Source organism: Myotis yumanensis, unplaced genomic scaffold (genome assembly GCF_028538775.1).
Source record: "Myotis yumanensis isolate MYYU_CA2020_CCGP unplaced genomic scaffold, mMyoYum1.0.hap1 SCAF_5, whole genome shotgun sequence".
Taxonomy (NCBI): Eukaryota; Metazoa; Chordata; class Mammalia; order Chiroptera; family Vespertilionidae; genus Myotis; species Myotis yumanensis.
In genome coordinates, this window is record NW_027223756.1 from 91743938 (window position 1) to 91888116 (window position 144179).

Consider the following 144179-nt stretch of genomic DNA (forward strand, 5'->3'; position numbering starts at 1 on the left):
CAGATTGTTCGAGCACAAGCCACAGAACAGTGTGTGTTTATGGTTCCCTAAATTGACATCGTCCAGGAGAATTTTTTGGGAAATAAACCCTGCGAGTTACAAACAGGATCCATCAAAAGAGGAGTGGGGTTAAGTTTGGACCAAATGTAGCTTAACAGCTTAACTCCCCCTCCTTGGAAAACCGGTGACAGTGGAGTATTTAACATAAACCCACAGAAACCTGTGCGTGGGGCTTGTGCAGGGGGACCCGGAGAGCCAGAGCCCTTGGGAAAAGCCAATCGGGAATTCACAAATCCCTTCTGCTCTTTCACCCTCTTCTCGCTGGCAGGGTTGATCTTCATCACAGTTTGCTCAAACATTTGGAAGTGAATTTTGGGCCCTCCCCCCAACTTATGATTTTATAGCCAATAGGTGATGAGGTTTATTTGCATATTTCCTGTCACTTAAGCAGCCGTGGAGTGGAAACAGTGTCAGACTCGATTCCTCTTCCCCCGAGGAACCCTGCCGCTTCTAGCTGCCTGGCTCTGCCCTTCGAAAGGCGACTTGACCCACTCGGAACCGAAGCTCCTCCAGCCGCCTCCCGCCTCCGGCTCCGGGTCCATCCGTCTGTCCTCCCCCGCCCGTGCCCTATAGTTCCTGCGGAGGAACGAACTCAGATGGAGAGCAAAGCGCTGCTCCTGGTGGCTCTGGGCGTCTGGCTCCAGAGTCTGACCGCCTCCCGCGGAGGGGTGGCCGCCGACAGTAAGTTTTGCGCGCAGACGCCCCTCCACCTGCAGACTCGGCTCCGGGGCCACCTCCGCGCTCGGGAGGATGCGGAGGAGGAGGGCGGATGGGGATGCGGATGCGCACCGAGGGCTCTCCTAGCCCGAGCGCTGCTCGGAGAAGTCCTCGGGGCGGGATCCGGGAGCGGCTGGAACGGAGTTCTCCTTCCGATCTTGCCGGGGCGGCTCGCAGTTCCCGCCCTCCCGGTTCCCGCGCTGTCCCCTCCGCTCCGCTGGGGCGGGTTCCCGGGCGCCCGGCGCAGCCGGAAAGGACAGGAGAGTGTGAGAGGCGGGACGAGGGAGGCGGGAGGAAGGGCTCGGGTGGCAGTGACCAGCAGTCACATCCCCGCTCGGGAGGCGGGGGCCCTGGAATGAAAGGCGCGCGGGCCAAGGTGACCCTGGTGTGGCCTCGGCTTCGGCTCAGCCCCCGCCCGTGGGAGCGCGGGCAGAGCGCGGCCCCTTTGGAGAAGCCGGCCCGAGGCGGGGGGGATGGTGCTCTGCACCCTAGAAGCGCAGGACACTCTCTCTCTGAGTCGAGGTGGGCGTGGGGGACCGGAGATGCGAGGCGCGGAGGCCTGGGGACGCCGCATCTTGCTTTTCCCTGGGGCGCAGGGAACCCCTCCAGCTGCGGCTCTTGTTCGCTCGGCTTTTCATAGCGCCCAACACATCCAGAAAAGGGGTGATTCCCCTGAAAATGGGGACTGGGGGGCTGCCAGGTTTTCAGTGGTTCTCCTTACTGTCTTCTTAGCTGAGCCCCGCTTTTGGCGCCGCCGGGAGGCGGCCGCGGTTGACCCCTAGTCACTGCCCGGAGCTTAAGGCGCTGGAGGCCAGATGCGAATTTCTTTCTTGCGGACGGGGTGGGGGTGGGAGGAACCCGCGCGCCACCAGAGACCTGCCCGCAATAGAGGCAGCCTGCTTAAAGGATGGACTAGTCGGTCGTATTGAAGTCAACACAGAACTTGCTGCTGTGTTTTTTTCTTAAATGATAAAACACAGGGAAAAAAAAAAGCAACTGCAGGAAGTCATATAAGGAGGCAGCGTGTTCTGTTCTCTTCGCCGGCGGAACTGGAGCTCTGGCGGTGTTGCGTGGATGCCCTCTCAGGTGGCCCGTGCGCAGTGGTTCAAGTTATAGTCGAGTTCGTCCCTGACTTGTGTGTGAGTTTATTTCGGTACGGAATGGTGTGGAAGGACATGTTTGTTAGGTTAAGAACAATGCAGAGTCCATTAAAGCTGCACATCTCGTGTGGCGGCACGTTCCCCTTGAGTGGTTGACACCATCCAAGAAGGAGGTAGGAACAAACTCCACATTCTTATTTTAGAAAGCACACTATAGAGTAGTGTTACTTCTACCGCAAAACACACACAGAGATGTGTCCTCCGGAGTGGACGTTCCTGCTAGGCTCCCTGAGAGGCCCAGGACCCTAAATTCCTGGGCTGGTCAGTGTCCCCTCTTGGGGCTTATCTTCCTCTACTCCAAAAGAGGAGTTTGGGCCAGACTCAAATCTTTCTTAGGCCCCTCTAATTCTTACTCTTTGATTTAAATGGACACTTAGGTGACGAATGAATTAAATTGGATTTTAACCAGCACGCTTTTACTGGCTGTAAATGCATGGAGGAGTCATTTTTAAGTAGACTTGAAATTAATCCTTTTATATTAGGCTTCTCCCGGCGCAGCAACTTCCCCCACCCCCTTTTCTCCTCCAAAGGAGTTCATCCGAGACAGTAAGAGTTTCAGAGAAGAAAGATACAGGTGTGAGGGAAAGGTAAGTAGTACCTCCTCTGGGCTCTGAGTTTACTCCTCATCTCGAGTTCATTCTAAGAAGAACACGAGGATAGGAGGCACGGCCCTCAGTTTCCTTGTTCTTGGAGCCACCCGAGCTCTGCGTGGCCTCATCAGGAAACCGTAAGAACTAGAAGACGAGCGTATGGGTCAGTGCTCAGGAGCCGAAGTTCCATTTGACTGGTCACAGTGCATCTCCAGGCTAACATCTGAATTAAACATGCTGGCCGATGACAGCAAAATAGCAGATACCACCTGCAATGGAGCTGAGCTCCGCGCGGGATTGATGGGGGGAGAGCTGTATTGAATTAGGGGAGGAGTTACAAAGGAACATTTTCACTTTCAGGCAGTGTATTTTTAGCTCAGTCCTCCTTTCTTGCTTTATTTCCGGAGGAGAAGTTGGGCTATACAGTTCACTATCTATTTTAGATAACAATATTGATTTTCTCCTCCTCATAAAACTTGTTTATTTTATTTTAATTAATTTAACTTGTTTCTTGGCACTCTGCAGAAGCTGCCTGAGTCAGTAATTGTGACCATCAGTCTTAGAGAGCAGAGGAATGACTGATGAGGGCTTTTAGGAGGGAGGGAGGGGAGGGGAAGGGAGAGAAAGTAGAAACTTCAAAGAGAGTTGCATTATAATTGAGCTCTTATACCTCAAGTCTTCTTATAAATGTCAATCAAATTCATCTGATAACTGTGAGCTGCCTTTGGAATATCTTTACTGGGATGCTTCATGCTTTTCCTTTTCTAGCAACAAAAATGTGTCTTCTCTAAATTTATCCTTAAAGTGCTTTGACTTCTCAACCTAATTTTATCTCTGTGAGTTATTATCCGCATTAAGATAACTTCCTTGTCTTTATGCACACACTTAGGTTTTTAGCTATCTATTTAGGAGTTTAGGAATAAATATTACATAGTGATGAAATGCCTTAGCATGCAATTTGCTTGGCACCCCCAAATTTCCCCTTAGTGCTTAATAAGGACATGTCTGATGGGGCCAGGCTGGCATGGTGGTGATAAGCTAAATTCAGGATAGAGGTTCTTATAAAGAAATGCACCTTAGGTGCCCCCCTTTTTACTATTCTAGATGGCTTTAATTTCCAAGGGGACCCGGTAAAAGATCCTTATCCCCTTCAAAGAATAAGTGCAGAGTGACTAATATTTCCATGTATGGAAAGAGTAATTTCCTTAATAAAAGGAAGCCGTATCAGTTCATCTGCCAGCCAGGCACACTCCCAATGTGTAAAACACATATTGAAAGCTCGCGATCAGGATCCATCTTTCTCCCTATCTCTACTCGGCCCAAGTCAGTTCTGTGAGGGCTGATAGGAGTTTGTAAAACACACTCGTCTTTAGGAGGCCGAGGCATCCTTGAGGGGCTCACAAACACCTATAGTATGAAAATTCCTATCAGAACATCAGAGAGAAGGTAAGACTGACATCTATGAATTCATTTATTGCATTAAAAACATCACATAGCCTATAGAGTGGTAGTATTTTCCTGTCAAAGGCTTCATATGCTTTCTGTAACTTAAAATGAAAAATACTTTCCTTGCAAAGTGAAATAAAAGTCTCCAAATGCAAATTTGCTTGAGAATGTATGAATTTACTATTATTTTTCTTTGCAAGCTATGTACCCAACATGAGGTCTTGGTTGTGGGGAATTGGAGCTCCCCATGAACTATACAGATAATCTGATACAGGATCTATGGATTGAATAGATTGTGTGTGTGTGTGTGTGTGTGTGTGTGTGTGTGTGTGTGTAAATGTACAAAGCCAGCCTTAGTAATTACAAAGAATATTCTTAATCATTTCAAAATCACCAGCAACACCAGGACCACCATGTTGCATAATCTAGGGGAAAATGGAGTAAAAGCTAGTGCTGTCCTCTGGAGTTGTGCAAGGCACAGTCTTAAATATCAGTTTGTCAAATAGGTGGTGGGTGAGATCTATCTGCCAGGTTGTTCAGATTATTCCTGCTTTAAAAAGACTGCCAATTGAACATGTTAAAATAAGACTGGTAGAGAGGAGGCAAGAGTTATTTGATGTAGAGAGATGTGGGAGAGGGACACTAGTTTAGTTTTAAATTTTCTAAAGTACTTTCTAACAATAAAAATTTCTTGCACATTGAATACAGAAGCAGATTAAAAATCTGCAATATGTTTTTCCCACTGTCAGATAAATAATAAGCCACCAGAGTGCTTCCTGTTTAGGAAGCAAAAGGAAGACCTATAGCTTCAAATAAGATGAAAAGCAGAGTGCACTCTTGATGGATGAGTGCATTCCAAGTGCAGTTTTACTATATGAAATGAAAAAAAGAGCTTTAAATATCAGTCTCTTATTTGAAGAAATTATCTTAGAGTGTTTAGATTCTAGAGATTGGTGTGTGTGTGTGTGTGTGTGTGTCCACCTTGTTACATATAATTGAACCGCGTCCAGCAAGGCCAGGGGTGAACCTGAGGAGGGGCAGTGAAGGATTAAAGAAGACAGCTGGCCCCGTTTGAAGTTTCCCTGCCTGGAGGGCATTGGATTATCATCGACATCAGTCTTGGAGTGGCATTCATTTGCCCAATGCTTTCCTCTCCTGCATCTTGGACATAGTCCAGGCTGCTTGTTTCCACTCCCCGTAGCCTTCTGACTTCCATTTCTAGCATTACAGTCTTTAGCGAAATGTCCTGGTTTACCTTTAAGCATTGCTATTAGGACTTCTATTTTTTGCTTTACTGGTACAGTCCTTAGACACAACCTAAATTTAAGAATTTGACTATGCTTCTTTGAGCATTGTTTTAGAGATCCCTTTCCTGAGATCCTGAATTTCCCATGTTTTACACCCAGCTACTACTAAACTTTGCTCCTTACCTTACTTTTTGCTTTGTGTGCGCGCTTTACTGGAGCGTCCTTTCACCTTGCAATTGTAGTTTCCCGTACTCAGGCCTCAGGGCCCACGTTGGGTGCCACATGAACTGCGTCCAGCATGGCCAGGGGTGAACCTGAGGAGGGGCAGTGAAGGATTAAAGAAGACAGACAAAAGAATACAGCTGGGGCTCGGTGGATCTCTTGTGCCTGGATGAGGACACAGAGAGACACAGCCTGCAAGCTGAAGCTTTATTTTATAGTCAGAGCACACAAAGCAAAACAAGGGAAGTGGTCAACATGTTTACAATGTTCTTGCGAGTTTCACCTTATTTTGGCAGCACTTGCTGCACCTCCCACAGCCCATTAGCTACCTAGGAAGGAACTAGGGAGGACTATAAGGTCAAGCTCTGCCCTCCAAGCAGGGACTTGTTTGTGGCCCTGCCACAGGTCAGTCTGAGGCTTAACCCTATAACCGCTCCCTACAATAACGAATACTTAGTAAGAAGTAACCACAATATTGTTTTAGGAATTTTGAAAAATAACTGAAAATTATTATGAAAAATAAAAAGGAAAATGTTGGCCAGTCCCTAGATAAATCGATGATGATTTTGGTTTGAATGCTTGTCTTTCTGCGTACGATATCATTCTTATTTTTGGCCTCACTTTTGCAATGTTATTTAAAATGACAGATTTTCAGCTTTTGAGTTGTGAAAAGAATAAATTGGAATTAAAAAATTCGAAGTATTTCTAAATCTCAGTTATGTGTCTCCTGAAAGTTTTAAATAGTGAAATCTGAAATCTATAAGTTATTACCTTCTTAATGTGAATAGGCAGGTTATTTTTCCCTTGACAAGAAATTACATATTTTCCCCTAATATAACTTCCCTCTGTGTTTGCTTTGTAAATCAGTCTGATTTTATCTGCCACGGTGTTTACTTCAAGTGTTCACTGTGACGTGATATGTACTGTTTACAAATACCCTGTGAAGATTTATCAACATTTAGATTTTATTGTCCAGAGAGAAATAGGCTAAAGTTCTCTTTCTCTCCTTACTCATTTTGGGATTAATTATGAAGAACCAAAGTGGATTCTTTCCCAAACCAGCTTTACAGTAGTTTTTTAAGCTTTGACTTTATGGAAGACTAAAGACATAAGTGGGAAAATAAATATTTGGGGAAAGAGTTAACAATGGCTCAGGTATTTATGAACAACCCACTAAATTACTTTGAAAAATATCTTGAACTGATGTGTCCTGCCACAGGGGTGGAACCCATTCCATACCAAAGCTTCCTTGGGCCGCCAACTTTTCTTTTTGCTAATACAGTGGGGCCTTGACTTACGAGTGTCCCGACTAACGAGTTTTTTGAGATACCAGCTGTCTCTCGGCTGATTTTTTGCACTGAGTTGATAGAGTAATTTGAGTTAACGAGCTCCTTAACGAGCTCAGTCTCCTAACGAATTAAACTCGTAAGTCAAGGCCCCACTGTATTTAAAAAATTATGCTGGTGAAAAGGAAACCATCTTCCCGCAAACAAGCTTTATTGTGTACTATTGAGGGATCAGAGATATATGAAATACATGGAACTAGACAACGAGAGAGCCACAAGCTAATGTTCTCTAAGAGAATGAACTTTGAATTGGAACCCGGAGACCTGCGTCCTGGTCCCCATTCTCTCTCCCACTATTATAAGCAGCATGACCTTGGCCAATTTATATTTTGAGAGAAGATTGAATTAACTAAGGAATTTCTAATAGTAGTGTCACTCACACCCACACACACACCCACACCCTGACTGAAGGAGAGGATGGAAGTTATAGGAGAGATCCGTATTGTTTAATTCACAGTTATTTGAACACTGTCTCTGTCAACTTTGATCACCACTAGAGAATCAGTCATTCTCTTGCAAACCACATTCATTTTTTAAAAACTTTAGAAACACAAATGGTATTGGTGCTGGCTGCTTGTGAACCTTAAACATACTGACCATTTCATCAAATAAGAAAAACAGAGTCTTCCAATGAGCTTCATATCCAATTTTTCCTTTTCAGATATTCTAGGAGAAAGAGATTTTAAAGACATTGAGAGTAAATTTGCTCTAAGGACCCCTGAAGACACAGCTGAGGACACTTGCCACATCATTCCTGGAGTGACAGAGTCTGTGGCTAACTGCCACTTCAACCACAGCAGCAAAACCTTCGTGGTGATCCATGGCTGGACGGTAAGAGAGGCTCTGCAGGAAGGAGGGGCCTAGGGTGGCCTTGTGTCCTGACCATCCTATCCTAGTTGTTGGGAACCCAATGATGGGTCTCCACGTCCCATGCTTCTACTTGCTTCCCGATGGCTTTGCTTTAAACTTGGAGAGATGCTGTCTCTTAAAGGCAGTTCTGGGCCAGGCTGGGGATTATGGACTCTAACGTGACAGGTTCCTGAGTACTTCCCCCAGACAGTGCTGACCTGCGTTTTACTTTGGTACCTAGTTGGTGCCCTGGAACCAGCCTTCCTATTATGTGGGAAACGAGGCTTTGCTCAACTACAGAGCAGAATGTAGGTTATCATTTTTGGGAACTGGTGGAAACCTGGTATGATCCTGATTTGTCCAGCACATCCCCAAAGGTTCTTTCCTAAGGAAGACAGCCTGTGAGAGTGAGGAGAGAACTGGAGTGAGTGAGGGGGTGTTTGTTCCAGTCCTGGTTTTGCCGTTCTCCAGCTCTGTGATGTGGATCAAGCCACTTCTCATCTCTGGGCCTCAGCTTATAAATCTGTAAAACGAAGAGGGTGGACTAGGCATACTTCCACTTCCAATGCTCTCCAATTATAAACTTTAGGGAGCTTTTCTAGAGATGAAAGAAGGCTAGCCGGGAACTGTCATGCAAGATGACTAGAAAGGTAAAAACTGCCATTAAATTTACTTTTAAAAATATGAATAAGCTAGTTCTCTCTAAATAGGCCAGATAGACACTCTATATGTTGCAGTTCTTACTTAAGTACTTCAGTTGGTTTCTAATATTTTAAATCCCTAGTGAGCAGAGTTCATTGTTTATTAAAAAGGACTTAAATAAAGTGGATGGTTAAAGAGAGAGCATCTTTCCATTATGTCAGACCTTGCAAATATGGTAATAGGTACTAAATTATAATGATTGACATACTTCTAGTCCCAACTGTTATCGACAGTAAAGGACAATTGCTAAAAGTTAGGGATTTTTTAAAAACATGTATTTTTCTCATGTTAAGATGACACAACTAACCCAGCCTCAGTGGATGGTAGCAATTTCTATCACTGGTCCTACTGTCCATGAAGCTCATTTATATTCTTCTCATCATAGTCCTGACATTTTGAGAGCGTGGGCTCAGGGGCTTGGCCGCTGGCGGGGGGGACTGAGTTTCACTGCGTAGAGCTGGCTGGTCTGCACAATCCAGCCATGCTGGGTATGACCTCGGCTTATCTCAGCGAACTCCCTGGCTGGTTCAGGTGGACTCCCTGATGCAGGTGGCAAGGAGGGCTTCGGTTCAGTTGTGTGTCTGACAATAAAAAATTTAAAAAATTGCTACTGGTTTAAGGAACCTCAGAAGAAGAAACTAGAAAAACCTTTCCAGACTGCAGAAGGTGGGTTCTCACTTGGGTTTCCCAGCCCTTTAGGTTAGTGACAGTATTTATGTTGAATTAAAAAAGGAAAGACTAGGTTAGTTAATAGGCAGTTAGGACAAGTACCAGTTACAGGAGGAGTAAGTTGGGTTACTTGCTCTTTGACAGGCTGCCTCATTTGGGAACATCGATAGTAGAGAAAAACTTATAATAGGGCCCTTGTTCAAACAAGATTTCCCTGCCTTGTCTGAAGTAGACTGCTCAGCGACCAAGGGCTGAGGACTAAGGGCAGCGCGGAGGTTCTGCAGCTTTGTCATGAGAAACCCAAAGGAATGCTTAGCGTGCTGTGTGCGCAGGGCACGTCTCAGAAGGCTGTTTAGACACAGCTGTGCTGGAGTTTGGCCACCTGCTTGGGTTTCACAGACCCGTGCTTTAAGCACAGGGTTCTCATTGTGATGTAGGAGGTCCTAACCCCTGGCTGAAAGGAGGAGTGGTTAACATTGTTTTCTGAAGAAACGACACCCTCCTCTCTTGAGAGACAGCTCACAGGGTGGCCCCTAATCCCCAACAGAGGAGAAAGGGGGCAGGGCCAATTTCTCAGAATTTTGGGCAAAGTGGGTGTTCCAGCTGGTTCCCTCGAACATCCAGGCTGCACCAGGACTTGAAGCACAGGCTCTGAGACTTGTTCAAAGGAGATTTAATGAAGTTTCTAATGGGCTAACATCACTTTTGTACTTTTTCTTCTTTGTTTTCTCTTCATGCTTAAAATAGCTGAGTTGGGGTTTTATCCCTGCAAGCAGATTGGGAACCAGAATGGTCCCAAGGAGAGATTGATGAGGTGGAGGGTAACCTTGAGATCACCTGAGTCTGACGCCTTTGTTCTGTAGTTGGCCTAGTGAACAGTGCCCACACTGTTCATAGCTGTAGTTAGTTCGTGGCAGAGCTGGGGTTGGAGCCAAGATCTCATTCTCAGGCCTGCTTTTTAGTGCCACAGAGCACAGCAATGGGGTAAAAAACTGTGCAGCTTGTTAGTGTCAGGAGTGAGGCAAGCGACCACGTTTAGAGAGCTTCGTCTAGAAAATCGACGAGACAAAATGGAAGTGTAAATCTGAAAGAACCCACCCTGTAAGTCAAAATTCCAAATGAAGTCCCTTGGTTTGGAAATTTTTTTCTATTAGAATTAATCTTAGAAGGTTAAAGGTGTTACAGGTCTGCCCTGAAAAGCTGCCTTGCCCATAGATTTCAGAATCTCCTTTGTTGAGGACATGGTGGCTAACCTTGATGATATGATCTGCTCTCAGATCTTTTAAGGGTGGGTAGATTTGGGGATTTAAATCAGGTTGCTGCTGTGTACAAGTTTATGGCAGGATGGTGTGCAATTTTCTAACCTGCAGTTTTTAAGTGTTTCAAAGTGTGCATCTTTCCACAGGTGTCCAACATCTTCTTTCTGAAAACATAAATTAAAAATTTAAATAAATAGCCAAAACCGGTTTGGCTCAGTGGATAGAGCGTCGGCCTGCGGACTGAAAGGTCCCAGGTTCGATTCCGGTCAAGGGCATGTACCTGGGTTGTGGGCACATCCCCAGTGGGAGATGTGCAGGAAGCAGCTGATCGATGTTTCTCTCTCATCGATGTTTCTGGCTCTCTGTCTCTCTCCCTTCCTCTCTGTAAAAAATCAATAAAATATATTTAAAAAAAAATTAAATAAATAGAGTTAATTTGAGGACCCCATAATTCTTTTGATTTGAAATTTTGAGGCCTTTATTAACAAGAAGCAAAGAATTACAGATTGGTCCAAACAGGACCAATCTAATAAGTAGGGAAATGTGACCATAAAACCTCATTAATTTCTATGCTAATACGGAAGAATTTGAGAGACTTGTGAGAATGTCTGAGCTGAAGTTGATCATTTTCTTATGTATTGAGAAAGAGATCGCTAAGCAAACTTGCCTTCTATTAGGAGACATTAGCATGCTTAAAACTATTTTTTTTTCATTAGCAAATCAAATGTATATGTGACTCTTTTTTTTTTTTTTTTAATATATTTTATTGATTTTTTACAGAGAGGAAGGGAGAGAGATAGATAGTCAGAAACATCGATGGGAGAGAAACATCGACCAGCTGCCTCCTGCACATCTCCCACGGGGGATGTGCCCGCAACCCAGTACATGCCCTTGACCGGAATCGAACCCGGGACCTTTCAGTCCACAGGCCGACGCTCTATCCACTGAGCCAAACCGGTTTTGGCATATGTGACTCTTTATAAGAAAAAAAGTGCACCTTTATCCATCAAAATAATTCTGTTCAGAAACATTTATTAGCCTGATTGATAGTATTAAAACTGATTTTTCAAATATAGTCTGTAATTCTGCAGAATTTAAACTTGTTCAGATTGACTTTTCTTTTAATACTTTAAATTATTGATATTTTACTGAATTCATAAAATGTGCTTTTCTTTTTTTATAAGTATATTTTTATTGATTTCAGAGAGGAAGAGAGAGGGAGAGAGAGATAGAAACATCAATGATGAGAGAAAATCATTGATTGGCTGCATCCACACTGGGGATCAAGCCTGCAACCTGGGCATGTGCCCCTGACTGGAATTGAACCTGGGACCCTTCACTTCACCGGCTGATGCTCTATCCACTGAGCCAAACCAGCTAGGGCCATAAAACGTGCTTTTAAAATTGGAGGCCTGCTAAGCCACAGTCTGTCATCCCTGAGCATTTGTGTGGTTTGATTCTTCTCTCTGAACCTATGGGCTTCCTTGTGGGTTTGTTTTTCCCCCTTAATGAAGGTGTAATTGGTTGACGTCTATGACAGGTTGTGTGGGTATTCTAAGAAGCTTGTATCATCCTCTTCAGGTGACGGGAATGTATGAGAGCTGGGTGCCCAAACTCGTGGCTGCCCTGTACAAGAGGGAGCCGGACTCCAACGTCATCGTGGTGGACTGGCTGTGGCGGGCCCAGCAGCACTACCCAGTGTCTGCGGGCTACACCAAGCTGGTGGGGAAGGATGTGGCCACGTTTATCAACTGGATGGCGGTAAGACTGGGGGGAGAAGCCGTGTGCCCAACACAGATTTCTTGGCTAGAGCTGGACAAATGGCTGGTCTTTGTTCATTTTCACTCAGTTATAGGTATTTTCTGGGGCAATTCAAATCTCAGCACTAGATGGGCATTGGCATTATTTATTTATTTTTTTAAATATATTTTATTGATTTTTTTTACAGAGAGGAAGGGAGAGGGATAGAGAGTTAGAAACATCGATGAGAGAGAAACATCAATCAGCTGCCTCCTGCACACCCCTTACTGTGGATGTGCCCACAACCAAGGTACATGCCCTTGACTGGAATCGAACCTTGGACCCTTGAGTCCACAGGCCGATGCTCTATCCACTGAGCCAAACCGGTTAGGGCTATTTTTTTTTTAAGTCCAAAAGCAGCATTATGATTAGAATGATAAAACTATAAAGCCAAGACGTAGTCCTGCTCTGCTCTGTCCTTTGATATTTTCATGGTGAATAGATTTGCTGAGACCAAGAACTAAGTGGGTAGAACAGAGAAAAGCTTATTACTTCTGGGCCTAGGGAAGGTGTTATGTTCAGGCCCTTCCTTCCCTATCAGTTGGCTGGCATATGACATTTTATTCTGGCTTTGGCCTGTTGGGATGCTGATCTACTTGATGAAAACATTAATAGTACTTACTCCTTAGTATGGATCAGGGGTCCAGACTTTTGTTGAGGGTTAGGGGAGTGATGGAAGTGAGCTAGGAAGAATGTGGCAGGGACAATCTGTAGGATGTGAGGTGATCAGGGCCAGGAGTTCAACTTAGCTTCCAGTTTTAGCCACACAACTCTGTGAGGCCATCCTCTGAAAACTACCTTGGAAAGTTTCTTGGGATTGAAAGAACAAGGCCAAATTACTTAACTCAGCTGCTTAGAGGTAAACCATAAACTGTGTTTATTGGACTGACCATTGAAAAGTTGACATTGACTCTTTTGCTAACCAGGAGAGTGAACTTGGGCAAATCAGATCACCTCCCTGGACCTCAGACTTCTCATCTGTTGAATGAGGAGGCTGGACCATATATGTCTGTGGTTCCTTCCTCTTTAATATTTTCTGATTTTTAGTCATTGCTTGGCTGACCTTAAAGAATAAAGTGATGCAAGATATTTAGAGTAGGGAATATTGGGTTATAGTTAAATTTGTGTATTTGTGTGTGTATTTATATGTATACATATGTGCATCATTCAGATATACATAGCTATATATAACTCTAAACATGTATATACATGCATACATATGTTTTCAGATATATGGAAATTTCCATACATTTCAATTTCAGATGTATTGGAAAACTTTCTAATTCAAATATGTTGTTAAGGAAAGAGAAAAACTCAACACTAGAGAATATGTCTTTCTTATCTGTAACACAAAATTAAAATAAGTAGAATTAGTTTTTTTAAAAAAAATATGTTTCTTTATTGGTTTCAGAGAGGAAGGGAGAAGGAGAGAGAGATAGAAACATCAATGATGAGAGAGAATCATTGATCGGCTGCCTCTTGCACGCCCCCCACTGGGGACCGAGCCCGCAACCCAGGCATGTGCCCTTGGCTGGAATCGAACCTGGGACCCTTCAGTTCGCAGGCTGACGCTCTATCCACTGAGCCAAGCCGGCCAGGGCAGTAGAATAAGTTTTCACTATTGCCTATATTTTGAAAACAATATTTATATTTCTTTTAGCTTTGATCTTTTTCAAAGAACTGTAAGAACCCTTTTTTCTTTCTCTTTTCCAAAGGAGGAATTTAACTACCCTCTGGATAATGTCCATCTCTTGGGATACAGCCTGGGGGCCCACGCTGCTGGCGTTGCAGGAAGTCTGACCAATAAGAAGGTCAACAGAATTACGGGTAAGAAAGCAGTGCCTTTCATCTTATAACAAAAGAGTTGAGATGCCTGTCATTCTGAAAGGGAATGGGAATGTTTGTCAAATGTGTTCTTCTGGGTATCCCCAACCACTTGATTATCTCACAGGAACGCTCCTTTTTTCTGATGAGATAGAATATAGGCCCTTGCTCTCATGGGCAGACCATCCACTGGCAGAAGGGAAATAGAAGAGAGTTAAGCACAGAGAGCCCACGGTGTCCCTCCTCCCTTTGCCCCGGGCTTTGGGAGTGTGTTGCCCATATGCCACCTCTCATAAAAGTACTGGGAAAATGAAGGAAATCAAGTTATCCTGAGTGAAAATTACTAATTCATACTCACAAATATAAGAGAGCAGTAAAGCTTAAGATTCCCCAGAAATTTCATTTTTGAAGGAGCTAAGTCTACTTTTCTGATTCTCAGTAATATAAAGATCCTAATAAGAATCTATGGGAATCAACCAAAGGACTTGTATGCATGCATATTAGCATAACCAATGGACATGGACACTGGAGCGGTGGGGGCTTCTCCTGGGGGGTGGGAGTGGCCTGGGAGGGGTCAATGGGGGAAAAAGGAGACATATGTAATACTTTAAACAATAGTAATAATAAAAGAATTCACGGGGCTGCCAATTATATTCAAATGGTGAGCAATAGAATGCTAGGGTGATACTGAGGGAGACTAAAAACAATAGGAATTTTTAAATCTTGAGGCCTTTTCACCCCCCGCTCCCCCATCAAGGCCTGGATCCAGCCGGACCTAACTTTGAATACGCAGAAGCTCCAAGTCGCCTTTCTCCGGATGATGCGGATTTTGTAGATGTCTTACACACATTCACCAGAGGGTCACCTGGCCGAAGCATTGGGATCCAGAAACCAGTAGGGCATGTTGACATCTACCCGAATGGAGGCACGTTTCAACCAGGCTGTAACATTGGGGAAGCTATCCGCGTGATCGCAGAGAGAGGCCTTGGAGGTAAACATGATTTAGAAGTTAATTTCGCCTAAGTTGTGTTCTTAACTCTTATCAACCTAGTGTTCTACCACCCCCCAAAGTATGTCATTTTAATATATACTTTAGCCGAGTTATGTTACTAATGAAGTGTGGACTACACAGAGTAATGCATTTGCAGGGACAAAAGACAAGCAAGGTGAGGTTTAGACAAGGAAGCTCCACAGCCTTTGATAATAGCAGCATAACATGTTGTCTGCCACATGTTATCATACTTTGAATGTAGTTGCTGAACCAGTAGAGTTATTTTGAATTTTATGGAAAGTAAGGGACATGTTAATTAGTCCACATTTCTTTTGTCAGGTTTTAAAGAGATGAACAGATCAGAAACAAATCACCATTCTCTAACAACAGATACTCCAAAATTCTAAGAAGAAAATATAATATTGGCTTAATACTTAGTTTAATAATTGTGGTAGCTTGTGTTAAATTTATTATTTGCCTTAAGGGAACTTTGTATACTTTGTGGACAATGGGATATACCTGTAGAGAATATGTTCAAGACTTTTGTGCACATTATAAAACTTACAGCATAATGTTACTATTTTCAATAATTATGAAAGCTTATGGTAATAGCTACACTCTTATGATATCAGTGATTATTTCTATAATTCATTTAACGTAAAAATCATTAGTAGTAACAAAACCCTTGAATGTTACATAGCATCTATGACAAAATATTATTTATTTAATAATTATGCCTTTATGATGAGATTTCTAGAAGTATGTTTCTAGAAGCATTTGGGATTATTATATTCTTTACATATAAGAAAAGGATATGATAAACTGGCTGAAATAAACTTCTACTTTGGATATCTCTTATAGTGTCCTAGACATACAAATATAAGAGAGCAGTAAAGCCTAAAGCTCCCTATAAATTTGCAACTTTGACATTATTGGAGGTAGGCGAGAAGCTGTCGCCAAGAATAGCTCCTTAAATAGGATATATAATCAAAAAGTCATAGGACTACATCCTGAGGCCATTTTATTCTTTAAAAAAAATCTTCACCTGAGGATATTTTTTTTTAGAGAGAGGAAGAGAGAGAGAGAGAAAGAGAGAGAGGTGAGAGAAACATTGATCGGTTGCCTTCTGTATGCACCCTGACTGCGGATTGAACTTGCATCCTAGGTATGTGCCCTGGCCAGAATTGAACCCGAAGCCTTTTGGTGTACGGGACGATGCTCCAACCAACTGAGCTACCCAGCCAGGGCCTGAGGTCATTTTATTCTTAACACTGCACCTAAACATTCTAGATGAGGCACTCATTGAGGACTTCTACAGAGCTGAAATGTTCTTTGCTTCCCTTTTTCGCCAGATGTGGACCAGCTAGTGAAGTGTTCCCATGAACGCTCCATTCATCTCTTCATTGACTCTCTGCTGAATGAGGAAAACCCCAGTAAGGCCTACCGGTGCAATTCAAAGGAAGCCTTTGAGAAAGGGCTCTGCCTGAGTTGCAGAAAGAACCGTTGCAACAACGTGGGCTATGAGATCAACAAGGTCAGAGCCAAGAGAAGCAGCAAAATGTACCTGAAGACTCGTTCTCAAATGCCTTACAAAGGTAAGCTTGAGACTGCTGTAAACAGGAAAATCAATTTGATCCCATTTTTTTGTCATGCTCATGCTCACTGCATCGCACGTACTGATGCTGTTCATTGCAACAGAGATGATAAAATGATGTTACTAAACATTGAGCCCAACTTGTGTTTGTTGGTAGAGAGGGAGTTGCATGGATCCACTTTTCTGAAGCTCTGAATTCCCGTTGCCAGGAAGGTCCAGTGCACAACCTGCCTGCCCTGTGCAGCAGCCCTGCTGGCCTCCCTCCTCTGTAATCATGACCGTTAGCATGGGCCGGCCCATTAGTACAAGACTCAGAGCTAATTTGAAACCATCCATCCAGAGTCAGCAAACTATGGCCCATGGGCCACATCCAGTCACCACCTGCTTTTGTACATAAAGTTTCCTTTTTTTGTTTTCTTTTCTTTTCTTACAAAACCTTGTGTCGAGGGATGACTTTCAATAGATCACAGTGAGGGAGCTGCTCTGTTACGTGTAAAACCCAGACCCAGAAGCAGGTCGTCTAGGAATGGTTTAGCACCAAGTTTCCCATGAATGTGTGTTGTGTGAAGGGCGAGGGTGTACATAAAGTTTTATTAGAACCAAGTCACATGCATTTGTTTCTGTATTGACTAAGGCTGCTTTCCTGCCACCATAGTGGAGTTGAGTAGTTGGGACAGAGACTGTATGGCCTACAAAGCCTAAAATATTTACCACCTGGCCCTTTACAGAAAAAGTTGGCCAGCTCCTAAAGTTTGCTTTAAGTGAAGGCAGAAACCACCTGTATTTTAAAATACAACTATTCCTGGGAGGGGGGAATATACCAAACCTCCTAAGGCATTTGCATTTCATTATGAATTTGTCCACAGTTGAACTTAGAGCAAGACCTACAGGAACTGAGGAGAGACCGGAGAGGGGATAGTCAGATACCTGGCCAGAAGCACTAACATCAGAAATGCTGGCTTATGTGGAGTCAATGGAAGTCCAAGGGAAGGAATGACAGAGGTGCATTTGGTGGCCCGGGGGTTTGGAGCACCTGTAATTCAAGGAAGCCTTTTAAGTCATGAGGGAACCCTTCGTTTCCCTGGCTCTTCAGAATGAGGAAGCGTGTGTGAGGTGTGGAGGAGACCAGGCATTCTGCGTGGTGCCACTCAGTGCTCCACCAGTGTCTCTGGGGCACTCTGGCAGGCCCCACTTTTCCTGCTCCAGTCTGTGGTGATGCCTGCAAGGGCTCCATTTAACATCAGTTTCTGTTTCTTTTCACCCTGTAGTAGCTTAGTCTGCTGCCTCTCCTATCCCTTACCGTCTCCTCCATTCCATCTTCTCAGGGTTTTTCGTAGAGATGAGTAGAGCAGGGAGGAGATGTTCAAGTTCAGAGGTTGTCTCTAACATAGGACGCTTTAGGGACTGATTGTCTTTATGGCCTCACTGGTGGGGGATTCAACGAAACAAGTCTTATTGTGAGACTGCTATATACCTACTGTGCTAGACGATGGGGGAACAGAGGATGAACATGATCCTCTGACCTGGAAGAGCTTAAACACAGGGTAGGTAGGTCAGCCATACCCACGAAGCATGAAGAAACATAGTCACATACCGTGACACAGTAACAAATGCCAAATATGCCTGGTATAGAAACTTAGGGACATCTTGGCCAAGAAAGAGGTGGAGTCCATGGAGAAAGCATCATGGGTAATTTGGTGACTTGATTTAATCTCTCGAGTACCCCATCAAAGATGACTACTTTCTAGGACTGCTTGGCAATTCAGATATACCTGGATTTTCCCTCTCCACTGCAACCCCACTTTTCTGAGAGAGAGTAGAATTCAAGGTTTGACTTTTCTAGTCACGAACACCATACAGGCATGAAAAAATCTTTTTAAGCCACACTGATAGCATGTGTGAGCACTTCCTACTTGATCACTAGTGAAATCCTGTCTGTGGCTCTGAATTGCCTGCTTTTGGGGGGCTGTGATGTTTCCATAAAGACTGATCAGCACTTGTTTCTATGCTCTCCCTACAGTCTTCCATTACCAAGTAAAGATACATTTTTCTGGAACTGAGACTGACACACAGACCAACCAGGCCTTCGAAATCTCTCTGTATGGCACCGTGGCCGAGAGCGAGAACATCCCCTTCACCCTGTGAGTACCGTGTGCATGGCCTCCAGCATGTGGGTTTGCCATGGCCCTGCTACCTGCCAGAGCCATTGGTCTGAGGAACACAAGAGGAGTAAGACACCTAGAAAAAGAAATATCAAAGAGAATTAAAAAAAATCTGTATGGCAAAAGATGGTCATTACAGGGGTGCATATAATAGCATAGATTAGAAACAAAGTAAGTGTCTAACATTGAGGCCATGGTTAAGTGAATTGTGATTTAACAAATCAACAAAATCAATCTAGCCTCTAAAAACTACAATTATATAAAACTAGATAAAACGTGGCGAAAGTAGAAGGTCAAATATGTAGTGAACAAAGAAAGAATAGAGAATTTTATGTACATTGTGATTGTTACAAAATCAACACGTGTTCACATACCAATACAAATTGGGAGAGAATATATAACAATGAAAATAATGTCTCTGAATAATTGGCTAATGGATTTTTTCTTTTAAAACTATGTCAAATGGTTCATATTATTAGGATAAAAGTTGGAACTGATGAAAGGGATGGAGATATCTTTTGAAATACACTAAATGCCATTGACATTCATCTTGAATATTTTGTTGGACATTTTTTGCATTTTTAAAATACCCTCCCCCCTTAAACAATAAAGCTATTTACATCTTGGGAGGAAGAAAAGGGAAGAAAACCACTTGATTCTCAGAACTAACCAAATATGTTGATTTTTGTATCCAGGCCTGAAATTTCCACGAATAAGACCTACTCTTTCCTCATTTACACGGAGGTGGACATCGGGGAACTGCTGATGTTGAAGCTCAAATGGAATAGCGACTCATACTTCAGCTGGTCCGACTGGTGGAGCAGCCCTGGCTTTGCCATTGAGAAGATCAGAGTGAAAGCAGGAGAGACTCAAAAGAAGTAACTACCTTTATTTTTCTCCACTCCCTTTAGACTCCCTCTAATGCCATTACCTAGAGGCAGTGTTTCTGGAGCCTTCGACACTCAGATGAAACTTCAGTGAGCTTTGTCTTTAAAAACGATATCAGCTAGTAAGTGAAACAAGTCAGATAGGGAATAATGAATGCCACATGATATCACTTATATGTGGAATCTAAAAAAGAAAATAAACAACAAAACAGAAACAGACTCCTGGATACAGAGAACAAACTGATGGTTGATAGATGGGAGGGGGTTGGGGGGCTAGGTGAAAAAGGGGACAGGATTGAGAAGTACCAATTGGCAGTTACCAAACAGTCACGGGGATGTAAAGTAGAGCACAGGGAGTACAGTAGATAATATTGTAATAACTATGTATGGTGCCAGATGGGCACTAGACTTCTTAGGGGGAATCATTTCGTAAATTGCATAAATGTCTATCCGCTATGCTGTACACCTGAAACTAATACAATATTGAATGTCAACTGTAATTGAAAAAAACACAACCAACTATATCAGCTAGATAATTACACCTATAATTTTGGGGGGGAGTGTTCCTCAATTATCATGCCAGGGAAGTAACAATATTTCTGAATTTCATGGAAAGACAACATAAGCCCGCATTGGTCACAGTCATGTGTAAGAGCTCCGGTGAGAAGTCGGGAATCTCTGTTTCTCATTTCTCACTGCTTCTTGCAAGCACAGAGCCGTTATGGAACGAACCTCGGAGATGTTCCTTTGACGTTCAAAGATTAGAACCAGCCTCTTCAAGAAGGATGAGATGCCAAGATAATCTCACCCTGACTCCCCAGTCCCACCCTACCCATATTGATACAAGGAATGGCGTAGAGAGCCCCGGAGGGTTGAAAACTTTTATACGAAATGTACAGGGGTGTTGCAATCTACAGTGCGAATATAACATTGTTAGTAAAAATGTGACTTTAAAACTTAGGATTGATAAGTTATTTCTCTTTGGCCACTTCCTTTTATAACTACTACTACTACTACTACTAATAATAATACAAGAGGGCCTGGCTGGAGGAGCAGCGCATTCCATTCTGTAGCAGGGCCAGTTGGAAGCTGGTTTGCGAATTCCCTAAGGCAGACACTCAGAGGCGGTGAAACTGATCTCGTATCATCCCTTGGCGAAAGCCTTGTGGTTTTAAGGGTGCTCCAGGGTGTTGTATGCCAGCTGCACTGATGAACTGACTTCAGTGCTGAACAGTGGGTTAGGTCCTCAACTAACCCTCTGATTCAGATGTCTTGTTGATCAGAATGGCCAGTATGTAAACAGTTAATTATTGGAAATACAAAAAAATTAATCAGGCCGGTCACATGGGATGTAAACAGCCCTGATTTCAGAACGGTTTTTTTCATTGTTCCATATGGCACGTTCACATCCCTTTTCCCCCCACAGGGTGATCTTCTGTTCCAGGGAGAAAGTGTCTCGTCTGCAGAAAGGAAAGTCACCTGTGGTATTTGTGAAATGCCACGACAAGTCTCTGACTAAAAAATCTAACTGGTGAGCATAATGGGCTAAAGCTCTCTGGGTACCCGCACGTGGAACACAGGCCTTTACCGATTCTTGTGATCAGAACCTTCCGGAGGTCTTCTTTAGCCCTTCCGTACACATCAGACTGGTCCATTTGTTTTTTATCTGTCTCTTTAAAAAAATTTTTTTAAAAAAAATTGATTTCAGAGAGGTAGGGAGAGAGAAGTAGAAACATCAATGATGAGAGAGAAACATTGATCGGCTGGCTGCCTCCTGCACACTCCACACTGGGGATTGAGCCCGCAACCCGGTATATGTCCTGGGAGTCGAACCGTGACCTTCTGGTTCATAGGTCGGCGCTCAACCACTGAGCCACACTGGCTGGGCTTTTCTGTCTCTTTCTGTTCTTTCTGCAGCTCTGACCTTCACCCCTGGCACACTTTTTAGATTTTATTTTACTTCTTGAACAGCCACAAAATCTTCACTTGTGCTTTTCCCTGTGCTGCGTCCCTGCTGCCTTTATGACCCCGTGTGCAGAGCATACAGCACACGTTAGTGGTCATGTGGCTGTGGATGCAGCCCCTCCCAGGAGAGCGAAATATAAGCTGCAGCGAAATATAGTCCTTCAGTGATGCTCTGAGTGCCAGCCGGCTCAGGGACAGAGAGCCAAAGGGGCAGCCACCAAGCATCCATCTCAAAACTCCAAAGATGGAGAGTTAATGGAGGGAGAGTGTAGGAGACCCGTCTCCTTTCCCCCTCAGAACAGCTCCCTGGCTCTTTCCTACTTGACCTTGGAGGCTAATCCACGTGGCAGCTGTCAGCTGAATCTTTCCAGAGCGTCAGTACTAAGTGGAGACTAAGCATGTGACCATCCCCATCCCTTCCTGCATTCCTGCCTGTGCCACTTCCATTCCTCCATGCATTCCCCTGTCAGGCACCAAGTGCTAATGAGAGAGAGGCAGCCAGAAAGAGGAGAAAGCTTAGCTCATGCCCTGCAAGCCAGTGACACAAGAAGCAACGGGAGAGGCTGGCCACAATGTATCTGGAAAGAGAAAAAGCACTTGCTTTTGGGTTGGCTTCTCCCACTTACATTTCTAGACAAAAGTACAGAATAAGAATTGCCTAATCAGAAAAACATATTAAAGACCTACGCGGAATATCTGTATTATTTTTAATTTCTATTTTTAATGTAATGCATCCATGGATAATTGTGGATTATAAGTAGATTTGAAAAAAGAGGCAAAAAGAACATCACTGTGACTCTATCACCCAGGACAACCCCCAATTAACATTTTAATAGACAGGCAGATCTCGCTTTATTGCGCTTCCCAGATAATGGTTTTTTTAAAAAATATATTTTATTGATTTTTTACAGAGAGGAAGGGAGAGAGATAGAGAGTTAGAAACATCGATGAGAGAGAAACATCGATCAGCTGCCTCCTGCACATCTCCTACTGGGGATGTGCCTGCAACCCAGGTGCATGCCCTTGACCGGAATCGAACTTGGGACCTTTCAGTCCGAAGGCCGATGCTCTATCCACTGAGCCAAACCGGTTTCGGCAGATAATGAGTTTTTAATAAATTGAAGGTTTGTGGCAACCTTGCACCAAGCAAGTCTATCGATTCTATTTTTCCAACAGGCTCAGATGATGGTTCGCATTTTTTAGCAATAAAGCATTTTTAAATAAGGTGTGTGCATTGTTTTTAGACGTAATGCTATTGCACACTTCATAGACTAAGCGAGCATGTCAAACTTACGGCCAGTGGGCCCTGTGGCCCGCCAGCGGGTTTGACATGCTTGTTAAATTTTCTATCTACTGGGAAACCAAAAAACTCGTGTGACTCCCTTTAATGTGACACTCACTTTATTGCAGAGGTCTGGAACCAAACCCGCATTGTCTCTGAGATATGCCTGCTATATTTTCAGACTTTCTCTATGCACATATAGTACTTATATATTTTAAATTGTTTTACAAAAATGGAATTATGACATATATACTTTGATTGGCAAGGTGGAGTCACCTGGATTACAAACATTAGTGTAAGACACTCAAGATAAATTTGAAACGGAGAATAGTTACTGGCATAGACACTGTTCTAATAACAGGTTCGTTGCTTTGTTTTTCCTCATCACAAATTTGAGGCAATTTCACATTAGCTTTAATTCTCAGAAAGGGACTCCTATGTGAAGTTTAATACATGAGTTTATGTCACATACCAACATACACAAACATACATGTACACATACATTCTCCCCCAAAATATTAACAAATTTAAATCTATATGTCAATGTAAAAACAAACCCCAAATTAGGAAATAGGTCCATCTGTTTATAAGGTATTTCTGGTCATATTATTTATAAGTTATAAGAATTTACCTGAGAAAGTCTAATGATACAGTCCTCATCCGATTATAGGATTACTGAGACAACAAATACTTAGGCAGCATTTTTTAATGCATCTGAACTTATCTAGGAGGTAATTATGAACCAGACTAGCAGCCTTTTGCAGTTTCCTTCTGTGATTAAGTTAACCAATCAGACAAAGTTTCTCTTTCTGATATAACTCTTTAGAAGTCTCATATCACAAGAAAAAAACAAAACACCCACACAAACCAGGCATTTCTTGAAACCACTGGGTTCAGTGTTCTGAGGATGGCAGTCTTTGTTGGAACACGGCTAAGGAGATGACATAGTGCCTTCCCTCTCTAGGAAATGCAACCTTGCCCTGACCCATTTTCCACATCTTCCCTGGTTTATTCTCACTTTCGTTTTGACCTTCCAGTTGAAATCTGAAGGTGGTGGGGGAGGGGAGAGGGTTGTAAAACACTAAGCAGGTAATAAATCATCTTTCTCTCTCTTTTTTTTTTTCCTCAGAATCTGCAGAAGGAAGAACAGCACACGAATTCTGTGAAAAATGAAGTAACTTTTACAAGAGACGCCCAGAGCGTTGGGTGGTTAAAAGTGAAATTTCCGGAGTATTAATCCCAGCTATCCTTGTTAGTTATCATAAGAGACAGTCTCAAATACTAAAAAGTGGCTAATTTGAATTGAGGAGTACAGTGGCCAAATAGCACATCTTGCAACATTAAAAACCAAAACAAAAACACAGCAGATATGAACAGCACTGCATTTTACCCTTTGAGAAAGAAATTAGAATTTTTTGGGCTTGTGGTAAAAAAATAAAGCTTCTTTATGTAGTGATTTTAGTCATAGCTTACAAATAATTAGAACCTCATATTTTCACTGGAATTCTGCATTTTCGGGAGCCATACATTCTCAAAGTTTACTCCAAGCCTGAATAGAAAATAATTTTTTATGGCCTGAGTGGGACTTATTCCTTACCGGTCACACACCTGCCTTTTTTGGAATGGCTGCCCTCTTGCCATTGGATGCAGCCCAGGAGTTAACCAGGAACCAGTGACTGGAGGGAGGAGTGGAGAATGGAGTTGACTGAACCTTTAACACTTCCTGTGGTTGGTTGCATCATAACTGTTACAAATTAAAGGAGATATAAAATTTAGAACAATTAAGTCTTAAAAGGCTTTACAGTTTATTGCTTAATCTCTCCCTTCCTTTTCTTGCTTTGTCTCAAAGTTATATTTTAACAGTGTTCCCTGGGTAGGTGTTAAAATGAGCCTGTTGCACTTAGCTGACACATAATTTTCACTATGGAGAAAGAAAATGATCCCATAATTTTAGCATCAGATTTCCAAACTATATTCATCGAGGTGAAGTTGTTTAATATCCAATGGTTTCTATTCGGCTTTAGGCTTATTTCGGCCCTGCTTCAGCCATACTTTGAGTAGGACTCTTTCTTCCCCGGTTTTGAGAAGGACATGCCTTCCAACATCTGCAGCACTCAAACATCTACACATTTTAGACCAGGACCACTTTTACTAAGTAGAGAGACGGAAAAGCCACTGGGACATATTCATAAACAGTGCTTAAACCATCGTGCATGATGAAAAGAATCCTCAATGGCCACAGCCACATGAAATGTCATGAGAATTGAACAACTAGTCAGGAGTGAGTGAGCAATTATTTATAAAATAGATCTTCTGCGTTCAGAATGCTTTTCTATATATTAATATAAAATGAAGTCAAATATCTCAGAGGCTATTGCTGGGAATCCAAACTGTGAACACGTGCGGGCACCTGAACACATGCATACTCACCTATGAAGCACTGCGTACGTTACTTATTCAGTGCAGCTTGAAAGGTGAATGATCAAAAGATGTATTGGGATTTGTTGGCTTAGAAATTGTTCCGGAGTTCCATAACGCCTGCCATTCATCTGAGAAATACGGTTGTACAGAGTAGGACGAATGTTGTGATTGATATCAGCCGGTTTGGCATGAATTCTCTCTAAAAATAAATGTTGTGTGATTCGTGGTTGGCATCCCCCTTTATTGTAAGTCATTAATTTTCTGGATTTGAGTGCATAAACTTAAGAACATCTGAATCAAATCAGTGCATGGCCCTGGGAACTCTGGCTTCTGTGGACTTCACTATATATTATATATTAACAATGCTTTGGCGTTAAGTGTTATTTATTAGCTGTAAATATATGTGTGTATGTGTAAAAGGGTTGTACATATGGGAAAGGTCGTCATGGCTATCTGTGTTTATAGGTGTGCGGTGTTAACTTTGTACATGTCTTTATCAGTGACAGTCTCACTGAGCCAACTGACTCTGATGAAGAAATACAATAAAATGGGCTTTAAGAAAAACAAATTTACTTAACCATGTGAAGTTTTAATAAAATTGACATTTTATTACAACACTAAGTCATTATTTTGTATAATTTTAGTCCCCTAAAGTAGAAATTTATTCTTAGGGCAGATTCATTAAATTTTTACTGAGTAACCACTATACTTAGTAAAAAATATGGTTTCTAAAATAGGAGTGCACATTATATACATTTTTTTATATTGACATTTGTACAGGGCTATACTTAGAGACCCTTTATTAATTTATTTATTTGTCACTAAATTACAGCCCATGGGCCAAACAAATCCACTGTGACCTATTTTTCCATGGCCCACAAGCTAAGAATTTTAAAAAAAAAGTTATTTTTATTTTTCAATCACAGTTGACATACAATATTATATTAGTTTCAGGTGTATAACATAGTGATTAGACATTTATATAACTTATGAAGTGATCACCTTGATAATTCTAGTACCCATCTGAATTATAGTTATTATAATACTAGTGGCCCGGTGCATGAAATTTGTGCAAATTAAGAGGGAATTAATTAGAGGAAATATGTTAATATTGCTATTTGCCCTTTCTCTATAATAGAAGTGTCAGAGATGAAAGAAAATCAGTAAAATGTATATGAAAATCTTCCTCCTGTCAGAGGAACCCTGCGGGACCCAGAGTCAAGTCCCTGCCTACCCATGTGCACCTTGAAATTGTGCGAGACCCAGACCTGGCCGGCCCCACCCCCATTGGGCGAGATCCAGACCTGGCTGGTCCTAGCCCCGTCAAGCCCTGCCGGGGGTGGGGTGCAGCCTCAGGTCCCCTGGCTCACCCTCAGGTCCCCCGGCCTGGTGCCAGGGCTGGGGGGGGGGGGCGTGGCCTGAGGTCCCCCAGCCCAGTGTCAGGGCAGGGGGCACGGCCTGAGGTCCCCCATCAAGCCCTGCTGGGCAAGGGAGTGCAGCCTCAGGTCCTGCTGATTGCTTGTTATGGCTCGTTATGGGAACCCCACCTCCACTGTGGGCACAACCATCTTGTGACAACGCAATGGAGTGAGGGCCAATTTGCATATTACCTCTTTATTTTTACAATATTATTGACTATACTAGAGGCCCGATGCATGACATTCATGAAAGGGGCTCGGTCCTTGCAGCTGCGGTGGCTTGCCTCGGCCCTTGCAGCCCCGGCTTCGTCCAGAAGGTTGGAAGGTTGTTTGGCTGTCCAGTCTAATTAGCATATTACGCTTTTATTATTATAGATTTTCTGAGCTGTACTTTACATCCCTGTGACTCTTTTTATAACTGTCAATTTGTACTTTTTAATCCCTTCACTTTTTTCTCCCACCCTCTGACCCCCTCCCATCTGGGAACCATCAAAATGTTCTCTGTATCTGTGACCTTGTTTCTGTTTTGTTTGTTGATTTATATTCTTTGTTAGTTCCGCATATAAATGAAATCATATGGTATTTCTCTTTCTCTGTTTGACTTACTTAGCATATTGCTCTTTAGGTCCATCCATGTCTTAAAGATCCTTTAAACTAACTACAGAAGAAAATGATGCAGGCATTCTCCTAAATAAAATACAGAGAACTTTCCTCACCTGCAGGATACTTTTTCACAAGCAAAATATTAGATTAATATAAAGATATCTTTGACCATTTTCTGGAATACATTGTCTCTTTCTGAGGTCTAAATATTGGCTACAAAGAGATTGGCATTTATGCAATAAAATGAACTACTTGGGACGGGAGGTACATTTTTTAGAACTTTGCTTTGGGCTGTCTCGATAGTGAAAAAGAACATACAATAGCACCCACACAACTAGGCAGGGATTGCTTCTTCTTTTTTTTGTTTTGTTAATCCTCATCCAAGGATATTTTTCTATTGATTTTTAGAGAGAGTGGAAGGGAGAGGGAAAGACAGAGAGAAACATTGATGTGAGAGAGACACGCACCCCTACCTGGGTTGGGGAACCTGCAACCAAGGTATGTGCCCTTGACTGGAATTGAACCAGGGACCCTTCAGTCTGTGGGCCGATGCTCTATCCACTGAGCCAAACCAGGTAGGGCAATAGGGATTGGTTCTTAGTACAATCAGGAAGAATTTAGTCCAGAAAAAAATTATTTCAATGGTCACTGACCCAAAACTTCATTGTCAGGTAAGCATAAGGTCTTCAGGAGCTGGGGTCACCCTGACAAGAAGAGACTCCCCAGTTTACACTTTCCTCACTGCCCATCAATGCTTGTTGATATAATAAAAAATGGCAATGTGAAATGGTGTAGCCACTCTCCAGAATAGTTTGGCAGTTTTTTAAAAACTTGATAGAATTTAACCCATGTGACTCAGAAATTCCATTACTTGGGAATATATCTGAGAGAAATGAAAACATATGTTCACAAAGATTTGACAGAAATGTTCATAGCAGAATTATTTCTAACAGACCCAAAGTGGAAGTAGACCAAATGTGCATACATTGGTGAAGAGATAAACACAATGCCTGCACAAATGAATATTATTCTGAAATTAAAAGAACAAACTGCTGATACATACTACAACATGGATGCACCTTGAACACCTCTTCCTATATGAAGGGACTAGGTGCAAGAGACTACATACTGTATGATTCCATTTGTATGAAAATTCCAGAAAAGGCCATTTATAGAGACAGTAGACTTAGTGGTTGCCTGGGGATTGGAGTTGGAAAAGCAATTGACTACATATGGATATAAGGCCTTTTGGGAATGATGAAAATTAGATTGTGGTTATGATTGCATAACTCTGTAACTTGCTAAAAGTCATTGAATTGTACAGTTAACATAAGTCAACTTTATGGCATGTAAATGAAAAAAGGTATACGCCTAGACCTGTGGGGATAGACATGACCACATGCTGCATATGTGACCTATGAAAACTGTGCTTTGGGGACACACCTCTCTGGCCCCTATAGGAGGAACCTCTGCAGTGCTTACACACCATCCTCTGGTGCCAGCCCTGAATATCCCAGGGGCCCAGCTTATGGCAGTTTGTCATAAGCGAATGCAGTCAATAATCTTGATCTGATTCAGATAGATTACGGGCCCATCTGTGATGCATTTCTCTTACTTTAGAAATGCTATTGTCTAGAAAATTATACTCTGAAATGCATCTTATTGGGAACTTTCCATAATTAGAATATCATTAAATAACCATTTTGTAGAAATAGCAGTATTATTAGAAACCACCTAATACCACACACTCATTTTATAGTTGATATCATAAGCTCAAAAGGGGTTAGGTGACTTGCCTGGCGTAGTTCTAGCGAGTAACACACACGGACCTGGAACTGGTTCTTACTGTATAATACTCAGTGTATCCGCATTTGTTTACATCATTCTATTTCCTAAATACATTCTAAACCACGTGGTTAATTATAAGTTTGCTTCATATACAAACCTAGCACAATACATTCACCGTTTGAAGATGCACGCCTTGGACTTCTAATAGGAGAAAAGAACGACTAGTGACACAGTCTGCGTGGGGTGGTAAGCCTACCCAGTGAGGGCACTCTGTACCGTGGGTACCAACTAGTTCATCACACCTCAAATTTTTTTAAAAAAATATATATTTTATTGATTTTTTTACAGAGAGGAAGGGAGAGGGATAGAGAGTTAGAAACATCGATGAGAGAGAAACATCGATCAGCTGCCTCCTGCACATCTCCTACTGGGGATGTGCCCGCAACCCCCTGACCGGAACCGAACCCGGGACCCCCCAGTCCGCAAGCCGACGCTCTATCCACTGAGCCAAACCGGTTTCGGCACACCTCAAATTTTTATTTGTCATCACAGTGTCCTGGACAGAGGAACCACGAGGCTGCAGACCCAATGTGTGTAGGACCATTGGAATAGTGTAGCAACCAGCCGTCAGGTTGGTCCCCAAAACGCTCACTTCCTGGTGTTTGCATGCTTGGGCAGTTTCCTCCCACACTGATCACTGTGACCAATGCCACTCAGCAAAAGTGATGGTATGTCACTCCCAAAATAAGGTGATAACAGGTCTGTGACTTGCATTGTGCTGTCCTCTCTCTCTCTCTCTCTCTCTCTCTCTCTCTCTCTCTCGTCACTTGCTCTGGGGAAGCCATTTTGTGAGCGATTCTATAGAGAGGCCCACATAGTGAAGGACTCACCCCTCCCATCAACAACCGCAAGGTCAGCTCAGAAGTGGCTCCACAAGAGACAGGCGGGCATCAGAGACAGCAGCCCCCCACCAAGAGCTTGAATGCAACCTCATGAGAGACCCAGCAACACACTCCCAAATCCTTGACCCACAAAAATTGTGAAATAATGTTTATTGTTTGAATCTGGTAAATTTGGTGATGTTTTGTTATGGAGCAATAGAAAATGAATTTGCACAGTTTACTTTACTTGAGAGGTGACCCTCCAATAGTTATTCATAAACCTGAACATTTAGAAAACCATGTTTCAAAAGAATCAGGGAAGGTTACATTTTGAAAGAACCCTCTTTCCCTCTCTCTTGCCTTTCTTTGGTAGGGCAAAAGAACATGCAAATCAGCTCTTTGATGTCTATTTCTGTTGTGTTTCAGTTTTGTTTTTACAAAATGATACACTTCTTCCACATTAATAGGATTATTTATAGAGTCATAGCCCCAGTGAGATTTGGGGCTAAGAATAACCAACAAACTTACCAACTACATTCTTTCCTTCTTTCCCACGGAATTGCCATCTAGAAAACTGGTTTCACACACGAAATCTTAGGAGATTCCTGTGGCTTAGAAATTCTTTGTGTTTGAGTTAGCTATCCTCCCTGGCCAGTTTTTATCCAGTAGCATGACTGGAAGTCAGTATGTGGTCTCCCTTCTGTTATTTCACCCTTCAATTCAGGGACTGGGAGCTTTCTGAAGAGACACGCCAAGTCCTTGTTGAGATCTTTCCAAGCATGTCAAGGTGAAAGGACAAAATAATCAGTCAACATTTGCCTCACAGGTGCTAACCATGTTTACTGAAATATCTTCTCGTGTCCCAGACACTATGCTATATGTGGTAAATATTGTGTCACTGAGAACCTGGTTGCTCCAGAGATAGGGGACAAGCTAGAAGAAAGCTGAGCAGGCCTCAGGCTCTCAGCTCTGCAGAAACCTGAAGACTTGGGATGTAACGGGAAGGAGTGAGAAGAGATTAACTTAAAAATTGGTGCATTGGCTGGGTGGGTTTTCCCCGTGTCCATGCACATGCTTGCACATGACTCTCCATAGCTTTGGCCACCATGTCACTAAACAAATCACAGCATGTTTCCTGTTGCCACGCCTGGGAGAGGTGCTGACTCCTGCACCAATTTCTAGACCAGGGATTTCCCTCCTGGGACTCAGATTAGCTTCTTGTTGGTTTGATTTCCCAACCCACACTTTCTTCATGTAAAGTGTTATGAGCCATGTATTTTGTTTTCCTAGTACCTTAAACTAAAATAAGGAAGGTTTTATAAAATATGTAATCATCTCTTAAGACGTTTAGAGACAGTTAGTGATTAATGCTCTAGAAACAGACTCTTTTCTGAGCCACAGTGTCCACCATGATCTTGCTGAGGTCCTGAGATTTGGGTGCATTTATTTCCACAGTCAACCCAGAGTTGGCAATCTGGTTTCGTAGACAATTTACTTTCTCCCTGTGGTTCTTCTTCAAGAAGAGCAGCTCTTTATTGAGAGCCTCAATCCCTGTCTCCAGCTGCAGTCAAGTGACATTGGGGTCACCAGTGACCTTTCAGAGCCTATTGACGTCACTCTCCAAACACTGGTGCGTGGCCGGATCTGTCTCATACTTGACTCTGAAGTCTTCAGCAGCAAGACGGGCATTGGCAATCTGCAGAGCAATATGGGCATTGTGCACAGAACTTGCAAAGATCTGAGCCCTCAGGGACTTGATGGTTTTGAAATAATAATGCCCCCGTCTTTGACCTGGGTTCCCTTCTCCAGGTGTTCTTGGATTTTGCTCTCCAATCTCTGATGATCAGCCTCAAGGCTCCTGACTCTTTCTAGGTAGGAGGCCAGGCAGTCATTCAGGCATTGCATACTCTCCTTTTTACTCTGAATGCTCCCTATTGCCCACCAGAACCGTGTCATCTCCGTAGCCAGGCCCTGGGACCCCCAGTTGCCCTGCACACTGGTAGAGTAAGACAGAGAACCAGAAGCCCAAAACCTCAGCGCCTGCGTAGATGCTGGCTGGCTGGCCGGGTGGCTGGGCTATTGCACAAAGCCCTGGGTTCTGAAGTTTGTGGAGAAGTTGGAGTGGGTGTTGAAGCTCATGCTGTTCAGGGAGGAAGGCGAGAAGCTGAAAGTGAGGTCCAAGCAGCAGATGAAGAGTAATCTTTGAGCTACCCTGTCACCAGTGTTTCAATGGTCAGTTTCATTTATTTTCTTTTGTTTTTATTTTTTTTAAATGGAGCTTTGACTAGCAATACCACTTCACCACCTTTCTGACTGATGAGAGGATTTTAATCTCAATCAACTGTTAGATGATGAACCTGATAAATCCAGTAAAAGTACATGGTAGGAGGGGGGAAAAGGAGAGAATTAGAGGAAGGGAGGAAGAAGAAAAGTTTGTAGAAATCAAGTCTATTCTCAATTGAGACTCTCCTTGCCACTTGACCTTGGGATTTGACGATACTGGTATTTTTGTTGGACTACAGTCACTTCGTCTCTGATATCAAACATGCCCTCCATAACTCACTTGCAGGTGTAAGAAGCATAATGGAGCAAAGAATGTGGGCTTTGGCAAAAGTCTCACCTGGATTTCATTCTAGTGCCTGTCATTTCCTTCTTGTAACCTTAGCTAATTACTTATTCTCTCTATTTCAGGTTCCTCCTTCAAAATATCAGGCTTCAGAGAGAGTGACCTGGAAAGGCCATTGTGAGTCATGAACATCTCCCTCAAGGGGACTGAAGTTGGGTTGCCAGAGATTCATTAACAAATTTTAAACCATGGATTTTGCTACAAAGAGATTGTATTCAGATTTCCACTTCTAAATAAGATGAAGTAATAAATAATACAGACGAAAGCAAAGGGCAAAACCAGACAAATATATAAAACAATGGTATTCAAGTCAATGGACAGTAGACAACACAGGACAGTGACCCCTGAGAGGAGGGAACAAATGACGTGAGCCCTGCAATGATCCCGGTTAATGTCTGGGCAGACCGTTAAGGCTGCAGAGCAGGAGAAGGACCCAGTGTTCGTTTGGAAAACAAAGCTGAGTATCTAGGGAGCAGCTAGAACTTGAAGGAAGAGTACTTACTAGATATGAGGGAGAGACAGAAAGGGAGCTCTAGAGTCTGCGGAGGGGTCCCTTGAGTCTTCAGTTTCCTATGGATCAGGATCAGTGTGTGTGTGTGTGTGTGTGTGTGTGTGTGTGTGTGTGTGTGTGTGAGAGAGAGAGAGAGAGAGAGAGAGAGAGAAGGAGGGAGACAGGGAGAGAGAGAGAGAGAGAGAGAATGAGAGAGGGAGAGAGGGAGAGAGAGAGAGAGAGAGAGAGAGAAGGAGGGAGACAGGGAGAGAGAGAGAGAGAGAGAAAGAGAGAGGGAGAGAGGGAGAGAGAGAGAGAGAGAGAATGAACTACCAGTCACGAAAGATCGATTCAAAAGAAATAGAGAAAATAGTAACTACATAGCTCACACAGAAATAAAACATTGTCTGTCTCCAACTCACAGACTAGAAAACTTCATAATTAATAGCTTATCAAGAAAAAAACACGAAAGGGTCTTGACTCCATAGTAGACAATATTAGCTCTAAATTAAAGACGTCACTGGTCCTGCCAACACAGCTTAAAAGCAAGACTCAAAAGGCTCAAACTGTTTCCAAGAAACTGCATGCCAGATAAAGCTAAGGAATATTTATAAGAATAAGAATTTTGAGCACCCGACAAGGTAAAATTCACAATGTGTCCAATTAAAAATGATCAGGAATGTAAAAAGCAGAAAAATGTGACCCATAACTAAAAAATAGGAAAACAACCCAATCAGTCATGACCAACCTAGAAATGTCACAAATGATAGAGTCAGTACACTAGGACATTAAAACATTTATAGTCCATCTATTCTAAGAGCTAGAGATAGGGCTGTGTTCCATAGTAACATGGAAGTTATCTTAAAAAAATAATCAAATGTCAAGGGATGAAAACTAATGTTTGAGATAAAAAACGAACTGAATCAAATTAATTGCATTGCAGACCAGGCATTGCAGAAGAAGAGATTAATAGACCAGAAGACATACTATACAACAGTAAAAAGAAAGTAAAAAGTGTCAAAATTAAACACAGCATCAGTGAGCTGTGGATAGCTTGAAGTGTCTGATATGTGCAATTAGTGACTTTGAATGAGAGGAGGGCTTTTGAGGAACAGAAACAATGTGCAATGAAAAAATGGTGGAAATATTTTTAAATCTGAAGAAAACTATAACTCCATAGATCTAAGGAACTCAATAAAACCCAGGCAAAAAGAAAACTATACTAAGGCACATCATAATTAAGTTGCTCAAAGCAAGTGAGAAATTTTAAACTCGCTATAGAAAGAGGATATATGCATGCAGAGGAAGAAAGATAAGGATGGCGGAATATTCTTTTTCCTTTTATTTTATTTTATTTTTGCTTCTATTATTTATTTATTTTATTTTTATTTATTTTTTAAATAATTTTTTTCTTTATTGATTAAGGTATTACATGTGTCCTTATCCCCCCCATTGCCCCCACCCCCACTCATGCCCTTAACGCCCCCCCCCCCCCCCCCCGTTGTCTGTGTCCATTGGTTAGGCTTATTTGCATGCATATAAGACTTTTGGTTGATCTCTTCTCCTTACACCCCCCTCCCCTAACTTCCCTCTGAGGTTTGACCATCTGATCGATGCTTTTCTGTCTCTGGATCTGTTTTTGTTCATCACTTTAGGTTGTTCATTATATTCCATAAATGAGTGAGATCATGTGATATTTATCTTTCTCTGACTGGCTTATTTTGCTTAGCATAATGCTCTCCAGTTCCATCCATGCTGTTGCAAATGGTAAGAATTCTCTCTTTTTTACCGCAGCATAGTATTCCATTGTGTAGATGTACCCCTGGTGGAATATTTCTTGCTGAAAAAAATGCATGAAATACTAATGAGCAGCATCTTTTAAATACACAGACACAAAAACTGTTTCATAGAATTCATACCTAGTAAAAATATATTTCCAAAGCAAAAAAATAGCCTGGCCAGCATGGCTCAATGGTTGTGTGTTGACTTATGAACCAGGAAGTCACCATTCGATTCTTGGTCAGGGCACATGCCTGGGTTGTGGCTCAGTCCCCAGTGTGGGTGTGCAGGAGGCAGCCAATCAATGATTCTCTCTCATCACTGATGTTTTTATCTCTCTCTCCCTCTCCTTTTCTCTCAGAAATCAATAAAAATATATTTTAAAAAACCTCACCAAAACATAAAAAAAATCCCTTTTTCTGACATATAAAAGGTGGAAGAACTCAGCACCAGAAAATGCAGACTGCAAGAAATGTTTAATTTTCCCAAGGAAGAAAGAAAATAGTACCAGATGGAAATATGGACCTACACAACATAATGAAGATGTCTGGAAATGGTAACTCTTTGGGTAAATATTTAAGTTTTTTTCTTATTACTTAAATGTGCTTGAACAATCATCTGTTTAAAGCAAAAATAACAACAAAGACTCATGGGGTTTATTACATACTAGAGGCTCGGTGCACAAAAATTTGTGCACTCGGGGGGAAGGGGGGCCCTCAGCCTGGCCTGTGCCCTCTCGCAGTCTGGGACCCCTCGGGAGATAACGACCTGCTGGCTTAGGCCTGCTCCCGGGTGGCAGAGGGCAGGCCCAATCCCTAGGTGCAGCAGGGCCGGGCTCAGAGCAGGGCCGATTGGGGAGTTGGGGTGCCGCCCTGTCATGCACAGAGCAGGGCAGATCGGGAGGTTGCGATGCCACCCTCAGTCACGCTCAGGGTAGGGCCGATTGGGGGGTTGGGGCACCGCCCCCTGTCACACTCAAGGCAGGGTCGATGGGGAGGTTGCGGCGCCACCCCCCTGTCACGCACAGAGCAGGGCCGATCAGGGGGTTGGGGGACTGGCCCCTGTCACTCACAGAGCAGGGCCCATCAGGGGGGTTGGGGAGCTCCCCCCTGTCATGCACAGAGCAGGGCCGATCAGGGGGTTGAGGAGCCCCCCCCTGTCACTCACAGAGTAGGGCCAATAGGGGAGTTGGGGCACTGCCCCCTGTCACACACAGAGCAGGCCGGATCAGGGGGTTGGGGCGCTGCACCCTGTCACACTCAGGGCAGGGCCAGTGGGGAGGTTATGGCTCTACCCTGTCACACACAGAGCAAGGCCCGTGGAGGGGGGTTGGGGCGCCACCCTCTATCACCCACAGAGCAGGGCCGATCAGGGGGTTGGGGCACCGCCACTGTCACACTCAGGGCAGGGCCGATGGAGAGGTTATGGCTCTACCCTGTCACACACAGAGCAGGCCCGTGTGGGAATGGGGGAGTTGGGGCTCCACACCTTGTCACACACAGAGCAGGGCCGATCAGGGGGTTGGTGCGCCGCACCCTGTCACACACAGAGCCGCAGGTCGATCAGGGGATTGGGGAGCTCCCCCCTATCAGGCACAGAGCAGGGCTGATCAGGGGGTTGGGGCGACTTCTCCTGTCACGAACAGACCAGGGCAGATAGGGAGGTTGTGGCCCCGCCCCCTGTCACACACAGAGCCACAGGGCGGTCAGGGGATTGGGAAGCTCCCTCCTATCAGACACAGAGCAGGGCTGATCAGGGGGTTGGGGCGACTTCCCCTGTCACGAACAGAGCAGGGCGGATAGGGAGGTTGTGGCCCTGCCCCCTGTCACTCACAGGGCTGCAGGGAGATCAGGGTGTTTGAGCACTGCCCCCTGTCACGCTGATCCTGGTGCCAGGAGTCCTCGCGGCTCCGCTGATCCCGGTGCTGGGAGGCATATTACCCTTTTACTATATAGAATAGAGGCCTGGTGCATGGGTGGGGGCTGGCTGGTTTGCCCTGAAGGGTGTCTTGGATCAGGGTGGGGGTCCCCACTGGGGTGTCTGGCCAGGCTGGCTGAGGGGCTGAGGGCCGTTTTCTGGCTGGCAGGTGACTGAAGCTCCCAACCGCTCCTTTTTTTCTTTTTTCTTTTTTCTTCTGGGCCAGCTTTAGCTCTGAGGCCTCACTCTGAAAACATTGATACAATGTTGCGGTCTGGCTGGCTGAAGTCTGGCTGACTGAAAGCCGGTTTCTGGGGTTTTGTTTAGCTTCTATATTTGCAACATAGTTGCTTAGAGTTGCAGCTGAGAGGCCGGCAAGTCAGGCGGGGAACGTTGGAGTCCGCCGTCACTGGAGCAAGCAAGCCTCCCTGTTCGCTTCAGTGCATGGCTGCCGCCGCCATCTTGGCTGACAGTTAATTTGCATAAGGATATGCTGATTAGCCAATGGGAAGGGTAGCGGTCGTACGCTAATAACCATGTTTCTCTTTTATTAGTGTAGATATAGAAGAAAATGGATGGCAACATGAAGCAGAGATTGGGAGGGGAGAAATTAAAGTATTCTATGGCTCTATGCTACAAGTGAAGTTTTATTACAGAACAGCATTAGAATGAAGACTGTAATAAGTTAAAGTTTCACACCATACGTGGTAAAGAAAATAAAATGACAAAATAGTTGAGCTAATAAACAAAAAAAGGGAGAACAATCTATCTATATAAAACCCTAATATGCAAATTGGCTGAACGGCGTAACGACCTGTCACTATGACGCACACTGACCACCAGGGGGCAGACGCTCAATGCAGGAGCTGCCCCCAGCCCGCAGGCCCTGACCGAGCAGGAGGCGCCAGGCCAGCCAAGGTGGGTACGAGTGGGGGCCCCCATCACCCTGCTGGTTGCCCCACAGATCAGCTGTGATTGCCGGACAGGCCTAGAGACCCTACCCATGCATGGATTTTGTGCACCGGGCCTCTAGTGACTTAATAAAAAGAAAAAATCTAAAAGAAGACAGAAAAAGAGAAAAAGGGAACCAATAAGAGATGGGACAAATGAAAAACAATTAGCAAAGTGATATACTTAAATCTATCCATATCAGAAACAACATTAACTGTAAATATTATAAACACCCCCAAGTAAAAAGCAGAAATCAAGAGAGTAATAATATTGAGCAACTAGAAGTCTTAGATACTATTAGTGAAAATATAAATGGACACTCACTTTTCTTTCTTGATCTCGTTAATCCATTCATTGTTTGGTAACATGCTATTTAACCTCCATGTCTTTGCATGTTTTTCAGGTGTTTTCTTTTTTTCTTTTGTGGTTGATTTCTAGTTTCATACCATTATGGCCAGAGAAGATGCTTGATATGATTCCAATCTTCTTAAATTTATTGAGACTGTTTTGTGTCCAGCATATGATGTATCCTAGAAATGCTCTGTGCACACTTGTAAAGAATTATATTCTGCTTCTTTGGAGTGAAATGCTCTGAAGACATCAATTAAATATATCTGATCTACTGTGTCATTTAAGGCTGCTGTCTCCTTGTTGATTTTCTGTCTGGAAGATCTATGCATTGATGTCAATGGGGTGTTAAAATCCCCTACTATTTCTCCCTTTATACTCATTAAGATTTGTTTTACATATTTTAAAAAATGTTTTTATTGATTTTAGAGAGAGAGGAAGGGAGAGGGAGAGAGAGAAACATAGATGTGAGAGAGAAACATCAATTAGCAGCCTCCTCATACCCCCTATTGGGGATCAAGCCTGCAATCCAGGCATGTGCCCTGAATGGGGATCAAATTGGCAACCTTTTGGTGCATGGAACAATGCCCAACCAACTGAGCCACACGAGCCAGGGCAGGATTTGATTTACATATTTAGTTGGTCCTATGTTGTATTCATAAATGTTTACAATGATTACATCTTCTTGTTGGATTGCTCCCTTTATCATTATGTAGTGTCCTTCTTTGTCCTTCAGTATAGCTTTTCTTTTAAAGTCTATTTTGTCAGATATAAGTCTAGGTTGTCAGCTTTTTAAAAAATTTCCTTTTGTATGAAATATTTTTTCCTATCCCTTTACTTTTACTCTGTGTGTATCTTTTCTTCTGAAGTGGGTCTCTTGTAGACAGCATATATATGGGTCTCATTTTCTTATCTACTCATCTATCCTATGTCTTTTGATTGGAGCATTTAACCATTTACATTTAAAGTGATTATTGATAGGCATGTATTTATTGCCATTTGATTCTTTTAATTATTTTCCTTTTTCTCCTCCTCTTTTTCCTCTTCATAATGAAGACCCTTTAACATTTCTTGTAATATTGGTTTGGTGGTAATGAACTCTTTTAGCTTTTTATTGTCTGGGAAGCTCTTGATTTCTCCTTCAATTTTAAATGATAGCCTTGCTGGGTAAAGTAGTCTTGGTTATAGGTCCTTGCTTTTCATCACTTTAAATGTTTCATGCCAATCACTGCTGGCCTGAAATGTTTCTGTTGAGAAATCAGCTGATAGTCTTATGGGAGTTCCCTTGTAGGCAACTAACTGTCTTTCTCTTGCTGCTTTTATGATTCTCTCTTTGTCTTTAACCTTTGCCATTTTAATTATGATGTGTCTTGGTGTGGACCTCTTTGGTTCATCTTATTTGGGACTCTCTGCACTTCCTGAAATTGTGTCATTTTCATTCACCAGGTCATGGAAGTTTTCAGTCTTTATTTCTTCAAATAGGTTCTCAGTTCCCTGCTTGTATCTTCTCCTTCTGCTACCCCTATGATACAGATGTTGGTATGCTTCATGTTGTCCAAAGTTTTCTTAAACTATCCTAATTTTTTAAAATACTTTTTTTCTTTTTGCTGCTTGGATTGGGTATGATATGCTACCTTGTCTTTCAAATCACTGATTTGATACTCTGCTTCATCCAACTTATTATTTCTTCTAGTGTATTCTTCATTTTAGATATTGTATTCTTCATTTCTGACTGGTTCCTTTTTATGGTATCGAAGTCATTTTCATGCTGCTATAGTTCCACTAAATTCTTTGTAGTTCTCACTAAGTTCCATGAGCATCCTTATAACCATTCTTTTGAAATTTATATCTGGTAAATTGCTTGCCCCTATTTCATTTAGCTCTTATATTAGAGATTTATCTTGTTCTTTCATTTGGGGCATGTTTTTTGTCTCTCCATTTTGGCAGACTCTTTGTGTTCTGTGTACAGTTGATTTTTTGGACATTGATTTAACAGACTGTAGATTTAATTAACAAAATTTCTGGTCTGTATGTCATATATGAAAATTAACATCCTATTAATTTAAAAATGCTTTTAATCAAGATTTGCTTATAATTAAATTAATAGGCTATTTTTTTGTTATTAATTCACTGTTTTTTTAAACCAATTTTAGCTAATAGGCCATATGTTGGAAAAATACTGTAGTAATTTTGCTGACATAAATAAATATTACATATCTATAACTATAGTCCATTTATTTATTTATTTATTTATTTATTTTTGTTAATCTTACCTGAAGATATTTTTTTGATTGATGTTTTGGAGAGAGAGAGAAACATTGATTCAAGAGAGACACATCAATTGGTTGCCTCCCACACATGCCCCAATTGAGGCTGGGTATCAAACCTGCAACCCAAGTATACGCCCTTGACCGGGAATTTAACCTGCAACCCTTTTAACTGTGTATGTGCCAATACTGTAACCACTGAGAAACACCAGCCAGGGCTAGTTTACATATTTATTTATTTATATTTTTAATCCTCACCTGAAGAGTGAGGATATTTTTTTCTTTGTTTTTTAGAGAGAGTGGAATAGAGGGGAGATGGGAAGAGAGAGGAGAGAAAGAGAGAGAAACATTGATGTGAAAGAGACACATTGATTGGTGCTTCCTGGTTCATCCCAACAGGGCCAGGGATTGAATCTGCAATCAAGGTATGTGCCCTTGACTGGGAATCAAATCCATGACCCTTTGGTTTGTGGGCTGACACTCTAACCACTGAGCAAACTGGCCAGGGCTAGTATACATATTTAAATCCAAGAGTCACTGCTTGTAAACAATGTTCAGTGAATGATTAGCACATGGTCACACTGCATCACAGGTAGTAATTGGTTCTGTTGTCGTGTGTTTTGACTTTCTGCAGCAGTTTTATTATGTGCTGGCAGATGTTCCGATGTGTGCTAAGCCACGCCGTACCTGTGTGCATTTGTTTATTTGTGAAATGCTGACTGGTGAAATGCACGCATTTACTAGACTATTCAACATAAATTTAAAATTACAGCAATACATATAGAAAACTTTTCTGTGGAATTATACTTTTCATACATACTTAATTTTAATTACATGTGTCGACATAAGTAAAAACAGGTAAACTAACTAATTTGCCAATTTTTTACCATACACATTTGGAAAACCTACCTTATTATGTAACAGACTTTCGGCTTTAATGGACACCTCCAGCCTGAATTAGCCCATTATATCAAGGTTTTACTGTATTAGGTAGATGTGCTATGACTCCCAGTCTTGGTAGGGTGGCCTTATGTCATAGGTGTCCTGTGGGACTCGTGGTGCAATTTCCTTGATCACCTGCGCTGGGAGTTCTAGGAGTGTCCTTTGTATGGGTTATATAGGCCTTCCTGTTGTAATTGAGTCTAATTGCTATTGGCCCATTAGTACCTGGAGTCAACACTCAGGCTGGCTAACTGTGAGGATCAACCCTAACCACAGTGAAGGCACTGCTGTGCAGGTGCTGAGCACACAGAGAGGAATTTGACTCAGCAGAGTCTGGCACCTGCTGAAACCTCCCTTTGGATGTGCTAGTTATGGGGATAAATGAATCCTGCTCTGATGTCGTCATTGATATTGGGGCCTTTTGGGAGAAACTGTGCTGCAGGCCAATGTCTGACGCTGCCTGTGACTAGCCCTAAGCAACCCGTTTGAAGCTACAAATCGATGCACAGTTTGTGGCTGCCTCTGCTGGGCCTGGGTGCGCGCAGGAAGGATCAAGCTGTGCACCAAAGCTGTTTTTGTTTTTTTTTGAAATCATCAAAAATAAATAGACGCCATTTTACTTTTATACATCTAATATTTCCAAAAATCCTTTGTAATACTAAAGAATTTTGTGAAAAACATAAACCTTATGATTTACATAAAACATTGCCAAGGAGAACAAAGTTTAAACAAATCTGACCAAATAAATAATCTTTTTGACAAATAAAAGTTTTGAATTAACATACCTAACAGGCTATAAAGATGTATCATTTTTATTCTTTCATACTGAAAGCTGAATTCACAGAATAAAAATGATACATCTTTCAGTATGCATATAACTGAAATTGCTCGTTTTCTCATCTATAAAACAAATTATCTTTAGAAGTTGAATTTCATTTTACCCATCTAAAATTACATAATTGCCATCTAAATAAAGGTGTGCCTTTTTTATATAAGTTAATTTCAACACTTCCACTGGATTACTACATTAACTATATATAGATCAAAAGTCCTGTTGAATAATCATGCTTATTTACTGCTAGATAAGCTGTCAAATAATTTCATTTATTAGCATATAGTCATAATAAGATTAAACTGTTCTAAAAAATCAGAGAGAAAAATATTTTTATCTTTTGCTGGAGCTTCAAAATCTGTTCTCAAGTGAAGAGGTAGTAAAAAACAAAAACATAATAAAAAAAAAACCTTAAATCCCAGGCCTGAGAAACTGAACAGGTACTTAAGCAATAGAATAGTGTTATTCTGTGGAAAGCACTCTTCTAAATGGATTAACTTCCTTGATTCTATCAAAAATTGAATCGAGGCAGATACTATTACTATCTGCATTTTTACAGCTGGGCGAACTGAGATGCCTAGAAGTTAAGTAACTTGCTCCAGGTATAAAACTAGTGATGCAGCCAGGATTCAAACTCAAAAATCATCTGGTGCCACAGCCCTTACTCTTCCATGTATAGTCTGTGGACCAAGGCATTCACATCACCTGGAGCTTCCTGGGAACGAAGAATCCCAGGCTTCACCTCAGCCCTATCAAGTCAGATCCAGATGGTCTCACACTGAACTTTGAGAAGCACTGCTTATGCTATTCTAACTTGAATATGGTTGCAACAAACTCAGGCTAGGTTTTCTGCCCCTTAATTCTAAATCTTATAGGTAAGTTTGAGGTAAATTATTCAGAAATCAATAGTAAATAAATTTTTTATTGATTCACAAAGCATACAGCACAGGACTATATATGGAATAGCACATCGGGCAAATGGCCTCCACGGCCCTGCTAGCACATACGCACCCCCTTTAAAAAAATATATATATTTTATTGATTTTTTACAGCGAGGAAGGGAGAGGTATAGAGAGTTAGAAACATCGATGAGAGAGAAACATCGATCAGCTGCCTCCTGCACACTCCCTACTGGGGATGTGCCTGCAACCAAGATACATGCCCTTGACCAGAATTGAACCTGGGACCCTTGATTCCACAGGCTGACGCTCTATCCACTGAGCCAAACTGGTTAGGGCCATTCGCACTCTTTTGTTGAAATTTTCCATGACTGTTTTGCATAAATGTGGCTGAATTTCAATAAGGCTCATTTTCATCTTGATGGCTTGGTTAATCGACAAAATTGTCGCATTTGGGGTTCAGAAAATCCATGAGTGATTGTTGAGAAACAAATGCATCCACACTGTGTCACTGTTTGGTGTGGATTTTGGGCTGGAGGCATCATCGGACCATTTTTCTTTGAAAATGCGGCTGCTCAGGCAATAACAAAAGAGTGCATATGTGCCAGCAAAGCCGTGGAGGCCACCCACCCGATACGCCACCCCATACACAACCCTACACTGCACACTTTATGAATCAACAAAAAAACTTACAATTTTTAATGATAAACCTGTGTTTTCGATCAAAATTACTTCTTGCGTGAATTTTGGGACACCCTTTACATTAGAGAGAACTACCTGAACCTGAGAAAGAAGGTACCTTTTAAGAAGGGCTCCTAATCACTAATTGGGCTCACATTCTAAAAATACAGGCCCTAGCAGCCAATTCTACACAGAGGCCTCTCACACAAACTGCACTTCATGGAGAAGTCTGCACTGAACGGCCTGCCTACACTGTTTCTGCCATCTGAGCCAGCCCTTTTTTTTTTTTTTTTTTTTTGAATTTTCAGACTTCTTTATTTTTACCCACTTCCCCTGACCTCTACTTTTTTTTTTAATTAAATTTTTATTGTTCAGATTACATTTGTTCCTCTTCCCCCCCCCCCCCATAACTCCCCTCCTTCCAGTTCCCACCCCACCCTCCGCCCTCACTCCCCACCCACTGTCCTCATCCATAGGTGCACGATTTTTGTCCAGTCTCTTCCCGCATCTCCCATTCCCCTTTCCCCCACAAGAATAGTCAGTCCATTCCCTTTCTATGTCCCTGATTCATTATAATCACCAGTTCATTCTGTACATCAGATTATTTATTCACTTGATTCTTAGATTCACTTGTTGATAGATGCATGTTTGTTGTTCACAATTTGTATCTTTACCTTTTTCTTATTCCTCTTCTTAAAGGATACCTTTCAGTATTTCATATAATACTGGTTTAGTGGTGATGAACTCCTTTAGCTTTTCCTTATCTATGAAGCTCTTTATCTGACCTTCAATTCTGAATGATAGCTTTGCTGGATAAAGTAATCTTGGTTGTAGGTTCTTGGTATTCAGCACTTTGAATATTTCTTGCCATTCCCTTCTGGCCTGCAAAGTTTCTGTTGAGAAATCAGCTGACAGTCGTATGGGTATTCCCTTGTAGGTAATTGAGCCTCTTTCTCTTGCTGCTTTTAAGATTCTCTCTTTGTCTTTTGCTCTTGGCATTTTAATGATGATGTGTCTTGGTGTGGTCCTCTTTGGATTCCTTTTGTTTGGGGTTCTCTGCACTTCTTGGACCTGTAAGTCCATTTCTTTCACCAGGTGGGGGAAGTTTTCTGCCATTATTTCTTCAAATAGGTTTTCAATATCTTGCTGTCTCTCATCTTCTGGCACTCCTATAATTCTGATATTAGTCCACTTGAAGCTGTCCCAGAGGCTCCTTACACTATCTTCACACTTTCGGATTCTTTTTTCATTTTGCTTTTCCAGTTGGGTGTTTTTTGCTTCTTCGAATTTCAAATCTTTGGTTTGATTCTTGCCCTCCTCTGGTCTGCTATTGGGTATAATATTCTTTATTTCAGTCAGTGTATGCTTACTTTCTAATTTCTTTATCGTAGCATCGAGGGTCTCATTAGTTTTCGTGAGGCTCTGCTCAAGTTTATTGCAAGCCCTCAAAATTGCGATTTTTAGCTCCATATCCTCCATTTCTGTCATGTTTTTTTGTCTCCGCACCTTTTATGCTTTCTTGGTGTACCCCCTTGTGGTCTTTGTGCACAGTCTTGTTCTAGTTAAGCCTTAATTGTTGTAGTTAATACTAGAGGGATTTGACCACCAGGCCGACTGGCTGTGAGAATCAGCTGTGTGGAAAACTTCTGTCCTCTGGGGAGTTGCTAATCTAGCCTTTGCCTGAGGCGATCGGCAAATGGCTCTGCGCAGAGCTTGGGCAGGGCGGGATCAACAGGGCGCGGGGAGGGAGCAACTATGGCTGCTCTCAGTCCGTCCCCAGGGGCTCTGCCTCTCTGTCCCAGCAATCGCTGCAAACCTCGGAGGGACCGTAGCCAGACAGTCCCGCTTCTCCCGTTTGAGTCTGGGTCCCTAGAGACTCGCCCGGATCTGTAGCCCAGAGTCTGAGATTCCCTCCTGATTGAAAACGACAACCGCGCCAGAGTCTGAGATTCCCTCCTGATTGAAAACGACAACCGCGCCCTCAGCCATCAGCCCGCTTTGCGCGCGCACCACCGCACCACCGTACCTTTAAATTTTCCACACTGTGCCTCCTCTGAGCCTCGTAATGCTGTTGTTTTTCCTTCTAGTTGAAGAGTCTTTCCTCAGCCAAAGGCTGTTTTTTTTTTGGAAAATATTTTTTATAGGTTTTTATTCTTTTTAGAGAGAGGAAGGGAGAGGGATAGAGAGATAGAAATATCAATGAGAGAGAAACATCGATTGGCTGCTTCCTGCATGCTCCCCACTCGGGATCGAGCCTGCAACCTGAGCTTGTGCCCTGACTGGGAATTGAACCAGTGACCTCCTGCTTCATGGGTCAATGCTCAACCACTGAGCCACATCAGCTGGCAAGGCTGGGTTTTAACAGTACCAGGCCCAGGGGACAGTCAGTCAAAATCCCAAGGAACCTTGAGATCCACCTCTGCCTGTCTCCACCTGCCTGCTGCTTATTTGGCTCAATCACTGAAAGAGCCTCTGGTGGCACTGTAATTTTGTCAGTTCCTCTCACAAATCACCTTGTGAAAAGTGGTGAACCTTATTATAATAGTGTGCTGATTCCTGCTAATTTCTTTCACAGTAAGTAGTCAGTATAACTTGAGTGTTCCTTCTTTCACTGGTGTGGATAAAAGGTACTATCTTCACTCCTTACATCATGCCTTTAGGATCAGAAGAGCAGTAAAGGTCAAGGAACAGAGTGACACTATTTGGTGCATATGGTGCATATGAAGTTAAAATGTACCCTTGGATTCATGTTCATCTTGAAATGATCAATGGCCTAATTTCAGATAGAATGCTCCATATCTCTGAGAATATACTCATCTCTGGCATCTTAGCCCTATCACATGTGGTAGTAGAGAATTCCTAGAGCCTTATTTTCTAATCCAGATTCTCCAACTTAGGGACTTCTGAGAACCTAATTTTCTAGCTCTTCCTTGGATATCAAAGTGCTAAGTTCACAGTCATGAACTCAGCCAACTCTTTATTTAACTTGTACTGTCATTGCCCTCAGTATATGACACTATCTCACATGATGTTGGCATATAAGGTGGTAAAAGAAAGTTATTTTTCTTTTAAAATTAATATGAATGATATAGTGTTATGACATAAATATCTTCCTTCCTTCTTTCTAACTTCTGTTTTCTATTGCTTTTTTTAAAACTCCAACTCAACTCATCTCCTTTTTCCTTAGCTTTTTGGCTCAGTCTCTCAGTTCCTTCTTGTTTGCTTCTTCTTAGGACATATAGGAAAATTTCTTCCTAGAGATAATTATGTTCATGTTTGTTACATTCTTAAGAAGTTTAAGAATGTATTTTTAGAGCATCCTAACTGTACTGTTCCTAGGAAGAATGAGTGTACTGATCAATTTCAGTTATACTCATCATGTGCAAACCTATAGAGGTTTCTACTGTTCATCTGAGAAGGCAAAACAAACCATGATGTAAATCAATTTTGGGGAAATAAAATGGTGGAGGCAATGTAGAGCCAAAGCACAATCTAGCACAGCAGTATTTTCCTAGCCCACGACTTCATATTCAGGTACCTCTAACATCTTTTAATCTTTTGTTAATTTTGTTGAGGGACAGGGCAGTGAGTAAAATCAGTGTTAGCATGTACAATGCCTTTTTATGAATTACTAAAAGATGCCCACACTGGCAGACGAGTAATAAGAAGGCACTCACTTCTGAACACAAGAAGCATGTGAAGATCCATGTGATGCATAGCTTTCCCATCTACTCCCATCTGCCTTCTCAAACTTGCCAATGACGCCATGACCCTAGCACCTTACAAAATGCCTGCATGTAGTAGATGCCAAATGACATTCGTCAATTTGGATTAACCCTACACGTTTCATCTTCTGTCCCTCCAGCTGTTAATAATATCATTTGTTACAGCCCACCGCCAAAGCATTAAGTGCCAGAGATGTTAAGGTTTCCTGACTGAGTCCCCCAGAAGCCAGTACAGCTTATAAAAACCACCAGAGACTCCAATGTATTAAAACCCTGCTGGGATAGTTCAACAATAAAGATGTAAAATAAATAAGTAAATAAGTAAATAAATAAATGAAACACACAAAAATAACCCAAAACAAAACAAAACTTTGCTGGGGCCCTAACCAGTTTTGCTAATGAAGTATGGTACCTATTTGCTTTGTTTAACAATGGACAGGTTATTTTGATTTTCTGAATTGTATAAGTCATCCCATTGGATTGAATGCCTTATCGATTGAATGACTATCCCATTGATTGTTATCATACTGGTCTTAGAGAGCACATTCTACTGTACCTGGAAACAGGACAGCACAATTACCCTAAATTGTTTTAGTGGCCACAGGTGGTGCGTTCCAGCTGACTTAGTGGTCCCGGGACCAGGACAGCACAATTACTCTAAATTGTCCTGACAACTCAGTGGTCGGGAGACCCGAGGGCTCTAGATAATGTGTTTGAGTCTCAGTGATCTGGAGACCCAAAACTGTAATTTAGATAACATGCCTAAGTTTAACCCAGGTTACCCAAGGGCTCTAGATAATGTATTTCTGTCAATTCAGTGACCCGAGACCCGAAACTGTAATTAACATGCTTAATTCTGCTTCTGTAAACTGCCTTTTTGCAAGCCAGGTGCCTCATTCCAAACCCTGAGATGTAATCAATACCTTTGTGATTTTTGCCTATATAAGTCTGGTTTTGCCACCATCTTATTGCTATGAGATTTGGGAATGGCCCCTCATAGTACCGGATTGCAATAAACGTGACTCTTTAATTCGACTTCTTGAGGCGTCCTTCTGTGATTCGAGGGGTACATTACAACACTAAGAGGATAGAGCATGGACCGTTGGATTGAAGGTTCCTGGGTTTGATTCTGGTCAAGGGCATGTACTTCAGTTGCAGGCTCCATCCTCGGCCCTGGTCGGGGCACGTGAGGGAGGCAACCAATAGATGTGTCTCTCTCACAGCAATATTTCTCTCTCTGTGTCTCTCCCCATCCCTTCCACTTTCTCTAAAAATCAATGAAAAAATATCTTCGGATGAGGATTAATAAAAAACAAAAATAAAAACAAAACCAAACCTTGCTGGGAAAATATTGGGTCAAAGCTCCAAATCTAGCCATCCACAGATTAATCTCCTCTCCTGAAGTCGCAGGCATACCTTCGTAGTGGCTGGGCTGCAAGACAATAGGAGAAACAGACTCATGGCAGAACTCAAAGTTGTCTCTCTTCTCTATCCTGGCCTCGTGTTCATGATTTTCTCTTGTGTACTCTAGTTTGCTTTTCCCTTAGGAAAAGTTTTTCCTGCCAATAGATTTCTGGTGGACCATCCCCAAGTGCTCTGATATGTTCAAACAGGCTTAAAACTTAGGAAAAACATCAGACTTTGAAGTCAGACCTGGGTTTGAATGTCAACTCTCCAGCTATGAGTCTTTAATTTCTAAGTAACTTAATTTCTCTGCATCTTAATTTATTCATCAATAAAAGGAAGATAAAAATACCTTTTTTTGAGGGGCTATTGTGGAAACAAAACAAATGTAAACGAAGTGCTTAGTACAGCGCTGGCCCTTGGTTGCTGCAGAGAAAATAGTAGCTACTATTTTTTATTAAAGCAACATCTGGGCTACACTTGTGCTGACAGATCCTAGCAGTCATGTAGTGATAGAAGACAAGATTGAGAGAGGAAGTTCAGTAGAGTGAATATAGTCATTAAAGGCACAGAGAAGATAGGGTGGTTTTTATAGGCAGGAGGACCAGGTGGGGAAAATACTGAGGTCAGACTGAGAAACTTTGTTTGGGGAAAGAATAAAAGACTATGCTGTCTGGGGCAGAGCTTCCATGTTAGATGAATGAAGAACAACTTGGTTGAACTGGAGAGGTATGGGGAGTCCAGTAAGCTATTGTCTGTCTACATAGCCATTTTCCTTGACTCGCAGTATGGACCATTAGATCACCATTAAAGGATTTAAAGAATTCCCAAATTTTATTTAGCTCAGGCTAACCCAGGAGCTGGTCTTCAGGACTGCATCTCCTGGCAGCCATGTTGTGGGGGTGTGAACCTGGACTTTGCACATAAGCTTTCCTCATCAACAGCGGGACAATGTTGACAACTTCATGGGATTACCACGAGAATTAGAAAGGAAGATGCATATGAGGGCCTGGAACTACAGCCTCAGGATCTCAGAGGCAGATCATGTGCAAAAGCTCAGTGCCTCATCCATGACATGAGTTCTGCTACCACACTAGTCTCTTCTTGGAATGCAAAGATTGTAAAGAAAATTTCACCATTCTTGGCTAATGCGGCCAAATTTTGCAAATGTTATTATTGATCTTATCCCCTTTAGAAATTCCTCCAGTTGTGTCATAACAATGAGTTCCATTTAGATTGTGAAATCTTTGTCATTCACCTTTGGCTAATGAAGAATTGTCTCGGCTCAGCAATTAAGAGATTTCCAAGTCTGAAAAAGACTAGAGCTGTTGGAGCTCTGTCAGAGGAATGGGAGAAGTCAGGGAAGTAACTTAGGTCTGGGTACATTCCTTAATCTCACTTGTTAGGCAAAGTTCCTTTTTAGGCCTGGAAGCCTGGGTGGGATGGGAAGGTAAAGAACTTGAGCCATGATGAAATAGGGAGGTGCTGGGACTGACCAGCAGACCCTGAGTGATGCATGAATGATTACTCTGACACACGTTTCTGTGAAAGAGAAGCTAAGGAGCTAGTTTGCTTTAGGAGCAAATAGCCCTGTTCGCCTGCTTCCATAGGCTTTTATTGTCACAACAGCTTGAAGTAAAATTAACCTCTAGATACAATCAGCAGGGTAAGCATCCTTGAGAAAACACCCGTATCTGTAGTGTCTTTCAAACAAGGACGATTTGAAGTCTAAACATAAAGATTCTAGTAAAACACCTGGGGGGTCAGACTTGTTTGGAAAGGTCAAGGCAGGGGCTGCCGCCTTCGGTCAGGTCTCCCAGAGGCCTCCGACCTTTCAGGGATTCCTCCCTACAGACCTTCCAACCAAGTCCCATGCTTCCCCACAGGGAGGTCCCCCTACTGGAGCTTTCATGCAGGCTTCCTGAATTAAGTCTTTTTAGAGCCAAAATTGACTGACAAAATCAATCATTATGAGTAACTGATTTGTGAGAATAAGAGTTGCCAATATTATTCAATGGAGAAAGGACAGTCTTTTCAACAAATAATGCTGGAACAATTTAACTATGTAAAAAAAAGCAAATAGTCACTACCACCACCGCCTTAGCAACAACAACAACAACAAATCTATCCAGAGATCGCACCGTTTAAAGTAATTAACTAGAGATGGGTTAAATGTAAACCAGTGAACAACAATGTATGCACACACATGCACTTGCACACACATACCTGCAAACACATGTTCACATATGCAAATGATAATTTACAGTTCTGTTGTTAGCCAGGAAAATTAAGTTTTGAGTAGAAGGGAATGTTATGTTCTATTCTAGAAAGTTCACCTGGCTGTTATATTCTTGTTGTTGTTTTTTAATATATTTTATTGATTTTTTACAGAGAGGAAGGGAGAGATATAGATAGTTAGAAACATCGATGGGAGAGAAACATCGATCAGCTGCCTCCTGCACATCTCCCACTGGGGATGTGCCCGCAATGCAGGTACATGCCCTTGACCGGAATCGAACCTGGGACCTTTTAGTCCACAGGCCGACGCTCTATCCACTGAGCCAAACCGGTTTCGGCATATATTCTTAATAGACTAATGGGCTACAAGGGCAAACAAGGAGACCAGGGGAAGATGATGGCAATAATCCAGGAAAGAGCTGATGGTAGTAGCATTAAAAAGGGTAAAAAGTAGCCCTGGCCAATGTGGCTCAGTTGGTTGAACCTTGTCCTGGGAATTGAGGAGTCACTGGTTTGATTCCCAGTCAGGGCATCAGGGCATATGCCTGGGTTGTGGGTTCCATCCTGGTCGGGGTGTGGCTGATTGGTGTTTCTCAAATCAATGTTTCTCTCTCTCACAAAATCAATAAGACATATTTTTTAAGGGCAAAAAGTGGTCAGACACTTGATATATTTTAAAGCAGAGATGATAGGATTTCTCAACTGATTGACTAAGCCTTACAAAAAAAGAGAAAGGATTCAAGGATAGATTCCAAGTTTTTCTTCCTGAGCAACCAGAAGAAGTTGCCATGAACTGGGTGAAGAAATCTGGGAGATTTGCAATTTTTATGATTAATAGCTATGCTTTTAATATGTTAGATTGGAAATGCCTATTAAAGCCCAGTGGAGATATTTATTTATTTATTTATTTATTTATTTATTTATTAACTTTTCTGATAAACAATTTACAAAAATAATTATATATATTTAAAGTGTGCAATGTGATGATTTGATATACATTACAGAATGATTACCAAGATCAAGATATTTTTTTTTAAAAATATATTTTATTGATTTTTTACAGAGAGGAAGGGAGAGAGATAGAGAGTTAGAAACATCGATGAGAGAGAAACATCGATCAGCTGCCTCCTGCACATCTCCTACTGGGGATGTGCCCGCAACCCAGGTACATGCCCTTGACCGGAATCAAACCTGGGACCTTTCAGTCCGCAGGCCGACGCTCTATCCACTGAGCCAAACCGGTTTCGGCACCAAGATCAAGATATTTACACATCCATCACCTCATATAGTAAACATGGTTAACTATGTGTGTGTGTGTGTGTGTGTTGAGAATGCTTAAGATCACTCTCAGCAACTTCCAAGTATACGATACTGTATTATTAACTGTAGTCACCATGCTATACATTGTATCCCTAGGACTTCTTACAACTAAAAATTTCCAAGTGAATATATTTAATAGGCAATTGGATGTATACAAGTCTGGAATTTAGAAGAGACGTACAAGTTGAAGTTGTAAATTTTGGTTCATCATCAGATACCTGGTGCTTAAAGCCATGGAACTAAGTAGGATCACCTTGAAGAGACGGCCGGGGAGTGAGCACTGGAGCAGTCAAACTTTAAAAAAATATATTTTTATTGATTTCAGAGAGGAAGGGAGAGGAAGAGAGAGATAGAAACATCATTGACGAGAGAAAATCATCGATCAGCTCCCACCTGTACATCCCCCACTGAGAATGGAGCCTGCAACCCTAGCATGTGCCCTGAAGGGGAATCAAACCATGACCTCCTGGTTCATAGGTCAATGCTCAACCACAGAGCCCCACCGGCTGGGCATGCAGTCAAACTTTTAAAGTTCAAGAAGCCGAGCAGGAACCAGCAAATGACATTGAAAAGGAGTAGGCAATCAGAGAGAAGGATGGCAAATACTGGAGTTTCTGGAGATCAGTTTTAAAAGGTTTTTCAAGGAAAGAGCTGGGTCGAATTATGCTGGAAAGTAAAGTAAGAAGAGAAAGGAGAATTGACCATTGGTTTTAGCATCATGGTAGTTATCAATACCTAAATAAAAGTAAGATGGGGGAGTGAAAGTGACAGATTGATTGGACTTTGAGAATGGGCAGAGGAAGTAGGAAGAATGAGTAAAGATGAGTTAGGCAATTTTGCTATAAGGAAGAACAGAAATAGAATGATAATTAGTGATGAATGTGGGGAGTTTTGTTTTTAAGTGGAACTATTATAGTATGCTGGTAGGCTGATAAAGTGACTCAGAAGGGAAGTAAAAATTGAGGGGCAGGAGAGAACAGGAACAACTTTATAGCCATGTCAAAGTAGGAAAGAAGGAATTCCTTCTGCACAATTGATATGTGTAGGAATTTTGGCATAGATGGTAACAGAAAACATCTATCAGGAGGAAAGCATATGGAGATTGTAGCTGGGAAACTGGTAGATTTAGGACTGGAGCACATAGGAGTTCTCTTTATGGCTGCCTCTACATTCTCAGTAAAATAAGAGGCAAAACCATCAGCTGAGAGTAAGGAGAGGTGAGGAGTTATTGGAGGTTGAGATGAAATAATCAACTAGGAGAACAAAAGAGTGGAAATGTAGAAGGATTTCTGGGCAGCTATAAGGGACCATTTAAATGAGTTGTTGACTAAAATGGAATTGTCAGCAGAAAAGATGTATGCACATGTCAACAAGGAGAGTTAGACAATAACGAGCTTCTTGACATGAGCTTTAGCAAACTTTGGGGTTGAAAGAAGACAAAGAAACAATGGTCTCAAAGTTGGCAAGGAGAAGCAAGAAGGATATCTACCCCACCCTCAGGCCAAGTGAGGAAAAAGGAAAGAGAATATCTAGCAATGGAGAAAGCTACGGGAAAGAGGTATTCTCAAGGGGTAGTCCAGTCTCAGAGAAAGAAGGAAAAGACTATGTTCAGACAAGAGGCTGAGTATACAATGGGCGTTGCTAGTAGCAAATCAAGAATTTCAGAAGAAACTGGAAGGGTGTGTGGGGTAGGGGGTGGGTAGGGGACAGTAAGATTAGGGTATGTGTAGAGTCATAAGGGGATGAGAGTCAAGAGATGATAACCTAGGAATCTTGAAGCAATGAAAACAGCCATTGAGCATGACGGAATTGAGGCATGATGGGGTCTAAGACAGGTTATCACATTCAAGCTGCAAGTATTGGGGAGGGTATTTTCAAGGTATTCTTGCTGGAGCAAATGGAATTTTGTGAAACTCCTCTTCAATTATAGACCCCATTGGCCCCAGGAGGATAGGGATCTCTATAACAAATGAATTGATCTCTAATATATCCATGAGTAAAAATTATATAGCTTCTTTTCGCTTTTGTTTTGTTTTTGAAAGCTCATTGACATACATAAAGTGCACAATTCCTAAAGTGCACAATTTGGTGTGATAGTGAAAGCATCATCACAATCAAGATAATGAACATATATCTACAACCCCTGAATGTTCACTATGTCCCTTTATAAACTCTCTCTTCTGTCCCCCTCCCTTCAGCCTTTAGGCAATCATTAATTCATTTCCTTGCCATTATAGATTAATTTGAAATTACTAGAAGGCTATACAAATGGGATAATACAGTGTATACTCTTATTTTGTCTGGCTTCTTTCACACAGCACAATTATGCAACGATTCACCCATGTGTTGAGTATATTGATACAAACAATCCACAATTTGACATTTACACATTGAGTTAGGCAGGCCATTTCCATTGCACAGCTATTACAACTAAATATGCTATGAACCTGCATATACAAGTCTGTATGGACATGTGATCTCGTTTCCCTTTGGTAAATATGTAGGAGTAAATAAGCTGAATCATATGGTAGGTGGATGTTTTAACTTTTAAAAGAATCTTTCAAACTGAGTTTTCCAAAGTGAGTGTCCATTTACATTTTCACTAATAGTATCTAAGGGTTCTAGTTGCTCAATGTTATTACTCTCTCAATTTCTGCTTTTTATTTGGGGGTGTTTATAATATTTACAGTTAATGTTGTTACTGATATGGATAGATTTAAGTATATCACTTTGCTAATTGTTTTTTATTTGTCCCATCTCTTATTGGTTCCCTTTTTCTCTTTTTCTGTCTTTTTTTAAGATTTTTTTCTTTTTATTAAGTCATTGTTCTCCCTTTTCTTGTTTATTAGCTCAAGCAGTTTAGTTCTTCTATTTTCTTTACCAATTATGTTGTGAAGTGTTAACTTATCACAGTCTTCATTCTAATGCTGTTACGTGATACAACTTCACTTGTAGCATAGGGTCTTACCATAGAATACTTTCATTTCTCCCCTCCCAACTTCTGCTTCATGTTGCCATCCATTTTCTTCTATATTGTTGTTACTTTTGCATTAAACAGGTGATTGTTTCAACACATTTAAGTGATAAGGAAAAAACTTAAATATTTACCCAAATAGTTACCATTTCCAGTGGTCTTCAGTATGTTTTGTAGGTCCATATATCCAGCTGGTACTATTTTCTTTCTACCTTAGAAACATTTGACTTTTCTTGTAGTCTGCATATGCTGGTGCTGAGTTCTTTCACCTTTTGTATGTCTTAAAAAGTTTTTAAAAAATATTTTTGAAAGATATTTTTACTGGGTACGAATTCTATGACACAGTCATATTCTTTGAGTATTTCAAAGATGCTGCTCATTAGTATCTCATGCATTTTTTTCAGCAAGAAATATTCTGCCATCCTTATCTTTCTTCTCTGCATGCATATATCTTCTTTCTCTAGCTGCTTTAAAATTTCTTCCTCACTTGCTTTGATCAACTTGATCACGACGTGCCCTGGTGTAGTTTTCTTTTTGCCTGGGTTTTATTGAGTTTCTTAGATCTATGAAGGTACAGTTTTCATCAGATTTGAAAATATTTCCACCGTTTTTTCATTGCACATATTTTCTGTTCCTCAAAGCCTTCCTCTCATTTAAAGTCTCTAATTACACATCTCACAGGACACTTCAAATTACCCCACAGCTCACTGATGCTGTGTTTAATTTGGACACTTTTTACTTTCTTTTTAATGTTGTATAGTAGGTCTTTCAGTCTATTAATCTTTTCTTCTGCAATGCCTGGTCTGCAATGCAATTAATTTGATTCAGTTTATCTCAAACATTACAGTTTTCATCCTTGGATGTTTGATTATTTTTTAAGATAACTTCCATGTTTCTATGGAACATAGTTCTATCTCTAGCTCTTAGAATAGATGGACTATAACTGTTTTAATGTCCTAGTGTACTGACTCTATCATTTGTGACATTTCTAGGTTGGTTATGACTGATTGGGTTGTTTTTTTATTTTTTAGTTATGGGTCACATTTTTCTGCTTTTTACATTCTTGATCATTTTTAATTGGACACATTGTGAATGTTATCTTGTTGGGTGCTCAAAATTCTTATTCTTATAAATAAATATTCCTTAGCTTTGTCTGGCAAGCAGTTTCTTGGAAACAGTTTGAGCCTTTTGGGTCTTGCTTTTAAGCTGTGTTGGCAGGACCAGTGACGTCTTTAATTTAGAGCTAATATTGTCTACTATGGAGTCAAGACCCTTTTGTGTTTTCTACTTGATAAGCTATTAATTATGAAGTTTTCTAGTCTGTGAGTTGGAGACAGACAATGTTTTATTTCTGTGTGAGCCATGTAGTTACTATTTTCTCTATTCCTTTTAGAGGGTTCTTTTGTGAACATTTGGTAATTCATTCCTCCCCCCCCCCCCCCCCCCCCCCCCCCCCCACTGATCCATAGGAAAGCAAAGACTCAGGGATTCCCTCATCAGACTCTAGAGCTCCCTTGCAGTGTCTCTCCCTCATATCTAGTAAGTACTCTTCCCGGCAAGTTCTAGCTGCTCTCTAGATACTCAGCCTTGTTTTCCAAACTCAGACTGAGCCCCTTCTCCTGCTCTGCAGCCTTAACGCTCTCCCCAGACATTAACCGGGATCATTGCAGGGCTCACATAATTTGTCCCCTCCTCTCAGGGATGATTGTCTTTGTTATCTAATGTCCACTGACTCGAAAACCATTGTTTCATATATTTGTCTGGTTTTGTCCTTGGCTTCAGTCTCTAGTATCTATTAATTCACCTTATTTGGAAGTGGAAGTCTGAAGACATCTTCTTTGTAGCAAAGTCCACGCTTTAAAACTTGTAAATGAATCTCTGGTAAACCAATTTCAGTCCCCCTGAGGGAGATGTTCATGACTCACAATAGCCATTCAGGGTCACTCTCTGTCTGAAGCCTGATATAGAGAGACTACATAAATTGCCTAAGATTATAAGAAGTAAATGACAGGCACTAGAATCAAATCCAGGTGAGTCTTTTGTCCAAGCCCACATTCTTTACTCCATTATGTTTCTTACACCTGCAAGTAAGTGATGGAGGCCATTTTTTATATCAGAGACGAAGTGACTGTAGTCCAACAAAAATACCAATAATGTGAAATCTCAAGGTCAAGTGGCAAGGAGAGTCTCAATTGAGAATAGACTTGACTTCGGCAAACTAACTTCTTTCCTTCCTCCCTTCCTCTAATTCTCTCCTTTTTCCCCCTCCTACCATGTACTTTTACTGGATTTATCAGGTTCATCATCGGACAGTTGATTGACATTAAAGCCCTTCAATCAGTCAGAAAAGTGGTGAAGTGGTTCTGCCAGCCAAAGCTCCATTTTTTTTTTTTTTTAAAGTAAAAACGAAAGAAAATAAATGAAACTGACCATTGAAACACTGGTGACAGGGTAGCTCAAAAAATACTTTTCATCTGCTGCTTGAACCCCACTTTCAGTTTCTCTCCTTCCTCCTTCAACAACAGGAGCTTCAGCACCTGCTCCAACTTCTTCACAAACTATGGAATCTGGGCTCCGTGCAATTGCCCAGCCACCTGGCCAGCCTGCCAGCAGCACAGCCACTGTCTCTGCAGATGCTGGGGTCTCAGGCTCCTGGATCTCTCTGTGCTACTCTACCAGTGTGCAGGGCAACTGGGGGTCTGGCTATGGAGATGTCAAAGTATCTGGTGGGTATAAGGGGCATCCAGAGCAAGAAGACTATGCAATGCCTGAATGTCTCCCTGGCCTCCTACCTGGAGAGAGTCAGGAGCCTTGAGGCTGATAATCAGAGACTGGAGAACAGAATCTTGGGACACCTGAAGAAGAGACCACAGGTCAAAGGCTGGGGGCATTATTTCAAGATCATTGAGACGCTGAGGGCTCAAATCTTTGCAAGTTCTGTGGACAATGCCCGTATCGCTCTGCAGATCGCCAATGCCTGTCTTGCTGCTAAAGACTTCAGAGTCAAGTATGAGATAGAGTTGGCCATATGCCAGTGTTTGGAGAGTAACTTCAATAGGCTCTGAAAGGTTATTGATGACCCCAGTGTCACTTGACTGCATCTGGAGACAGAGATTGAGGCTCTCAAGAAGAAGAACCACAGGGAGAAAGTAAATGGTTTACAAAACCAGATTGCCAATTCTGGGTTGACTGTGAAAATGAATGCCCCCAAATCTCAGGACCTCAGCAAGATCATGGTAGACATGATCTAGTATGAATTGGCCAAAAAGAACCAAGAGGAGCTGGACAAGTAATGGTTCCAGCACATGGAGGAGAGCACCTCAGTGGTGACCTCACAGAATGCAGATATAAAAGCTGCTGAGATGGCCCTCACAGAGCTGAGATGCAGGGTCCAGTTCGTGGGGACACCTGGACTTAGGAGAAATCTGAAGGTCAGTTTGGAGAACAGCCTGAGGAAGGTGGAGAAACACCTTGCCATGCAGATGGAACAGCTCAGCGGGATCCTGCTGCACCTGGCGTCAGTGCTGGCCTAGACCTGCAGAGGGGCAGCGCCAGGCCCAAAGGTATGAGGCTCTGCTGAACATCAAGGTCAAGCTGGAGGCTGAGACCACCACCTACCGCCCCCTGCTGGAGGAAGGCAAGGACTTCAATCTTGGTGATGCCCTAGAACAGCGGTTCTCAACCTGTGGGTCTCGACCCTTTGGGGGTCGAACGACCCTTTCACAGGGGTCACCTAAGACCATCGGAAAACACATATATAATTACATATTGTTTTTGTGATTAATCACTATGCTTTAATTATGTTCAATTTGTAACAATGAAAATACATTCTGTATATCAGATATTTACATTACAATTCATAACAGTAGCAGAATAACTGTATGACAACTTCATAACAATGAAAATAATTTTATGGTTGGGGGTCACCACAACATGAGGAACTGTATTAAAGGGTCGCGGCATTAGGAAGGTTGAGAACTACTGCCCTAGAAGAAAACATAGGCAGTAAAATCTCAGATATTTTTCATAGCAATATTTTTTCTGATATATCTCCTTGGGCAAAGGAAACATAAGAAAAAATAAATAAATGAGACTACATCAAATTAAAAAGGTTTTGCACAGCAAAGGAAAACATCAACAAAATGAAAAGACAACCCACTGAATGGGAGAACATATTTGCCAATGATACATCTGATAAAAGGTTAATATCCAAAATTTATAAAGAACTTATACAACTCAACACCAAAAAAACAAACAATCCAATTAAAAAATGGGCTAAGGACATGAATAGACACTTCTCCAAAGAGGACATACAAATGACCAATAGACATATGAAAAGATTCTCAGTGTTACTAATCATGAGACAAATGCAAATTAAATCCACAATGAGATATCACCTCACACCTGTCAGAATGGTTATCAACAAACAACAAGTGTTGGCCAGGATGTGGAGAAAAGGGCACCCTATGCCCTGTTATTGGGAATGCAGACTGGTGTAGCCACTGTGGGAAGCAGTATGGAATTACTTCAAAAAATTAAAAATGGAACTGCCTTATCACCCAATGATTTCACTTCTGGGAATATATTCAAAGAAGCCAGAAACACTAATTTGAAAGAATATATGTGTTGGGGTCCAGCCCCAGCAGGTCCAGGGGTCCCCAAAGGTGTGGATGGAGTCGGCGAAGAAGGAATGACATGGAGGCTACGTCAGTTGATCAGCATAGCAAGGTTCTCCCACCAGAGGTTCTATAGCCAAGTTCTGGTGCCATGTTCTCTCGCTAGGTTCTCCATCCAGCTTCTCCAGGTTCTCCTGCCATGTTCTGTCTAGGTTCTCCAGCCAAGTTCCGTAGCCAGGTTCTGTCCAGGATCTTTTGCCATGTTCTCTCTCTAGGTTCTGTCTCAAGGTTCTGTGTAGGATCTCCAGCCAAGTCCTGTCTCTAGGTTCTGTGTAGGATCTCCAGCCAAGTCCTGTCTCTAGGTTCTGTGTGTAGGTTCTCTCTCTAGGTTCTTCAGCCAGGTTCTCTCGATAGGTTCTGTTTCTAGGTTCTGTGTAGGATCTCCAGCCAAGTCTTGTCTCTAGGTTCTGTCCTCTGCTGTCTTGTTACATCTGTATTTATACCAGTTGATTTTAATCCTATCAATTTCTATTCCAAAAGTTAGGGCGTTTCTTATCTCCATTCCAGGGAGTAAAGATTATGTAGCTCAAGCGTGATTGTTTGTAGTTAAAGTGATTAACTACCCGCCTGGCACCTAGTTAAGGAGTTTTATCCCCTCCCTAACTTCAGGGGAAAATCCCTACCTGGGAAAACCACCTTTCTCGGAGAGGTGACCTTGGTTAAAACACATAGCGCCAAGGTGAGCAAACATATTAAGAACAGTATGCCATATATGCCAGGTCCCTTGAAACAGCAAGGATGGACTGGCTCCCGGCATATATGTACACCTAAGTTTCTGGCAGTGTTATTTACAACTAGAGGCCCGATGTATGAATTCGTGCCCGGGTGGGGTCCCTCAGCCTAGCCAGTGATTGGGGCCGATTGGGGCTGTCTCCCATCCTGATCGGAGCCCGGGGCCAATCGGAGCCCGGGGCCGGCCAGGGGGAAGGGACCGAGGGAGGTTGGCTGGCTGCGGGAAGAGACCACGGGAAGTTAGCTGACCATGGGAGGTTGGCTGCGGGAGTGCACTGACCACCCAGCTGGCCGCAGGGAGGGACCACGTGAGGTTGGCCAGCAGGCCCACCCCAATCAGGGCCATGGGGGTGGGCTGGAGGAGGGGGTGGGCTGGAGGAGGTTGGCTGGCCGGGGGGAGGGGCTGTGGGAGGTTAGTCGACCACAGGAGGTTGGCTGTGGGAGTGCACTGACCTGTGTTGAGCACCTGCCCCCTGGTGGTCAGTGTGTATCATAGCAACTGGTTGTTCTGTCGTTAGGTCACTTAGGCCTTTATATATATAGATAGCCAAGATTTGGAAGCAGCCGAAGTGCCCATCAGTGGATGCTTGGATAAAATAGCTGTGGTACATATGCACAATGAAAAACTACTCAATTGTAAAGAAGAAGAAAATCTTACCTTTTGTGACAGCATGGTGGACCTGGAGAGTATTGTGCTAAGTGAAATAAGCCAGTCAGAGAAAGAAAAATGCCATATGATTTCACTTATATGTGGAATCTAACACACAAAATAAACTAACAAACAAAATAGAAACAATCATAGATACAGAGAACAGACTACCAGCTGTCAAAGTGGAGAGGATTTAAGGGCTGGGTGAAAAATGTAAAGGGATTAAGCAAAATAAACAAAAATAAAACTCAAACACAGATAACAGTATGGTGATTACCAGAGGGAAAGGGGGTGGGGAGAGGTAGGAGAGGGTTAAGGGAGGATAAGTGGTGAAGGAAAGAGCCTTGAGTTGGGTGGTGGACACAGAATACGCTACACAGAGGATGTATTATAGAGCCATACACCTGAAACCTATATCATTTTATTAAATTCAATGAGAAAAAAAATAAAAGACAAGATGTTACCCCAAAAATGGCTCTTGTCATGTGTGAAACTGTGTAGGTTTTCTTCTGTTAACCTGTTTAAAAGAAGCCCTGTTAAAAAAAATGTTTCCTAATCATCCTTTAATATGGTGTAAGACCAGGACATTAATTCCAAGTGCCTTGAATGCAGCAGGCACTGAAGTATTTGTTCGCTGAGAAAATACTCCCAAACTAACCTGCTCACGTGAGAAAATGATCGACAGAACATTGGTGACAACTGCTAAATGTTTATTAAGCATTTATTATGTGCCAGGTCCTTGCTATGTTCTTCCTCCCTGTGGTTTTTCTGGACCAAGCACCTAACCTGAAACCTCAAGCTCTTCATCAGCAACACTGTTTTGTGGCCGGCAGCAGGGCCATCTCACAGAGATTTCTGCCACATCACAGCGCAAGGAAGCCACAGATGTCCCCGACCCTCAAGCCAGGCAGTCGCCATGATTGGAGGGGCCAGACTGAAAACCAGCACCGGAGTGGACAGAGAGCATCCTAGAATCCTTGTGGGGACCAGTGATGCAAAGATCTAGTGTCCCACTTCTCTTCATGTTGGCACTTCAGAAATTCCCGAATCTGGACACAGCACTGAGGGAGGGGGTGAGCCTCCATTGATAAGATTACTGTTACTGCAGCCAAGTGGGAGCTTAAAATAGAAATAACGCTCAGTTACAGAAAAGACAAAAAAAGAAAGAAAATAAGAAGACAAGCCAGACTAGGAAAAATATTTGCAAAACAAATATCTGATTAAGAACTTGTATTCAAAATGTATGAAGAACCATCACAACTCAATATTAATAAAATAAACAACCCAACATGTAAAATATTTTAAAACTTACATGTAATTAAAGTTTTTAAATGGGCAATTAAAACTACAAATAGATTGAAAGTAAAATAAAGAAAAAATATATATTATGAAAACAATAATCATAAGAAAGTTGATGTGGCTACACCAGACAAAATAGACTTTAAAACACAAAATGTTACTAAAGTCAGAGAGGTACATTTTCTAATAATGAAATTGCCAATCTATCAGGAAAATATTACAATTATAAACATATATACAACTAATTACAGAACACCAAAATACATGAAGAAAAACTGTCTGACATGAAAACTAAAAAATTAAACAACAATAGTTGGAGATGTCTATACCCCACTTTCAATAATGAATACAAAAATGAGACAGAAGATCAAAAAGTAGACTAGACCTAAAAGATATCTAGAGTAAATTGCAATCAACAACAACAGGATATACATTCTTCTAAAGTGCACATGGAACATTGTCCAGGATAGAAAAATGCTAAGTCATAAAACACTTCAATAAGATTACAAGGTTATAAATGATGCAAAGCATGTTCTCCAACTACAGTGGAATGAAATTAAAAATCATGATTTTCTCTCATCCTTGATGGTCCTGTCTTTCTCTCCTTCTCCTTCTTCTCTGAAATTAATAAAATCAATAGCAGGAAAAAATTGGGACACTCACAAATATGTGGAGATTAAACAACATATTCATAAATAACCAAAGGATCAATGAAGACATCAAAAGGGATTTTAGAAAATACTGTGAGATGAATGAAAATGAAGAAACAACATACCAAAACTTATGAGATGCAGCTAAGCAGTGGATAGATGAAAATTTTTAGCTGTGAATGTCTATATTAAGTAATGAAGAGAAATGGGTAAACTGGTTTTTTTTTTAAAAATTTTTTAGTTTAAATAAATAATAAAATATATGTAGTGTGAAGTAAATTAAGAGGTTGGGACCAACTCAGGGAGGGTCTTGGAGTCACTGCTATTAAGTTCAGGTTTTATTTTTTAGCATTGGAAAACTTTTTTTTCCAAAAGGTTAATTGAGGAATAGTTAACAAATAAAAAATGTATATATTTAGGGTGTACATATAATAGTTTAATATACAGGGTGGGGCAAAAGTAGGTTTATAATTGTTCGGATGGAAAATAGTACAATAAGTAATAAGTAATAATACAAGAATAAGCTGTGTTTTGCGTACTCACAACTGTAAACCTACTTTTGCCCCACGCTGTGTGTAATCATTGTGAAACTAATTTAGGGGAGAAGTGATTTATTGACTTATTTCAGAAATAAGACCACAAGAAAGAAAGTGTGGAGGCAGAAGAGATGCTGAAAGAGCATTTGGGAAGCAATTGCAAAGTATGAGAGTTGAGGGTGAGAGATTGCCTTAGAGAACAGGGAAGTAAAAATGACCCCAAGTTCTTTCCCCTGGGGGAGTAGCAGGGTGGTGGGTGTTACCAGTGACTCAGGCAGGAAACATCTTAGAAGGACTTGACTTAGTGGGTGAGAACTGAAACCATCTGTGTCCACATGACTTAGATAAGTCTGTAGACCACCTATGTCAGCATGACATAGTTCTTTGCTCCTGAAGAACTTCCAGAGAGAAATAAAACTGTAAAACAAAAAATAATTCCAATTTTTTTGGGGAAATGCCTACAGATAAATTTATTGAAGATAAGAGTCTGTTCACATGAGCAAACAGACTACTTACCAAACAAAAATCTGCTTATCAAGACTTTATCAAGAAAGTCTTGTGAAATATGAGGCTAGTTAATTCATGAGGTAACTCACCTTAGAAAGATCTAGAATCCCCAAATCCAGGACTTTGTTTCTTATTTGACTTAGCAGCACTACATGCCATTTCTGAACACCAACCACTAAAACTTCTTTTAAAATCGGAAAGACACTATTAAGTGGTAAATTGAAAGTGTGGCTAGGAAAGCAACTGTTTTATTGCACCTTCTCAGCCTTTAGTTAAAAGAAATAGCTATTTGTCATGGGGATGTAGAGTACAGCACAGGGAATATAGTCAATAATATTGTAATAACTGTATGGCATCAGATGGATACTAGACTGATTGGATGATCACTTCATAAATTATATAAATGTCTAGTCACTATGTTATACACCTGAAATTAATATGATATTACACATTGACTATAATTTAAAAATAAATTATAAAAAGAAATAGCTATTTGTATTTCTGTCTGACATGCACATCAAGCTTTATTCTCTCAATTGTTTATTCAGTCATTAGTTAAGAGGTATTTCAATGCCTACTATGAGCCAAGGTCTATGCTGGGTGCTGGGGTTGATGTAATGGCAATAGTGCCAAGGATGGCAAGGGTTACAGCATTTAACAAGGGCACCGGCCTTGTTTGGGGATTAGGGAAGACTTCCCAGAGGAAAGCTGATTTAAATTGAGTCTTGAAAGATAAATAGAAGTAATTAAGGTGAAAAGTAGGCAAGAGAGCATCTCGGTGGTGGGCACAGCATGTTCAAAGGTCTAAGACAAAAAGGAGTTGGGAGAAGGAAGAACAAAGAGAAAGCCGCTGTTTCGTTGTTTCGGGAACCCAAGAAGCACAGAAGAGAGTGGTGCACACGGCAGGGGCAAAGCCATGCAAGAACTTGGGTACCATTTAGACTTTATCCAAAGATCAAGGGAAGCCACTAAATAGTTTTGCAAATGTCCAACAGTAAGGGATTTCTCCCCAAATCTACAGTCTTGGAAACTTGTGGAGAGCGGAGAGAGATAGAGGAGGTAAATGGAAAGAACTGAACAAAAAAATCAACTTTGGATTTTGTTCTTCTCAGAAATCTACACCTTATCCATAATTAGTACAAAGCACTTAATAGTCTCAAGATCACTGAAAACAAATACTTAGTCAAAAGGTACTTGCTTGCTCCATATCTGACTTTTCTTGTGGGCAAAGTGGCCCCTGCTTGCTTGATTCTGAGCTTGATTTTCTTCTGAACTGACAGCACCGAGCCCCTGTTAACTGTCTTCACTTTTGGAAAACAGCGGTGAGGCCTGGCAAAGGCTCTGCTAGCTGCCACAAGTGGAAAGAGAAGTGAAAGAGGTTGAAAACACTCACATTTCTTTTCTCTTAAAATTGGAGTCTGCCAAGTAGTGCACAGAGGAGGAACGTACAGTAGCAAAGATGATATCTGCTCCTTTTTGAAGGTGAGGCTGCATTGGATTGAGGTAAAATTGACCTAAGTGTTTGTGTTCTTATTATTAGGTCTCCAGAATGTACTGGAAGGAGTTTGTAGATGAACAAATAAATGCCATGACTTCCTTTTACTTCTGGACAAAAGGACATATGTTCAGTGAGAATATGGCTAAGAAACAGATTAAATATCTTGAAATGGCACCCCTCTCTCTCTTTCTGTATTTGTTAACAATGCTATAAAAAAAGAGAGTATTTTTCCAGTAACTTGAATACCCAAAACATTATTCCCAAACACAAAATTCTGTTTGGCCGGCTAGTCAATTCCAGATTCCAAACCTCCCCTCAGTATGAATGTTGCTTTCTCAGCTTCTCCAGCCAAACAAATCCCATCCAGCATGTAAGACCTCACTTAGGCACATCTCCTTTCTCAGGCTGACTGAGGCCAAATTCTTGCTTTTCCTAAACTCAGATAGACGTTATTGTTCCTCCACTCATTTAGCCCTTAGCATAACTGCTTTGTCTTGTTTCATAACATTTGCTTGTGCATCTTGTTTGCTCAGACACCAAGGCTAAGGGAGAGCGAGGTCTGACACTTCTGGGGATTCCCCCTCATATTGAATTACAGGTGTTCAAAAAAAAAAAAATACAAGTTGCTTAATTGATGCAAATGTAAATGAAGTTGCTTCAGGTTTATTCAGCTATTTCTCTTCAGATCAAAAAAAGTATGCTCATTTTCTTAAGTAATGTCACACAAACTAAAAAAGATCCTGGCCCTAGCTGGTTTGGCTCAATGGATACAGCTTCAGCCTGTGGATTGAAGAGTCCCGGGTTCGATTCCGGTCAAGGGCATGTGCATGGGTTGTGGGCTCGATCCCCAGTAGGGGGTGTGCAGGAGGCAGCCGATCAATGATGCTCTCTCATCATTGATGTTTCTATCTCTCTCTCCCTCTCCCTTCCTCTCTGAAAATCAATAAAAATGTGTTTTAAAAAAAAAAGGATTCTGGAGGCTTTGGCTATAAAAAAGTGATAAAGATTTATTCAAGGATCTTAGGGTTTGCAAACAGGAAACACAGCTAGGCACAAACACAGAAGTGTTTTCCAAAAAAGAAAGGAAAGACTTCTTATAGTAAAAAGTGCCTTTTTTTTCTTTCTTGCCTTTTCTATAAAGTTTTTTAATCAATAGCAAATATATTTGTTTCAAGTTCTCTTTTTCAAAGTATTATTTGGATAGTTAGAAGGAAAATTAAAAAGTGCTATAGCCACCTAAGACCAAACTATCCAAGTGCATTATTATCTAAACTGTTACACAATAATGTTGGCTGACAGACTGTTGAAATCTCTTTTCTTGAGCACATCTACTTCAAATGGACTGATATACTCAAAAGGCACGTTTTTAAAAAAAATGGCTATAAGCTGGAAATATAGGGGGAAGCACTTTGTGAAGTGTATGATTGTCTGGCCACTATCCTGTACACCTGAAACTAGTATAAAACAATATTTAATGTAAACTGTAATGAAAAAATAAAATTAAAAAGTGAAAGGAAAGAAACATTGATCAGTTCCCTCCCATATGCGTCCCAACTGGAGATTAAACCCACAACCTAGGTATGTGCCCTGACCAGGAATCAAAGCCACACCGTTTTGTTGTACAGAACGATGCTCTAACCAACTGAGCCACCTGGTCATGGCATGGCTCGCTTTATATACTTTCTGCCCCAACTCTAGAATAAGCCATTTTCCTGGGAATCCTCATTTCTGTTTTTGGAGGTTGGCATTTAGAAACCAAGATATGGGTGCTGGTTGTACTCTTTGAAATTAGAATGATTTAAAGATATTTAACATAAACTATGTCAAAATGTTATATATTTCTATCATACATATTATGTATATATATATTTATATTTACCTAAGTAGTTATCATTTCTGGTGTTTTTTTCATTTGTTTGTGAAGATCCAGGTTTCTATTTAGTGTCATTTTCCTTTTGCCTGAAGAGTTTCCTTTAACATTTCTTTTTTAAATTTTTTATTGTTATTGATTTCAGAGAGGAAGGGAGAGGGAGAGAGAGAGAATCATTGATTGGCTGCCTCCTGCATGCCCTCTACTGGGGATTGAACCCGAAACCCGGGCATGTGCCCTTGACCAGAATTGGACCCCAGACCCTTCAGTCTGCAGGCCGGCGCTCTATCCACTAAGCCAAACTGGCCAGGGCTCCTTTAACATTTCTTGATGTGCTGATGTGCTGATGAATTCTTTTTGCATATATAAGTCAGAAAATGTCCTTATTTCACCTTTGTTTTTGAAAGATATTTTCATAGTGTAAGTAATTCTAGTTTGACAGATATTTCCTTTCATTATTTTAAAGATATTGCTTCGAGACAGAACCTAGAGACAGAACCCAGAGACAGAACTTAGGGAGAGAACGTGGCAAAAGATCCTGGACAGAACCTGGCTACAGAACTTGGCTGGAGAACCTAGACAACATGGCAGGAGAATCTGGATAGAACCTGGCTGGAACCTGGCTACAAAACCTGGCGACCGAACCTGGCTGGAGAACCTAGACAGAACATGGCAGGAGAACCTAGCTAGAGAACATGGCTACAGAATCTGGCGGGAGAACCTTGCTATGCTGATCAACTGAACACAGCCTCCATGTCCTTCATTCTTCGCCGACTCCATCTACACCTGTAGGGAACCCCTGGACCTGCTGGGGTTGGACCCCAGCTCTCTCTCTCTCTCTCTCTCTCTCTCAAAATCAATGGAAAAAAGTATCCTTAGGTGAGGGTTAACAACAACAAGAAAATATATCTAAGAAAAGAAATCTTTTCAAAACTGGAAGAGGGTACAGAACCTGAGCAGCCAAATAATAGCAGTAACAGTGATGACTGACAAAGGTCCATTCCATGAGTTCAGATTCTGCTGATGTTAGTGAGTCGTGAGTGCAGGGCAAAAGGGAGGTCTTGGCATTGGTGACTCAGCTCCTACTCCTTAGACCAGTGGTTCTCAACCTTCCTAATGCCGCGACCCTTTAATATAGTTCCTCATGTTGTGGTGACCCCCAACTGTAAAATTATTTTCGTTGCTACTTCATAACTGTAATTTTGCTACTGTTATGAATCGTAATGTAAATATCTGATATGCAGGATGTATTTTCATTGTTACACATTGAACATAATTAAAGCATAGTGATTGATCACAAAAACAATATGTAATTATATGTGTTTTCTGATGGTCTTAGGCGACCCCTGTGAAAGGGTCGTTCAATCCCCAAAGGGGTCGCGACCCACAGGTTGAGAACCACTGCCTTAGACCCAAGGCTGTCGCTCAGCTAAGTCTGCCCTTACTTTTTATTCCTGATGAATAAATTTAGTCAGACATATTTAAAAAAAAAAAAAGATATTGCTTCATTGTTTTATTTTGCATTGTTTCTAACAATAAATCTATTGCCATCATTATATTTGTTCCTCCATATGCAATGTATGTTTCAGCATTGGTTTTGAGCAATTGGATTGTGATGGACCTTGATGGAGTCTTTCATATTTCTTTATATATATATATATATATATATATATATATATATATATATATATATATATACTAGAGGCCTGGTGCACAAAAATTTGTGCACTCGGGGGGAGAGGGGGTCCCTCAGCCCATCCTATGCCCTCTCGAAGTCTGGGACCCCTCGGGAGATAACGACCTGCTGGCTTAGGCCTGCTCCCAGGTGGCAGAGGGCAGGCCCAATCCCTAGGTGCAGCCCCTGGTCGGGCTCAGAGCAGGGACAATTGGGGAGTTGGGGTGCCGCCCCATCATGCACAGAGCAGCGAGGATCGGGAGGTTGCGATGCCACCCCTAGTTACGCTCAGGGTACAGCTGATTGGGGGGTTGGGGCACTGCCCCCTGTCACACTCAAGGCAGGGTTGATAGGGAAGTTGTGGCGCCACCCCCTGTCATGCACAGAGCAGGGCCCATCAGGGGGGTTGGGGCTCCATACCCTGTCACACACAGAGCAGGGCCGATCAGGGGGTTGAGGAACTCCCCCCTGTCATGCACAGAGCAGGGCTGATCAGGGGGTTGGGGCGCTGCCACTGTCACACTCAGGGCAGGGCCAATGGGGAGGTTATGGCTCTACCCTGTCACACACAGAGCAGGGCCTGTGGTGGTGGTGGGGAGGGTTGGGGCGCCGCACCCTGTCACACACAGAGCCGCAGGGCAATCGGGGGTTTGGGTGCTGCCCCCTGTCACTCTGATCCGGTGCCAGGAGGCCTTGTGGCTCCGCTGATCCCTGTGCTGGGAGGCATATTACCCTTTTACTATATAGAATAGAGGCCTGGTGCATGGGTGGGGGCTGGCTGGTTTGCCCTGAAGGGTGTCCTGGATCAGGGTGGGGGTTCCCACTGGGGTGCCTGGCCAGCCTGGATGAGGGGATGATGGCTGCTTTCAGGCTAGCAATTGACTGAAGCTCCCAACCACTCCTTTTTTTCTTTTTCTTTTTCTTTTTTTTATTCTGGGCCAGCTTTAGCTCTGGCTCTAGCTCTGAGGCTTCCGCTGCTATAATCGAAACAATGTATAACTCTAGCTCTGAGATCCCGGCTGGCTGAAAGCTTTTTTCTGGGGTTTTGTTTAGCTTCTATATTTGCAACATAGTTTCTTAGAGTTGTAGCTCAGAGGCCAGCAAGTCAGGCGGGGAACGTTGGAGTCCGCAGTCACTGAAGCAAGCAAGCCTCATGCTCCCTTCCAGCTGCCTGGCTGCTGGCCGCCATCTTGGCTGACAGTTAATTTGCATAAGGATATGCTGATTAGCCAATGGAAAGGGTAGCGGTCGTACGCTAATTACCATGTTTCTCTTTTATTAATGTAGATTGATTTTTTACAGAGAGGAAGGGAGAGGGATAGAGAGTTAGAAACATCGATGAGAGAGAAACATCGATCAGCTGCCTCCTGCACATCTCCCATTGGGGATGTGCCTACAACCCAGGTACATGCCCTTGACCGGAATCGAACCTGGGACCTTTCAGTCCGCAGGCCGACGCTCTATCCACTGAGCCAAACCGGTTTCGGCTTCTTCATGTTTCTTGTGCTTGGGATTTGTGGGTTTATTATATTCATCAAATTTGGTCAAACATTAGTCATTATTTTCTGTCCCCTTTCGCTCTCTCTTTTTTTGGAATTCTAATTACACAGCTTGGATTTGTCCTACAAATCCCTAATATGCTGTTCAGTCCTCCCCTTCCCCCCCCCCCCCCCCCACAGTATTTTTCCTCTGTTATTTTGGGTAATTTCTAATGCCTTCATCTTCTGCAATGTCTGATTGTAGTTAAACTCATCCAGCGTTTTTAAATCTCATATAGTAGAGTTTTTATTTCTTTAAGTTCAATTTGAGTTTTTTCTAAATATGCTATGTCTCTACCTAACATGTTAAATACTTCCTCTAGCTCAGGGGTCCTCAAACTATGGCCCATGGGCCACATGCAAATACAAATATTGTATTTGTTCCTGTTTTGTTTTTTTACTTCAAAATAAGATATGTGCAGTGTACATAGGAATTTGTTCATAGTTTTTTTTTAAACTATAGTCCGGCCCTCCAACGGTCTGAGGGACAGTGAACTGGCCCCCTGTTTAAAAAGTTTGAGGACCCCTTCTCTAGCTGGTTCCGTTCTGACTGGTTAACTGTTCTTTTTGTGGGTCATATTTTCCTGCTCCCTTCTGTGTTCTCGGAGGACACAATGTAAGAAAGAAAAGGCCTGGCTAACACTGTAGATTTACTCATGTTTTCTGAGTCAACACTGGCCTAGTGCAAGTTTCCAGCCCACTGCTCTCTGGTACATAAGATGCCCCACATGCATCTTGACATTTCATGCCCACACCTGGAATTTCTCCAAGAAGCCTTCGTTTCTTTTGGTGGGGAACAATATTTCAAGACAACAATATGGGTGCTAATGGCTATTGAGTTGTCACTATTTCTAGATTAGTTACATTGGTTGCTGCATTGCAAATTATCCCAAAATCTAATGGCATAAAGCAACAATAATCTTTTATTTTCTTACACTTCTGTAATTTGGGCCAGGCTTGTGTGGACTATGAATGTCTGTTCCACATGGTGTCAGCTGGACCATCTCCACCAGGGCTGTCATCTGGTAGCTCAGCTGGGGTTTCAGCCAAGGTCTTGGCTTGCTCCCTGCATGGCTTCTCCACATGGTAAGATAGAGCTGCTCACAGAGTCACAGCTGGGTTCTAACAGGAAGTGTCCTTAGAGTTAGCATTCCAAGAGTGCAAGTCTCACTGTACAAGTACTTATTAGGCCTCTGCTTGCATGTAATTCGCTCATGTTTTATTGACTGGTCACAGTGCCTAGCCCAGAGTCGGTGTGGGAGGGAACAAAGGCAGGGAGGTGTTTATTGGGGGCCACCACAGCAGTGGTGTAACCGTAAAGCTTTTCCAGTAAACAGAACCAGTGTTCCTTTTAGTTATTTATTTTAAAAGATGTTTCTTGTTTTTCTATTTTTTCTTTGAATTCTAGTCACGTTATTTCTGAGTTTTCCAGTTCTATTTATTGTTGTTTTCTCATGTCTTTTATCATCTTCTTGATGACTTTTACTTAGTTTAAAAATAGATTAGTTTTGATCTGTTTTATTGGCACTGCCTGGGGTGCTTTTGCTGTTTGTAAGAAAGCTATGCAGTTTCTCATTCTTTTTTATTCTTATAATAGTGTTGTATAAAATTTAACTTTGAAGTTGTTCTTTTGCCATTTTTCATGTGAAATTAGTTTTTGTGGTTTACATGAGATTAGTTTTTTTTTTTAGAGAAAAAATACTTAAAAGGAAGCTAAATTCACAGAGCTTCTTTTTCTGTTGTTTGCCTAATTTAAAAGCATTTGGGACAACACCAAATGCTGGCAAAAATGTAGAGAAACTGCACCACTGATACACTGGTGGTGGGAATATAAAACGGTACAGCCCATCTGGATAATAGCATGGCAGTTCCTTAACTAACTAAACATGCAACTATAATACAATCCAGGAATTACACTGGGGATTTTATCCCAGAGAACTAAAGACAAAAACCTGCACATGAATGTTTATAGCATCTTTATTTGTAATAACTGTAAACAGCCCAGATATCCTTAAACATGTAAGCGGTTAAACAAAATGTGGTATCCATACCATGAAATACTACTCAGTAATAAAAAGGAAGGATCTTTTAACACACATAACAACCTAGCTGAATCTACAAGAATTATGCTGAGTGAAAAAAATCCAATCATAAAAAGTGACTGTATGATTCCATTTATATAAAGATTTCATTTATATAATGATCTTTTTAAAAATATATTTTTATTGATTTATTACAGAGAGGAAGAGAGAGGGATAGAGAGCTAGAAACATCAATGAGAGAGAAACATCGATCAGCTGCCTCCTGCACACCCCTCACTGGGGATGTGCTCGCAACCAAGGTATATGCCCTTGACCAGAATCGAACCTGGGACCCTTCGGTCCGCAGGCCGATGCTCTATCCACTGAGCCAAACCAGTTAGGGCTATATAATGATCTTAACATGGTTATATCAGAGAGTTGAAAAGCAGATCTGTGGTTGCAAGGAGGGTTGGAGGTGTGGAGAGAGGGGAGGTAGGCAGATTGGTTATATAAAGGCAACTTGAGAGATCCTTGCGGTTTTGAAACTGTTCAGTATCATTGAGCGGGGTGGTGGGTACATTAACCTACACATGTGATAAAATTAAGAAGAACTAAATATGCACACAAATGCATATAAGTGAAACTGGGAAAATCTGAATTAGATTGGTAGATTGTAACGCCTAAAACAGTGGTTCTCAACCTTCTGGCCCTTTAAATACAGCTCCTCATGGCGTGACCCAACCATAAAATTATTTTCTTTGCTACTTCATAACTGTAATGTTGCTACTGTTATGAATCGTAATGTAAATATCTGATATGCAGGATGGTCTTAGGCGACCCCTGTGAAAGGGTCGTTCGACCGCCAAAGGGGTTGCGACCCACAGGTTGAGAACCACTGGCCTAAAACATCTTGGTTCTGATATTATATTTTGCAACACGTTGCTGATATTATATTTTTGCAACATGTTACCATTGGAGGAAACTATGTAAAGTATACAAAGGATTCCTCTGAGTTATTTTTAAAAATTGCATGTGAATCTACAATGATCTCAATAACATTTTTAATTTAAAAATCACACAAAATTGGGCTGTTTATTTCCAAGATTTTCTGGGTCTGTTTTTCTTCCCCATTTTTCTTGGATGTTCTCTTTTCCTTATACACTGAGTGGCCAGATTATTATGACCACCTGACGTTTGTAGGCAAATTAGCTATAATTTCATGCTGAAGTTGCTAGAGAGCCAGACCATTATAAATAGGAAAGCAGGTTGTATACCACGACAGTAGAAGTAATTTTTTTCTGAAGATATGGGTAAACAGTGCGATTTAATAGCCCTTGAACGTGGGATGGATATATATATATATATATATATATATATATATATATAGAGAGAGAGAGAGAGAGAGAGAGGCCAGATTGTTATGTTGTTATGACCACCCCATCAGTACTTCGTTGAGCCACCTTTTGCCTTCAATACTACAGCGATTCTTCTTGGCATTGACTCCACGAGATGTTGAAAGGTGACACCATGCCTGATGAATAACACTGTCCAGTTCTGTGAGATTTGATGGTTGTGGAATCAGCTGCCTGATGGCTCTTTTAACTTCGTCCCACAAATGCTCAATTGGATTGAGATCTGGTGATTGTGGGGGCCACCTAAGCAAGGTAAAGTCTCCCTCATGTTCTTGAAACCACTCCTGCACAACACGAGCACTGTGGCATGGCATGGCAGCTGGGTTCTTGTTGGTAGAGCCATCTCCATTGGGATACGCCATCAACATGATAGGATGAACTTGATCAACAATGATACTTAGGTATGTTGTGCTATTCAGATGTTGTTCCACACGAATTAAAGGGCCCAAATCATGCCAGGAAAACATGCCCCAAACCATAACACTGCCCCCACCAGCTTGAAGGGTTGTACTCATGCATGTGGGGTGCATGCTTTCATGCTGTTTCCGCCAAATTCTCACTCTGCCATCTGCATGATGCAACTGGAAACGTGATTCATCGGACCACATGACTTTTTTCCAATACTTGACTGTTCAATCCTTATGTTCCTGTGCAAATTGGAGATGTTTCATCTTGGTAACTGCAGACAGCAAAGGTGTTCGAACAGGCCTTTGGATTCCATATCCCATATAATGCAGTGTATGCCTAATTTGCCTACAAATGTCAGGTGGTCCTAATAATCTGGCCACTCAGTGTATATTTGCTATTATATTTAATTCAGCAGTTTTTCCTCATTGTGTTCCTATTTTGGAAGATAGCCTTGCTTATCTGTTTCAAAAATTCATGGGACTACGCTGCTCCAGCCTTGAAACCTTACCATGGACTTCTTACCCTTACTTCTATTGAAGAGGGCAACGTCTCCGCCTGGTTTAGCTGCTCTTCTCAAATCCACCAGCATCACTTACCAGTGAATAGTGTTGGTTATTGTAGGATCTTCCTATTTCAAAGCTCTTGAGTTTCCCCATTGCTTTCTCAGATTTTTTTTTTTTGTACACAGGTACCAATGCCATGTTGTATGAGTTTTGGTAGTATGCCCCTATTCTCTTGCTTTTGAGGGGTTTAGGTAGAACACCTCTTCACATACTTTTGTTGCAAATATTGCCCATGGATTTTTGGTTTTGCTATCTATTTGCTCTATTTTTTTTTTTTTTTTTTGGTATTCTGAAATATCCAGAACATATGCTTTCATCACTGCTGCCATTGTCCTAGAATTCCCAAAGACACTTCTGCTTCTTATTTTCAAATGTGTGGATATACTATCTTCCTTGATGAAATCCCACACCACATATGACTTCATTCATATCCTAGTGCTAAAGAGCATACACGTATGCCCTAACCGGTTTGGCACAGTGGATAGGGCGTCGGCCTGCAGACTGAAGGGTCCCAGGTTCGATTCCAGTCAAGGGCATGTACCTTGGTTGTGGGCACATCCCCAGTAGGGAGTGTGCAGGAGGCAGCTGATTGATGTTTCTCTCTCATCGATGTTTCTAACTCTCTACCCCTCTCCCTTCCTCTCTATAAAATAAATCAATAAAATATATTAAAATAAAATAAAGAACATACATGTACAAGGAATATTCAAAATATCTCCTGTATTTTCTAATGCAGAGCTGCCTTTCTGCCATTAAGTTTACATTGTAAGGCGAATTGCTCTCAGGGAGGAAGGTGAATACTACTGGAGGGTTGGGGGGCACCACAAGTAATACGGGCCAATAATCACATTAACGTGAGACAGATTAACAGGAGAAAATGTCCAAAATTTATTACCAGTGTACATTCCATGAGAGACCCAAACACACATGGGACAATTGAGGCTTAGATGCAATTCTGGAGCTAAGGAGAAGGGGTGTGTGGTGTGGGACTTCAAAGGGCAATTCACATGGAGATAGAAAAGCAAATGTTTGCAGGGCCACCTTTAACAACGGGACACGGAGAGGACTCTGAACAATGGGCCTTGCTAGGTTCCTCTCTGTCAGTAGTTTATATTAAATGATAGTTATCTGCGATGCTATCTCCCTTCCTGGAGCAAGTCCTCTATCGAAATACCTTTGAGGCAGTTAGGAGGAAGGTCAAAGAGTTTTCCTGAGTCTTTTGTTTCTTAAAATTAAGCAGGTTGAGCCCCGGGGGTGTGGCTCCATGGTTGAGAGTCAACCTATGAACCAGGAGGTCAGAGTCCCATTCCCAGTCGAGGGCACATGCCCAGGTTGTGGGCTCGATCCCCAGGAGGGGGCATGCAGGAGGCAGCCAATCGATGATTCTCTCTCATCATTGATGTTTCTATCTGTCTTTCCCTCTCCCTTCCTCTCTAAAATCAATAAAAATATACTTTAAAAAATAACCAGCTTAAAATAATCAATGTCCCAAAAGGCACATTTTGGGGTGGCAAACTCTGCTTCCCTTCACTGCAGGAGGAAAAGAAGCAGGTTAGAAAGGAGAATTGAAATCCCTTTTAAAGAGAAAAGATAGATAATTGAAAGTGACCCAGCCCCTTTGGCCTGGGCTTTGATCTGGGATGGTAGTTGGGACACAAGAACTTCAGAATGATGTCCAGTCTGGTTGGGACTGAAGTCAAAAACAAGGAAACTTGTGCCCCAATTCCTGTTAGGAATCCTGGGAGATGACCATGTAGGCTGCCCTTGTATCAACATAAGATGCCTAATACAGAACAGTGTTGGTGAGGAAAACTTTTCCACTCTACTCTTAGATTTCGTAGCAGGGGGCTGATGAGTGAAATTAACAAAAGGTGATTAATAGGACAAATGCTACACAATTTTTAAAATTAATATTGATGTGTATGGGAGTTCACAAAAAGCAGTCAAACCCAAAGAAGCAATTAGACTGGGGGTCTAATACCCTTTTGACAAGGTAAAGAGAGCCTGGGCTTCAAGGGATGACACTTTGTGGGAAAGTGACTAGAAAATATATAGAGTCACTAATGGAAGATAAGGGCTATTTTAGCAGGATCTGTTCATGCAAACTTATCTCGGTATCAATTCTCCATCTTTGATGACAAGTTGCTCTTCTTTCCCTGGCATGGGGAAGCTGGGCATGTTCCTCCGTGATGGGCAGCTGAGTCAGGCACCGAACATCAAGATTTGCAATGGAGAAATGAAAGCCATCTATTTTTCAGGGTGCCAAGCAAGGAGAATGATTCTCTCTCATCATTGATATTTCTCTCTCTCTCTCTCTCTCTCTCTCTCTCTCTCTCTCTCTCTCCCCCGTCATCTCTGAAATCAATAAACATTTTTAAGAGAATGGAAAACTATCACTTAAAACCTGGATTCCCCCATAGCTCTTAATCAAGGGTTTTTAGGGCAAAGATTGAGGGTTAGGGGTTAGGGAGAAAGGTATGTGGAAGTGCTGGCAGGGTTGGTTTTGATTGGAGAGCTTTGGAACTTGGCTGTTTATGGTAAGAGGTGACAGGGGACTTCAGCATCGGATCTTCCTGCACAGTGGACCCGTCGCTCCTGAAAGAGTGCTGGAGTTCAAGTCCCGGTCACGTCCTGATCTTTCAGTTCCATGAGTGGGTAAAACTTTGGTTCCTCAAGCAGCTGGAAGTCAAAGTTCTCTCCTCTGTGTGTGCTTTGGCTGCGTGACTTGCAGTTTTGGCCTGTTGACTCTGAAAGGCAATTCAATATCTTGTTAGAAACTAGATAGGACCATTTGGGGTTACATACTTTTTAGGTGGGTAAGGGGAGAGCAGAGAATTTTTCCTGCATCTATTGCTTTCAGCACATTTTGGGGTGGCATATTCTGATCTCCAATAGACATAGTGGTGTGGTCTCTTGATCACAGAAAAGGCCAGCACTAGACAAAGCTGAGACCCAGAGGACAGGCCACAGCTGGGAGAGCTGGGGTGAGGCTGAGTCCACACGTAGAGCTAATAGAAAAAAAAGCCTCAGAGAAATGAAAGGCTTTTGTTAACTAACCTTGGAGACTGACTACTAACAGAATTTGCCCCATGGTCTGGTGTTAGGCCTCTGTCCAGCCAGATTAATAAGGAATCCTCCCTCCCGTCTTAGTGGAGGCTATCTCACTCAGCCAAGCCTGTAAGGGACTGAGATGTTAGGAATGTAAGAGACGGCAACAGATTGCTAGTCCAGCTGTCAGAGGCCAGTAAAAGCCAGATTTTTTTTTTTACCAAGGACAGCAAAGGGTGGAAACCTCCAGTAAGATCACAGGCCATCAGAATCTCTCATGTGGAGTTCAAGGCACCACACCTGGACAATTGTGTTGCTGCTTTTAGCCACTTTGGGAAGATTCTTCAGCTCTGGGGTGGGAGAAGACTTCGGGCAGAGGGGCAATCCCCCAGCCGGCTTAGGCAGGATGGGCCATGGGACACCATGACCGACAAGGGGTCACAGGCCATTCCGGATTTTGGTCTGTGACAGCGGAGCTGGGAGCATAGAAGACATTCATGCCTCCCTCAGCTACCAAATCTTCCTCTCAAGAGGATGAAAGGTTTCCCCCTCTCTTAGGAGGATGAAGGTTTTTCTCCCTGAAGTCAATAGGCAACCTAAGTGCCTCAAGGGACTCTTTTAAAGTACATACTCTGGCCCAACCACTGAGCAGTGGTTGAGTGTCGACCCATGAACTAAGAAGGTCACTGGTTCGATTCCTGGTCAGGGCACATGCCCGGGTTGTGGGCTCGATCTCCAGTGGGGGGCATGCAGGAGGCAGACAACTGATGTTTCTCTCTATCCCTCTCCCCTCCCCTCTCTCTAATATCAATAAAAACATATTAAAAAAAATAAAGTACATACCCTGGCAAGGAATTTAACTCTGGGAAAGAACTGTTTCTAAAGTGCCAATTCCTGGTCTCCAAGAACTGTTATCTGAGCCATCTGTTGGAATGCATATTCTGAAAAATAGATCTTATCTGAGCCTAAGCTACCTGAGCCAATGAGTTCAACTTAGTTCACTTATGACTGAATTATCAATGGGTTTGGCTGTATAGTTGTCTCATGGAAGTATGTCTCTTAAAGTATAAGTGTATTTGCCAGTAAAGAGCCTATGTTTCTAAAAGTTATAGAATGTGTTTTGCCAATTTTGGGAAGTGCTAATTGCTTACTTTTAGCTTTTTCTCCCTACAGGATCCCTCCAAAATTTGTCAGTTCTTAATAAGCAAGTCAATGGCCATATGTTTCTTTGCATAAATTTAATAAGACTAGTCTTCACTTGTGGTCTTATTAATTAAGACTTTGACTGGAATGCCATGTTTAAGAAAGACATGCCTGGATTCTGTATGTCACCAGAAAGCCTTGAGGAACTAAGGTTGACTTCCCAAACCAATCCAAGTCCACTGCAGATATGCTCTAATATTTTGCTTGGTCACATGATTCATAGCAGTCTTTCCAGGTAAAGAACAAGGTTGCTTTCCTGAAAGATGGCAAAGAAGGAACCTCAAGACATGCTGGGGACCTCAAAGACTTGAGAAATTGACCAATACCTACAGGTATTACAGGCAATGCCTGATGGGAACTGTGGCTTGGCTTCTTTGCCCTGAGGGCTTACCATAGCTCAATCTGAAGATTCCTTGTGAAAATTCCAGCAAAGCAAATTTGAAAAAGCCTGTGTGATCTATTTGATTAAATTTTATTCTTGTTATGTTTATGCAAATAATCAGGCAAATTCAAACTGGACTTAATGCAATCTCTTTGAAAATAAGGGTAATCTTAGGGAGAAAAATTGTGTTTCGATGAAAATCACAATGCCCAATTGTGCATATTGGATTCCAGTACAGTTAACTGTCTTCAAAGTTTTGTTTTTAAGACTATGTCTGTGCATGCCCTACAGACTTCTGCACCAGATGACATCACCAGAGATGTTCTGACTGCAGACACAAAGGGTCTGTAAGACTATCAGTTCAGCAGACCCATCAGATTTCACTGCTTGCTTTCATTCCAGCAAAAGCCTGGAAGTCTTCTCAGCTGGTTTATGATTTGCTGTGTGCATTAACCTTTGTATTTTATGTTCTTCCTTCTGTTTTCATAGACTATATGCCTATGTCCTTATTTACCTGATTGTGTGTTCACACAGTATAGACCTCATTTTTGAGTTAAGCATGGTGACAAGAGGGCTTCAGACAGGTGTGAAACACTTGCCTCCAGGGTAGCCATTCCCTAACCTAATCTATCCTATATAATAAAAGCCTAATATGCTAAGTGTCCCACTGTTCGTTCAACCGTTCGACCAGTCGCTATGATGCACACTGACCACCAGGGGGAAGATGCTCCCACCGGTAGGTTAGCTTGCTGCTGGGATCTGGCCAATCAGGACTGGGTGAGATGGGCCGAACACGCCTTGGAGCCCTCCTGTGGTCCCTCCCCAGCCCTGATCATGCACCGGCGGAGTCCCTTGGCCTGGCCTGAGCCCTCTCACAATCCAGGACCCCTCAGGGGATGATGGAGAGCCGGTTTCAGCCTGATCCCACAGGCCAGGCTGAGGGACACCACCAGTGCACAAATCCGTGCACCGGGCCTCTAGTAACATTATAAAGTTAGTCCTTCCCTTTATCACATGGGTTTTTAACCTCTCAGTAAACCTTTGGTTGCTATAAGTCTCCTCACTTTTGAATTATGTCTTTTTTACCTTCTTATCAAGTTTGTCATTTCTAGAATACAAGCAGGATGCCAGCTTGCATCCTCTGGACAATGCCTATGCCACCTCCTAAGGACATCAGATTGACCTGGACATTGCAAAATCCCTCTTCCTTTTTGCTCCTTCTCCCTCTTCTGAGCCTTGGGATAGGCAGGACTATGCCCCTCTGACAGCATGAAGCAGTTACAAGAAGATGGAGACCTTCATCCATTTACCCTTCGTAAGAATAAAAGAAGCTTGTATTTCTCTTAAGGGGGGATTGATATTGTTGTAATTAGCTATTATTAATAACTAGAGGCCTGGTGCACAAAATTTGTGCACTGGGGGGGGGGGGGGCTCCTTCAGCCCGGATTGCAAGAGGGCGCAGGCCAGGCCGAGGGACCCCACCTGTGCACAATTGGGGTCAGGGAGGGACACAGGAGGTTGGCCAGCTGGGAAGGGACTGCAGGAGGGCTCCAGGGCATGTCCGGCCCTTCTGGGCTGGACCCCAGCAGCAAGCCAACCTACTAGTTGGAGCATTTGCCCTCTGGTGGTCAGTGCATGCCATAGAGATTGGTTGACTGCCTGCCCCCTGGTGGTCAGTGCATGACATAGCGAGCGGATGAGCGGCCTTAGCTTATCATTAGCATATTATGCTTTGATTGTTTGAATGGCCGACCAGACAACTGGACACTTAGCATATTAGGCTTTTATTATATAGGACTAGAGGCCCGGTGCACAAAAATTTGTGCACTCGGGGAGGGGGGGTCCCCTAGCCCGGCCTGTGCCCTCTCACAGTCTGGGACCCCTCGGGAGGTAACGACCTGCTGGCTTAGGCCTGCTCCCAGGTGGCAGATGGCAGGCCCAATCCCTAAGTGCAGCCCCTGGTCAGGCTCAGAGCAGGGCCGATTGGGGAGTTGGGGCGTCACCCCGTCATGCACAGAGCAGGGTGGATCGGGAGGCTGCAATGCCACCCTCAGTCACCCTCAGGGTAGACTGATTGGGGGGTTGGGGCACCGCCCCCTGTCACACTCAAGGCAGGGTCGATCGGGAGGTTGCGGCACCACCCCCTGTCACGCACAGAGCAGGGCCGATCAGGGGGTTGGGGCGCTGCCCCTGCTGGGGTCCAACCCCAGCGGGTCCAGGGGTCCCCAAAGGTGTGGACGGAGTCGGCGAAGAAGGAATGACATGGAAACTGGTTTCAGTTCATCAGCATAGCGAGGTTCTCCCTCCAGGATCTCCAGCCAAGTTCTGGTGCCATGCTCTCTCGCTAGGTTCTCCAGGTTCTCCAGCCAGGTTCAGTCACCAGGTTCTTTAGCCAGGTTCTATCCAGGTTCTTTTGCCATGTTCTGTCTAGGTTCTCCAACAATTGGCGCCCGAACAGGGACCCTTAGGTAAGCCCCCCATTCCCCTAGGTAAGCCTCACTCTCGGGACGGATAGGACTCCACTGTAGAAAGAGGGTGGATAGTCTTCGCCGACTCCGTCCACACCTTTGGGAACTCCTCGAACAGGATTCCCCTAGGTAAGCCCCCCCTCCCATTGAAAACCCCCACACTCGGGATGGATAGGACTCCACCAGGGTGCTACAGACCCCCCTATAGAGGATAAGTAGGGTAAGAAGGTGGATAGTACAGAACTTAGATTGAGAAGATGTGCCATACTGAGTCTAAAGAAAAAAAGACTTTGTATTGATCTTTTAACACATATGCTTGCTAGCAGAGGAGTTAAGGTTACTCCCAGTCAGGTGGAATGTTTTATACAAGAAGTATGTCCATGCTTTTCTGAGGAAGGAAAGGTGCCGGAAAGGTAAATGTAGAGGCGTGGGAGAAGATAGGCCCAAGGAGCCTTATCCTTAACCCCACTGCAGCCTTTCCACCCCGGGAAAGTGCAGGATTGGAAAGCTCTCCCTGGGGTGATAGATCAGGACTCAGGTAATAGTGAAAAGTGCCAATCCTACTCTTAAAATGGATACAAGAGAGCATTTGGGGTTTTTCTTTTTAATGCCTGCTTTGGATTGAGTAAATGCATTACGTGTGTCCCACAATGGACCCAGAGAAGCTCCTTGTCCCATCGTTCCAAAGACTTAGAGTTGCTTCAATGACAGAAAAGCAGAAAAAAGAAGAAAAGAAAGGCTATGCAAGGGACTGAGGTGCCAACATGGGGTCAGCTGAAGAAGTTAACAACTGAGGCCCAACAGATGGTAGAAAAGCAAGAAGTGGAAGCTACTCTCTCAGCCAAGTCCAAGGACTCTGAGTAAATCAGCAAAAGAAACTTTCATTTAGCAGAAACTCACTTATTTTGTCAAATGGAAAGACTTACTTACAGGAGCCTGGAAGGGACCTGATGTACTTTTAACCTGGGGGAGAGGAGATGCTTGTATATTTCCACAGGACGCAGACTCACCTGTGTGGATCCCAGACCGTCTAATCCGACCTTATATCACACCACCCTCCGTCTCCTCCTCATCCTCCTCCTCCTGGTATCATCCATATCGGCCAACCCAGAGGACACAGCTGACTCCGCCCTGATGGACCCTTTGATCCAGCCCTTCAACTCGCTGACACTTTGGGAAGCCTGTTGCCAATGATGCCGCCCGCTAGCTAGATCAACAAGGACAACCAAACCACCGACTTGAGGACAGCTGAAATCCCTAGACTGAAGAGGCCAGCAACCTTCTACAAGAACAAGGCTCCTTGTGCACTTCATCCACTATGTTTATAGCTATGCTCGCTATCATTGCTTGTTAGTCTTCTGAGTCTTAAACAACCCAATCCGAGAGGTGGCCGCTGATTTACATGCGCTATCATTTAAAAAATAAAAAAGGGGGAATTTGCCAGGAGCCGGTCCATCCTTGCTGTTTCAAGGGACCTGGCGTATATGGCATACTGTTCTTAATATGTTTGCTCCCCTTCTTGGCGCTATGTGTTTTAACCAAAGTCACCTCTCCGAGAAAGGTTGTTTCCCCAGGTAGGAATTTTTCCCTGAGGTTAGGGAGGGGATACAACCCCTTAATTAAGTGCCAGGCGGGTAGTTAAGCTACATAATCTTTACTCCCTGGAATGGAGATAAGAAACGCCCTTTGTAATAGAATTGACAGGATTAAAATCGGCTGGTATAAATACGAATGTAACAAGACAATAATCATCAGATCCTCATCAGAACCTCATCAGATCCTAACCAGAACCTAGCCAGAGAACATGGCAAAAGATCCTGGACAGAACCTGGCTACGGAACTTGGCTAGAGGTCCTGACTAGGCTGCTGATCAACTGAAGGCTGTCTTCGTGTCATTCCTTCTTCGCCGACTCCGTCCACACCTTTGGGGACCCCTGGACCCGCTGGGATTGGACCCCAGCATGCCCCCTGTCACTCACAGAGCAGGGCCCATCAGGGGGTTGGGGCGCTGCCCCCTGTCACTCACAGAGCAGGGCCCATCAGGGGGTTGGTGCGCTGCACCCTGTCACTCACAGAGCAGGGCCCATCAGGGGGTTGAGGAGCTCCCCGCTGTCACTCACAGAGTAGGGCCGATAGGGGAGCTGGGACACCACCCCCTGTCACACACAGAGCAGGGCTGATCAGGGGGTTTGGGCCCTGCCCCCTGTCACGCTGATCCTGGTGCCGGGAGCCTCGCTGCTCTGATCCCGGTGCCGGGAGGCATATTACCCTTTTACTATATAGGATAGAGGTCTGGTGCACGGGTGGGGGCCGGCTGGTTTGCCCTGAAGGGTGTCCTGGATCAGGGTGGGGGTCCCCACTGGGGTGCCTGGCCAGGCTGGCTGAGGGGCTGAGGGCTGTTTTCCCGCTGGCAGTTGACTAAAAGCTCCCAACCACTCCTTGTTTTCTTTTTTTTTTTTTTAATTCTGGGCCAGCTTTAGCTCTGAGGCCTCGCTGCTGAAAACATCGATACAATGTTGCGGTCCAGGGCTGACTGAAAGCCGTTTTGTTTAGCTTCTTATTTGCAACATAGTAATAGTTGCTTAGAGTTGCAGTTGAGAGGCCGGCAAGTGAGGCGGGGAATGTTGGAATCTGCAGTCCCTGGAGGAAGCAAACCTCCCTGCTCGCTTCAGTGCATGGCTGCCGGCCGCCGGCCGCCATCTTGGCTGACAGTTAATTTGCATAAGGATACGCTGATTAGCCAATGGGAAGGGTAGCGGTCGTACGCCAATTACCATGTTTCTCTTTTATTAGTGTAGATAGGAAAGGAGCAAAAGAAAGGCCAGACACTATAAGCATGGCCATCTGGGCAGCTTCACCAGAAAAGCTGCAATTTTACACTACCCAGGGTACCACTGGCCCATTCCCCACACAGATCACTGGGGAAAGGGGCCCAAGAAGGGGGAGATGGGCACATGTGCAGTAAAGTCAGGGTGACATAGAGAAGGTGTTTATCAGTCAAACCAAGAACAGAGATCACTGGCTAGAGGGGATGGAGTCAGTGCAAGCCTATGAAGGTTTGGGAATACAGAGTCCCAGACAAAGGAATTCTCTCTCTTTTGGCTCTCTCATTCCTCTGGTTTTGCTCCTGTTTCCTTGCTTTGCCTTTTCCTAGAAGCCGCATGGCCCAGGGCCATGCAGATCCCACACACAATGGACTGATGGACTGCAGCTGGGAACACAAGCTAAGCTAGCCTGATGCTGGGTTAGACTACACAAATATGGAATGGAAACTCTGGGCCACAGCTGGACTGTAAGCCCTGCTGAAGACACAGATGCACCTCTTTCTTGGAGGAATGAAGGGAAATGGGACCTTGGAAACTTAGGGATGTAATTTCACACAAATAAGAAACTTCCTTTTCCTGTGACATCACAAGAAGCCCACTTCTATCAGCAACAGGTTGGGACATGGAGAGCTCCCTAGCAATAACAGGAGGAGAAGAAAGTAGGGGATGGAAGGGGAGAGGATGTGGGGAGAGGAGAAAGAGAGAGGAGACGGGGGAGATGGAGAGAGAGAAGGAGGGAGAGACTGGAAATGGGTGCGGAATGATTTCTTGAGTAATCAAAATTGTACAGAACAATTTAAAATCACTAAAGTATATCTCACTTAGTTAATTTGTATGTATTTGTATCTAAATAGAATTATGAACAGAAAGCAGCAGCTGATAGGATTGTGTTTCATCCCCGGGAATCTTGAAGCCTTGAAACCCCAATGTTAGCCCCACACACTGCTTCTGGATCTCAAGATTCCCCAGGTAGATTCAGGCCAGACTCTCCCCTCCCTCCTTTTATTCCCCCCAACAAAGTCTGAAGTTGTGCTAAAGCACCAACTTCCTGGTGCACCATGGGAAACCACTACAATTAAGTGTTTGAAGAGAAATAGAAATGACCATGGTCAGAGGAGCCAGCTATTCCCTGATCTAACAAACACATTAATAAAAAAGAACTCTCTGCAGTGGTTCTCAACCTGTGGGTCGCGACCCTTTCACAGGGGTCGCCTAAGACCATCGGAAAACACATATAATTACATATTGTTTTTGTGATTAATCACTATGCTTTTGATTATGTTCAATTTGTAACAATGAAATTGGGGGTCACCACACATGAGGAACTGTATTAAAGGGTCGCGGCATTAGGAAGGTTGAGAACCACTGCTCTAAGGTTTGTGAAGGGAAAATATTGCTGTGCTTGCATTGGCTGTCTCTCCTGAAAACAGTCACTTGTTGTAGAGTAAGCATGAGGAATAGTGTTCAAACAGTAAAATTCCAAGTTGGGGGGTGGGGTGAGCAGGGAAGGTTACTTTAGGGCAATTTCCTTCTCATAATCCCTGACTGACTGTGATTTACATGTGACTACAGCCAGCTCTGAAGCAACATGTGGGTTTGGCTTTGGGAACTTCCCTGTAGAATTATCTCATTTACTGGCTGTTGTTTTCACACACACAAGTGCAAAGAGACAGAAGGCCCCACCGAAATCAATAATTGATATCAGCTGAAGCCGCTACACAGACGATGCTTCTCGAACTTTCCTGCATATGAGAACCATCTGGGGATATTTGACAGCTGCAAATGCCCCGCCACACCCCATATAAACTAAATTAAAGTCTCTAAGGATGGGACCCCGGCATCCGTATTTGTTAGAATCTCCCAGGTGATTCCTCTGTGCAACCAAGTCTGAAAACCATCGTCCTAAGAGGGACTTCCAGGAATGGTGACACTGAATCAAAATTATAGGCTCTGATGGAATGGGCTTCTTCCCCAACTCAAAGCAGCCACAATGAGAGGGACAGGTCCTGCAGCACAGATTGCAACTGGAATCATATTATCAGACACAGCTACGTATTTATGAGTGGTAGACAGGCGCTCCTCCTGGCTACAAGTCAAAGATCCCTAGTTTTCTACGCTGCTTTGAGTGATTCAGACAATCAATCAACACTTGCTCAATCCAATTGTGGAGGGATTATAGCCACAGGATGTGAACGGTTTTAATTTTTGCTGAATGCAAAGACAGGAAATGCAACGTGCTCTCTGCAGGGAGTTGATAAATTGGTCAGAGGCTTGGAATAGGACCTTCTGCAGAGAACATAACTAATTACATAAGCGCTCACTTGAGAATAGATAATCAGGGTTGTGTGAGGGTAGAGAAGGGATAGAAGACCTCATATAACCTTGATTATCTGTAAATTGGTCAATTTGTTTGGCCTTGTTTGATTATCTTGTCTCAGTTTCTCCATTCCACTTGCCAGGGATTTTCCTAGCTACTTACCATCTTGCCTCACTTTCAAGAACCTTCAAAATCCTTGTCATTGGAGAGTGATGATCGGACCCTTTACCTTTCCAGCCACATCTTTTTTTTTTTAATACATTTTTATTGATTTTTTACAGAGAGGAAGGGAGAGGGATAGAGAGATAGAAACATCGATGAGAGAGAAACATCGATCAGCTGCCTCCTGCACACCCTCCACTGGAGATGTGCCTACAACCAAGATACATGTCTTTGACCAGAATGGAAACTGGGACCCTTCAGTCCACAGGCCGACGCTCTATCCACCGAGCCAAACCAGTTAGGGCTCCAGCCACATCTTTTTTTTTTTTTTTTTTTTTTTTATTTATTCTTTTTTTTATTATTATTATTTTTTTAAATTAAATCTTTATTGTTCAGATTATTACATTTGTTCCTCTTTTTTCCCCCCATAACTCCCCTCCTTCCAGCTCCCACCCCACCCTCCACCCTCACTCCCCACCCACTGTGTTCATCCATAGGTGCATGATTTTTGTCCAGTCACTTCCCGCATCTCCCACACCCCTTTTTTCCCCAAGAATAGTCAGTCTATTCCCTTTCTATGTCCCTGATTCTATTATAATCACCAGTTCATTCTGTACATCAGGTTATTTATTCACTTGATTCTTAGATTCATTTGTTGATAGATGCATGTTTGTTGTTCATAATTTGTATCTTTACCTTTTTCTTCTTCTTCCTCTTCTTAAAGGATACCTTTCAGCATTTCATATAATACTGGTTTGGCGGTGATGAACTCCTTTAGCTTTTCCTTATCTGTGAAGCTCTTTATCTGACCTTCAATTCTGAATGATAGCTTTGCTGGATAAAGTAATCTTGGTTGTAGGTTCTTGGTATTCAACACTTTGAATATTTCTTGCCATTCCCTTCTGGCCTGCAAAGTTTCTGTTGAGAAATCAGCTGACAGTCGTATGGGTATTCCCTTGTAGGTAATTGAGCCTCTTTCTCTTGCTGCTTTTAAGATTTTCTCTTTGTCTTTTGCTCTTGGCATTTTAATGATGATGTGTCTTGGTGTGGTCCTCTTTGGATTCCTTTTGTTTGGGGTTCTCTGCGCTTCTTGGACCTGTAAGTCCATTTCTTTCACCAGGTGGGGGAAGTTTTCTGCCATTATTTCTTGAAATAGGTTTTCAATATCTTGCTGTCTCTCATCTTCTGGCACTCCAATGACTCTGATATTAGACCGCTTAAAGCTGTCCCTGAGGCTCCTTACACTATCTTCACACTTTCGGATTCTTTTTTCATTTTGCTTTTCCAATTGGGTGTTTTTTGTCGAATCTTTGGTTTGATTATTGTACTCCTCTGGTCTGCTATTGGGTATAATATTCTTTATTTCAGTCCGTGTATGCTTACTTTCTAATTTCTTTATCGTAGCATCGAGGGTCTCATTAGTTTTCGTGAGGCTCTGCACAAATTTATGGCAAGCCCTCAAAATTGCGATTCTTAGCTCCATATCCTCCATTTCTGTCATGTTTTTTTGTCTCCGCATCTTTTATGCTTTCTTGGTGCACCCCCTTGTGGTGTCTGTGCGCAGTCTTGTTCTAGCCAAGCCTTAATTGTTGTAGTTAACACTAGAGGGATTTGACCCCCTGGCTGACTGGCTATAGGAATCAGCTGTATGGAAAACGTCTGCCTTCTGGGGAGGCGCTAATCCAGCCTTTGCCTGAGGCGATCGGCAAATGGCTGTGCGCAGAGTTTGGGCGGGGTGGGATCAACAGGGCGGGCGGAGGGAGCAGTTATGACCACGCTCAGTCCCGTTCCCAGAGGCTCTGCTTCTCAGAACCCCGGCAGCCGCTGCAAACCTCGGAGAGAAAGCTGCCCTCAGGTTCCAACTGATGCCGGATAATCCCGCTTCTCCCGTTTGAGTCTGGGTCCCTAGAGACTCGCCCGGATCTGGAGCCCAGAGTCTGAGACTCACTCCCGACAGAAAACGACAACCGCGCCCTCAGCCACCAGCCCGCTTTGCGCGCGCACCTCGGTACCTTTGTATTTTCCACACTGCGCCGCCTCTGAGCCTCGATTTGCTGTTCTCTTTCCTTCTAGTTGTAGAGTCTCTCTTCAGCCAGCCTTCCTGTGGTTCTGGGTGATGTCCGTTCAGTCTTTTAGTTGTATTTTTGAAATGGTTGTTTGCGGCAGCGGTCTCCGGTGTTTACCTACGCCGCCATCTTGGTCCGGTCTCCAGCCACATCTTTTAACCAACCTTCTTGTGACCCCTGCCAATGCCCCCCCCTCCCCGGCCCCCCCCCCCCCGTCTTCCCCCCTCCCCCACACGAACACGGAGTTCTAGCAACACTGACATGTTCCTGGAATTTGTTTCCCACCTGCCTGAATGGTCTTCTCCTAGATATATGCCTCTTGGCTCATTTCCTTACCTCTATCAAGTTTCAAATATCACAGTATCAGAAGAGGCTATCTCAGAACACCCTATCTAAAATAGTGTCATTCTGCCCTAGAGATTTGGTTCAAGTCTGGTCAATGGCACATGCCTAGGTTGCAGGCTCGACCCCCAGTATGGGGCTGCTAGGCAGCCGATCAATGATTCTCTCTCATCATTGATGTTTCTGTCTCTCTCTCTCCCTCTCCCTTCCTCTCTGAAATCAATAAAAATATATTTAAAAAAATAAAATAGAATGGTGTCACTCTCTCTCTTCTCACTCTGCACCTGACATCATCATCCTGGGAGGGACTTCCAGGAATGACACATAGATACATATGAATGTAGATGTGGAGTAGATTGTTTATTTATATAAAACTTGTCTCTCCCAATAAAACACCGAGAAGGCTAAAAAGGGCTAATTCAAATGTAACCCTGATATTTTGGGGGCTAGCAATTGGAATTCATGCCAGCAAGCTCAGTGTGCATTCTTGATGACCTGTAATTAGGTCATTGCTTCTTTCCCAGAAACTGGTCTTGCAAGGCATGTCAGGCCATAGAAACTGTGAACAATCAACTGCCCTGGGGATGGGGGTAGGGGTGGGGGTGGGGGGGAGGGGGGAAGGTCGTTATCTCTGGCCCCAGGACAGATCATCAACACCTGGGGGCGGGGGCATATCTGCAAGACAAAGACTCCAGCGGGATATATATAGACAGGCTCTCTGCAGGATCTTCGCTCTGATTTGGAAATGATTCCCAGAGTCCGCCGGTGTAATTAAAACAGCGTCCCTCCACTTCTTTAAAGCGTCGCTTGGTTTTCTTTGGTCTGCTGCAACAACGCAATCTCCTTAAAGATAGGAATTTGATCTTGTTTGCTTCTGCATTCCCGTTATCTATTTCTGAAACGTCATATTCTTGTGTTTTTGCCTGGCCTTTGACCCATCACAATTGCTATGCACTAAAGATATTTCTTTATGTGTCTTATCTCTTCTAGTGGACTTCAAGCTTCCCTCTCTGCCTAGCCTAAGACAGTGCTTTGTAGATAGTCAATGCTCAAGAGACACTAACTGTTTGGACTATGTTTTTAAAAAGATATATATGATGATACAGAGTTTAAAGTATACAACTGTATAAACTAAAATTTGAATTTCTTGTTTTGTTAAGAGTTTTAAGAATGAGCTCTCCTACAGGATCTTGGACTTTTAAGAGTTCATTTTGGGAAGAGAGCAATCCTATAAAATCCAAATTATTCTTTTAGTGACAAATGATCTTATTCTCTTTGATATTTATTAAATGCCAACAGCACATGTAGTACTTGGCATATTAGATTTTGTTTCTTTAACAAGACCAGGGATGTTATAGACCACATATTGGAAAGACTATAAAAGCTCATTAATTTAAAAACTTATCACTTTTGAGATTTTGTGACTCAACAGGCTGGTGTGGCATGGATTGAAGTCCATGATTTAAATATATAAAGACTTTTTTAAAGAACTTTAACATCTCAAGGAAGTTGTTTAAACTATTTTGAAGTACGATACTTATAACTTCTTCAGGTTGATTTTCCAAAACTGAACTGATGCACTAATTTAAAGCATTCTTCTTTATTCACTAACTTAAGTCTTTAAGGATTTTTGGAAAGCAGGACTCTTGCCTATTTAAAATAGAGATGTCAGCCTGGCCGGTGTGGCTCAGTGGTTGAGCATCAACCCATGAACCAGGAGGTCATGGTTCGATTCCCAGATTCCCCGGTCAAAACACATGCCTGGGTTGCTGGCCTGAACCTCAGTAGGGGGCGTGCAGGAGGCAGCTGATCAATGATTCTCTCATCATTGATGTTTCTATCCCTCTCTCTCTCTTCCTTCCTCTCCCTTAAATCAATAAAAAAAAATCCAAACGTATTAAAATAAAGGTGTCATCAAGGCAAAAACTTGATCAGGGTCATGGGTTCTCAGAATGATTTGTCCAAAGAGGAACTTGCAATGGGCATTAAGAGTCTACAAATTAGTAATGGAACTTCCCAGTTCCATTAATAAAGTTTAAAGGAACTTTATTTCAACAACCTTGTCTACATCTGTATGCATTTAAAAAAAGTAGTAAGAAGAGTCAGAATTCACCCCTCTTATTTGTTTTGCTTTGAAATGACTACCATTTGATTTCATTTTTTTGAGAATAAATAAACAACTCATAAAAATTTTTTTGACTTTATTTTTCTATGTTTAATTAAATGGAAAGATAATATATTGTAAAAACAAACACTGGGCTGGAAATCAGGAGACTCCCCTCAAGACTCCCCTCAATCTTGTGCTCTCAGACAAGTTACTTCATTTCCTCTGGGCCTCAGTTTCCTCATTTGTAAAATGAGAGGTTTGGAATAGTTGAGGTCTCCAGCAGTTCTAATACTCTGTGTTGTGTCAGAAATCTGACTTCCTATCATATCTGCGATCTTTGAAGGCTTGTCTTTTCAACTATAGTCTCCACTATTTCCTTCAAAATTCAGAGTTCAATTAAACTTTGGATATATCTTTGATTCTTTTCAGGTTTACATATTAACCCAAAGACTTGTAATATGTAGGTAAGACATAACTGCAAGTAGATAAGAAGATGCTCAATATGGTATTTTAAAAATTGATTTTTAAGCCAGAAAAGTGACCTCTTGAGCATCTAATCTAATCCTACTGAAACTATTAAATGTTTTATTTCAAATAGCTATAAATTGTTTTATTAAAAAGAGAGAGAGAGAGAGAGAGAGAGAGAGAGAGAACTGAACTTTACTTAAGGCCAGTCATAAAGGCCCACCTTGTTCTCTCATATTCTCTCCATTCTTCTTCTTGACTCCCTCAAAACTTGCTGTGGACTCCTTGTTTACCTATCCCTTTAAAACTCCAGACCCCCTTCTTTTCCCTTGGGACAGTCCTCATTAATGAACATTTTTTTTTCTATTCTAACAGACTGAATAAAATAATCTCATATCTCTGGTGTATTTTGTCTTCAACCATAGATAGATACTAGCACGGAGTGCTAAGTGCTCTGATGAAATGGTACATGGTACTATTTTAGTTTAGGTAGTCAAGGAAGGCCTCTGTGAGGAGGTGACATTTAAACTAAGATGTACAAAGGACCTAAATAGACACTTTTCAAAAGAGGACATTCAGAAAGCCCAGAGACATATGAAAACATGCTCAAAGTCACTAATCATCCGAGAGATGCAAATCAAAACAACAATGAGGTACCATCTCACACCTGTCAGACTGGCTATCATCAACAAATCAACAACGACAAGTGCTGGAGAGGATGCGGAGAAAAGGGAACACTCGTGCACTGCTGGTGGGAATGCAGACTGGTGCAGCCACTATGGAAGACAGTATGGAGTTTCCTCAAAAAACTAAAAATGGAACTGCCATTTGACCCTGTGATCCCACTTCTAGGAATATATCCCAAGAAACCAGAAACACCAATCAGAAAGGATATATGCATCCCTATGTTCATAGCAGCACAATTTACCATAGTGAAGATCTGGAAACAGCCTAAGTGCCCATCAGCAGATGAATGGATTAGAAAACTGTGGTACATCTACACAGTGGAATACTATGCTGCTGTAAAAAAGAAGGACATCTTAACATTTGCAACAGCATGGATGGAACTGGAGAGCATTATGCTAAGTGAAATAAGCCAGTCAATGAAGGAAAAATACCACATGATCTCACTCATTTATGGATAATAAAGACCATTATAAACTGATGAACAAAAATAGATACAGAGGCAGAGCAGCATTGAACAGACTGTCAAACTACAGTGGGAAGGCCGGGGAGGGTTGGGGGGCGGGGAGGGGGTGGTAAGAGATCAACCGAAGGACTTGTATGCATGCATATAAGCATAACCAATGGACACAAGACACTGGGGAGTAGGGGAGGCCGGGGGAATGTCAAGGGGGAGGGGGAGGAAACATATGTAATATTCTTTGTAATACTTTATTTATTTATTTATTTTTAAAAATATATTTTATTGATTTTCTACAGAGAGGAAGGGAAAGAGATAGAGATAGAAAGAAACATCGATCAGCTGCCTCCTGCACATCTCCTACTGGGGATGTGCCCGCAACCCAGGTACATGCCCTTGACCGGAATCGAACCCGGGACCCTTCAATCTGCAGGCTGACATTCTATCCACTGAGCCAAACTGGTTTCAGCTCTTTGTAATACTTGAAGCAATAAAAAAAATAAACTAAGATGTAGATAATAGCAGAGAGCAAGCCATGGACAGAGTAAAAAAAAGAGCGTCTAGGCAGGGCATGGGGGCAGCCGGTGCAAACATCCTAATGTAGGAGTAAGAATGATGTTTTCCAGAAGTCTGGAGCTGGGGAGTGGAGTGGGGTTAGCACACAGTTCAACGGTCATAGGAGGCAGGAGGTTGGGAAAGAGAAGTAAACTGAAGAATGATCATGAAGGCCTTGTAGCACGTGGTAAGAACATCATATTTTATTCCAAGTACAGTGAGAAGCACTGGAGGCATTTAAGCAGGGGAATAACATGATCTGATTTACCTTTAAAAATATATACTTTTGGCTGCTACATGGAAAATGAATTTTATATAAGCAAGAGTGAAAGTAGGAAACTTACAGGCCATTGCAATTGTACAGGGGCTGATAGTGTCTTGGTAATGGTGGTGACGGGGAAGAGTGAATAAAAACTTTTAAGATATATTTTAGAGGCAGAGTTACTAGGACTTGCTGATGGGTTAGTTAGATGCATGGTAGTGAATAAAGGATAAAGAGGAATTAAGAATGACTCCCAGATATTGTTTTTGGCTTGAGCAACTGGTTAGACACTGGTACTAGTGGAGCCCAAAAATCTTCTGGGAGGAAACTGATTAAGATTTGTACCTAATTTCAGATGCCAGGGGGAGTCTTCTGGGGTAGGTATTAGACTTGCTGCTAATAAGGGCATGTAAGAACTCAAGAATGAATTGGAGAAAAATATGACTGTGTTTATACTCCAAATTGGTCAAGTAAATCATAAAGGTTAAAATTCATTATTGAAAATAAATGGATCAGGTACCTACTATGTGCTAGTGATTTCAGGAGTCTGTTCTTGGTCCTTTACTTTTCTTATTTTTATTCAGTCCCCAGGTAAACTTGTCAACTCTCACATATATATATATATATATATATATATATATATATATGTATATATATATATATATATATATATATTTTAATCCTCACCTGAGGATATTTTTCCATTGATTTTTAGAGAGAGTGGGAGAGAGAGGGAAAGAGAGAAATATTGATGTGAGAGAAACACATTAATTGGTTGCCTCCTGTGTGGGACCTGACCAGGCCTGGGCAGGGGAGGAGCCTGCAACCGAGGTATGTGCCCTTGACTGGGATTGAGCTAGGGACCCTTCAGTCCACAAACTGACGTTCTATCCACTGAGCCAAACTGGCTAGGGCAACTCTCACATCTTTGCCTAATGCATACATGCTAACTTCAACAGATGTCCCTATCTATGTAGTCCAGTGACCTTTCCTGAGCTGTAGGGATATATGTGTAAGTGCGTGTACACATGTGTGTGTGTGTGTTTGTATGTGCATGTGTACACAAGCCCATACAATTGTACACTGGACGTCCCATAGGTATATAAAACTAAACATGACAAAAACCTCAACACACTTTATGTTCTCTTGAAATATTTTTCTGCAATTCCTCCTGTGTTTGCTATTTCAGTGAATGGTAGCAAAGCCCATCCCTTCATCCACATCTAATTAAGTTCCATTAATGCCACTTTCATCATATCATTCATATTTCTTCTGCCCCTTTACTATAACCTCAGGGCACTCCTCTCAGTTTAAAAAGGAAGACAAAATTATGATTACATGAAGGTAAGTTATGTATCTGAAAACCCTAATATAATCAATTGATATTTTATTTTATTCAATAAAAATTCAGTATGGTGGCTAGGGGTAAATTTAATAAAACCCAAAGTCTATAGCCTTCATATGTACAAACAACAAGTTGGATTTTAAAATAAACCACTTTGTTTACAACAAGCAAGAAAAATGTTCAAATATCTAGGTATTAGTTCAACAAGGAATAAGAATAGATTTTAAAGTTATTATTTTGGACACAAAAGCAGATGAACAAATGGAATGACATACCATGCTCTTGATTAGGAATGTTGATTTGAGATCATAAAAATATATTTTATCCCCAAATTAATCAATGGATTTTATGTGAAGCCAATAAACATACCAATAAGACTTTTTAACAAGAAAAAAAAAATCACAGAAAAGTACCGAGAGCCTCTCCCGGAGCCAGCGCCCGCACCCCAGGCCGGTCACCTGCGGGGGCCGAAGGTGATCGCCGTTGCTCAGGTTTGAAGATCCTCTCCTAGGGGTGTGTGAGGCCCCGGTATTCCAAGTGGCCATTTTGGAATTCCAGTGCTTTCGGGTAATTCTGCCCCAGCCAGAAGTTTACTGAATGGGCGAGAATCGTCTCTGAAACGAACAGCTCCGCGCGCTGCTGAGACGCAGCCGGCTTTCTCACGGTGTGGCCCCAGCGGATTATAAAACCGGTCCCGGGGTTTCAGCTGCTGGTTTGTTTTCTTGTGTATTTTTGTGTGTTTTGTGGCCTTCCCCACCCCTGTGGTGGTGTCCGCCGAAACTGTAAGCGATGCTTGATTCGTGCCTCAGGTAGTTGCGGAAGTTTCCGATTCCTGTTGAAATCGTGCGGAAGGTCCCTGGCAGCTTATTCTCCTTAAAACTGGTAGGAATTTCTGACCTCAGCCCTGTGCATGTCACAATGGGGCGGCTTCTATAAATGAAGACACTGAAGGAGACCAGCTTTTTTCCTTTTATCTTTTATTTACGTGGAAACCTAAGATGGTGCCGCTTCCCAGCAGCATGGTCGTGCTGAGATGGCTGTGTCTCCGAGTGCTGCTCAGGAATGCTCTTCAGATGTGAAGCTTTGTTTTTGCTTTTTGGGTCGTAAATTGGGTATTTCATCTCGAGTGGATAAGTACAACACTGACAAGTACATGGAATTATAAAGAAGACTTGATTACCTTAAAACCCAGGAACTTGGCTAATCTGGAGGTAGCCATATGAAAACTTTAAAACTGAAGTATGGGTAGCTGACTTGAAGCAACTCTATGTCAAATAGTCATAGATTAAGTATCTTCAAAGAACTTGGATCTTATTTCAGAGGATACAAAATAAAAACAGATAGAGAACCAAGATGGCAGCATAGGTAAACACCGGAGTTTACTGCCTCGAACAACCACTTCAAAAATACAACTAAAAGACGGAACGGACATCACCCAGAACCACAGGAAGGCTGGCTGAGAGGAAATCCTACAACTAGAAGGAAAGAGAAAAACATACCGAGACTCAGAGGAGGCGCAGTACGGAAGTGAAATACTAAGGTGCGGAGGTTGCATACGAGTGGGCTGGTGGCTGAGGGCACGGTTGTCGTTTTCAATCAGGAGGGAGTCTCAGGCTCTGAGCTCCAGTTCCGGGCGAGTTTCTAGGGACCCAGACTCATACGGGAGAAGCGGGACTGTCTGGCATCGGTCAGAACTTGAGGGCAGCTTTCTCTCCGAGGGGCTTGCAGCGATTACTGGGACATTGAGAAGCAAACCTCTGAGGGCAGGACTCAGAGCAGCCATAATTGCTAGCCCCACCCTGTTGATCCAGTGGGACCTGCCCCGCCCAAGCCCTGCAGGGAGGCTTTAGCTGAATAGCCACAAGCAAAGGCTAGATTAGCACCTCCCTAGAGATCCAGGAGCCAGGAAGCCCAGAGGTCAGAGTGGGACCATCCAGTTTGCAGCTCTGTGGAACCATAAAAGACATACTCAGGGGGCAGACTCAGTGAGCACCAAAGCCCCATTGAAGCAAGTCTTGCCCCAGAGGGGTGTCACCAGCACAGAAGTTCTCCCACTGCAGACACAGCTGATTCTCACAGCCAATTGGCCTGGAGGTCAATTCCTCCCAGTGATAACTACAACAATCAAGGCTTAACTACAACAAGACTGTGCACAAAGACCACAAGGGGGTGCACCAGGAGTGTCCTCCTCAGGTAATTGGGACACTTAGCACAGAAAGCCACTCTATCGACACAGCAAAGCATAAAAAATGCGGAGACAAAGAAACAGGACACAAATGACAGAAATGCAGGAAAGCAAAATGCTGGATATAGAATTCAAAACCCCACTTTTAAGGTCTTTAAAGAATTGTTTAGAAGCCGCCGATAAATTGAGTAAGGCCCTCGGAAAGACTGGTGAGACCGCCAATAAATGTAGTGAGAGCCTCAAGAAATCTAGTGAGACCCTCGATGTTGTGATAAAGGACCAACTAGAAATTAAGCATACACTGACTGAAATAAAGAATATTATACAGACTCCCAATAGCAGACCAGAGGATCGCAAGAATCAAGTCAAAGATTTGAAATATGAAGAAGCAAAAAACACCCAACTGGAAAAGCAAAATGAAAAAAGAATCCAAAAATACGAAGATAGTGTAAGGAGCCTCTGGGACAGCTTCAAGTGTACCAACATCAGAATTATAGGGGTGCCAGAAGAAGAGAGAGAGCAAGATATTGAAAACCTATTTGAAGAAATAATGACAGAAAACTTCCCCTACCTGGTGAAAGAAATAGACTTACAAGTCCAGGAAGCGCAGAGAATCGCAAACAAAAGGAATCCAAAGAGGACCACACCAAGACACATCATAATTAAAATGCCAAGAGCAAAAGACAAAGAGAGTATCCTAAAAGCAGCAAGAGAAAGAAAGTCAGTTACCTACAAGGGAGTACCCATACGACTGTCAGCTGATTTCTCAACAGAAACTTTGCAGGCCAGAAGGGAATAGCAAGAAATATTCAAAGTGATGAATGCCAAGAACCTACCACCAAGATTACTTTATCCAGCAAAGCTATCATTCAGAAGTGAAGGTCAGATAAAGAGCTTCACAGATAAGAAAAAGCTAAAGGAGTTCATCACCACCAAACCAGTATTATATGAAATGCTGAAAGGTATCCTTTAAGAAGAGGAAGAAGAAGAAAAAGGTAGATACAAACTATGAACAACAAATACACATCTATCAACAAGTGAATCTAAAAATCAAGTGAATAAATAATCTGATGAACAGTATGAACTGGTGATTGCAATAGAATCAGGGACATAGAAAGGGAATGGACTGACTATTCTTGGCTGGTGGCGGGGGGAGGAGTGTGGGGGGTGCGGGAAGAGACTGGATAAAAATCGTGCACTTATGGATGAGAACAGTGGGTGGAGGGTGAGGGCTGAGGGTGGGGTGGGAACTGGGTGGAGGGGAGTTATGGTGGGAAAAAAGAGGAACCAATGTAATAATCTGAACAATAAAGATTTAATTTAAAAAAAAAAAAGTACAAAATAAAAACAGACAAACTGGAAAACACAAAGATCACAGAGAAAAGCCCAACACCTTGTATGGTCCTGTTGGAATTTGGACTTGCCATGAGGTGTTGAAGCCTTGTTTCATGCCAGAAGCAGGTCCATCCTTGTTGCTTGACACAGTCGCTGTAGGGAAGAAACATCTGCACAGCATATGTTTCAAGGGACCTGGCATATAGGGCATACTGTTCTTAATATGTTTGCTCCCCTTCTTAACGCTATGTGTTTTAACCAAGGTCACCTCTCCAAGAAAGGTTGTTTCCCCAGGTGGGGATTTTCCCCTGGCGTTAAGGAGGGAATAAAACCCCTTAACTAAGTGCCAGGGGGGTAATTAATCACTTTAACTATGAACAATCACGCTTAAGCTACATAATCTTTACTTAGGATAATCTCCTTCAGTTACTGCCTTGTAGCTTAATAGAACTGTTGGGGTCCAATCCCAGCAGGTCCAGGGGTCCCCAAAGGTGTGAAGGACACGGAGACAGTGTTCAGTTGATCAGCAGCCTAGCCAGGATCTCTAGCCACGATCTCCAGCCAAGTTCTGTTCAGGATCTCCAGCTAAGTTCTGGTGTTTATTGTCTTGTTACATCTGTATGTATACCAGTTGATTTTAATCCTGTCAATTTCTATTGCAAAGGTTAGGGCGTTTCTTATTTCCATTCCAGGGAGTAAAGATTATGTAGCTTAATCGTGATTGTTTGTAGTTAAAGTGATTAGCTAGCCGCCTGGCACTTAGTTAAGGGGTTTTATCCCCTCCCTAACTTCAGGGAAAAATCCCTACCTGGGCAAACAACCTTTCTCAGAGAGGTGACCTTGGTTAAAACACATAGCACCAAGAAGGGGAGCAAACATATTAAGAACAGTATGCTATATACGCCAGGTCCCTTGAAACATATGCTGTGCAGATGTTTCTTTCCTGCAGCAACTGTGTCAAGCAGCAAGGATGGACCGGCTTCCAGCATAGAACAATAGAGTAACCTTGGAATGGAGATAAGAAATGCCCTAACCTTTGGAATAGAATGGATAGGATTAAAATCAAATGGTATAAATACAGATGTAACAGGACAATAAACACAGAACTTGGCTGGAGATCCTGGCTAGAGAACCTGGCTAGGCTGCTGATCAACTGAATGCTGTTTCCGTGTCATTCCTTCTTCGCCGACTCCATCCACACATTTGGGAACCCCTGGACCTGCTGGGGTTGGACCCCAACCGTTTCATTGAGTTGGAGAGACTGGACCTAAATGGCGCAGTATGACTTTGCTCCAGCCTGGCTTAATTTTCCCACTCCACCATCATCAACAAAGTCCTCATTGAATTTTGAGAAGCATTCTGAACACTTTTCATGGACAGAGAATCGTTATGCTGTGAGTCGTTGACGACGACGACACAACTTTTCAGGCAGCTTTGACTCTGGTATTGGTCGTCCCAGTGGAGGTAACTTTGGAAGGAAAGAAAAAAATGGATGGCATACGCATGGGAGAAATGGCACTGAAAACATAAATCATCGAGGGGGATACCATGGCGGGAGTGCCCGTTCTCGGAGCAGCATTTTCCATTCTGGAAAAGGCCAAGGACTGCATGACAACAACACCCCTGACAGTGAGCCAGGGAAGAAGGAAGACAGGAGAGAATGCAGACAGTTTGAGGCTGAGGATTTTCTGTCTTTAAATCCTGAATATGAGAGAGAACCAAATCAAAATAAGTCTTTAGCTGCAGGCGTATGGGAGTACCCTCCAAACCCCAAATCTAGAGCTCCCAGGATGCTGGCCATTAAGAAAGGCACTGGCAAGGACTTGCAGCTGTCCGGGTTCCCCGCCGAAGGGGCTCCCCTGTCGCAGCCAGTGAAGAACAGGACTGGCCCCAGTGTTTATAAAGGCCTGGTCCCTAAGCCTGCTGCTCCGCCCACAAAACCTACACAATGGAAAAGCCAAACTAAAGAAAATAAAGTTGGGACTTCTTTCTCTCATGAGTCTACATGTGGTGTTGGCAACTTCCATTCTTTTAAATCAACAGCCAGGAATTTTAGTCCATCAACAATGACAGTGAAAGAGTGTAATTGCTCAAATTCCTCTTCACCTGTTGACAAACTCAACCAGCAGCCTCGTCTAACCAAGCTGACACGAATGCGCACTGATAAGAAGAGCGAGTTTCTGAAGGCGTTAAAACGGGACGGAGTGGAGGAGGAGCATGAGGATGAAAGCCATGCTGGCTCCGAGAAGGATGAAGACTCATTTAATTTGCCTAACAGCAATAGTACTCACCGAGACAGAGATATAAACGGGAGCTCTGACGAAAATGAAATTCCACAAGAGAATGGCAATGCCTCGGTTATTTCCCAGCAGATCATTCGGTCCTCAGCCTTCCCACCGACCGATGTTCTTTCAAGTTCCCTTGAGGCAGAATACAGGTTGTTGAAGGAGATGGGCTGGCAAGAGGACAGTGAAAACGATGAAACGTGTGCTCCCTTAACTGAGGAGGAAATGAGAGAATTCCAAGTTATTAGCGAACAGTTGCAGAAGAATGGTCTGAGGAAAAATGGTATTTTGAAAAATGGCCTGATCTGTGACTTCAAGTTTGGACCCTGGAGAAGCAGCACTTTCCACCCCACGACTGAGAACGATGACACGGAGACCAGCAGCAGCGACACGTCCGATGACGAGGCCATGTGAGGTCCCAGCACCTCCGAGGTCTGGTGTGGCCCGTCCTCGTGCAGCCGGGTGGAGTGCCAAGTGAAGAACTATAATTTATGGAGTAAACGCCCCGTTAGAGGAGTTTTGGGGGGACGTCAGTATGAAGAAAACCAAGAATGTTGTGTTGGGCTGTGTTGAACATTCTTTCTTTGTACATGGATGTTGGAGAAATGAGGGCTGTGGTGGACCAGCGCGGACTCTGCATCACCACAGCATTTCTCTGACTAGCAATGTGATGATGTAACAGATGAGATGTTCTCGTTTAATAATAAAAATTGTGTAATGTTTTGCAAAGCTTCTGTCTTAAAATGTCTGGGTCTGAAGAAAAAAGGCAGCTTACACTGTTTGCTTGCAGAGCCTCTCTCCTCGTACAATGGAAATCCTCAACCCACTTTGTGCGCCCCACCTCAAAAGACAATGTAGCATGTCGGCTAAACTGGAGCAAAGTGCACTCAGACATTAACTCCTGAGCTCCGCTGTCGTACTATCACCTTCTAAAGCATACGCTGCTCTTTAGTCATGTGTAGTTCCGTAACTTACAGGAAAGACTCGCCACACTTTCTTCCAAATTTTAAGACGTGGTTTTCAAGTGCCGGAAGCCGGTCCATCCTTCTGCTTGACACAGTCGCTGCAGGAAAGAAACATCTGCACAGCATATGTTTCAAGGGACCTGGCATATATAGCATATTGTTCTTATAATGTTTGCTCTCCTTAGCGCCATGTGTTTTAACCAAGGTCACCTCTCTGAGAAAGGTTGTTTCCCCAGGTGGGGATCTTTCCCTGAGGTTAGGGAGGGGATACAACCCCTTAACTAAGTGCCAGGCGGGTAGTTAATCACTTTAACTACAAACAATCACGCTTAAGCTACATAATCTTTACTCCCTGGAATGGAGATAAGAAACGCCCTAACCTTTGCAATAGAAATTGACAGGATTAAAATAAACTGGTATAAATACAGATGTAACAAGACAATAAAAGACAGAACCTGGCTACACAGAACTTGACTGGAGATGCTGGCGACAGAACCTGGCTGGAGATCCTAGCCAGAACTTGGCTGGACATCCTGGCTAGAGATCCTGGCTAGGCTGCTGATCAACTGGTCTCTGTGTCATTCCTTCTTTGCTGACTCCATCCACACCTTTGGGGACCAGGATTTTCAGAGTTGATGGAAAGAGTTGTGGGAAAACTTATTTTGATAAATTATTACATGAGCAGAAAAACTGATCACTGACTGGATCTGTCCCCAACATGGAAATAAACTGGATTTTCAGAAAAAAAAAATCACATTTCTAAAAATCACATGGAAAATAAACAAGTAAGCATAAGAAGAAAGATTCTGAAAAAGAATAGAAATCATGTTTGGTTAGAGAGTTGTTCCGATATACCAAGGTTGTGGGTTCGATCCCCAGTCAGGGTACTTACAAGAATTGACCAGTGAATGCATAGGTGGATAGAGCAGCAAGTTGATGTCTCTGTCTAAGAAAAAACTGTGCCAGATATTAAAATATATGATAGAGCTAAGAGTAATTAAAATAGTGTTGTCTGATACATGAAAAGTCAGATCAATGGGAACAAAAAGACCCAATGCATATATATAATTTATATATATATATATGTATATATATACATATATATATTTAATACGTATATGTACATATATGGCAAGTTAACATTTCAAAATTTCCAATTCTTAGAAAAGAATTAGATTATTTAACCAATGGTATCGAAACAACTGAGTAACCATCTAGGAAAATAAATTGATTACAATTTTACATCTTATACCAAAATAAATTCCATATGGTTTAAAAATCTATAATAATAAAAGCATAATATGCAAATTGACCAAATGGCTGAACAGCGGAATGACTGTCTGGACAAAGCCGGGCTGTGAGGGCCAGCTGAGGTGGTCGGGGCTGCGAGGGCCGAGGCAGCCGGTTCTGCAAAGGCCTACCCTTGCATGAATTTCATGCATCGGGCCTCTAGTTTAAACATAAAAAATTAAACCATAAAAATGATAAAATATGAGAGAGTTTTTCTTTTTTAGGATTATGTTTTTTTTTTATTAGTTAAATCTTTATTGTTCAGATTATTACATTTGTTCCTCTTTTTCCCCCCATAACTCCCCTCCACCCAGTTCCCACCCCACCCTCCTCCCTTACTCCCCACCCACTGTCCTCATTCATAGGTGCACGATTTTTGTCCAGTCTCTTCCCGCATCCTCCTCACCCCTTTCCCCTGCAAGAATAGTCAGTCCACTCCCTTTCTATGCCCCTGATTCTATTATAATCACCAGTTCATTCTGTTCATCAGATTATTCACTTGATTTTCAGATTCACTTGTTGATAGATGTGTATTTGTTGTTCATAATTTGTATCTTTACCTTTTTCTTCTTCTTCCTCTTTTTAAAGGATACCTTTCAGCATTTCATATAATACTGGTTTGGTGGTGATGAACTCCTTTAGCTTTTTCTTATCTGTGAAGCTCTTTATCTGGCCTTCACTTCTGAATGATAGCTTTGCTGGATAAAGTAATCTTGGTGGTAGGTTCTTGGCACTCATCACTTTGAATATTTCTTGCCACTCCCTTCTGGCCTGCAAAGTTTCTGTTGAGAAATCAGCTGACAGTCGTATGGGTACTCCCTTGTAGGTAACTGACTTTCTTTCTCTTGCTGCTTTTAAGATTCTCTCTTTGTCTTTTGCTCTTGGCATTTTAATTATGATGTGTTTTGGTGTGGTCCTCTTTGGATTCCTTTTGTTTGGGGTTCTCTGCACTTCCTGGACTTGTAAGTCTATTTCTTTCACCAGGTAGGGGAATTTTTCTGTCATTATTTCTTCAAATAGGTTTTCAATGTCTTGCTCTCTCTCTTCTTCTGGCACCCCTATAATTCTGATGTTGGTACGCTTGAAGCTGTCCCAGAGGCTCCTTACACTATCTTCGTATTTTTGGATTCTTTTTTCATTTTGCTTTTCCGGTTGGGTGTTTATTGCTTCTTCGTATTTCAAATCTTTGACTTGATTCTTGTGATCCTCTGGTCTGCTGTTGGGAGTCTGTATAATATTCTTTATTTCAGTCAGTGTATGCTTAATTTCTAGTTGGTCCTTTATCACAACCTCGAGGGTCTCATTAGATTTCTTGTAGGTCTCATTAAGTTTATTGGCAGTTTCTAGAAAATTCTTGAAAAACCTTAAAAGTGTGGTTTTGAACTCTATATCCAGTAGTTTGCTTTCCTCCATTACTGTCATTTGTGTCCTTTTTCTTTGTCTCCGCATTTTTTATGCTTCCCTGCATTGATAAAGTGTTTTTCTGTGCTAAGTGTCCTCTAGGGCCCAGTGGTTCAGCCTCCCCAATTACCTGAGGAGGACACTCTTGGTGCACCCCCTTGTGGTCTTTGTGCACAGTCTTGTTGTAGTTAAGCCTTGATTGTTGTAGGTATCACTGGGAGAATTGACCTCCAGGCCAATTGGCTGTGAGAATCAGCTGTGTCTGCAGTGGGAGAACTTCTGTGCTGGAGACACCCCTCTGGGACAAGACTTGCTTCAATGGGGCTTTGGTGCTCACTGAGTCTGCCCCCTGAGTGTGTTCTTTATGGTTCCACGGAGCTGCAAACTGGATGGTCCCACTCTGACCTCTGGGTACATTGGCTCCTGGATCTCTAGGGAGGTGCTAATCTAGCCTCTGCCTTAGGCTATTCAGCAAAAGCCTCCCTGCAGGACTTGGGCGGGGCAGGTCCCACGGGATCAACAGGGCGGGGCTAGCAGTTATGGCTGCTCTCAGAGGCTCCGCTTCTCAGTATCTCGGCAACTGCTGCAAGCCCTGCAAGCCCCTCTGAGAGAAAGCTGCCCTCGAGTTCTGACCGATGCCAGACAGTCCTGCTTCTCCCGTATGAGTCTGGGTCCCCAGAGACTCACCCGGAACTGGAGCTCAGAGCCTGAGACTCCCTCCTGATTGAAAATGACAACCACGCCCTCAGCCGCCAGCCCACTCGTGTGCGCCTCTGTACCTTAGTATTTTACTTCCGCACTGTGCCTCCTCTGAGTCTCGGTATGCTTTTCTCTTTCCTTCTAGTTGTAGAATTTCCACTCAGCCAGCTTTCCTGTGGTTCTGGATGATGTCCGTTCCGTCTTTTAGTTGTATTTTTGAAGTGGTTGTGTGAGGCAGCAAACTCCGGTGTTTACCTATGCTGCCATCTTGGTTTCTCAAGAGAGTTTTTCTTTAAATATTCTTGGAGTTGGTAAGGCATTTCTGAGTAATGCCTACAGAATTCAGAAGCCAATAATAATATAAAAAAGTTTAAGAAATGCAACCACATTGGATTTAAACATTTCTTTGTGGTAAGAAAACACCAAGACAAAAACCACCGAGTTAATTTCCTTAGCACCACAAATCAATATGGGAGAGTCCAGTGAATTATTAGAAAAGTGGGCAAAGATATGACTAGATAGTCACAGTTAAGAAATGTAAATGGTTTTAAAATTTGTGAAAAGGTATTTATCCTCAGACTCAGTCATAATAATAGAAAGACAAACTAAAACTTTGAGGTGATTTAAAAAGTTTACTAAAAGCAGTGCCCAGGAGAGTGACGCCTTAGGCTGCAGGTGGGGGATATATTGGGCAATCTGGTGTGTCTTTCACAATTAAAAATTAATATATGCTTTGGCCCAGAATACTAAGTTTTTATCCTATATGTAAATTCTTACATGTGTGAAGTGATAAATGCACAGAGGTATTAATCACAGCATTGTTTGTAATAACAAAGTATTTAAGATAATTGAATATAGTGAAGAGTTAAATACATTATTCTGTATCACCATATTGCTGTGTGCTGTCATTTCAAAAACATAGTTTCATAGGTACAACTTGGGAAAATCTCCCCAAAATTTGTTAAGTGAAATAGTTACAGAACAGTATGTGTTGGCTATCACCCATGTGCGTGAAACATATAGAATCATATACGTTTTTAAATGCATTGGCCATTTCTGCAAGAGTAAGGAAATAAGTTGGGACTTCTTTAGGTGACCCCCTTTTGGTAGGACCTTCAAACACCAGTAACAGCAACTGGTTCCAGGTCAGGGAGCTGGGTTGCTGAGGGACAGAGGTAGTCTCTGCACTGTGTTCCCTTGTACACCTTTTGTAGTTTGTACATATGCACATATTATTTGATAAAAAAATAATAACATTACCTAATTTGAATATTTGTCCCTGAAGAAAGACCTTGCTTTTTAAGTCAAGTTCCCATGGAAAATGATGAGAGTTGGGACATAGCGCATGGAGGAAATATTTATGGATTTGGCATTATTTCATCTGAGGCAGGGAAGTCCGAAGTGGTTGTTTTCAATTACGGAAAGAGTGCTGGTGGAGGAAATAATGACAACCAGCTGTGTTTAATCTCTGCTGAGCCTGCTGCAAGGAGGAATAATGCCAAAGGGACTGGAGTTGCGAAAAATAAGACCTTTGAAGAGCTCCAGGCTCTGAGTCTGAGCTCCTAAACTAGGTCACTGGACCGTGCTCTTCTAGGAAAGTTGCTTAATGGTCTCCATGATCCTATCTGGGTATCATCTTCACCAAACACACAAGCGATTGTTCCCCTGACAGCTCTGATTACTGCCCGACACAGGAGAGCTGGGTGGGCAGTGAAAGCGGGGGAGACTCACTGGCTGCTGCAGGGCCACGGGAATCGCGGGCCTGCTCTCCTGCCTGGGTTGGACTCAGCACTTCAGATCCAGCCCCAGTGGCCTCCAGACGAAGGGCTCAAGGCAGAGTCACACGGTTGAGCTTGGGAAGCTGCTCTTGCTACGCTTGCGGTGGATAGAGAGTCTCTCCTGCAGGATGTTGGAGAGGTGGACCCAGCACCGGAACTGGATGGGCTCGGGGAGCACCCTCAACAGGGGGCCCAGGGAAGGGACCGTTGGCAGAACCATCAGGGAATTAACATGAAGGCAAAGTAAATCAACTTCTTGACATTTGGGGTTGGTTCAGTTTTCCCTGTCAAGATACTGAAAAGGAGAGAACTTTTTTGTTTACCTTGAAATTCTTTGAGGGGCTTGTTTCTTACTCCCCTGCTTCTTGGCTTGATTTTCTCTAAGGTTCCAAGCACGTGAACCGGCTGCGTGTTTTGTCCCTTGCTTAGAGCTCCAGAAAAGACTTCCCACAAGCGAGGGGCTTCTGCTGCCTCTTCGGGGCGGTGGTGAGCGCAAGACAGTGCCCTTCGTTAGTGGAATGGGCCAGGACTATATACCTAAATGGTGTGATTTAAGAGGTAGAAGTGCCTTAGGAAAATAAGCATTTCTCAGTTGCTGGGGACATAGTTTATTTCTCAACTTGATAAGTTTTACTCTGTCTAGCAACAAAAAGGTTCTGACATACCTTAAAATGTAAATGCTTTTACAATAAATAATCCAGTGGAATGAAACATTAAGGCCAAATCTCAATATGAAAGCAGGGGAGTGGGAGTAAACAGAAAGACACACCATGGAGTCCTAATGATTAGTAAAAGTGAGCCAACATTCAGTTCTGTGTCTTGTAGCAAACAGGAGACAGCTGAAATGCAACTGTCCCTCTGGGAGGTCATTTACTGACTTGGATTGTGTAAGTGACCAAGAGCAGATCCTTTTCTGGGAACTGGATTTGAGAAAAAACACAACTTTCCCAAAGACAATCAAGTCTTTCTCTAATATTCTGTCCTGCTCCCAGGATCAATCATGGAAAATGGCTCTGGCTCCTACCCTCCAGCCTCTGACCCGAACTCCATGGAGGATGCTGTTAGCAGGAGAGCTGGCCCAAGACAACATTAGGAAGTAGTTTTGGTTTGGGGGTTTTGTTGTCATTTGTGTTTCTTCACTCAAACTTTTTTTTTCTTCCCTTCCCTGTGCAGTCTTCTTATTCTCCATCCCCCCAACCCCCTTCCCCAAAAGCCCAGTTCTCAGGATGATTCCTTGGCCAACTGGTGTAGAACCATGTTCCAACAGAATGGGACAGTTACATGATGTACTTGTCCTGCCACCAACAATGGTTTTTAGCATGAGAGTAAAATGAGTGTTACAAGGAGCTTTAAAAATATATAATTTTGGCTGCTACATAGAAAATGAATTTTATATGGGCAAGAGTAAAAGTAGGAAATCTATAGGCCCTTGCAATTGTACAGGCAAGGGCTGGTAGTGTCTTGGTGATGGTGGTGATGGGGAAGAGTGAATAAAAACTTTTAAGATATATTTTAGAGGTAGAGTTACAGGGACTTGCTGATGGGTTAGATGCATGGTAGTGAATAAAGGCTAAAGAGGAATTAAGAATGACTCCCAGATATTGTTTTTGGCTTGAGCAACTGGTTAGACACTGGTACTAGTGGAGCCCAAAAGTCTTCTGGGAGGAAACTGATTAAGATTTGTACCTAATTTCAGATGCTAGGGGGAGTCTTCTGGGGTAGGTATTAGACTTGCTGCTAATAAGGGCATGTAAGAATGTTGGCGTCAGGAAGCATGGGTTCCAGTCTTGGCCTCTCTTCTATTTACTAGCTGTGAACCTTTGGGCAAGTCATTTCATTTGTCTGTGACTTATTTCTAAACTGGCAATAATATACTAACTGCCTTGGGGTAGGGGCAAATCTCTGTAGGATCATTTAGGATTTAATTCTGCAAGAGTAGTGAAAAGGGGAATTACAGCTAAGGATAAAGAAGCAGGCTGGAGGGGGAATGACTGTACATAGAAAATGGACCTGATTGTAAATTGGTGCAGCCACTATACCAACATATGAAGATTCCCTCCAAAAATTCAGAAATAGAACCACCATATAATCCAGCAACCACAATTCTGGGTACTTATCTGAAGAAAACCATACACACACTCATTTGAATACATATGTGCACCCCTATGTTCACTGCAACATTATACACACTAGACAAGATATGGAAGCAATAGAATAAAGAAAATGCACATATATACAATGGGATATTACTCAGCCATAGAAAATAATGAAATCTTGCCATTTGCAGCAACATGGATTCACCTAGGCAGCGGTTCTCAACCTGTGGGTAGTGACCCCTTTGGGGGTCGAACGACCCTTTCACAGGAGTCGCCTAAGACCATCGGAAAACACATATATAATTACATATTGTTTTTTGTGATTAATCACTATGCTTTAATTATGTTCAATTTGTGAAAATGAAATTGGGGGTCACCACAACATGGGGAACTGTATTAAACAGTCGCGGCATTAGGAAGGTTGAGAACCACTGACCTAGAGGGTATTATGCTAAGTGAAATGTCATAGAGAAAAACAAATACTGTATGATTCCACTTATGTGGAATCTAAAAAACAAAGGAACAAACAAAACAAAACAAACTCATAGATACAAGAACAAACTGATAGTAGCCAGATGAGAGGGGGTTAGAGGGATGGACAAAAAAGGTGAAGGGGAGTAAGTAGTACAAACTGCCAGTTATAGAATAAGTCACGGGGACATAAAGTACAGCATAGGGAAGATAGTCAATAATATTGGAATAACTACATATGGTGCCAGGTGGGTACTAGACTTATTGTGGTGATCACTTAGTAAGGTATATAAATGTCTAATCACTATGTTGTACACCTGAAATGGACATAATATTGCATGTTCGTTGTAATTAAAAATAAAATTTTAAAAATGAACCTAGGCTGTTTTTAAAGCAAACTGGCGAGTCCCCAAGACCATGTTAGGACCTAGTAGAGACTTTGAACTCCTATTTGTGGAACGCCTACCCTACATCATGAAAATATTACCATGTACGTAGTACCCTAATCTACATTAAATATAATCTTTTATTTAAAACTTAAAGTATATTTTTACTTTTGAGTTTTTTTGTGAGTAATTTAAATTATGATGAGCTGATGTTTTGGCACTCATGCATTCTAAGGAATTCTTGTAAATTGAAAAAATCTAACTTGAAATTGTGTTTAAATGTAATGGAATTTTTATATAAGTACTAACTTCAGCACTTAATGAAGTTAACATGTATTTGTGGACATTTAATTAAATATTTTCCCATTTTGATTTTGTAGCTTTCTCAGCATATTTTGAAGTATTGTGTAGGTCTCAAGCCTTAGTCTCCAAGCACTGTAGTTCTGGTGCCTTTTGAGCAAAGCAGCCCTCCAGTGGCCTGTTCTCCCAGCAGCAATGGCTAGGAGTCAAGGCAAATGCCAATTACCTCATGGAAGTTTCTCTCCTGAACTGCTGGCTTTTCATTAGCCTGACTTTAATACAGTGGCTTTAGAGCCTGATGAAGAAAGAGATGGAGAATCCAGTCAGGTGCCATTTAATTTCTTTGAACGTTTTAATCCAGAATAAAGGAGAGAAAACAAGCAAGCAAACAAACAAACAAAGCAAGATCCAACCTTTTGTTTTTTGTTTTTTGTTTTTTTTAAATATTTTATTGATTTTTTACAGAGAGGAAGGGAGAGAGATAGAGAGTTAGAAACATCGATGAGAGAGAAACATCGATCAGCTGCCTCCTGCACATCCTCCACTGGGGATGTGCCCGCAACCCACGCACATGCCCTTGACCGGAATCGAACCCGGGACCTTTCAGTCCGCAGGCCGACGCTCTATCCACTGAGCCAAACCGGTTTCGGCAAGATCCAACCTTTTGGCCTGAGATGTTTTGTTAAGAAATCATGTGGCAGTTTTATGGGAGCTACCTTGTAGGTAACTAACTGTTTTTGTTGTTTTCTGTTCTTTCCCCCCCCCTGCTTTTAAGATTCTCTCTTTGTCTTTAACCTTTGCCATTTTAATTATGATGTGTCTTCATGTGGGCTTCTGTGGGTTCATCTTCTTTGGAACTCTCTGCACTTCCTACTTGTATGTCTCTTTCCTTTACCAGGTTAGGGAAGTTTTTAGTCATTATTTTTTCAAATAGGTTCTTAATTCCTTGCTCTCTTTCTTCTTCTTCTGGTACCCCTATATTGCCCCAGAGGTCCCTTCACCTCCCCTCAATTTTACTACTCTGATTGGGTGTTTTTTCTAACTTACCTTCTAAATTGGTGATTCAATCCTCTGCTTCACCTAATTGCTTTTGATTCTTGTAGTGTATTCTTCATTTCAGATATTATATTCTTCATTTCTGACTAGTTTTTTTTTATGATTTGTATATTCTTTTTTATGCTTACTATCTCTTTAGTTCTCACTGAGTTCATCCATTCTTGCTCTAAGTTTCTTAAGCATCCATCCTTATAACCAATGAAATATTTGGTTATAATATTTGGTTTTGAACTCTATATCCCTTTCATTTAGTTCTTTTTCTGGAGATTTCTCCTGCTCTTTCACGGGGCATGTTCCTTTGTCTCTCCATTTTAGCTGCTTCTCTGTATTTGTTACTCTGTATCAGGTAGATTTGCTATGCCTTCCAGTCTTGATAAGGTGGCCTTATGTAGTAGGTGTCTGGTGGTGCTCAGGCTTCCTGTTTACCTGAGTCAGGTTGTCCAGAAATGTCCCTTTTATGGATTATGTGAGCCCTCCTCTGATAGTTGAGTCTTAATTGCTTTGGCCCATCTTTGAGTGGCGACCTTCAGGCTGGCTGACTATGAGAACTGTCCCCAACCACTGTGTATGCATTGCTATGCAGGAGCTGACACCATGAGTGGAATTCTCCCCAGCAGGGTCTAGTGCCTGCTGAGATCTCCCTTTGGGAGTACCACGTGTGGAGCTGATTGGATCTTGCTCTAAAATGGTCTGAAACTCACCACCAGGTGTGTTGGTTCTGGGCTTCTTGAGGGGGACTTAATGTCAGGTGCTGCCTGTGACTAGCTTTGGGATACCTGTTTGGAGCTACAAAGAGATTCTCATTTTATGGCTGCCTCTGCTGGGCCTGGATGTACATGGAAGGGCCCAAGTAGCAAATCTGATTTTTATCCGCACTGAGCCCAGGAGCAGGTCAACAAAAGGCTCAAGGTACCCTGAGATCTGCCTCTGCCTGCTGGCTGCCCATTAGGCTCAGTCACTGAAAGAGCCTCTGGTGGTACTTGAGTTGCATGAGTTATGTTCTCAGTGAGTCACCACCAGGTAGAAGTGAGTGGTGTTCACCAAACTGATACGGATTCAAACTTGGTGACTGTGCTGGGTCTGAGCCACTCAGCTGAAGTTTCAGGGTACCAATGCCAGTTGCTACCTGCCAGATGCCCACAGACCTTTGTGGTGGGAAGAGGTCTCAGGGAGTTATCAGGGTGAGGCCAGCAGAATTCATCAGGCCCAAACAGACCAAGATTTGGCTGTGTGAAGGGAGGGCTCTGCACAGGAACAATAGCCTCAGTTGGGTGTGGGAGGGAAAAACTGCCCTTGCCCTAGAGCAGTGGTTCTCAACCTTCCTAATGCCGCGACCCTTTAATACAGTTCCTCATGTTGTGGTGACCCCCAATTTCATTGTTACAAATTGAACATAATTAAAGCATATTGATTAATCACAAAAACAAGATGTAATTATATATGTGTTTTCCAATGGTCTTGGGCGACCCTTGTGAAAGGGTCGTTCGATCCCCAAAGGGGTCGCGACCCACAGGTTGAGAACCGCTGCCCTAGAGCCACACAACTCAGTCTCTCCCTGAGTGTGCTCAGACCTCTCCCCAAGAGCCTTCCAAGAGAGTCTGCACTCTGAATAAGCAAAGCAATCTTGAGGGGGGAAAATACCAAGCTGGAGGTATCATAATTTCTGAGATTAAATTATACAACAAAGCTACAGTAATTAAAACAGTATGATATTGGCAAAAACATAGACACATGGACCAATGGAACAGACACAGGGACCCAAGCTAACCACAGCCAGCTGACTCTTCTACAAGGCAGGTACTTCATATTCTCTGTATGTTGGATGATCATAGTAATCATCAACACAGAAGATATTAAGGTCATCATGTGATTTATCATGAGTATGATTAAAAGAGCATCTAATGTTTCTATATGTTTGGGTTAGAATTGAAAGATTATCCTGTCAAGAGTTTTGTTTAGGAAAAAAAAGAGATTACAATAGCAATATAATTAGTAAATGAAGCAAAGGGTGTGAATTGGATGACTAAGTATAGGGGTTACTAGGTAGAATGATGTATGACTGGCCTGGTCTGGGGTCTTGGGAGAGCCATTTACATCAGATGCCATCTACTTTAATCCTGGAATGAAAATTCTACTAGTGGTCTTGGGTTGTGCCCTGACTGGGAATCAAACCTGCAACCTTTTGGTGTATGGAATGATGGTCCAACCAATTGAGCCACCTAGCTGGGGCAATGTTCAACATCGCTAATCATTTTCAACTTAAAATCTCCAACAGACTGAGATGACCACTCAGGTATGGGTGACTCTTTTAAATGAGAAACATGAATCTGTGAGTCGATACCCTTAAGTTGGATGTAGTCCCATTCATTTATTTTTGCTTTTTTCCCCTTGCCACTGGGGTCAAGTTCACAAAAATCCCTCTGAGACCAAAGTCCATAAGTTTAGTGCCTATATTTTCTTCTATGTATTTTATTGTTTCAGTTCTTATATTTAAGTCTTTATTTTCAGTTCACTTTTGTGTATAGTGTCAGCAGTCTAGTTTCAGTGGCTTTTCAGTTTTCCCAACAGTATTTATTGAATAAACTTTCCTTTCTGCATTGTATGTTTTCTGCTCCTTTGTCAAAAATTAGTTACCCATATATATGTGGAATTATTTCCAGGTTCTCAATTCTGTTCCATTGGTCTATGTGTCTGTTTTGTTGTGTTTTGTTTTGGTTGTTTTTTTTGTCAATATCATACTGTTTTAATTACTGTAGCTTTGTAGTATATTTTAATGTCAGAGACCATGATCCCTATAGCTTGTTTTTTCCCCCCTCAAGATTGCTTTGTCAATTCAGGATCTTTTGTGGTTTCATACTAATATGAGGATTTTCATTCTATTTCTGTGAAAAATACCATTGGGATTTTCACTGGTATTATATTAGATCTATATATTGCTTTAGGCCATTTTAACAATGCTACTTATTCCAGTCCTTGAACTAGGACTATCTTTCCACTTCCTTATCTCTTGTTCAATTTCTTTCATCGATGTTTTGCAGTTTTCAGCTTCTGCACAGCAAAAGAAACCATCAACGAAACAAAAAGGTAACCAATGAAATGGAAGAAATATATTTGCAAATGATACCCCCAATAAGAGACCAGTATCCAAAATATTTAAAAAAAACCTCCTACAACTCAACAAAAACAACAACAAATAATTTAATTTTAAAAATGGACAGAGGATCTTAACAAACACTTCTCCCAAGAAGACATACAAATGGCCAACAGATATATGAAAAGATGCCCAGCTTCAATAGTTATGAGGAAAAATGCAAATCAAAACCACAGTGAGATACAACCTCACATCTGTTAGAATGGCTATTATCAATAAAACAAGTAAGTGTTGGAAAGTTTATAGAGAAAAAAGGAACCTCATACACTACTAGTGGGAATGTAAACTGGTACAGCACTATGGAAAATAGTATGGAAGTTCCTAAAAAAATTAAGAATAAAACTATCATATGACCCAACAGTCTTGATTTTGGGTATCTACCTACAAAATTTGAAAATACTTATTCATAAAGGCATATGTACCTCTATGTTCATTGCAGCATTATTTACAATAGCCAAGTCATGGAAACAACTTAAGTGTCCTTCGATGGATAATTGAATAAGATGTGGTACATACATTAATGAAATATTAGCCATGAAAAAGATGAAATATTGCCATTTGTGACAACAAATGAATCTTGAAAGTATTTTGTTAAGTGAAATAAGTTTGACGGAAAAGGAGAAGGACTTGAAGACAAGATTGCACTCATATGTGGAGTATAAAACAAAAAGCAAGCAAGCAACCAACCAGCCTCATAGATACAGACAACAGAATGGTATTATCAGAGAGGAAGAGGGCAAAGAGGAAGCCAAAGAAGGCAAAGTAGGTAAAATATATGGTGGTGGAAGGAGACTAGATTTAGGGTGGTGAGCACACCATAGAGTACATAGATGTCATATAATAAAGTTGTACACTTGAAATTTATATGATGCTATTAACCAAGGTTATCCAAATAAATTTAATTTAAAATATTCTTTAAAAAAAATCCTCACTCAAGGATATGCTTATGGATTTTAGAGAGAGAGAAAGGGAGGTGAGGAGGGGGGAGAGATAAGAGAGAAATATTGATTGGTTACCTCCCGTACCTGCCCGGACTGGAGACCAGGGATCAAACCTTCAACCTAGGTATGTGCCCAGACCAGGAACTGAACCTGCAACCTTTTGGTGTACCAGATGATGCTCCAACCAACAGAGTCACCTGGCCGGGGCAATGTTCAACATCACTAATCATCAGAGACATGCAAATTAAAACTACAATGAGATATCACCTTACACCTGCCAAAATGGCTACCATCAATAAATCAAAAAACAAGTGCTGAAAAGGATATGGAGAAAAGGGAACCCTAGTGCACTGTTAGTGGGAATTCAGACTGTGGAAAACAGTATGGAGTTTTCTCAAAAAATTAAAAATGGAACTGCCTTTTGGCCCAGTGATCCCACTACTGGGAATATATCCTAAGGATCCTGAAGCACCGATTAGCACCCCTATGTTTATAGCAGCATTGTTTACAATATCCAACATCTGGAAACAGCCCATGTGCCCATTGGCAGATGAGTGGATAAAAAGTTGTGGTACATTTACACAATGGAATACTATGTGGCTGTAAAAAGAAAGGAATTCTTACCTTTTGCAACAATATGGATAGGCCTGGAGATTATTATGCTAAGTGAAATAAGCCAGTCAGAGATAGATAAATACCATGGAATCTCACTTTCATCTGAACTCTAATGAACAAAGTAAACTGACGAACAAAATAGAACCAGAGGCATGGATACATGGCACAGATGTTAGACAGATGTTAGAGAAGAGGTGGTTGGGGTGGACGGGATGAAAGAAGGTGAAGAGAATATCCAAAGAATATACATGCACAGCCCATGGACATAGACAACAATGTGATGAGGGCCAGAGGGAGGGGAGGGGCGGGTCTGTGTGGAGGTGGGCAAAAGGTATAAAATGGGGGACATCTGTAATAATGTCAACAATAAAAATTTAAAAATATATATTCTTAAGTTTAGTAGCACTAGGGTTAGTTATTAATACCTGATATGGCTCTTTCCTTCAGGGTTGAAGGGCATCTTTATGAAGATGGCATTTCCAATAGACATAATCTCAGGGTTGGAGATCATGATGTAAATCTTTATCTTCTGGGGAGATTGCTCTGGTAACTGTGAATTAGCCTTAGGGGCCCTTATAAGTTCTTGATAGTAAATCCAGAGTCTCCTTTCAGTGTAGTTTATACATTCCTTGATCTAACCTCATGGAGACAGTTGATATTTGCCAAAGAGAGTAGATCTTAGGTTGGGCAATACCAAGGGAAGATCCTTAGGCCAAGGCAGGTTAAAAGAAGCGAGTTTTTTTATTTTTATTTTTTTTATTGATTTTTTACAGAGAGGAAGAGAGAGGGATAGAGAGTTAGAAACATCGATGAGAGAGAAACATCGACTAGCTGCCTCCTGCACATCTCCTACTGGGGGTGTGCCCGCAACCAACATACATGCCCTTGACCGGAATCGAACCCGGACCTTTCAGTCCACAGGCTGACGCTCTATCCACTGAGCCAAACTGGTTTCGGCAAAGAAGCGAGTTTTGTCAATTGAGTTTTGATTACCCTGTCGGTCAGTTCTACAGCACAGGAGGACTGGGGATAACAAGCACAAAGGAAATGTTGCAAAATTGGCCAGATCTTACAAACAGGTTGTATTGTTTGTTCTGTGAAATGAGTTCCCAGTGGCTATGGAGCTCTGAGGGAATTTCCCTATTTGGGAAGATCTTTTCTAGGAGAATTTTACTTAATGTTGAGCCTGGCTCTGGCATGAAAATGCTTCCATACAGTGAAGAAAACATACAAATTGTCATTAAAATAGACTTATCCTTGAGAAAGGGGCAAATGAGTAAAGTCCATTTGCCAGACCTCAAAGGGTCCTAAAGGCAAGGGAAAGTGTCCCATGGAGGCATGAATGTGTTTTCCAGGGTTGCACTTTAGGAAGATTTGAAACTTTAGTATTCCCAGGAAGCTATCTTCAGAGATGACTTCCAGTAGTATTGTTTTCCCATGAAACTATCTGTCAGTGTTCCAGGGAGTTAAGTCATATACATATAATATACTAGAGGCCTGATGCACAAAGATTCATGCAAGAATGGGCCTTCCCCTGGCTGCCAGCACCGCCTTTGCTCCAGCTGGAGCCGCCTTTCCGCCTTCCCATGCTGCCCAGAGGCTGGGAGTGGCTGGGGCGGTGTGGAACACCTGCATTGTCCCCATGGTGATGATGCAAGCGCCCACCCCCGGCTGCTCGGCCCCTGCATATGCAAATTAACCCACCATCTTTGTTGGGTTAATTTGCATACCCACTCCTGATTGGCTGGTGGGTGTTGTGAAGGTACCATCAATTTGCATCTTTCTCTTTTATTAGTGTAGATGATGTAAGTAATCAGGGAAGAGTGGTTGGTCATTTGGACTTACTCATAAGTTTCTTTTAGGGCCAATTTACAGACTGTTCTAACCATTTCTTTCTATTTTGTCAAACAGCTACATTCTGTGCTTCCATAATGTTATCTTTTAAATCTCCAATTGCTTCAGCTGGTAGCATAAGTACTTCCATTAGGGGCTGAGATTGTTTTAATGCTACTAACTTAGCAGCAGTGTCAGCCAAATGATGACCTTTTCTTTATTCCATGTCTGCCATTGAGTGTCCAGGGTCTTTTGTAATTGATAAGGATTTAGGCAATTGATTAGCCTCTAAGAATTCTAAAGCATAAGAACTGTTTTTTGTCTCTTGTCTGGAAGAACTCAAGAATCCTTTCTGTTTCCATAGCATACCAAAGTCTTGGACAACACCAAAAGGTATCTACTGACAGTATAAATGTTAGCACTGTTACCTCTGGCCATATTGCAAGCTCAAATTAATGCAGAGTTCTGCTTGATGAGCAGAAGTTGCCTGAGGCATTGAACTGGCCTTAGTGGTTTCATTTAGAGCAATGGTTCTCAACCTTGGCTGCACATTAGAATCACCTGGGAATCTTCTTAAAATCCTGATTTCTGGGCCTCATCCTCCGGAAATTGTTTCTTTGTTATGGGGTGAGGCCACAACATTAGTAACAAAGAAACAGAATTTCTGGAGGATGAGGCCCAGATATGAGGATTTCAAAAAGATTCCCAGGTGATTCTAATGTGCAGCCAAAGTTGAGAACCATTGATTTAGAGAGATAATTGCATAGACTTCTTGATTGTGGCCTGCTTCATCTTTTAGGTAAGAGCAATCAGTAAACCAAACCAATTTAGCATTTTTGAGAGGTGTTTCCTATAAATCAATTTAAGGAGTTAGTCTTCTGTCTGTTAATGTCAGGCACTCAGGAGGGATTTAGTCAGCAGAGGGAAGAGAGTAGGAGGGTTCAGAGTATTACAATGAACAAGCTAAAGACAATGAAAGAACTCCATAGGAGGTTAGTCTGCTAGCAGAAAGGCGCTGATTATGATGAAAGTAAGACTTCCATTGAATGAGGCACATAGTCATTGGAGGGTCCATTATTGTCTCTTTTAAATGCTGTAGTAAATGGGCAGTGGCTGGAATAGCTCTCACACAGGGAGGGAGACCTTTGGCCACCAGATCTAATTGTTGCCTCTAGTATCGAAGGGTCTGTGTTGGCTTCATGTTGTTGAGCTAAGTCACCTAAGGCATTTCTCTCTCTTTCACAAACAAAAAGGAAAAGGACGATTGATAATTATGATAATTAGGATGTCTCAAAGCAGGAGGATCTTAAAGACTGCCTTTTCTTTCTTTGAAGGCTTTATGGGATTCCTCTGTCCATGTGAAGGGCCTTTGTCTGTTCAGCCTTGAGAATAGAGTGTAAATGTTGAGCCAAGACAGGAAATTAGGAATCCATTTTCTACAATAGCAGCCCAAACCTAGGAATCTCCTGAGTTGCCTTTTAGTCTTGGCAATAGGAAAATTAAAAATCCCCTGGGTTCTATCAGAATCCAATGTGAGACCATTATCAATAACTACGTATTTAACTTGAATTTTATAGAACTGAAGTTTTTCTTTAGATACCTCATGTTGCTTTGTTGATAAGTCCTCTTGAGGTTCATTCCTTAACCCTTTGTATGCCATAAGCATCTATAGATGCTTTAAAATCATTTTTTATGAGAATTTTCAACTGAAAATATTCAAGAACACCCGAATTGTGAGTAATATATTTATTTTTATAATATTCATTGCAAATTAATTTTTTTAAATTTAATTCAAAATATTGTGGCATGTGGGGATGGTTTCCATTTTGGACGCGTGGCAGTTAAGTGGTTAAAAACTCAAGATATAAGAATATTTCCCCCTTTTAGAGAAAAAAAAATGGGATTTGTAAGATTCAAGAAAGTTTCATCCTAGGAGATCAATAAGGGCTGAGGGAACCCAAATAAATCAGTGGATTTTAAAAATAGATCCAAGTTGAAAAGGAATTGGAGGGGATTTAGAGATAGTCATGGGTTAATTGTGAACTCCTACCATTTTTTTATGGTTTTAGGAAGTGTTGGGGAGCACAAGAGACTTGTTGGAAAGTTGTATAGAGAACATTCTGAGAAAAGGGAAGTGTGTGGAAGGCCACCTGCCCTGTTTATAGGAATTCTGACTTAGGGGAGACTTATGGGGGTGTCGAAGGCGGCACCCCTAATTATTCCTTGACCTTTCCAAACAAGTCTGTGCATATGCAGACCCCCAGCTGTTTACTGGAATCCTTATGCTTAATTCCTGGATGCCCTGGCCTAGAGGACAATGTAAACACATGTGTCCTCCCAAGATTACTCACCCTACTGACGGCATTTAAAGATAAAAATTCCAATAAAAGCCTAAGTAGGCAGGCAATCGAGGCGGCCTGGCTTCTTCAGCCTGGAGGCCCTTAGCCTTCTCCCCCACAGTGAAACTGTGTTGGAGTAATTGTTCATCCGTCATTCAGGGGCTGCTGGTCAGCCCCGGCAAGGAAGGGAATGGTGAGGCTGGTGGGGTATCTAGTAAGTTCGCAGTTATTTCATCCCCAATAGATACATGAATTTCTCTTAAAAAATTAGTTAGGAGCATAGAAAAAAATCCCCTTTTGATCTTTGAAGCAGTCCTATTGCTGAGAAAATTTAGGTTGGAATCCTTGAGAAGGATTTGCAAATTTTATGGGCTGTTGGCCTTGTAATTGCCTTTTTGAGCTTTAAATATCTTTCCCCCCCCCCAACGTTCAGGCTTTTTGCGATAATTATAAACTCCTTTGAATGGTGGTTTGCCTTGGGGATCTTGAAAGGTGGATTTAGCTGATAATTGTAGGCTTATTACTCAAGTTGCCTAAATTGAGGACTTAGGGGTATATAGCTTTCTTTTTTGTATCTTTTTGGATAGCTCAGGAGAATCACTCAGCATAATTTATTAAATCATGGGTTTGCATTGTGGCCCAATTAGTTGTACCTTTTTGTTTTAACCTGTTGTTCAAGTTCATCTTATACCTTCAACAAAAGCTACATTAAAAAGCTTTGAGGTGACATCATTGACTTCATCTATGCCAAAATACTGTTTTAAAACTTTCAAATCTATCACACTAATCAAAAACAGTTTCAATCTGGAGGGCCTGTGGGAGGAGCTCTCATGGCCTATGTCAGTTGCAAAAGCCCTTTCAGAAGAACTCTATGGTCATAACAGCCCCACCCCTGTCCCCCTTTCCCTCTATATAAGAACCTTTATTACCCTTTGTTCCCTCCGGGCCTTGCACATGGCACACCATGGCTATAGACACAAAATTGCAATTCTTTCTTTTTCTCCCAATAACTCTTTCTTAAGGAAGACTTAGCCAACTTTTTTGTTTACAGTCAACAGTATGAAATAAAATTTGTTTTTGTTTCCTGTTAATCTGTTTGATGTCAATTTAATTATTAGATTAGCCAACAGAATGTAGAAGGGTAGGGGAAAGTTTTTCCTCCACTATAAAACATAATTATTTCTTTTCTCCTGTTAATGTCTTTAATATATATGTATATATATTTGTGTTGACTTCAGAGAGGAAGGGAGAGGGAGAGAGAGATAGAAACATCAATGATGAGAGAGAATCATCTAGTGGCTGCCTCCTGCACACCCCCCACTGGGGACAAGTCTGTAACCTGGGCATTGTCCTGACCAGGAATCTAACCATGCATGACCTCTTGGTTCATAGGTTGACACTCAGCCACTGACCTACACCAGCCAGGCTCTCCTGTTAATGTCTTATATTATAGAGTGGTCTTAGCCAGGAACACAGAAGGGTAGAGGGAAATTTTTTCTCCTCTACATGAAGATCCAACAAGAAATCTATTACCTGAAAGAGGACCCTAACCCAATCATCCTGGCATCCGATCTCAAAATTTCAGCCTCTAGAACTCTGAAAAATAAATATTGCCTATAAGCTTCCCAGTCTATGGTATTTTGTTATAGTAGTCTGAAAAAACTAAGACACATGGCAGAGTCAGTTTCTGAATAGAATTCTAAACCAGGAAGAAAAAAAGAAAAGTTGTTGGAACTAGAAAAATTTGAATGGAGTCCATAGATTAGATGCTTGTGTTGTCACAATGTTGATTTTCTGATTGGGTTATAGGGTTGTGATGTAAGAGAGTGTCCTTATTTTTAGCAGTTACACATTAGGATTTAGGGGTAATGGGGCATCATGTCAGTGTGTGTGTGTGTGTGTGTGTGTGTACCTATCCCTATACATATACATAGAGAATGGGGAGGGAGAAGAGTGTTGAGATAATGTAGTAAACAGGAATGTGAAGAGAAGGAGAAGCTGGAGTTCTTTATACTGCTCTTGTAACTTTCCTACAGATTTAAAACTATTTCAAAATTTATAAACACACACACACTTGCTTGAAAAAAAAGCAAACAAAAATTTATGACCTGAACCACAAACCTCACAGGAAAGAACAAGAACAGAAATTTAGAGTCCCAAATTAAACAAACAAATAAAAAAAACCCAAACCTTAAATAATGGTGCTGAGATAAGTCCTGAAGTAAAAATTATTGTTTCATTCATCTAATCCTTTTTTTGTTGATTTTCACCAGGTGGCAGGCCTGAGACATTTGCTGAATTAGACACCAAGACAAATAAGACAGAAGCCCCAATGAAGGAGACAGCTATGTATAAACATGACTAGAAACTCCAGCCAAGGTATACAAGGATTCCATGCTTTAATCACCCCCTCTGGTCAAAAGATAATGGCAATTACTGGTGTTAAACAAGGACACAGAGACCAGAGACAGTTCTAATACCTTAGGAAAACTCAAGACTGTAAATGTCTCAAAGTTAAGAAATCAACACCTATAAAGACTACCAATCACAACCAACCAACCAATCCTTCCCAAATAATGCAAATGCTTAAGCCACAGCCAATCAAACACTTCCTTCTTTTTCTCTATGAAAGTTTTCCGCCTAATTTCTTCCAATGAATTGCTCCTAACCACTTCTGGTTTGTTGTTGCCCAATTTGAGTAGACTTTTGTTTAAATAAACTCCTAAAATGTTTAATGTGCCTCAGTCTAACTTCTAACACAAGTAAAACATTAAAAGAGAAAACCAAAAATACATAGCTGAGCTCAGAAACCAGGCAAACATTTCTACGGGCCAGAAGCTCAGCACTGAACAGAGTTGAAGGGACAGGCTCTGGGCCTGGAAACAGACACTGTGGCCAGAGTTAAGAACCTGCCAGAGAAGCTGACTGAAAACAAGCCCTATTTGAGTTGGAAGAGTCGGGATGGGGGAAGATGTTGCCTTGTGCCAAGCTCACAGCTGGAAGCCAGGACTGGGGTAGGGATCTTCCCCATCAGTGAAAGGAAGTTAGAAACAAAAGAAAACTTTGAATTGGGCAATTAGAAAAATGTAGGATTTTGAAGAGGGGAAACCATGAATACTTATTGTTCTAGGTGCTATAAACCCTGAGGAAAAAAAGAAAAAAGAAGACACCTACTAAGAAGGGCTCCTGGTGGTTAATTGGGCTCAAATAAAAAAAGCAGAGCCTAGCAGCCATTTCTGCACCGGAGCCTCTCATATAAACTGCACTTCACAGAGAAGCCTGTGCTGAGCTGCCTTTGCACTGAACTACCTGCCTGCACTTTGTACCACCTGAGCTCTTATTAAGGGTTCCTAGAATCCTATTTCAACCAATAGGATTGAAGCTTTCTTCATTCAATCAGAGCTGCTTAACTCTGACCAATCAGAGTGGCTCTATTCTGACCAATCAAACAGTGCCTTTTGGACCAATCAAACTGCGAGGATTTGGTGTCCTCATTTGCATGAGGATGGACTAATCAGGGACCAGGAATAGGGACTTCTGTACTTATACTAAGCCAGTTCCCCTCTGGTTCAGGCAGCACACTTTTCGAAGAAGAGTGAGGACTGCATTTCCGGGATGGAGCTGAAATTCTGAAGACATCTCAGCAGAGCAAAGCTGCTTAACTTAACTGAAGAGGGGCCTGGCCCCAGGGCTGCCTCACAGCTTTGCTGTGTGCTGCATCACAGTTGAGCTGTTTCATGGCTGTGCATGCTGTATCACTGCTTGCACTGAATAAAAATTTTCTTCTTCACTGCACCCTACATTGGGGAGTCCTGTTGGCATTGAATCAGAGCTGACAACAATTGGTTGACAGGGCTTTGCACTATTAACAGGTTTAATTCTTTCATGACCCTACAAGCAAAGGGACAGAGATATAGAGAACTTAATTTGTTCAAAGCTATAAGCGCTCCTAAGTGGTTTGGTCACCAGGCTATTACTTAAAAGACCCTAAGGTTTCTCAATACCCAACCTATGTCACCAGCTATGATTGCTTACAGAAACGGAAAAGGATTCCAGACCAGAGAGTGAAGAGGGTTGAGGGCAAAGCCCAAGGTGCTGAACACAAAAACCAAGATGATAATGGGGCATGTGTACAAAAAGGACCGAGTACAAAAGGGCCCAGTGCAGCGGGAGAATAACTATGCATGCCTAAGAGAATTTAATTACTCCGTGTCACAGCTTATATGTACACGGAAGGCTCCTTCCTAGTCAGGGAGAAGGTGCCCTTAGAGCATGAGCTCACCCTTCTCCATTCCTTCATCAAAGAATAAAGCTTCTGCTCTGCTTTCTCAAACTCAGTTTCTTTCTATTGGTGAGAAAGGCACTTGGTTTGGGTTCCAGATTCGGAAGGATCAGCAACAGTTTTTCAGCCTCTGCTTTTCAGCATCAGGGATCCTCCTTGAAGCCGTGGTGGAGATTCTAGCATGCCTCCCCTTTCACTGTGCGTGAAAATATCTCGGGTTCTGTTAAGTATTCTGAATAGGAATACAAATCGGTAATTACCACTTCTTAAAAATAAATTCTATGGTATGAATGTTGTTACACTTCAATATCTCTTAAATCTGAAGGCTTCCCAGCATTTCTGTTGGCCAGCAGGTGTTTGTGAGCTGGTTTTCATGACAGATAGTTAGCACCAAAGCCTGAAGAAGGAAGGTCAGAGGAGTGAAGGAAACCCTGAAGACATTTTAAGAAATTTTGCATCACCCATGCTCTGATGGACACACAGAACAATGTGATGGGAAAAAACATGGACGCTAGTGTCTGAATCAAAAAAGGCAAAGACATTCTAGGAAAACCTTACCCATTGACTTTTATGTATCTACAGAGTAATATATAATAATAAAAGAGCAATATGCTAATTAGACCGGACACAGGTAAAACATAGAGGATAGATAGAGAGGACCCATCCTTTGTCTCTTAGGTATTCTAGAACAGAATGAAGGAAATGGTGAAGAGGCAGTATTTGCAGAAATAATTGAGAAGAATTTTCCGAAATTAAATGAAGATATGAATCCTTTATGGACTATTGAAGAGAGAATTTGTGAATTGAAATAAATCTAAACAAAGAACTGAAACAAATATAAACAGAATATAAAATGTGCCAGAAACAAAGGATACCTCACCCTCAAAAACTGGATATAAAGCATAATTCTCATAACTGACAATAGGTGACAATGGAGTTATAAAGAAGTCCATGCACAATAATGGCAATAATCATAATGTACCCATGGATAATGCTGACAGATAAATGTATGGAAGCCTTCAATGGAGAAAACTTCAAAATATTGTTAATTACCTCTCAGGAGGGAGAAAAAGGGAGAGCAGGAAGGGAATGAAATCAAGTCTTGAGAATATTTTAATGTTTTATATACTTAAAAAAATCTTGAAGAAAATATGGCAGAATGTCAAATCCTTTAAATTTAGTAGTGGGGGAGAACCAAGATGGCAGTGTAGGCAAATGTCTGTACTCACTGCCTCCCACAACCACATTAAAATTACAACTAAAATACAGAACAACATCATCCAGAAACACTGGAAACCTGGCTGAATGGAAGTACTACAACTAGAGAAGTAAAGAAGACAGCACACTGAGACTGGTAGGAGGTGTGGAGGCACGGAACGGGCTGGTCTGGCACCCTGGTATACTGCTTTTTTAATCAAGAGGGAGATCACCTCTGCAGAGGCTGCCTGGAGAAGCAAGGGGTCCCAGCCCCACTCCAGACACCCAGCACAGAGTCCCAGAGCTGGGAAAAGAAGTCCCTAAGGGCAGTAAGAACTACGGGCTGTAAAAACCAGTGCAGATTGTGGCTCAATGATACAGAGGCTGCTGAAGACCCAGCTGCTCTTCTTAAAAGGCCAGCAACATGAACTGAATTTACAAACTTCTGCTTCCTCTGAGCTCCAGCACCAGGGCAAGGCTTTGGGGGACCCAGACACATATGAGGAGAAACTGGATTGCCTGGAGCAGGAACTCGGGGTCAGCTTTCTTCCAGACGGAGGTGCTCGCAGCGGTCATTGTTCCTGTGCTGGGACCTTCCTGGTTGCAGGGCTGACTGGCAGCCATTTCTGTTTGCTACACCCTGGTGATACCTGAGACCCCGCCCCACTCGATTTACAACCCCATCCAAGCTGTTAGCAATGGCTTTTGCATATGAATGGACTGTCCTTTGTCAGGTTAAAAACCTGTCAAACAAGCTACATCTGGGAGCCCCAAACCTATCAATAAAAGGCCCAAGACCCAGCACCAGCCAGCCTGCCTAGCTTCACAGCTGGGCCTTGTCTGGGCACTTCCAAATCCAATACAAAGAAGAGGAATCTGCAAATCTCTCTGTAGCTCTTGCTGGGTGGCCCCAGGCAGTAGCTTACTTTGCACCTCCTTGGAGACCCAAGAGATAGTGTACCCAGTGGTCAGTGTGAGACCATACCAGATTACAACTCTTCACATCCGTAAGTGACACCTCAAGGGGCAGACTCAGTGAGCACCAAAGCCCCACTGAAGCAAGTCCTGCTCCGTAAGGATGTCTCCTGCACAGAAGCTCTCCCACTGTAGTCGAAGCTGGTCCCCACAACCAATTGGCCTGGAGGTCAATGGCTCCTAGTGACACCAACAGCAATCAAGGCTCAACTACAACAGAACTGTGCACACAGCCAACAAAGGGGTACACCAAGAGTGTCCACCTCAGGTGATTAGGGAGGCTGCTTGGGCCCTATAGGACACCTACTACCAAAGCCACTCTATCAACTCAAGGAGACTTAGTAGCTCTACCCAATACATAGAAACAAACACAGGGAAGCAGCCAAAATGCAGAGACAAAGAAACATGTCACAAATGAAAGAAATGGAAGGAAGCAAACAACTGGATATAGAGCTCAAAACCAGTTATAAGGTTACTCAAGAATCTTCTAGAAACCTCCAAGGGATTTAGTGAGACTTTCAAGGATCTTAGTGAGGATGCCAAAAAAAAAAAAAAAAAAAAAAAAGGAAAAGGACTAGTCAGAAATTAAGCATACACTGACTGAAATAAAGAATAATATACAGGAATTCAACAGTAGACTGGAGGATCCTGAGATTCAAATCAATGACTTGAAATACGAGGAAGCAAAAAACATCCAACCAGAAAAGGAAAAAAGAATAAAAAAATGTGAAGGTAGTGTAAGGAGTCTCTGGGACAACTTCAAGCACACCAACATCCGAATTATGAGGGTGCCAGGAGAAGAGAGAGAGCAAGATATTGAAAACCTATTTGAAGAAATAATGAAAGAAGATTTCCCCTAGCTGATGAAAGAAATAGACTTATAAGTCCAGGAATCACAGAGAACCCCAAACAAGAGGAACTCAAAGAGAACCACACCAAGACACATTATAATTAAAATGCCAAGGGCAAAAGACAAAAAATAATAAAAGCAGCAATAGAAAAGCAGTTAGTTATCTACAAGGGCATGCCCATATGACTGTCAGCTGATTTCTCAACTGAAACTATGCAGGCCAGAATGGAGTGGCAAGAAATATTTAAAGTGATCAATAGCAAGAACCTACAACCAAAATTACTTTACTTAGCAAAGCTATCATTCAGAATTGAAGGTCAGATAAAGAGCTTCACAGACAAGAAAAAGCTAAAGGAGTTCATCACCACCAAACCAGTATTATATGAAATGCTGAAAGGTATTCTTTAAGAAGAGGAGGAAGAAGAAAAAGGTAAAGGTAAAAATTATGAACAACAAAGTGACAACAAATGCATAACTATCAACAATTGTATCTAAAAATCAAACGAATAAAAAATCTGATGAACAGAATAAACTGGTGAATGGAATAGAATCAGGGGCATGGAAATGGAACAGACTGACAATTCTCAGAGGGAAGGGGGGGTGGGAGGGTTTGGGAAGAGATTATACAAAGATCTTATATGCATGTATGCATTACCTATGGATACAGACAATAGAGGGGTGCGGTGGGAACTGGGTGGAGGGGAGCTATGGGGGAAAAAAAGAGGGACATCTGTAATAATTTCAACAATAAAGATTAATTTAAAAATTAGTAGTGGATATATTAATGTTATATTAGTCTCTGTTCTTGTTTTTAATATGTGAAGTATTTCACAATAATAATTTAAAAGAGTGAAAGCAAAAATAAATAATATATTGTGGGACCCTTTCATATAAAAGTGAAAAGAGAGTTAAAAGACATGGTTATGTCTTCCTGCTTGATTTTTTTTTTCTTTCTTTTTTTCTTTTGTCCCTACCGCCCCCCCCCCCCCCCCCCCCCCCGATTTTTGTTTTTATATGAAGCCTTGGAAGCTGTTAATGGAAATAGCTGTACCTGAGGTTGATATCATCAAGGGCACTGAGATCTGGGCAGTGACTGATGATGGAATCTGGCAAAGAGGGAACAAATAATGCTCAAGTATGAGAGAAGGTGAATATGCCAGCCCCTGTTCTTTTCATAGTTTAAAAAGGATTCCAAAGCATGACTCAAACAAATACTTTGAATAATTGTTTTATTTGTTTGTGTTTTCATTTTTGTTTTTTAATGTACTTCCCTCCCTCCCTTCCCCCCCCCCCCCCCCCCCCCCCCCCGCCCCTAGATGACTTGGAAGAGATAGATATATTATGTGGACTGTAGTAACTGAGCCAGATATGCAAGGAAGGTCAGACTGGCCCCATATCAAGGAGAGGTTGTATAACATGCAGGGAAAATCTGAACCAGAGTCAAGCAATCTGGTTTCAAGTCTTAATTTACAGCTTGTAGAGAGTGCCTGGGAAAGGCCTCTGAGCTGATTGTCATCTGAATCCAGCGGTGCCCGGCAGAGCCATGCCCTGGAAGCATACCTTGCCAGAGGCAGGTGTGTTGTCAGCCTGACCTTCAGCTCTGGTGCCAGGGGGTGGGCTTCATTATCTAAATCCAGCCAAGCACTAGGATCAAACACGATTATCCGGGCCCACCCAGAAGTGATGATTACAAAGAAGCCACAAGAATGCACATAAAAAAAAAAAAAAAAAAAAAAAAAAAAAAGAATGCACATAATCTCCTTTGTCTTGGGCTTTAGTAAAACATCCTGGTATTTTTCTGTATAAAATAAATGTCTTGTATTGGCTCTGGGTCACTGTCTCTCTCCATCAGAGGACAGCTGTCCCACCCGACCCCAGCTTTTTTCTTCTATCTCTGTGTCTGTCTCTTTCTTTCATTTTCTCAATCTCCAGCTGTCCCTACTCAGGTGCCGGAAGCCAGTCCATCCTTGCTGCTTGACACAGTCGCTGCAGGAAAGAAACATCTGCACAGCATATGTTTCAAGGGACCTGGCATATATAGCATATTGTTCTTAATATGTTTGCTCTCCTTAGTGCCATGTGTTTTAACCAAGGTCACCTCTCTGAGAAAGGTTGTTTCCCCAGGTGGGGATTTTCCCCCGAGGTTAGGGAGGGGATACAACCCCTTAATTAAGTGCCAGGCGGGTAGTTAAGCTACATAATCTTTACTCCCTGGAATGGAGATAAGAAACGCCCTAACCTTTGTAATAGAAATTGACAGGATTAAAATGGGCTGGTATAAATATGGATGTAACAAGACAATAAACATCACATCCTCATCAGATCCTGATCAGTTCCTAACCAGAACTCCGACCAGAACTTTGGCTGGAGATCCTGGCTAGAGGTCCTGACTAGGCTGCTGATCAACTGAAGGCTGTCTTCGTGTCATTCCTTCTTCGCCGACTCCATCCACACCTTTGGGGACCCCTGGACCTGCTGGGGTTGGACTCCAGCATCTGGCGCCCAACGTGGGACATCTAGGTAAGTCCCCCCGTACTTGGGACGTATTTGGGACGGATAGGACTGCACCGTAGAGTGCTGCAGACCCCTCCTATAGAGGATAAGTAGGGTAAGCGGGTAGTTAGTACAGAACTTAGATTGACAATATGGGTCATACTGAATCTAAAGAAAAAAGACTCTGTATTAATCTTTTAATGCATCTGCTTGCTAGCAAAGGAGTTAAGGTTACTCCCAGTCAGATAGAAAGTTTTATAGAAAATGCATGTCAATGGCTTCCTGAGGATGGAACTGTTAATTTAAAAACTTGGACTAAAATAGGAGAGCAATTTATGAATTATCACAGCTTCCATGGACCTGAGAAGGTCCCGGAAAATACCTTTTCCTTCTGGAATTCAATTCGTGGCATCTTGGCACCAGAGGCAGAAACTATTGAACTTTCTCAAACTTTAAATAGTCCCTCGGATCCACCTAGAGAGGACACATCATTATTGTCTCCAGCTCAATCTAAGAGCAATTTAGCTATGCCTACTGATCGGAAGGAGAATAAATATCATAAACATGATCATTGGTCCTTTCCAGTCAGTAGAGAGGAGAAAGGCCCTCCCATTCAAAACAGGCTCCCTAAATTAGAGAGGAAGCCTAAACCAGGTCCTGCGGCTCCTATGAGCTCCAGGTCTAAATTTCAAAGGGCAATAAGAGAAGCTGAAGCTAATGGAGATCTTGAATTCTCACTCTGCTTCCCAGTTGCATATGAGAATGAGTTTGGTGAGGACAAAAACAGAAATCATTACGGGGGATACCATGGCGGGAGTGCCCGTTCTCGGAGCAGCATTTTCCATTCTGGAAAAGGCCAAGGACTGCACGACAACAACACCCCTGACAGTGAGCCAGGGAGGAAGGAAGACAGGAGAGAACGCAGACAGTTTGAGGCTGAGGATTTTTCATCTTTAAATCCTGAATATGAGAGAGAATCAAATCAAAATAAGTCTTTAGCTGCAGGCGTATGGGAGTACCCTCCGAACCCCACATCTAGAGCTCCCAGGATGCTGGTCATTAAGAAAGGCACTGCCAAGGACTTGCAGCTGTCCGAGTTCCCCGCTGGAGGGGCTCCCCTGTCGCAGCCAGTGAAGAACGGGACTGGCCCCAGTGTTTATAAAGGCCTGGTCCCTAAGCCTGCTGCTCCGCCCACAAAACCTACACAATGGAAAAGCCAAACTAAAGAAAATAAAGTTGGGACTTCTTTCTCTCATGAGTCTACATATGGTGTTGGCAACTTCCATTCTTTTAAATCAACAGCCAGGAATTTTAGTCCATCAACAATGACAGTGAAAGAGTGTAATCGCTCAAATTCCTCTTCACCTGTTGACAAACTCAACCAGCAGCCTCGTTTAAGCAAGCTGACACGAATGCGCACTGATAAGAAGAGCGAGTTTCTGAAGGCGTTAACACGGGACGGAGTGGAGCAGGAGCATGAGGATGAAAGCCATGCTGGCTCCGAGAAGGATGAAGACTCATTTAATTTGCCTAACAGCAATAGTACTCACCGAGACAGAGATATAAACGGGAGCTCTGACGAAAATGAAATTCCACAAGAGAATGGCAATGCCTCGGTTATTTCCCAGCAGATCATTCGGTCCTCAGCCTTCCCACCGACCGATGTTCTTTCAAGTTCCCTTGAGGCAGAATACAGGTTGTTGAAGGAGATGGGCTGGCAAGAGGACAGTGAAAACGATGAAACGTGTGCTCCCTTAACTGAGGAGGAAATGAGAGAATTCCAAGTTATTAGCGAACAGTTGCAGAAGAATGGTCTGAGGAAAAATGGCCTGATCTGTGACTTCAAGTTTGGACCCTGGAGAAGCAGCACTTTCCACCCCACGATTGAGAACGACGACACGGGGACGAGCAGCAGCGACACGTCCGATGATGAGGACATGTGAGGTCCCAGCACCTCCGAGGTCTGGTGTGGCCCGTCCTCGTGCAGCCGGGTGGAGTGCCAAGTGAAGAACTATAATTTATGTAGTAAACGCCCCGTTAGAGGAGTTTTGGGGGGACGTCAGTATGAAGATGTGCCTCCTTTTTGTCTGTCCTTATGTCCCAGCTTTGCCCCACATCTCCTTTCCTTTTTCTTTTTTTTAATCTGACTACTTGTTTGCTGGTCTTTGGCCTTTCTCCTTCTCTCCTGAACACAGCCTTTTCTAGAATCTCCCTACCCTACTGTTCCAGGAAGGGCACCTCCCTTTTCTGGGAGTGTCTGGTATATGCCCCATACGTGGAGTTGTCTTGTGCCAAGAGCCTGACATCCTGGGCTGAGAAAGCCCTGTCCTGGGACTCTCCTTTGTCCTGTATTGGCCCCTCTTACCCTCGTGTCAAGAGGGACCCTCTTCTTACAATCAAATTGACTATAGCTATTGCCTGAGCTCTCTGTTCATGCTGAGGTTGAAGCCTCATGGTGGCTGGTACCATGGATCTGTCTCTAGCCCAATGGCGGGAGCTGGGCCCTCCCTGGAGAAGAAACCTGGGTTCCCCAAGATATGTGATCAATGCCGGGGCCCGCCAGCAGGTGAGGGGATCCCAAGGCCGTTGCTGGGTGTGGAGGCCACGGGGGCATAGGCTACCAAGGAGACAGAACTGAACCTCACATCACCCTGCTTGGCCCTGGAGGATGTCTGGTTAGTCAAAGACGGGTAAGATTCCTCAGGGAGGAACAACCTAAGACAGGCACAGTCGCAGAGGGGCCATCAGGAGAGAACTTGGGGGTCAACAGAGGTGGGGCACAGATCCTCACCCCCCCCCCCCCCCAACTATGCAGGGGCTTGAACACTCGCCCCTTCTGAGGGAGGTCTCCTGCCCCCATGGCTGCTTCCCACTTCCCATGCCCAGCTCAGATAGGGACCCAGGTAACAGAAAGAGACTTGGCCCAGCTCAGATCACGACCAAGGTAAAGACAGAGACTGGCTGACAACAGCTGCCCTCTCACTGCAACAGGACTTGTTTCCCATTTCTACCTTGTACCACAGGGAAAGGGGCAGCTGAAGGAAAGGGCTGTGTCAGGATGCTGCCTTCTTCCCTTTCTTCTCCTTTTTTTTTTCTAAACACTTCCATGTCTTGTAGTTCTTTTGCTTTCTTTTCTTTTTCTCTCTACTACCCTCCATCCTCCATAACAGCTGACCCAGAGGACACAGCTTACTCCTCCTTGGACACCAACACCACCATCAAGCATGGCCGTGATGGACCCTTTGATGCAGCCCTTCAACTTGCTAACACTTCGGGAAGCCCGTCGCCAGTGATGCCGCCCACTAGCCAGACCAACAAAAACAAGCAAACCAAGAACTTGAGGACAGCTGAAATCTCTTGACTGAAAAGGCTGGCAACCTTCTAAGGAACGGGGCTCCTTGTGCGCTTCATCCACTATGTTTATAGCTATGCTTATTGTCATTGCTTGCCAGTCTTCTTCTGAGGCTTAAACAGCCCAATCTGAGAGGTGGCCACTGATTTGCATGCGCTATCATTTAAAAAATAAAAAAGGGGGAATTTTCCGGAAGCCGGTCCATCCTTGCTGCTTGACACAGTCGCTGCAGGAAAGAAACATCTGCACAGCATATGTTTCAAGGGACCTGGCATATATAGCATATTGTTCTTAATATGTTTGCTCTCCTTAGTGCCATGTGTTTTAACCAAGGTCACCTCTCTGAGAAAGGTTGTTTCCCCAGGTGGGGATTTTTCCCTGAGGTTAGGGAGGGGATACAACCCCTTAATTAAGTGCCAGGCGGGTAGTTAAGCTACATAATCTTTACTCCCTGGAATGGAGATAAGAAACGCCCTAACCTTTGTAATAGAAATTGACAGGATTAAAATGGGCTGGTATAAATATGGATGTAACAAGACAATAAACATCACATCCTCATCAGATCCTGATCAGTTCCTAACCAGAACTCCGACCAGAACTTTGGCTGGAGATCCTGGCTAGAGGTCCTGACTAGGCTGCTGATCAACTGAAGGCTGTCTTCGTGTCATTCCTTCTTCGCCGACTCCATCCACACCTTTGGGGACCCCTGGACCTGCTGGGGTTGGACTCCAGCACTCAGGAACCGGACTGCTCTCTAGCCGCGTTGGACGAGGAAAAGAGAGAAATATTTATAACAGCTAACTAGCTGTGAGGCATCTACAATCTTCATCACACATAAAATGAGAAAAGAAGTTTAAGTACCCTCTAAGGCAGTGGTTCTCAACCTTCCTAATGCCTCAACCCTTTAATACAGTTCCTCATGTTGTGGTGACCCCCAACCATAAAATTATTTTCGTTGCGACTTCATAACTGTAATTTTGCTACTGTTATGAATCTTAATGTAAATATCTGATATACAGGATGTATTTTCATTGTTACAAATTGAACATAATTAAAGCATAGTGATGAATCACAAAAACAATATGTAATTATATATGTGTTTTCCGATAGTCTTAGGCGACCCCTGTGAAAGGGTCATTTGACCCCAAAGGGGTCACGACCCACAGGTTGAGAACTGCTGCTCTAAGGTCATTTTTGACATTACCATACTATAGCTACCTCTCAGTGTGTTTATGCCTTTTGTACATTAAATAAGTCAACCAAATACGTATTTTCCTCCTCACCCCTAAGTTTCCCCATGAATAAATGAAAAGTGAAAAACCTGAATTCTGGTATGCAAACAATTTGTTTCTGCTTTTTGAATTAACTTTGATATCCCCATTGAATTGTATTTGAGAATATAGAACAACTAGAGGCCCGGTGCACAAAAATTTGTGCACTCGGGGGGGGGGAGAGGGGGTCCCTCAGCCCATCCTGTGCCCTCTCGCAGTCTGGGACCCCTCAGGAGATAATGAACTGCTGGCTTAGGCCTGCTCCTGGGTGGCAGAGGGCAGGCCCAATCCCTAGGTGCAGCCCCTGGTCGGGCTCAGAGCAGGGCCGATTGGGGAGTTGGGGCGCTGCCCCCTGTCATGCACAGAGCAGGGCGGATGGGGAGGTTGTGATGCCACCCCTAGTCATGCTCAGGGTAGGGCCGATTGGGGGGTTGGGGCACCGCCCTCTGTCACACTCAAGGCAGGGTCGATAGGGAAGTTGCGGCACCACCCCCTGCCACGCACAGAGCAGGGCCAATCAGGGGGTTGGGGCGCTGCCCCCTGTCACACACAGAGCAGGGCCCATTGGGGCTTGGGGCTCCGTACTCTGTCACACACAGAGCAGGGCCCATCAGGGGTTTGGGGAGCGCCCCCTTGTCATGCACAGAGCAGGGTCAATCAGGGGTTTTGGGAGCTCCCCCCTGTCATGCACAGAGCAGGGCTGATCAGGGGGTTGGGGAGCTGCCCCCTGTCACATACAGAGCAGGGCCAATCAGGGGGTTGAGGAGCTCCCCCCTGTCACGCACAGAGTAGGGCCAATAGGGGAGCTGGGGCACCGCCCCCTATCACATAGAGAGCAGGGCCCGTGGGGGGTGGGTGGGTAGTTGAGGCGCCACACCCTGTCACACTCAGGGCAGGGCCGATGGGGAGGTATGGCTCTACCCCGTCTCACATAGAGCAGGGCCCGTGGGGGGGTTGGGGCGCCGCCACTGTCACACACAGAGCCACAGGGCAATCGGGGTTGGGGCGCCGCCCTCTATCACCCACAGAGCAGGGCTGATCAGGGGGTTGGGGCGCTGCCCCCTGTCACACACAGAGCCGCAGGGCAATCAGGGCGTTTGGGCGTTGCCCCTTGTCACGCTGATCCTGGTGCCGGGAGGCCTCGAGGCTCCGCTGATCCCACCCGGCAGGGTCACAGATCCAGGTCCCAGACCGCAGACAGCCTTGCCTGCTGCCGCCTGCCTTCAGTATGCAAATTAGCCGCCATCTTGTTGCTTCAGGGTGGGGGCCGGCTGGTTTGCCCTGAAGGGTGTCCTGGATCAGGGTGGGGGTCCCCACTGGGGTGCCTGGCCAGTCTGGGTGAGGGGCTGAGGGCTGTTTTCAGGCTGGCGGGCGACTGAAGCTCCAAACCTCTCCTTTTTTTTCTTTTCTTTTTATTCTGGCATTTATTTACCTTCTATGGCTGTCACTGGAGCTGAGAGCCGGCTTTCTCTCTGAGGCTCGGCTGAAAGCAGGTTTCTGGCCTTTGTTTTCTGTATTCGAAACAATGTTGCGACTCCAGCTCTGAGATCCCGGCTGACTGACAGGAGCTTTCTGGGCTTTTGTTTATCTTCTATAAATGTTACTATGTTTCCAACTGAAGCTCAGAGGCGGGGGGGGGGGGGGGGGGGGGGGGGGGGGGGGGGGGAACGTTGGAGTCCTCCTTCACTGAAGCAAGCCTCCTGTTAGCTTCCAGCTGCCTGGCTGCCGGCCGCCATCTTGGCTGACAGTTAATTTGCATAAGGATATGCTGATTAGCCAATGGGAAGGGTAGCGGTCGTACGCCAATTACCATGTTTCTCTTTTATTAGTGTAGATACCAAAACCTTCTGAGATGACAACCCTCCATTCTTGCAACTAAGATCTTATGATTTTTTTTATTTTTTTTTTTTTGCTGAAAAGTTTTGATATTTTAAAACTATGTTAAGAGAATTCTAAAGAGCTCTACCCGAAAAAGAAAACATGTAAGTAAGTATCGTGAATAATAACCTAAGGAAAGAGGTTAATGAGCTGAATCCACTGGTTCATGTATTGAGTCTTCACTAAAGGAAATAACAACTTAGTGGATGACTGTAGACCGCCAATGGCTCCTGAGTGTCCACTCTCTCCTTCTTCCTTTTATGGAGTTTTAACAGGGCAATTGGCTCCCCAGCTACTGATTGCTGTTCTCAGCCTTCTTTGTGCCTAAATGTGAGGTTTGGTCAATGAGTGCAAGTTACAATAGCAACTCCTAGGTCTCATTCTTTAAAAGGGACAAATTACATGCACTGTATCTTCTTTTTCCCCTTCCTGTGTGCTGAAATTCAGATGTGGTGCTAGTGAAGTAGCTTTGCCTTTGAGAAAAACAAATGCAGCAATGACAATGATGGAGCCACAAGATGGAAGGAACCTGGGTTCCTGTATGACTTTATGGAGCAGAGCCACTCTACTTGGGTTGCAGAAGACCAAAGAAATACCAAGCACACGTCCTAGAGAAAGGGAGGGACCTTGTTTATTAACCCTAGTGGACTCTGGGAATAATTTCCAAATCAGAGTGAAGTAACACGCAGAGGGCTTCACTTTTATAACCTTCTGGGGTCTTTGTCTTGCAGATATGGTTCCACACCCTTTCATGGGCTTACAGAAAGGCTCCCAGGTGTTGGGGGTCCCCAGGCCATATCTGATGATCTGTCCTGGGGCCAGTGATAACGATCTCCCCCACCCCCCTCCAGGGCAGTGCATTGTTCACAGTTTTTATGGCTTGACACGCCTTGCAAGACCAGTTTCCTCCTCACTAGGACTGTAGACTGCTCATCTGTAGACTTTTATGAGAGAGAAATTAAAGTCTACCTTGTTTCAGCTTGAAAATTGTGAGTCTCTTTGTTACAGGAGCTTAACCTGTGCCTGAATTAATGCCATGACTGACAAGGAACTTGAGTTTTTAATAGAAGTCCCATGGGAACTTTTTAAAAAAAAATATATTTTATTGATTTTTCACAGAGAGGAAGAGAGAGGGATAGAGAGTTGGAAACATCAATGAGAGAGAAACATTGATCAGCTGCCTCCTGCACACCTCCCACTAGGGATGTGCCTGCAACCAAGGTACATGCCCTTAGTCTGGATCGAACCTGGGACCTTTCAGTCCGCAGGCCAAAGCTCCATCCACTGAGCCAAACCGGTTAGGGCAGGAGATGGGAACTTTTATCATGGATCTGTGATTGCCAGTAAGATCAGGAACAAATACTAGCTTGAATCTAAACAGAGGAAACAATCAGAAAAATCCATATAGAGAAACATTCTGAAAAGCAATTGGTCTGGATTCTTAATTAAAGAAGCCTAAAGGATCATTACAAGTAAATGCAATATGTGATCCCTGATTGCACTCTAAATCCAAATATACATGGATTCATATACAGGGTGGGGCAAAAATAGGTTTACAGTTGCTTGTATGGAAAATAATACAATAATTAATAAATAATAATATAAGAATATACTGTTTCATGTACTCATAACTGTAAATCTACTTTGCCCCACCCTGTATATAGAACATTTTTCATATATCTAAAAAAATTAGAATATGAAATGCATATTGGATAATAAAAGTGTCAGTTAACATTTCTTGAGTATTGCAGTTGCATTGTAGTTATTACAAGAATGTGGGAAACATATACTTAACAATTTAAGGATAAAGTGTTTAATGCCTGCCATTTATTTCCAAATGGTTCAGAAAACTAATAATAATAGTAGTAATAATACTTTTTACATATGGCAAAATATTGACAATTCACAAATCTAGCTGAATTTAACCTTTGTACTAACATATTTAGCCTTTGTACTAACATATTTGGATTTAGAATGCAATCAGGGATCACATATTGCATTTACTTGTTCTTATAACATTTCTGTAGATTTAAAGTTTTCAAAATATTGGGAAATAACTGTAGTAGGAAATAAATATTGTTTAGAGTCTAAGGTAGGAAAATATTCTCAAATTGATTATATAAAAATATGGATATATTTAACTATATTAAAATTAAAGAGTTCTGTTCATAAAAAGAAACCCTAATTCTGTTTATTCTATTTTTGTTAATTTTAACCGCCTGACTCTCCTCATTAGAAATGTAGATTCCATGAAGGCAAAATGTATGTTTTGCTCACTGGCTTATTCCTAGTGTCTACAATGAAGGCAAAATGTATGTTTTGCTCACTGGCTTATTCCTAGTGTCTACAATAGAGTTAACACATCACAGATACTCAATAAATATAGGGTGACTTCATTACTGAAGGAATAAAGGAATGCATTATTATAGTTAAATTCTAATATTAGTTGGTAATCTTTTTAACCAAAGTATAAGGCATTGTGGCTCAGTGGGCTTCGTTAAGATTTGGTTTTGACCAATAATTCCAGAACTAATTTAATTATGTCTGGTGCTCTCATTAATTAACTCCAGAACAATGATCACAGGCAAGTCATATAAATTCACTAAGCCATGGTTTCCTTATCTTTAAAATTAGAGAAAATAATAGTAACTACTTCCTAGGGTGAATAGTAAGTGAAACCATTCACATAAAGTGTTGGATTCATACCAGTACTCAGCTGCTGGGAACTGCTGGGCGTATGTGGGCCTTCCCATCTCTCCATCAGCATCCGTAATGCTCCCACTTCTATGTCTTATGCTCCAGTCACTGTGAACCTCTTTTCCCTGAATATTCATGCTCTCACGTATAGGCTTTTGCATATGCTACTCCCATGGCATAGAATTCCCTTCCCTGTTTAATTGTGCCTATTTTACTTCAGACATCTCTCCCTGGGGAACCTTCTCCACGTTCCACCCCCAGTGTTAGTGTCGCTAGTGTACAAACCCTCCTGTGTGCGCACATAGGACCTGGATGGCCAGACATTATGGAATGAGGCTCAAGGGTTGTTAAATGAATGAACTGAAGCACATCCCCAGCATGACCGGGCAGCTTTATAAATGTGCTGACGTAGCACAAAAATGCTCTATGGAGAAATTTAAAAACGAGCAGAGACTAGAAGTTGCTAAAGAGAACTTGTCTTCCTTCTCATCCCTATAACATTTTCTGTGTTGTTACGGATCCTTCTTTATCCATGTCCCCTACAACCCGAGGTAGAGGGAACCGTTAAATCACTCGTTGATCAATCCCCAGGCACTGGCCTTGTTCCCTGACTTGGAGACATTAAGGCAGCCCTTCTGGAAAAAGAGAAAAACTTTCCTACCCAGACTCAGAGCACAAGTTCACAGCCCTGGGATTTGATCTCTGGGAAAGCTCACAACCACCCAACACGTGCCACGGTTTTGTTCCTTTGTGAGTCACCAAGCCTGGCACCTGGGCTGATAATGTCCTATTAATATCAGGTATGAGTCTCCATGGCATGCAGGGGTAAGGCAGGATCTGCCTCCTATCATTGTAACCTTGAAAGGAAGTGGCTTTGAAGATGACTGCTTGCCTAGAGGTAGAAAAAAGTTGGCAAGACAGAGTGTTTCCCTCTGGTTACTCCATTCCCTCCACTGCCCTCTGGCTTGGTTCCTATTCCCTGTATCAAAAACATGTTGTCCTCTCTCATGTCTGAGTACAGCTGAGGTAATTTCTGTCCAAATTGCCTTCCAGGGCGGACACCCAAACTTCAAGGACTTACAGTCTGTACTCAGATCATGGTATGGGCGTCTGAGGTGGGGTACACAGACTCCATTGGAGCTGAGTTCTGCTGACTTTGAAGGCTCTGCACCTCTGGGGTTTGGGGTGAAGCTTGTCTTCCAAGCGAGTTTGTGAGGGTTAACCACAATACGTGTTAGCCACGTAAACTGAGCACAATATCAAGGACACGTGTGTTGCAGATATTGGAGAAGAGCAAGGCTGCTTTTATCCAAAAGTTGACCAAAATGCCACATCGTATCATCTATCCCATTATTCTAATTGTTTTGTCAGGATTTATGAGGACAGGAAATTCTTACAATTGGTCAATTCAAGAAATAATTAATGAGCAACTACTGTATGCCAGCAACATGCACATGATGTAGAAGTAAAAAATGACAAAGCTTGGTTCTGTCCTTGGGAAACACAGACCAGTTACTCCAATCACAATCCCGCCTTCATCATTCCATTGGCAAAAGCTCTCACATTTGCTCTCCCTTCACTAAAGGCTATTCATTTCTTCAATGAACTTAGTTTCCCATGTTTGGAGTCTTTCTATCCAGTTCTTTAAAAACACTTTCTTGAGGTACATTTTAGAACGATATACACAGCCTTCCTGCTCTAGACAAAACATGAATTTCTTTAAGATGGAGTCATAATTTTTGCTTATTTCTCATCGCTCATGGGTGATATCCAATGACAGGGTAAGGCTTGTTGACATTAGGAGCACATTAGAATGATGTCTTCATTATTGGACTATGAACTATCAGGTAAAGTGTGACAGCTGCCAAAGCTTGTTTGCCTAACTGTGATACAGGGTATATTTACACATAAGCATCCTGACACGCCTATGCCACTTTACTGACAACTTATCCCTCACCTTGGTAGCTTGACTGACTATCTACTTAACCTCTCAATAGCTCAATGATAGTTCTGTTCTTTGGTGAATATCCTTTCAAAGGACTTTTTGAAAAAGGAGGTTTCATGATGAGAAACTGGCATCAAGAAACATGGTACAAGGGGCTTAGGAACCAGACCAACTTAAAATTGTGTCCTACCTCTGCCACTTACTCTGTTCATGAACTTGGCCAAATATTCCTGAGATTGGGTTTCCTTAGCAGCAAAATGAGGTGAAAATATTTACTATACCGAGGTGTGAGGAGGATTAAGAACAATGCCCACTAAATATGTACATTTAGAGAGTGTCTACAGGAGTGTCTAACAGAATATTCTGCAATAATGAAAATTCCCTATTCTGGCTACCTTATATGGTAGTTACTAGTCATATGTGAGTACTGATTATTTGCAATGTAGCTAGTGTGACTAAGGAACTGAATTTTTAACTTTATTTCATTTACATTTAAATGAAATGTAAATACCCATGCAGTACCTGTATTAGACATCACAGGCCTCGACTATGTTAGGCTCTCAGTAGATGATAGTTACTGATATGACTAATAATGGAAAGTTTTGATTTCCTGAAAGATTGTCTAAAACAAAGAAAAAACAAAAACAACTCCAACAAACCAAGAATTGTCATTGAAATTTTCTATGAGACTTTATGGCATATTAACGTATGTTAATAGGGATGGCCTTTCAGGTGCTCTCATCTCTGTGTTTTTTATCTATCCTGAGACTGGCAGCTACACCAGGACTTGTGTCCCTCCTCACTGCTGGCATGGCCATCTCTGCTGCCATTATGTTCATTAAAAAAGAGTCCTCCTGAGATCCTAGGCTGAGAATCCTATTCCCCTGATGCTGCAACCCTCCAAACACCAAAGACACCATAATAGCTCCTAGAAAGAGTGTGTTCCTTGGGTGTTTAAGATCAACCCCATCCAGCCTTGGCTTGGTGACTCAGTGGGTTGGGGTGTTGTCCATATACCACAAGGTTGAGGGTTCAATTTCCAGATAGGGCACATACCTAGGTTGCACGTTCAATCCCAGGTCGGGGCACACCTGGGAGGCAACTGATAGATGTTTCTCTCTCTCCCTGTCTCCCTTCTTCTCTCTTTAAAATCAATAAAACATATCTTCGGGTGAGGATTTAAAAAAAGATCAGCTCTACCCAGAAGCTTTTGCGTCAAATCCCAGGCTACTATACACTTTGTTCACCTGTTGTCACCACAACACAAAACAGGCTTCAAGATTATTCAGTTCAGCCAGAAAATACTGCTGGAAGTAATTTTATCACTCTCACATTTCTCATTAGTAACTCTATACCAGTTTCTAAAAATACCAACCATCTGAGCCAGGTGACCCTGGAGGCCTCAAGGCCTTCAATAGTTGGGCTTCAATAGTTCTGACCTCTCCGAACTCTAGTGAGTCCAGCAATGAGATGGTTCTAATTACGAAAATTCCTTTGTTTATGGTTTGGAGTCTTGGATTTATAGTCTGGATAATTAGGGCTGATTCTGAAATGTAGCAGTTGAAACAAAGTGAACTAGAGACTAGTTACATGCTTTAGAAACCAGACTGATATTAGAATTTGCTAGAAATCGCATAAGGATGTGGAAAATGATGAGGCATTAGCCAGAAACGTGAGCAAGCAGGAAAAGTATTGGCCAGATAGGCATACTACTTTGAGGGACTGATAACAAATAGGTAAAAAACACAGTGAGATGAATATTTAAGCTAGAAGGATCTGAGGTAAACTAGATAATCTGTTTGTTCTACAAAGAGAACTGACGCTTACATTCTGATTTGCCCAGAGTTGTGCAGTTAGCTAAATGGCAGCACCGGAACCCTATCTCTTGGCTGTCATTCTCGTGTCCGCTCTGATGGCCTTTTAGATGCTCATGTCTCACATCATTATGTCCTTTCCCGATATACCAGAAATAAATAATTTTCTTCTTATGGAGCACTAATCCCTTGGGCAAGGGAAGTCAACTTCCTCATTAAAGATGAGGTTCTTTATTCAGCCCAGGGCTTCTCAGCAGTCCCAGAGCTCAAAGGAAGGCAGCTGGGTTGGGGGACTTGT

At 42.5% G+C, this 144179-nt stretch overlaps 1 protein-coding gene and 3 pseudogenes across 1 annotated transcript; all 4 read left to right on the plus strand.

Annotated features, from left to right (window-relative positions):
• The first annotated feature begins 460 nt into the window (after positions 1–460).
• LPL (lipoprotein lipase) lies at positions 461–25558 on the plus strand. The gene is made up of 10 exons (XM_070416538.1): positions 461–741; positions 7450–7619; positions 11849–12028; positions 13783–13894; positions 14649–14882; positions 16235–16477; positions 18497–18617; positions 19334–19516; positions 20952–21056; positions 23902–25558. Coding segments are annotated over exons 1-10 (1434 nt in total). The 5' UTR covers positions 461–656; the 3' UTR covers positions 23903–25558.
• Positions 25559–30553: 4995 nt separating this feature from the next.
• On the plus strand, positions 30554–97166 carry LOC139011506 (keratin, type I cytoskeletal 18-like; annotated as a pseudogene).
• A 3602-nt stretch (positions 97167–100768) lies between these two features.
• Positions 100769–102220, plus strand: LOC139009951 (vasculin pseudogene; annotated as a pseudogene).
• Positions 102221–131973: 29753 nt separating this feature from the next.
• On the plus strand, positions 131974–132867 carry LOC139009952 (vasculin pseudogene; annotated as a pseudogene).
• The last annotated feature ends 11312 nt before the right edge of the window (positions 132868–144179 follow it).

What these genes read in the sequence shown, in the direction of transcription:
- LPL (XM_070416538.1), top strand. Translation starts at nt 657, where the DNA reads ATGGAGAGCAAAGCGCTGCTCCTGGTGGCTCTGGGCGTCTGGCTCCAG. An exon ending in CGGAGGGGTGGCCGCCGACA is followed by an intron (nt 742 to 7,449) that starts GTAAGTTTTGCG and finishes TTTCCTTTTCAG; the next exon opens with ATATTCTAGGAGAAAGAGAT. An exon ending in GAAGGTCAACAGAATTACGG is followed by an intron (nt 13,895 to 14,648) that starts GTAAGAAAGCAG and finishes TCCCCCATCAAG; the next exon opens with GCCTGGATCCAGCCGGACCT.